Source organism: Canis lupus, chromosome 35 (genome assembly GCF_011100685.1).
Source record: "Canis lupus familiaris isolate Mischka breed German Shepherd chromosome 35, alternate assembly UU_Cfam_GSD_1.0, whole genome shotgun sequence".
NCBI lineage: Eukaryota > Metazoa > Chordata > Mammalia > Carnivora > Canidae > Canis > Canis lupus.
This window is the reverse complement of record NC_049256.1, coordinates 7,724,175-7,868,353: the sequence shown is the minus strand read 5'-3', so window position 1 is coordinate 7,868,353 and position 144,179 is coordinate 7,724,175. Positions and strand designations below refer to the sequence as shown.

General features: G+C 38.3%; 2 long non-coding RNA genes across 6 annotated transcripts; both read right to left on the bottom strand.

Annotated features, from left to right (window-relative positions):
* Positions 1–38,019: 38,019 nt before the first annotated feature.
* Positions 38,020–75,026, bottom strand: LOC119867645. 4 transcript variants are annotated; one of them, XR_005384267.1, is made up of 3 exons: positions 74,475–75,026; positions 64,059–64,229; positions 38,020–39,989 (listed from the first exon to the last, which is right to left on the bottom strand). It is a non-coding gene; the product is annotated as an uncharacterized LOC119867645 (long non-coding RNA). The 4 variants fall into 4 exon arrangements; XR_005384268.1 differs by lacking the exon at positions 38,020–39,989 and adding an exon at positions 46,602–50,277; XR_005384265.1 differs by lacking the exon at positions 38,020–39,989 and adding an exon at positions 55,584–56,546.
* A 2,849-nt stretch (positions 75,027–77,875) lies between these two features.
* LOC102155370 lies at positions 77,876–143,757 on the bottom strand. Of its 2 annotated transcripts, XR_005384269.1 has the most exons (3): positions 143,452–143,757; positions 124,554–124,706; positions 77,876–78,119 (listed from the first exon to the last, which is right to left on the bottom strand). It is a non-coding gene; the product is annotated as an uncharacterized LOC102155370 (long non-coding RNA). The 2 variants fall into 2 exon arrangements; XR_005384270.1 differs by lacking the exon at positions 124,554–124,706.
* Positions 143,758–144,179: the final 422 nt, after the last annotated feature.

Here is a 144,179-nt window from a genome sequence, read left to right as displayed (position 1 = left end):
TGCCACAGCCCTTGAGATTCACACTCTCTAGGGAGAAGCTTCTATCACACATTGTACCTTTCTAAGGCAGATCTGCTGGGAGATGCATGTCCTGGTGTTGAGGTTTGCCAGAACATTCTTTTAAAAAGAGCTAGCTTCCCTGCTGAACAGCAGTGTTAATTTTTCATGGACTTACACTGCGATGAAGAGCATGAAAAGGAGAGAGAGGTTTCGGAAAAAAAGTGTTGAAGCAAAATAAAAGAAGCTTTGCTCTGGTTTGAGAAAGAACATGGAGACTGTTCTTGAAAGTTTGTTCATTAGCTAAGACAGAAGTTAAACATGGAACATTTTAATGCAATTAACTCTTTGGTGAAAATTTCCTGGGAAAAAGGAAGGAAGGCTGTGCCAAGTCTAGTCCAGTTAGTATCAGACTGAAAACTGCTTGGAAATGATAACAATCACATTTCCACTCTGTCAGGAGAGTCTGTCTAATAAAGAGCTGCTTTGACCAAAGAAGAGGGAGCTTGCCACAATCGGAATGAAATCACTGGCTGTCTGGACCTCTGATTCTCCACCTGTTAAATGAAGGAACAATAAGTTTTCTCCTATTACAAAATTACCCAACTTTCCATCAAAATATTTTGGCACATAGAATATTTTTTACTTTAGATATGGATTTGAGCTGCTGTTTTTAATAGAAACGATACTAATATTCAGCTTTTCCTCTTTCTGTCTCTTTATATTGATCTTAAATGATAAAGCTGTGAGGGTTTTTTTTTGTTTTTTTTTTTTTTTCCTGTGCTTCTATATTTACATACCTAAAGTCAGCATTTTGGCCCTAATGGCTAGTCAGTCTGCTAGGCATTATTGAATGTCAACTAGCTACCACTTGATCTACAAATATATAAAAGTCAAAACCACAGTTGATTCTTTTTGTCACTTGGTTTACTTTCATATTTTTGGACCTCCATTATACAAAGTCGAATTAATCATACTCTTCAGTTCATAAGTGAGCATCACTGGTCATGGTATTGAGGCTCTGGTAGGGAACTTCTAAGATGGTTCTATGAGCTCTTCCTCCTGGTGTTCACTCATTGTGTAGTACCTTCCCCTTGAGTGTGTGCGGACCTAGTGACTTATTTCTGTTAAACAGAATACAGCAAAATTGAGACCATGGCTTGCATCTTGGATACCCACCCTCCCACTCACTTATTTGCTCTGAGAGAATCAAGCTGCCATGCTGTGACCTGCTTTATATAAAGACCCAGATGGCAAGGAGCTGAAGGAGCCTTCTGTCAACAACCAGTGAAGAACTAAAGCCTTCAGTCCGCCAGCCCACAAGGAACTGAATCCTGCTAATAATCACACAAGTGAGCTTGAAAGTGGATCCTACCCCACTTAAACATGCACTAGAATATTTTAAACATTTTCCTTAAATATATGTGAATTATTGGCAAACTTATAATGCTGTTTTATGTGTTTGCATTCTTTACTTACATAAATGGCATTGTGATATATATATCTCATTCCAGTTTTTACTTTTATTACTTTGTCTTTCAGATCAATTCAAATTTCTTTTCTTTTCTTTTTAAGATTTTATTTATTCATGAGAGACGTAGAGAGAGAGAGGCAGAGGGATAAGCAGGTTCCCTGCTGTGACCTTGATATGGGACTTGATCCTAGGACCTGGGGAGCAGGACTTGAGACAAAGTCAGATGCTTAACCACTGAGCTACCCAGGTGCCCCACCTTTAAAGATCTATTTAAATTTCTTATGTATGTATAGTCCACTACTACTACATTATGATTATTACATAATGTTTAATTGTGAATATTCTAATGGTCCATTTCCAAATGATGGATACTTAGGAGGTCCCCGAGTACTTGCAACCACAAAATAATATTGCAATGAGCATCATCATACCTATCTTCTTGTGCATGTGCCTATTCATATCTAAGAGTTGAGATTAATAGGCTATTTATAGATAAATTTTTTTTAAAAATTTTTATTTATTTATGATAGTCACACAGAGAGTAAGAGAGAGAGGCAGAGACACAGGCAGAGGGAGAAGCAGGCTCCATGCACCGGGAGCCCGACGTGGGATTCGATCCCGGGTCTCCAGGATCGCGCCCCGGGCCAAAGGCAGGCGCCAAACCACTGCGCCACCAGGGATCCCTATTTATAGATAATTAAGGGTACTTTTCGCATTCCTACTTAAAAGTGCCTTAAATAAGTAATAATCTAAGTTGTCTCAGATAATAAGAGTACTAGAGGAAACATTAGCAGCTTGGTCACCTAATCAAGGATCCAGATGTGCTCCATCTTTCTTCTCCACCATTTCTTCTTATTTTCTCCAGTGGTCACAGGTGGTTGTTAGCAGCCCTGAGCATCACATGATGACATAATCACAGCCATAGAGACAATGAAGGCTATAGCTTCCCATATATTTCTTTTATTATAGAAGAAAACTTTTATCACATATCCTTTAGTAGATGTTCCCTTGGGTTCCATCGATTAGCACTTATATATGTTGCAAAGGAGGCTGGGAAAGCAAGTGTCTGGAATTTTTGGCTGCCAGTGTAGAAAGTGGGATGGTTAATTTTAAATGTCAAGTTGACTGGGCCACAGGGTGCCTGGATATTTAGTTAAACATGATTCTGGGTGTGTCTGTAAGGGTGTTTCTGGACGAGATTAACATTTGAATCATTAGACTAGTAAAGTAGAGTGCCTCTCTCATGTGGGTGGGCCTAATCCAATGCATTAGAGGCCTGTATGGAACAAAAGGTGGAATATTGGGAATTTGCTCTTTACCTGTCTTTAAGTTGAAATATCAGTCTTCTCTTGCACTGATTCTTTTTTTTTTTTTTAAATTGGAGTTCAATTTGCCAACATATAGCATAATACCCAGTGCTCATCCCATCAAGTGCCCCCCTCACTGCCCGTCACTCAGTCACCCCCACCCCCCACCCACCTCCCCTTCCACTATGCCTTGTTCGTTTCCCAGAGTTACCTGTGTCTCATATTCTGTCTCCCTCTCTGATATTTCCCACTCATTTTCTCTCCTTTCCCCTTTCCCCTTTCACTATTTTTTATATTTCCCAAAAGAATGAGACCATATAATGTTTGTCCTTCTCTGATTGACTTATTTCATTCAGCATAATACCCTGCAGTTCCATCCACATTGAAGCAAATGGTGGGTATTTGTCGTTTCTAATGGCTGAGGAATATTCCATTGTATACATAAACCACACTTCTTTATCCATTCATCTTTTGATGGACACTGAGGCTCCTTCCACAGTTTGGCTATTGTGGACATTGCTGCTATAAACATCGGGGTGAAGTGACCCGGTGTTTCACTGCATCTGTATCTTTGGGATAAATCCCCAGCAGTGCAATTGCTGGGTCGTAGGGCAGATCTATTTTTAACTCTTTGAGGAACCTCCACACAGTTTTCCAGAGTGGCTGCACCAGTTCACATTCCCACCAACAGTCTTGCACTGATTCTGAAACACAGTCAGCTGGTCTGGGTCTCAGGGCTTTGGATTCAGAATGGAACAATACCCTGCATCTCCTGTGTCTCCAGTTTATAGACAGAAGATTGTGAGACTTCTCAGCCTCCTTAATGGCATGGGTCAATTCCTTATAACAAAACTCTTTCTCTCTCTCTCTGCATATCCTATTGATTCTGTTTCTCAGTACCCTGAGTAATACAAGAGGTTTCCTCTGACAACAAAGAGAGTCGAGGAGGCTGTGTGGCCGTTTCTACTACATACTGTACATGCTATTTACAGTCACTAAAAACTGACCAAATACTACACCAATGTACCAGTCAGCCATTGTCAAAATGATACTGTGAAACAAACTGTCCCAAAATTAAAGGGCCTAAAATAACAATAATTTATTGTCACTCATATATCTGTGGGTCAGCTGGGAGTTCAATTAGAGTGGTTCTAGGCTTCAGGTTGGGTTCAAGTCTGTTTCATCTATCTCTCATCCTCCTTCAACTGTTGGACTCAGGGCATGTTCTTTTCATGGCAATGACAGAAGAAGGGATCAAGCCCACCACCAAGCACATTTCGAGCTTGTGCTCAAGTCATTTTTTTAGCATACTATTGGCCAAAACAAGTCATATGACCAAGATTAAAGCCCAGGAGCAGAGAAGTGCTTAGGGAAGCCACTACAAAGCCACTTTGAGTCACATGGCCAAGTCCAATGGGGCAAAGAGATATATCCCTTCTATGGAAGTGGTGGAGAGGTAGTGAAGGCACTTAAACAATAGTCTAATATACCATAACCAATATCTTCTCACATGCATGAATTTCTCATATGGCAACATCATCACTAACACTTGGTATTTACTAACACTCATATTTTGCCAACAGAATGAATATAAAGTTATTTTAATATATAGGTCTCTGATTATTTATGAATGAAGCTGAATATTTATTCATATATGCATTATTTGGATTTATTCCTTCTGTGAATTATCTATTCATATTCATATTCATTGTGCACCTTAAAATGATTTCCTATATTGTTCTTATTAATTTGTAGGAGTTCCTTCCATCTTACTGATATTAACCCCAGTACATTTTAGGTGCTGCATATCTCTTCATTCACCATATTAATTTTGTGGCATTCTACAGTGAGTAGAAATCATCATTTTTGTTGTAGTCAGCATCCTTTTCACTTTATGTTTTTGGAGTATAAAAACTTCTTCCACACATCTTAATGTCACAATAATTTTAAAAACTTTTTATATTTGCTTTAATTTTTATGTCTAGGTTTTTAATACATTTAGATTTATATTTTTTATAGGTAGACATGTTTATTTATATCATGAGTTACTAAAAAATTCCATCCTTTCCCCACAGATTTATAATGCAATGTCTACTATAGAATAAATTCCCACATTTACTTGCATTTGTTTCTGGGCTTCTTATTCCATTCCTTTGATCTCTTTGTTTTTTTCTGATGCCAATACCACCCCTTCCCCGCCCCCTTTTTTCTTTTTAATTACTTCATCTTTGAGATATCTTATTTTCTGGTTGGACAATTTTGTTTGCTTTGTTCTTCCAGACATCTTTTTGAATAAATTTGTCAAGGTCTTACAAAATCCTCCTGGAATTTTGATTGGAATTGCATTTCGTTTATAAATCAATTTGGAGAGAATTATTTTGGTAAAACAAACTCTTTGAGAAAAGAGACTAAGAGCTCTTTGTTGAAAGTGTATATAGATTGAGTAGTTTCTGAAATCAACATATTGGAGTAAACTTCCTTGGGTTAAATTAGATACTCTTTCATAATTGTCTGGAATAAGCTTGAGATCGCTCAATGTGTTTGATTTGTATTATCATGATAGGAGTAAAAATACGTAAAGAGGACACTTGTGTGTTTTGGAGGCAATCATTGCTTAACCATAGCACTTGGCTTCTTTTCTTTATACTATCTGACTCTAAGCGCTAGTGCTTATCCTCTTCAGTGATTTGCTTAGTTCTTTAAGGAATACTATCACTTCTAGCTTTATATTTAAGATTCCTGGAGCTATTTATATCTCTTCAAACTTGCCCAATGTTGCATTTGTTCAGCTAAGTTATCTAATTATCCCACTATGTTAATGAGACCAAGCTCATTAGAACCATCTCTTTCTGAGTCCTTCAGTATCCTCCTAACCCTGGCCAACCATCTTGGAAATGTATGCTATTGAAAACAAGGGAAACCTAGAGTGTGCTTGAGAAAGTTCAAACCCTTTACCACTCCTGGAAAACACCTCGAGAGTCACAAGCTTACTAATAGCCTAATTTTCATATAGAAAGGACAGACCTGATCATTATTTGTAGCTCATTTAAGGTAGTTAATGAGGAATAACCTAATGAAGAGGCTAGAAAAATGTAGCACAAGGATAGCTTTGAATTGGCTTAATCTTCTTTGTCCAGTGAAAGTCTATTCATCTTTTTAACCCTCCAAAAGGGAGTCCAAAGGGGTGACTCATTTGAATATTTAGCAACATATTAAATACAGTTTAGATTCACTATTGTACTTAAAAAAAATAACGTTGTTTAATGAGTGCATTTCTAACATATAACTCACTGAGAGGATAAACATGCCTTTTCAGTGTGCTATTTAAGAAAGAAATGTATTAAATGAGCCCAGAATTGTTAAACTTAGCTCTATAAATGTTCAGCAATTTTCTACTTTTCCCTTGCTTTGTCTGCATATCTCCTTTTTCTTTCCAACCTTGGCTGGATTCTTTTTAAAGTTACTGTCTTCTGAACCATGTAATTTTCAGTAACAAGACAGCTAGGTGACATATTGCAATATCAGAATTGTTGAGTCAGGGCTCCATCATAATTTCACAACTGTTAAAATCCCCACATTGGAAAACATGACTAATTCCTTCTAATTCTCAAAAGTCTTCTCCAGAGGAAAAAATGTATTTTGTGCTACTCGGATGTCATAAAAACAGCTCCCTCATGGCTCCTAACTTAGTTTGTTGGGGGCTTACCTAATAGAAAGTTGATTTTCATAACCAATTGCATTAAAAGCTTTCCTCATAATTCTGTTTAAGAAATAAATAGGGCAGAAACCACCTACAGACCCGACATTGAATTTTATTTAAAAAAGAAATGTTTTGTGTCCAGTTCAAACCAATAGGTTCATGCTTCTGAAGGTGCTTTTAAAATTCTTCATAGATATTGCCCAAATTCTTCTTGCCTTGCAGAGACCTATAATTTCTAGGTAACACAGAAAGCATTCTCCAAATTACAGAGAGAGAGAGATTTCTGAGAATTTTGGGTACATGGGTGGTCACCACATTTCTTTTGGCAAAATAACCAGAGCCACAGGCCCAAGTGAAATTACTGTTATACTTCCTTATAAATAATTGTAACAGCTGATATTTCTCAGTGTTTAATAGGTGCTCCTCCTGAATTGGCCCATCCTTACAACAACCCATTGAGGCAGGAGTTACCATATTCATTTTACAGATAAGGCACCAAGGGTGCAGGGTAGTTAGATGACCTCATTTTGTATACGAGGAATTTGTATACTCTGTAATTGCAGTTCTTGCTCCTTGTAGCCAACAGAGTCAATGCTTTGCTCAGATCACCTCAACTTTCCCATACGCCATTTTTTATGTGCCCATTGGTTTTGGAGTGCTTTCCTTTTCCAGAACCTCAGGACACTGGAGCCCTGCTGGCCTGCATAGTCTGGAAGCAGGAAGTGCCAGGGGAATTTGTGCCATTTATCTACTGGATGATGGCTACAGAAGTATGAGAGCCCCAGGCCCTTGTCTTGAAGAACACACCTTCCATTCCTAAGCTCCCTGCAGACTCAGGTTAAGGCTCTTTGTGCAGGAGGACTCTGCCTCCATCTGCCTTCTGGCTTGGCCTCTTTCCTTCACCGTCTTGTTCCTCCACTCTGCTGCTGGCTTCTTCCTAGGAGCCTTTCCTCAGAAAGTCTTTTGCTTATGGATCCTCATCTCAGGATCTGTTTCTGGGGAGCCTGACCTAAGGTGCTCACTCCTCTCACCTATAGTTCCACAGGACAGGTTTCTCTTGGAACATGAAAGGGAGGTGTATGGTAATATGCTCAGACTCACTTGCAGAAGCTGTGAATCTTGGAACTTTTCAAAAAAGGAAGAAAATGAAACTACATCTTTAGATGCCTTTTCTGCACTGTGCACCTTAGCTGGGGATACCTATGAGTTTTGTTTAACCTTCCTCCACTCCATCATTCCAGGGAACGTGCCTTGGGGTTCTCATGAATTGTTCTGGGAAGAAAAGGTGGATCTTTTTTATGCTTAGGGCATCCTTTTACTTTAATCCAGTCAGCTCATTCTTAATAGTCTGTCCTCAAATCATGCTTCATCTTTTAATTTATTTTTTATTTAAACTAATGAGAGAATTTACTGATCATCACAACTGTAAAACCCAGAGCCAGGGGCTAGCTCTGGGCACAGCTGGATTCTAGGACTCCAACAATACCATTAGGACCTGGTCTCCCTCTGCTTCTCCTCTTTGCTCTGCTCTGTTCCTTTTTTCTTTTTAAAAACTTTTTATTTAAATTAATTTTAAAAAATAAATTAATATATAATGTATTATTGGTTTCAGAGGTAGAGGTCAGTGATTCATAGTCTTATATAACACCCACTGCTCATTACATCACATGCCCTCCCTAATGTCCATCACCCAGTTACTCCATCCCCCTATTCTCCTCCCTCCAGTGGTCTTCAGTGTGTTTCCTATGATTAAGAGTCTCTTAGGGTTTGTCTCCCTCTCTGATTTTGTCTTGTTTTATTTTTTCCTCTCTTCACTATGAGCCTCTGGTTTGTTAGTTAAACTCCACATATGCATGAGATCATATGGCAATTGTCTTTCTCTGACTTATTTTGCTTAGCATAGTATCCTCTGGTTCCAGCCACATCATTGCAAATGGCAAGATTTCTTTCTTTCTTTCTTTCTTTCTTTCTTTCTTTCTTTCTTTCTTTCTTTCTTTCTTTCTTTCTTTCTTTCTTCTTTCTTTCTTTCTTCTTTCTTTCTTTCTTTCTTTCTTTCTTTCTTTTTTTTATGGCTGCATACTCCATCTTTTTAGTTGTGATATTTCTCTCTGATATAATAGGCTCATCTACCATTGAGAGCAAGATGAAACCTGTTAATAATATTAAGTTTTCTCAAAGAGGAATACTTAACCCAAGACAAGAAGTGATTAGCACTAAGTATTAGGAGAAATACTCAGCTCCTGAAAATCTGGAGGTTGGTGGATGGGTGGGTGAGTCTTGGGGAAAGTGTGTGTGTTTGTGTCAGTGTGTTGTCAAAGAAGCATGTGACTCAAGAACTGAACCCTTATGAGCTTGTCAGTGTGACATGGAGTAGAGAGAGAGAGAGAGACAGAGAGTCCTTTCTCTTCCTCCTCCCAACACTGGGAAGCAGCGCTGGTGGTGTTGTTTTCTTCATGGTCAGAGACAGGGCCTGCGTGGGTGTATGCACTCCTGTATTCAGTGCAGCACAGATCCTGGCAGTGAGGGAATAGTGCAATGAAAGCAAGTACTCTGCCTCTCAAGAGTGACCCCATGTGGCACCAACAACTGCCCAGAAGAACAGGATTCTTCTCAGCACACTTCTGTGGATGCTCAGGGAGCATAAATTTTATGTTTTGGAGTTAGAACAAGTTGGGGCTTCTCACTCTTTCTGTAGCCTTTATATTATTCTCTACTGTTGTGTATGGTCTCCAATTTCTTTGATATCTTAGAACGTGCTTAGGAAGATAAAACTCCAATCTAATGAAACAGGGTAGTGCTTTCCCTGAGGACTTTGGGGTGTTTTCTCTGACACTAAACCTGGGGATACAGCCTTTCTGGCAGGACTAAGCTTTTAGTGGTTATACATTATCTGGTTGTTGGTCCCATGAAGTCTTTGCTGCCATAGTGAGGCTCCGAGAGGTTCACGTGTCCTGTTCCCTGAATTCCCCTGTTCATGGCCCAGCAATTCTTTCCATGCCTTGGGGAAGCTTAGTTTCTCTTTGCTAGTTCGACTCTAATTCTATGTGCATTATAGGCAACATGTCTTACCTTTCCTGAGTCTTCAGCTCTTGTCTGGTCTGTTCCTTCTCCCAGTGATGAAATGAAAACATTAGAAAAAACTTGAAAGTGGCTATTTCAGAGATGGACCTCTGACCTATACTAGGTGGGTGGCTTGGAACATATCTCAAACACTTTGAGTCTGTTTTTCTTCTCTAATTTGTTTTAAGAATTAAATGTGTTAATGTGTCCAAAAACATTTTATAAAGTTTAAAGTACTTATTATAGAAATAGTAGACATTATTATGTGTCATTGCACACAACTGAGATTCAATAGTTGCTGCTATGTCTAAATTTTAGAATTCTGCAGGTATTAGATCTAGTCCCATCTTACAAAAACAAAAACAAAAACAAAAAACCGCACTCACTTTTATCTGCCTCACACCAAGAATCTTATCTATTGATTTCTTCCTACATCTATAAATTCATTTAAGAGTATATACAAGCACAGTCATTTAAAAATGCTTTGTCATTATAGAAGTGTGTTAATTATTGGCTTAGATTGCTGAAGTTTGGAAAATGAGACAAGAGAAAGAAATGCGATCAAATCATTACATAAAAGCCCATATCCTGTCAGATCCCAACGTACACTGAAGCAAGAAAAGAAGGGAGGGATGGGGTTGTGAAGGAATCAGAGTAGTTCCAATGGGCATTCAACAACTGATCAGGGTGTGAGGCAATGCACTTTTTCATACTTCTTGAACAATTTAGGAACCCGCTGCTTGTTTGGAGTAGGAAAAAGCAAAGGATCTTATGTTTCCAATGCAGAGAGGCTCATGCATAATAGAGGCCCTCTAACTATGTGTTGCATGCATGAATGTTTTGTCAATTTGGGTCTTTCAAAACCCTGGGTCTGACTAGAGAAATAAATTGTTTCCAGAAACTGTAGAGCAGATGTTCCCAAGTGAAGAACCATTATTCTCAGAGTGTCTCGAAGTGCCTTGGAATGAGAATTCATGTAAGGAAAGACAGGAGATGGGAATCTTCCAGAATGCAGCCTGAGGAGACTCTTGAGGACAGAAGTCATTGAACATGACTTGTTTTTACTGTTGGTGCCTATGCTATAAGGAAACTTGGCAGAGGAGTCTGAGGAAACAGCTGAGCAGAAGGAGTGTGCGTGCATGTGTGTGTCTGCGTGTGTCGTGGGGAAAGAAGGAACTGCGCTGTGTTAAATGTTTTATATGATTTTATTCTTCTCCTACCAATCCTATGAGATAAGTATTACTATCCCTTTTATTCATTCATTTAAAAAATGTGATAAAAATATACCATAAAATTTACCATCTTAACTATTTTAAGTGTACAGTTCAGTAACATTAATTGTACTTACAGTGTTATGCAACCATTACCACCATCCATCTCCAGAACCCTTTCCATATGCAAAACTGACTCTCTGAACCCATTAAACAACTCCTTTTCTCTCCTCCTTCCAGTGCCTGGAAATCATCTTTCTTTCTTTCTTTCTTTCTTTCTTTCTTTCTTTCTTTCTTTCTTTCTTTCTTTCTTTCTTTTCTTTCTTCTTTCTTTCTTTCTTTCTTTCTTCTTTTCTTTCTTTCTTCTTTCTTTCTTTCTTCTTTCTTTTCCTTCTTTTTTTTTTAGATTTTATTTATTCATTTGAGAGACAGAGAGAGAGATATAGTGAGAGTGCGAGACAGTGCAAGTGGAAGCATGGAGCAGGCTCCCCAACTGAGTAAGGAGCCTGATGTGGGGCTCCATCTCAGGATCCTGGGATCATGAGCTGAGCCAAAGGCAGATGTTTAACAGACTGAGCCACCTAGGCACCCCCACGCTTCTACTTTCTGTCTCTGTGAAGTTGATGACTCTGGGGACCTCTTACAAGTAGAATCATACATGTTTGTCTTTTTGTGACTGGCTTATTTCCCTTTGAATGACATTGTCAAGGTGCATCATGTGTGGCATGCAAAAGGATTTCTCTCTTTTTTAAGGCTGAAGGATGCTCCACTGTGGGTTACTGTCCCTTTTTGTAGATTAAGAAACAGAACGGTGGTGTTCAAATATTTCCCTGAGGAAAATAAGCAGAGTAACTAGAATTTGAACCCATGATGGCTGGTTCCAAAATCTGTATTCTTTCTACCATGTTAAACTGCCTCCTCAGAGAATTTATTGAGTGTGTAGCTGGGAATCCTTTACATCTCCTAGAATTTCTCCCTATCTCCTGCCACTCCATCATATTTTGTGGCATGCAGGAAATTACTCTGGGGAAGATATATGAAATAAACCCAGGAGTTACCCCGCAGAGACCACTGATCTACTACGATGTGTTCTTGTTCCATTAAGAAAAAAATGTTTACTCAACAGTTCTCTGCTGTGCCTTTTTTAAAGGTACACTTGTAATGTCACATCCAGCTCTCTTCCTGGTGTATATTTGGTGGGGGGGGGCTGAGGATGATAGCAATGTTTGGGTGAAGCATACGTACTGAACAGCGCTGAGCGAAAGCTGGTAGAGATGCCCACAGTATATTGCTAAGTGAAAAAACTGAGTTGTAATGTGTTATGGGTAGTAGGATTTTATCTTAAGACAATGAAGAAATAAAATGCATATACATGGGTCAATAGATGTGTGTGTGGATTGGTGTGTGGGGAGGGCTCATGATAGCAATCTAATATGACTACTACAGAGCAGCTCTCAAATATGTGGCGGATGCAGGAATGCAACCTCACATTAGAAACTCTAGTACGCCAGGAAAAACTGCCAAAGGTCCGTTTTCAAGAAGGCTTCCAGAACCCCAGAACTAACTGTAAATTTCACTACTGGAATAATCTCGAACTCTCTGTGATGGCCTGTATAGTATATCTCCACATGCAGTGTTTATGGCCATCTTTCAAAATATTTCACCAGTCTACTCACCCACCTCCTTTCCTTGATGTTCAACCAGATTGGTCTTTTCTCGGTTCCCTAAACAGGTCAAGATCTTTCCTGTCTCAGGTCCTTGGTTTGTGCGAAATATTTCCTTTGCCTGGGATGCATTTAACCCATTCTACCTGGTTGGCTCCTTTTAATCATTGAGTTTCAACTTTCTTTTTTCTTTCTTTTTTTTTTTAAGATTTTTTATTTATTCATTTGAGAGAAAGAAATGGAGAGAGAGAAAAAGAGAGCACAAGCAGAGGGAGAGGCAGAGAAAGAGGGAGAATCAGACTCTCTGCTGAGCAGGGAGCTCGACATGGGGCTCAATCCAAAGACCCTGAGATCATGACCTGAACCAAAGGCAGATGCTTAACTAACTGAGCCACCCAGGCACCCCTAGTTTTCAGCTTTCACGTCACCTTTTCAAAGAGGTCTTCCTTGGATACTGTGTTAGAATAGGTGCCCCTCCTTCCTGAGAACTCTACCTCAGCCCTCTGGTTTCTTGCACAGCCCTTCTAAAACTTACAATCCTTTTATGGGGCACCTGATGGCTCTGTTGGTTAAGCATTCAACTTTTGATTTCAGTTCAGGTCAGGATCTCAGGGTCATGATATCAAACTCCACGTTGGGCCTGCACACTCAGTGAGGAATCTGCTCAAGATTCTTTCTCTCTCTCTTCCTCTGTTCCTCCCCACTGTGCTCTCTCTCTCTCTCTCTAAAATAAATAAATAAATCTTTTAAAAAAACCTTTAAAACTTGTAATCATTTTATTTGCTTATTCTGTTTCTGTTTTTGCTGTGTCCTTCCCTGGGTAGAAGGTAGCCAAGGAGCAACGGCCATCTTGCCCATCATTAATACCCTTGGTGCCTGACACATAGTAAGTTCTCGGTATATGTTGTTGAATGATTGCACTCAATGCCAGATGTGCAAATGTGTGGTGTAGCAAAGAAATAATCACCCTTCCTGAGCACAGAGGGTATTCCATAAGTATTCGTTAAATTTTTAAAAAGGAGATTTAACACCATTGCAGAAGAGGAGGCAAATGAAGGAATGAGGCTGGTCTTCTGCTTGTGGTGAGAACTCCACAGAACTCAAAATTTGTATTGAGGTCAAAGGGAATGACATGGGACCTATGAGCCATTTGGGACCTGGAAGTGGGCAAGTGGGGGGTGATATATGTAGCCCCTGGAATCTTGGCATGGGGGGAAAAGCTATGAGTCCAAAGTGGTCATTTTTGGAGGCCAAGAGCTAAAGTCTCTTGGCAATTGATTTGCTGAGACACCTTTCCCCCACTGTGTCCCCTATGTGGCAGAAAGAAGTGTTTCTGGCTGGGCACATGGAGAGCTGGCTGCAGTGTAGGGAATAGTGGATGGAGCAGGTGGCCATCAGACACCAGGCCAGTAGGCAGAGCCAGGGACTCTGAAACAGGGGAATCACATACTGCAGACTCAGCAGACTGGGAAGGTACCTTTACCTAGAACCCCAAAACATTTGCATCTAGTACTCAAAGGTTGAATTTGTTGTATCTTCTCTGAGACAGAAGGTAGGAAACTGTAGCCACAAATCCAATCTTATAAACGAAAAAACTAGACTAGGGAGAGTGGTTTGAGCTTTACCAACTTCTGTTTGATAATATGGATGCATGAGATTTCTCAGGGCTCTGGAGGAAGAAAAGCTGCAAGCAGCTCTACCTGAACCCAACATCTATGAAAAAGGGAGCAATTAGAGGCGGGGAGATGGGCTTATGTTCTGAAGCACTGCTATGTAATGCAGTTGTTCTGGATTTCCTATTGCTTGCTCTGGCCCTTGCCATGACTTGGTGAACCCTTCTGACCTTCTAAATCCTCTCTGTGAAGTGAGTGGGATCACTAGTTCTCCTTTAGAGATGAGGAGACAGACTCGGAGGGGATGGAGAGCTGAGACTAAATCTTGCAACTTGCTGCCCAAATTATTCACTCTATGTGTCCCAAGGTTTTTAAAAGAAGAGGGCTGGGAGCTAGAAAAGAAATCTGTTTAGGTGTGCACTTGATGTTGGCTCTCAGCTTTATGGGGTTTGATATTTGTTTTTTGTTTTTTGTTTTTTTTTTTTTTTTTTTTGCTGGAGGTAAGAGAAAAGAATTGCTTCCTGAATTGATCTCTTTGTGATGTAGATGCTTTTCTATTATTTATTCCCTGGGAAATGTACAGCCTGGCTCCCCAGGGTTTGGAGAGGGTGTGAAGGAAAAGGAGGCCCCCTTCTGTGGCAGGCAGCATTGGAGAATCTAAGATTCTGACCTGCATGTTGGACATTCTCCTTTTTAATGTGGGGACCCCAGTGTCCCTCCAAGGAGAGCTTATGGCACTAGAGCTTGCACTTATCTAGAGCTTAAACACTAAAGGACTGGTTTCAGAGAGGTGGCACTCTGGTAAAACAGATAAGATCAATTTTGCATAACTAAAGTGTAGCATCATCTCAGGCTGTGAAGTTTCTCAGTCATTTTTGATCCAAAATTCTTCTGCTAAAGACACCCATTTTATGTGAAGTTTTTTTTTTTTTTGTGATGTGATATTACAAATAAATATCACAGTGAAAACAAATGACAATTTTAGAACTTTTTTTTTTCCAATCAGCAAGCCCTCACTCCCATTCTTTACAGGCCTTGCCAGGAAAATTCCGGCAACTGTTGAAAATCACTTGGTATTTCTTACAGAGCAAGGATGGAATGCCCTGAGGCCGTGATTCCTGAAGAGGGGTCCTGAGTAAACTCCACCAGACAGCTGGAGAGATTGTTGAAAATCAGATTCCGGAGCTCCATTTCCTGAGGTGCTAATGGAGTTGGTCTGGTTGGCCTATGTCATCTGTACAACTAAAGAGCATCCGTCCCCCACCCCAAGGTCATTTACCCAGATTTGGGAGCCAGTGGTCTAAGTAAGGCAGAGGGCTCTGGTAGAAGAATTAACCGCAAACACAGCCTCCTTGGGTCCCTTCCTCCCTTCGCCTCCTGCAAGACCAACTCCATCCCTCTAGGTCCACTGCAGAAAATCCCTTCAAGTCAGCAATCTTCCTCCACCCAACTGAGTCCCTATTAGTGAAATAAAACGTAGCATTTAAAACAAAAGTTCATTTGTAAAGGTCCAACCGAAGGGAATTCAATTAACATGAAAGTATGTTCCCGTAACCCCCCACCCATCCTGCTAAGCGCCTTTCAGACCCGTCATCTGGAGCGAGAAGAGCTTCGTCAGACAGATAGAAACTGGGTCACAAGTTGCGTGAAATTGGAGGCTTTTCCTGGGCACCTCTTCGTTCAGATGTCCAGGGGGAGTGGAAATAGCTACAGCCCACCCATTGCCTGTTGGGATTCAGCGGAGCGCATCAGCCTTCAGGAGACCACACAGCATCTTGGGTGACCTACCTTCATCCTCACAGGCCTGCAATGGCCAGATTCACAAATGCACTGGTTAGAAACGGGGTGTTATGGTTGAATTTCATCCTCACCTCCCTACTGTTTTCTCCAGGCTCATCTTCTCAAGGGGGGATCATGGAGATGGAATCTCTGGCCCTTGTGCCTTTCAAGAGCCCTACATCTGAATTTCTTATTGGCTCCTGGACATTCTTCCTTGAATTAGAACACATTATCTGTCACCCCAAACAGCTCATTCCTCTAGACTCTCTCTGCCCCCTGTGCTTTCTTCCCAGGCCCCCTTCCTCCCCAGCCCAGCTCCTCTCCTACCACTTCCAGTTTCATCACTGGCTGCCAGGCCCTCTGCAAATCCTCCCACCACTGGTGACATTCCCTCTTCTGCTCTCTCGTTATCATCTTCACGGGAAGAATCCTAGCTCTCTCTTTCATTTCATTTTTTCCTCTCAACTACTAATATGATTGATCACTGGTTATTGCTGCCCCAAGCCTGCCCCTGTCCCTTCACACACTATTGCTGTGTCATTCCTAGTAAAGCTTCACTTTGCCTGTCACTCAGTCCCCTGTTCACAAACTTGGCCCTTACAGATTTCCAAATGTCCTCCCTATTTCTCAAGCCTTATTTCTTCCTCTTCACCTACCCGTAGTCTATGTGTGCACCAGCTAACTCTACACACTCCCTGTAATTCCCCACCTCTAGGCTGTGAGAAGTGCTGTCTTTCTTTTTAAAGATTTTATCTGTTTATTCATGAGAGATGGAGAGAGAGACAGAGAGGCAGAGACACAGGCAGAGGGAGAAGCAGGCTCCATGCAGGGGGCCCGACGTGGGACTCCATCTGGAACTCAGTGAGCCAAAGGCAGAAGCTCAATCATGAACCACCCAGGTGTCTGTCCCTAAGAGCTGTCCTTCTTTTAGGCTGTCTTTCCTCCAACCCTTGCCTTCAGAAATCCACCAAGTGCCACAGAAGTTTTCTGGATGTCCTTTCTTCATCTGGACAAAGGATTGCTGCCTCTTTGGTTAAATGGACAAACAGAATTTCGGGGGAAATGTGACGAACTATTTCCAGAATTACACAAAAACCCACAGACATGCTAATGTAACATACACGCGAACGCACACAGCAGTGCCATTTTTCAAATCCACACTTCTCTTTGATTGCTGGGATGAGATGGCAGAGATGCAGCGATGATCTGTTAGCTGGCACTGACAACAAGAACATGTGAAATAGATAATAGAGTAGAGGGAGGGGGTGGCAGAGCAAACATTTCCAGATTTAATCTTGGGTTTGTTGCCTTAACAACTTGATGTAGATTTCAAAGAGGTGGCCTTTTCTCTTAATAATCCTCTTGGAACCCAGAGTTGTCATAACAATGGCATTGAAAATGAAAATAGCCAGCCCTCCGACAAATGGCCTTTACCGCTGACTTTTCTTTTCAAGAAAGGCCTGTAGAAAACTGGGATCAAGACCTGATGTGGGGAAAGAGAACAGGTAAATTGTGCCAAATGCAAAGGGCTTGCTTGTGGCCCTGTGTCTGTGATGGCTAATTCCAAGCTCCAGACACTGAGACTGATGAACATTGTTCCCACTTCCTCAATCTGTTCCATTAGCAGCTTTTCATGATGAGGCAATGTCTTAGATGCGTTTTTAAATTTATATAACATGCTTGAACAAAAGGTTAAACTATATGGAAACTTTTTTTTTTTTCTCTTAAAAGAAAATTTGGAGTCCTGTAGTCCTCAACCACTGGCCCATGGCCTAGATTCATATGATTAACTTGGCATCCTGCTTGCCTGTGTCTCTCTCCCCAGCTATAGCATTCCCTTCTTGGCTTTTCTCTCTCTTTGCTCCCATGGTCTCCAGCAAGGAATTTACATTGTCACAAGAGTACAAGCATCATTGGATTGCAATCTGCTGCTCTAGATTATGAATGCTCAATGATCCGTGTGTTTCTCTGTCTTCTGGCCTCTTACACACTCTTAGTCTGTTTGGGCTGTTATAACAAAATATCACAGACTGGGTAGTTTATAAACACAGAAATTTACTGCTCACGGCTCTGGAGGCTGAAAGTCTGAGATAACAGAGCCAGCAGGGTTGGGTGAGAGCCCTCTTCTGGGCTGCAGACTCCTCATTATGTCCTTGGATGGCAGAAGGGCAAGGGAGCCTTTTTGACAAGAGTATTAATCTTGTTCATGAGGGCTTTACCCTCAGGACCTAATCACCTACCCAAGACCCCACCTCCTAATACCATCACACCGGGGGTTAGAACATCAACATATATACCCAAGAGACACACAGTCAGACCACAGCATGCTCGATCAAGGCGTACGTGTTAGTATTTATTGACTGGGGTGTCCACAAGTGCATTCAATTGCATGACATGTCCAAGCTGATCACTTTCCCTGCAAGGACAAGCCCCTTAGGTAGGATATCACCCAGGGAAAGAGTGATGGAATATTTTCTGCCCTGTCCCTGGCACTCAGCCTATGTTGACTTGGATCACATTTCCCTGATGTTAAGTCAAATGGATAGTGTGTGGAAAACCTTTTGTATATCGTGGTCACCTTCATGTAGTTCAAGTGCTTCCAAACAGAAGTGGAAGGTGTTGAAGTAGGAAGAAAGGGATACTGTATTCTGCTGGGCTGTGGGCAGGCCCCATGAGAGAAGGCCAGTGTCTAAACCATTAGCTATATCCTTAAAAGTGTGAGCAAAGTTGGGGCATCTGTGTGGCTCACTTGGTTAAGCATCCAAATCTTGATTTCGGATCAGGTCATGATCTCAGGGTTGTGAGATTGAGGCCCACATTAGAGCCTGCTTAAGGTGCTCTCTCTCTCTCTCTCCTTCTCTCTCTCTCTATCTCTCTCCTCTCTCTCTCTTCCTCTGTTCCTTCCTTGCCTCTAAGAAAAAAAAAAAAGCATGAGCAAAGCTCAGGCTCCTGCATCCTCCCACCTGTGGGTTCTGACATTCATGTGGGTTGTGAATATATAGAAAGAAACGTGTGTGTTAAGAAGCCCTCATGAATCTTCTTTGTTTCTCAGATTCCTCTTGGGAGCCATTGTTGGTTATTTCATCTTTTTAATGTGAGTTTTAAGATTCTTGGGGAAGAAAAAAAGAAATGGTTTTCTGGTTCCTTCCCACTGGGATACCTTACAAAGAAATAGTAGGGCTGAAAAATGCAGAGTGGGACATAAATTCTAAAACATCCCAGAATGCGTAGAGTTCAGAGTCAGTGCTGGAAAAATTTATCTAAATCATAATTCCTCCAAAAGGGGAAAACACCCCAATCATATAAAGACACAAATAAAATACAAATTTTTGCACACATTCAAATTTATAGTTCTTAAATGATTTTCTTGGAAGCTGCTACATGATGTATATCATCAATATTTCTGGTTTCCAGATGGGAAGAGGGAAATGGAATGCTAATGAATTATAGGTTTGATTCAAAGTAAAAAAAAAAAAGTTTCTTTTCAGTCGGTTTTCTTTTATTTATTTTAAATCCAATTATTGTCCTGCTTTGTCACAAAATGTAACATTTGTCATTGTTTTATAGGTTTGGTTTTACAAGGCCAGTGCTCAGGAGGCTTTTTATTTCCTCTTACCTACCTTGCCTGCAATTTGGGTATGTGGGCAACAAGTGGATGATAGTGCCTTACCACTTGGCAATATAAAATGTTGTTAACAAAGAGGAAACTGGAGTGTTTTCATTTAGATTTTGCTTTTAAATTATCACTCATCCCCCCCCCAGTAGCTTATCACAAAAATTGCAATACAATGACCTTTTATTTTATTTATTTATTTATATTTATTTTTTATTTTTTTTTACAATGACCTTTTCTAATACTACTAGTCACCAGGCTGTAAACTGGTGAATTTTCTAGAAAGACATAATACAAAATACAAAGCTCCTAATTGGAATTCATTCTTATTGTCCTTGCCTTCATTTCCCTCTTTGTGCTACTACTTTATTGAGGAGTAAACAATCTTATGAGCAAAAGTGAGGTAGCAGGAACAAGGAGCAAGAAAGAAGGGTGGGTTAGTAGAAGATCCCTCAGTGAGCTGACCATAGCTCTGTGTGGCCAGTTGCTCCATCTCACGTGGGCTGTCCTCTAAGAAGCCATGTAATTATGTCGCAGGACAGCCCATCTAGGAGGAAAAGAGGGAACTGTCTATCTGTTCCTGTATTCCACTTGTCCAAGGTGAGCCTTCTGGGGGTTCATCTCCTGCACTTCTGGATTATACACATTGTTCTCGTATCTCTGGCCAGTGTGTTCGCTGACGAACCTTGGCTATCTTACTGACTTTTGGGCTATTGCCAATGACCTAGGCATCTAGCCTGCTACTTGGAAAATGACAGACTGTCAGATTAAAGACACCGCTCATGAACTTTGGAAAGCAATCACAGCTGTTGATCAAGAGGTCTAAGTCACTTGTGCAGGAGTCCTCTTGATACACATCTTATAATGCAGCTGCTTCAGAAAGGAATTATTTCTTGGTGCTTCCTAAGTAATGATCAGGGTAAAAGGGGAAGGTTAATTAGGTCAACAGGAATATTTGGGATTCTGACTGTTCCTAAGCATGGTCCTTTCTTCCCATAACAGCAACTCCAAGTTGGATTGGTTGGTGCATCAAGCCAAAAGGGGCCTGGAATTCAATTTATTTCTGGTTTGGCCACCTGGATTCTCTAGTGGGATTGCCATGATCCTAAATGATAAGGATAATGACCATTTGACTGAGTATACTGTTCACTGAGTCCCTGTGCAAAGAGGAAACTGGAGTGTTTTCATTTAGATTTTGCTTTTAAATTATCATTTTAAATTATCATTCATCCCCCCCCCCCCCCCCCGCGCAAGTAGCTTATCACAAAAATTGCATGACCTTCTCTAATACTACTAGTCACCAGGCTGTAAACTGGTGAATTTTCTAGAATGACATAATACAAAATACAAAGCTCCTAACTGGAATTCATTCTTATTGTCCTTGCCTTCATTTCCCTCTTTGTGCCACTACTTTATTGAGGAGTAAACAATTCCATGTGGGGGATGTACTAGATCTTTGTAAGTTTTATGAAACATCCTTGTGCTTTTTGCACTTGACGTTTCTGGGTGAAAGGTCTGGGTGCAATAGGGAACATTTGTATAAAAGATGAAATTATACCTACTGGAATGGGAAATTTCAAGTTCATTATGGTAGAGGGAGAAGAACTCTGATACCAGGGGAGGGAATATCTCGGATTCCAAGGTATAGTGAATGAAGGACATCAATGACCTTTGTCTTTCAGAATCACCCTTAGGGACTTTCCCACTCTTGTGGCTCTTCTGAATAATTGGAAGCACCTTGAATTTAACTGATGACTGGGTCTGCCATCACCCACCAGAGAGCTCTAACTCTGACTTCTATTCCATTTAATGTTATCAAGAAGTCTTTTGAAAACAGCAGGGGGATGAATCTAGCTCCTAAGCTTCTCACCAAAAACACTTCTGAACCCCAATTCACAAAGATTAGCCATTCCACGCAGTGGATGGATACCACTTCATTAGTGGTATGTACAAATGGAGCAGATTATCCCCTTACGCTTTGCCTCTAAAACCAAAGACTAGACTCAATTATTCAAACTGAGCTGGGCACTTTAAAGGCCAACGGCCAACCAGAAGGCCATTTTAAAGACACTGTCAACTTGTTCCCTGACTGATACAGGTCCCACTTTGGGGCCTCGACAATTGTAAGCAATAGGTTCTTTCTGGGGCACCATGTGCCCTTCTGGGACTGTATTTCTTGTATGGAAAACAGGGATAATTCTCTCCTCAAAACACAACGACCTTCACTTTAGAGATGTTCTTTTGTTATTAAAATAATGGGGATTAAAAACTTTTGCACAGTAAAGGAAAAACTTGACAAAACTAAAAGGCAACCTACAGAATGGGGGAAGATATTTGCAAATGTCTTATCAGATAAAGGACTAGTATCCAAAATCTATAAAGAACTTATGAAACTCAACACCCCAAAACCAAAAAAATCTAGTCAAGAAATGGGCACAAGACATGAACAGATATTTCTCCAAAGAAAACATAAAAATGGCCAACAGACATATGAAAAAATGTTCAACATCATTTGGCATCAGGGAGATACAAATCAAACCACAATGAGATACAACCTCACACTAGTCAGAATGGCTAAAATTAACTCAGGAACAACAGATGTTGGCAAGGATGCAGAGAAAGGGAAACCCTCTTAGTTGATGGGAATGCAAACTAGTACAGCCACTCTAGTAAACAGTGTGGAGATTCCTCAAAAAAGTAAAAAATAGAGCTACCTTACAACCCATTGCACTATTAGGTATTTATCCAAAGGATGCAGACATAATTACTTAAAGGGGCACATGTACCCCAAAGTTTACAGCAGCAATGTCCACAACTGCCAAAATATAGAAAGAGCCCAGAAGTCCATTGATAGATAAGATGAATGGATAAAGATCATGTGATATATATGTGAGATATATATATGTGATATATATATATCACGTGATATATATATAGATATGTGTGTGTGTATATATCAGCCATCAAAAAGAATGAAATCTTGCCATTTGCCATGACGTGGATGGGACTAGAGGGTATTATGCTAAGTGAAATAAGTTAGGGAAAGACAAATAGCATATGATTTCACTCTTATGTGGAATTTAAGCAACAAAACAGATGAACATAGGGAAGGGAGGGAAAAAATAAAATAAGAGGAAAGCAGAGAAGGAGGAAAATCATAAGAGACTCTTAACTCTAAGAAACTGAGTGTTACTAGAGGAAAGGTGGATAAGGAATGGGATACTTGGGTGATGGGCATTAAGAAGGGTCCTTAAGCAAAGAGCATCTGTATGCAGTGGATGAATCACTGAATTCTACCTCTGAAACTAATAATATGGTTTGTTATTTAAATTAAATTTAAATTAAAAAATTATATAAATATTAGGTATATACTTTGGAGTGGAATTCTCTATCATATGATAATTCCATATTTAACTGTTTGAGGTACTGCCAAGCTGTTTGGGGTATCATATTTTTCAAAGTGGTTGTGGTATCTTACATTCCCACCAGCAGTGTGTGAGGGTTCCTCCCCTATCCTGGGTGTGGCCATTTATCTATCTTTTTATTCAGCTTCCATAGCAAGTTTCAAGTGGTATTTCATTGTGCTTTTGATTTTCATTTCCCCCATGGCTAATGATGCTGAGCATCTTTTTGTGTGCTTACAGGTCATTTGTATTTCTTTGGAGAAACATCTATTTAGATCCTTGGTCTACATTTAAATTGGGTAATTATCTTTAATTGGGTAATTTATTATTGGATTTTTTTTTAAGATTTTATTTATTTATTTAAGAGAGTGAGAGAGAGAGTGAGAGACAGGTCATGCGCAGGGAAGGGGCAGAGGGAGAGGGCGAAGCAGGCGCTCCATGGAGCAAGGAGCCTAGATGGGGGACTCGATCCCAAGACCCTGGGATCATGACCTGAGCCAAAGGCTGACTGCAAGAAGAGGCAGACCCAGGTGCCCCTTACTGGATTGTTTTTAATACACATAATATATATGTTTATATATATATATATATATATATATATATATATATATATATATAATTTGTTTTGTTTTACACACACACATATATATATATATATACACATATATATATATGAACACTCAGTGCTCATATCTAATACATATATAGCTTATATTAGTTCATATATAGCATGTTTTGGATATAACCCCTTAACAGATACATAATTTGAAGAAAGTTTTCTCTCATTATGTGGACTGTCTTTACTCCCCACCCCACACTTTTTTGATGGTTTCCTTTGAGGCCCCAAATTTCTCATTTTGATAATGCCCAGTGTATTTTTTTTCTTTTGTTGCTTGTGATTCATATTTACTTTTGGTTTTAATCTGCATTTCCCTAATTAACAATACTGAGCATCTTTTCATGTGCTTATTTGCCATTTATATTTCTTTGGTGAAATGTCTGTTCAGATCTTTGCTTTTTTGTTTGTTTTGACTGGTGTTTTGCTTTCTTATATTTGAGTTGTGAGAATTCTTTCAATATTTTGTATACAAGTCCTTTATCAGTGTGTTTTGCAAAGGTTTATTCCACGTTGGTGGCTTGTCTTAATATTCTTCATAATGCATTTTTTTGTTTTGTTTTGTTTTGTTTTTAAACTTTTTTTTTAATTTGAGAGAGAGAGTGAGAGAGTGCAGGAGCAGGGGGAGGGGCAGAAGGAGAGGGAGAAGCAGATTTCCCACTGAGCAAGGAGCTTGGTGTAAGACTCAATCCCAGGACCCTGAGATCCCGACCTGAGCTGAAGGCAGACACTTAACCAGTTGAGCCATCCGGGTGCCCCCGTAGTGCATTTTGAAAAGCAAAAGGTTTTCCATTGATGTAGTTCAAATTATAGCTTTTTAAAAATATGATTCTTACTTTTGGTGTCTTATCTAAGAAATTTTTGAGCATCTAAGCTCATAAATGTTATCTTCCAGAGTTTTTATGTTGTTAAGTTTGGCATTTAGGCCTGTGACCCACTCTACAATTTTTTTAGGGTGCACCATGTAGATCAAAGTTCTTTTTTTTTTGCACGTGGATATCCTAATGTTCTAGCGCCATGTATTGAAGAATATCCTTTCTTCATTGAAATGGCTTTTTGCACCTTTATCCCTGGGAACCGGTTTGACTATGATGTTTCTTAGTGTGTTTCCTTTTTTTTTTAATTTATTATTTTTTTATTTATTTATGATAGTCACAGAGAGAGAGGCAGAGACATAGGCAGAGGGAGAAGCAGGCTCCATGCACCGGGAGCTCGATGTGGGATTCGATCCCGGGTCTCCAGGATCGCGCCCTGGGCCAAAGGCAGGCGCCAAACCGCTTCGCCACCCAGGGATCCCTCTTAGTGTGTTTCCTTCACGTTTCTTCTGCTTAGGGTTTGTGGAACTTTCAGACAGCTTTTCAGGGCATTAGTTCTTACCAAGTTTGGTAAATTTTAGGCCATTACTTGTCTCCTCCACCACCCCACAATCTCCTACTGGTATTTCAATTACATATAGGTCAGACTGGTTGATATAGTCCCATATCTCACTGAAGCTTATTCATTTATTATTATTTTTGTATCTTTTCTTCCTGTGTTCATTATTGATAATTCCTGTTGCTATGGCTTAAAGTTCATTAATAATTTCTTCTGCTGTGTCTAATCTGCTCTTATTTCCATCTAGTGTGTTTTTTATCTCTAGAAGTTCATTTTGAGTATCTTTTGTATCTTTAATTTTTCTTCTTATCATGCTCATGCTCTTTGCCTCCTTGAACATATGGAATACATTTATAGTAAGTATTTTATAGTAAGTATTTTAATGTCCTTGTCTACCAATTCTATAACCTTTATCATTTCAGGGTCTGTTTCTATTGAATGACTTTTCTTCTGACCATGGCCCATATTTTCCTGCTTCTTTGAAGTTCTAATGCTTGTACTAGATCCTAGATATTTTGAATTTTATGTTTTTTTGGTGCTTGTTTTTTTTTTTTTTTAGGGGGGCTGGAGAATGGCTTATTCTTTTAAGTACTTTTGTTGTTGTTCTGGAATAGAGTTCATTTACTTGGAAACTGCCTGATTCTTGAGAGGTTTACTTTTAAGTTTTGCTAAGCAGGTGTTATGGACTGAAAGCTTGTGTCTCCTCCAGATCCATGCAGTAAAGCTTTATCCCCTGATGAAATAATAGTTAAAGGTGAAGGCTTTGGGTGTGGTAAGTAGGTTTAGATAGGTCATGTGGGTGGAGCTCCCATGATGGGATTAGTGTCCTTATAAGAAGAGGAAGAAACACCAGAGTGCTTTTTTTCCACATGTGGGGATAGTAGGAAGGCAGACATCAGCAAGTCAGGAAGAGAACTCTCACTAGCCACTGACAGTTGGCACCTTGGTCGTGGATTTTTCAGCCTCCAGAACTGTGAGAAATCAATGTTTGTTGGTTAAGCCACTGATTCAATGGTATTTTGCTGTAGCAGCCCAAGGTGACTAAGAGAAGCCCAGAATGGCCTTTACACTTTGCTGCACTACTGAGGCAATTCCCTGCTGAGGACTTTACTCAATACTCTGTGTATCCAGAGGTCTTTCTACTTCAACAAATAATTTCTATCTCTGAGGATTGTTCCCCCTCCTTCTTTCAGTGTTTTCACCCCTAGTGTGGTAGTTGCTTCCCATGCATGCATGCACACATCAATGCTTAGTTAAGCACTTAAGATGAATGTTTTGAAGATTTCCTAAGTTCTCTGTTCAGTTCTCTTTCCTCTAGTGCTCTACCCTGGGAAGTTTAGCAACTCTGGCCTAAACAAATATTAAACTTGAGTTCTCAACTCAAGGAGACCACTGGGCTCTGAGTTCCCTTTCCCTGTTGCACAGTGGCTTGCAAACTCCAAGTGTCAAGGTGAACAGTCACCTTGTTTGCCTCCCTTCTCTCAGAGATTGCTGTCCTGGAATGCCTGTTATCCAACGACTAGAGACTATTGTTTCATATATTTTGTCCAATTTTTTAGTTACTTAAGGTAGAAAGGTAAAGCAGGTTTCTGTTAACCCACTATGTCTAGAAGTAGAAGTATTTCACCTTGAAGGGAGTGGTAGGGGAAGCTGCTGGTTTCTGTGTACTGCAGAAGCTAGACACTGGAAAAGCTATAATCATTGCAAGAATCTGGTGCTGGCCAACCTGCCCACACTGCAAGATCTGGGCACTGGGGAAGCCATGTATAATATATGAACTGTGTCCTGGGGAAGCCATGCACATTGCAGGAGCCTGGCAAGCAAGCACACAAAAACCAGGAAGCAAAATCCTTTCTTCTTATAATGTCTCTCCAATGCCCTCTACTGACAAAATTTAATATCATGCCATTTAGCAGAAAAATACTTTTGAAGGGGCCCATATCCATTTTCCCAGAGCAGGTAATGAAGTATGAATTTAGATTCAAGAGGCAATAGATTGATAACTGGAATAGACATTGTGGAGGATTGCTGCCTACTGGTATTTCAAAATTATGTGGCCATCTGGTAAGTTCAGATCTATAACGTCAATTAAATACTTTTCATGAAAAATTTTGAGCTTGAGATGACTAAGATTTATTTAGTTCTAAGTAGAGGATAGTGGCTTCATCTATTCCTAGCAAAGAACAAAAACACTTTAAAATAGCATGCTATATTCTTCTCCATTTTTCCTTATTATTTGGTAGAAGAGAAAAAGAGGAGAGGAAGGAAACTAATGTTGTTGAGCTACTTCTATGTGCCAGGTGCTTTGCCTATATAATTATTTGAAACTCCCAAAGACACCCTATGAAGAAGGTTGGTCATGTGCCATTTTACAGATGAACAGATAAGGTTGAGGCAATTTGAATGGACAAGAATTTCCTGGGAAGGTTGTTAACAATGAAGATGATTTGACTAGCCCCATAGTTTTGGTTAAGTACATTAGGGATGAGGTTTAGGAATGTGCATTTTAAACCAACACCTAAGAGATTCTGGTTCAGGTGGTCCATGGGCCACATCACCTGAAACACTCATTTTGATAACTTGTTCAAGTTCATAAGGTTCAGGGACATGTTTCAGATTGAATAGAGGACTATTTGTCCCTAACCACGTCCAGCCTTTCCCCTCTGCTACACCAGACTGCAATAGTAGTGAGAATGGAGCAATTATTGGGCATCAACAGGCCCACCCTAGAACTATGTATGAGGGAAGCAAGCAGTTTAATGGACAAACAGCTGTTTAAAAATAAGCCCAGAGCTAATAGACTATGTTTCAGAAACAACATTTTATTGGATCAACACTGGTTGAGCTGGTTGACTCTTGTGATCATGAAATAGTTCCTTCCTTTAATCTCAGTTCCTTGATGGAACCTCAGTAGAGGTTCTCCTTCTTGGTCTAGGGAATTGATGGCACTTGATTATAAATTATGCTATTAAATCATCAGATAATGTGACAATCGTATAATAAGAATATTCAATAATAAAAATTTCCAAGATTATCAGTTGTCAAAGACATTTGATATCTTTCAAAGCTAATTATCAAATGTTAATTGGTAATACCTATTTTCTTAAGTGATTACAAATGAGATAATTTTAGATGTTTTCTTGCTGGGTGATGCATCACGCAGCATATGAGATGAAGGAATGGAACTAAGTTGGTTTTGGGTTGGGCAAGAACACCTAACTAATTTTAGAGCATTTGGAGGTCAATGCATTATTAAATAGATGCATTCCACATGTGAGTGACTCATTTAGTCTTGGTTCTGCCCTTGTTGTACAAATGTGACATTCAGACAAGCCTTATTTAAGTTATTGAGTATCTTTTTCTGCAAAAATAGAAACAGAGCATCTAAGGCAAAGCCAGATTTTGTGTCAATCAAATAAATGGGCCTGTAGATTCTGAATAAAACTTTGTATTAGGATTCTGACATCCCTGGGACATGATTGATTTTTGTTTACCTCATTCAAAAAGGAACTCTACTAGAAAAGACTATAGTCTTTTCATGAGTAAAAAAATTCAACTGCATAAAGTTTTTCTCAAATTAATTCATAAATATTATGCAAATCCAACAATCATTTAACCAGATAAATTGATGGTAAACATCATGTGAGAAAAAAATAAGACAGAATGGCCAGTCACATTAAAAAAAGGAGATGGAGAACTATCTTTATCAGATATCAAAACATATTCTAAAGCTGCAAAAATTAAAACAATATGATATTGCTGCATGGCTAGAAAAAGATAAATAGAACAAGAAGAAGTCCAGAAACATACCCTAATGCATTGAGAAATTTAATAAATGATATAGGTGGAATTTTAAGAGAGTAGGTGAAAATAGGGACTATGGAACTAATGGTTTTGGATCACTTTGAAAACTATCTGGGGAAAAAAAATGGATTCCCAAAAGATTGATAGGTTCAAATCAGTAAGGAAACCAACAACTCAATGGGAAAATGGATAAAGATATGAAAGAACAATTTCGTAATAAAGGAAATTCAAATGGTTCTCAAACAAACAAAATGATAAACAACCTTATATATAATAAGCAATATAGTAATTAAAACTATAATGACACATCATTTTTTGTCTTACCTATTACATAGTATAATGTATGTTGCATCAGCTGGAAACTAGAAAACAGGCTCTTTCATAACATTGCTGGTAGAGTGAAATTTGTTACAATCTCCATGGAGTGCTATTAACAATACCTTTATTTTTTTAAAAAAAGATTTTATTTATTTATTCATGAGAGACACAGAGAGAGAGAGAGAGAGAGGCAGAGACACAGACAGAGGGAGAAGCAGGCTCCATGCAGGAAGCCCGACGTGGGACTCGATCCTGGGACTCCAGGATCATGCCCTGGGCTGAAGGCGGCGCTAAACCGCTGAGCCACCAAGGGATCCCTAGCAATACCTTTAAAAATGCTGATACCCTTTGACCTTCTATGTATTTATCTCATATGTACTCACACTTGTGAAATGACTTACATATAAAGGTATCCACCAGACCGTTGTGTGTTGGAAATAAATTACAATCCTGCTAATAGACCATAGGTATGGTATACCCATATTCCATATTATGGAATACCATGCAGTCAATAAAAAGAATGGGGAAGCGCTTCATATATTACATATAGGCCTTACATTGTTAGGTTTAAAAATCTGCATAACAATGAATATAGTATGTTGCTATTTGGGTAAACACAATGTATACATATATGTGTATATGCATGCATACGTATGTGCATATGTGTTTATGTATAATATATGTGTATGTGAATATGCAGGCTAACATATAAAATGTCTCTGGAAGATACACAAGGAATTGGTTACATTGGATGCTTCAAGGAAGATGAACTAGGAGATTGGAGAAGACCAGAGAGAAGAATTCTTACTTTTAAAGATAGCATCTTTGATACATTTTGTGTTTTATGCCATGAGAAAGTATTAACCATTCTTCAACATGTTTTTTGTTTTGTTTTTTTTTTTTTTTACTGGCCATTAGTAATAATTTTGTGAGAACTTCTAAGATGATCTGATCTCAAGGTGGCTTCTATAGAACGATTATCTCTTTTGCCAAAGAGTAGAAAGACTACAATTAAAATGAGTATATATTTGTTGTTTTTTTGTGTTGGTTCCTATTTTAAAGGATGGAGGTAAATATTTCAGGAAAAATACTTAGATTTGTGCAAAGTATATCCTCATATACCATCCTGTTTTGGCCTTAGCAGTGTTGAGGTAGCTATGAACCAGACACAGGGCCCAGGGTGCTATCTAGTCTCACCATTAGTCATAACAGAAATTCTTACTAGAACATAGATTTTCTGTTTCTTAACCAATGGTTTTCCTTATTGTTTTTGCCAATATTATTGGTATTATGCTAATAATAACTTCAATTTGATTATCTGCTATGTGCCAGCCACTGACGCATGCTATGTCACTCATTCTACCTGTTTTACCATCTTTATCTGTTTTATCATTTTCACTTTTCAAATGAGAAATATGAGCACCAGAGTTAAATAAATTGTGCAAATTCATGTAATAAATGTAGAGTAAGGATTTGAGCCCCAGTTTTCTTAACTTTGTGACTTTTTCCTTTCCTACTGTATTATACGTCATTCTTTTCAAATGAATACCTCATGGTTTGTATGTGTACCTTTCCCCTAAGTGAAATACTTTGTTCAATATCTACTGATTGATTGCTTCTTCTTGACCCGGGTGGTGTGCACAGAGCTGGGCTATGGCAGCTGTCTTCAACAGAGTACAAATGCAAGTGGGTGCCATCACCTGCAAGTTATGATGGTCTTGTCGCCTCTCTTTTCTGGCCTATATTGTGTTGCACACTGAAGACTCCACATTGTCAGCAGCAGCTCAGGCAGGCAGCACCCTAGAACTTCTTGGTCACCTTGTGATTTTTTTATGTTATAAAAAATTATTTTATTTATTTGTTTGACAAGGAGAGAGAAAGCACAAGCAGCAGAAGTGGCAGGCAGAGGGAGAGAGAGAAGCAGGTTGAGCAGGGATCTGATGTGGAGCCTGATCCCAGGACCCTGAGATCATGACCTGAGTCAAAGGCAGATGCTTAACTGACTAAGCCACCCAAGTACACCTATTTTTGCTTTTTCAAAATGAAAATTGCTTCATTGTTTTTTTTTGTATTTTAAAGATAATATGTTTTCTTACAGTGTAAGAAATTCAGATAACAGAGATTAATAAAATGGATAAAATTAAAATAACCCAAAAGGTCATTGCTATGACCTATGTGCTATTAACATTTTAACAAATATATGATCAGACCTCTCCCTGTGGATAGAGGAACATATACATAGGCTATAGACTGAATATAGACTGCATATAGACTGAATAATTTTAGGGCATTCTATTTTTTCCCACTTAATAAATCAGTCATCTCATGTTCTTGAGTATAGGCTACATCATGATCAACTTTAAAAGTGTATGGCATTTTGCCAAGTAGTTAAACTGTACTTAACTGATTTACTTCCCAGTTCTTGCTATTATAAAAATGCTATAATGTAAACTTTTTTACATAACTATATAGTTTTCCCATTCTTTCTTTTTTTTCTTAAACGAAAGATTTATTTATTTATTTTAGAAAGAGAGAGACACGCAGAGAGAGAGAGAACAAGCAGGAGGGGCAGAGGGAGAGGGAGAGAGAATCTCCAGCAGATTCTGCACTGAGCACAGAGCCGAAAGCTGGGCTCAATCTCACAACTCTGAGGTCACAACCTGAGCCAAAATCAAGAGTCAGATGCTCAACAGACTAAGCCACCCAGGTGTCCCTTCCCAATATTTCTGAAGGAGAGAGTTCTGTGAGTAGAATTGCTGGATTGCTTGTAGCTTTTCTGAATGAGCTTGGAAACAGAAACTTGAGATCGAGGTCTCATTATAGATAACCAGTAATAAAAAGGGTCTTCTGACTTTTCCTAATACTTTTGCTTACTTTTCTTAGTAATAAAAAGGATCTTCTGACTTTTCCTAATACTTCTGCTTACTTTTCTTAGTAGTGTGTATACCTGCCTTCAAACATCCACACTTTCATTGTAGTTTTTCTCACCTTGCCCCTATCTCTACACTGTCATCTCTACTGTTTTCTTTTATATAACATCTACCTTCTGGGGAAAAAAATAACAATAGTTACTTTAGAATTTGTTTTATCATAATTTTTCTTTTTAAACGGATTTTCATTTGTTGTGTCTGATTTTTCTTAGTAGAGATGGCAGGGGTCTGCTCAGAGCAGCTTAACGAAGCCATCTGTGTGTACGGAAAAGCAGAGACAATTAAAACCTGTTGACAACTTTGGGCAAAGCTGTGGGCCTCATGTTCTGTAATTTATGTGAAAAACTGAAGAACAATCAGTTCAAGCTGGTTCTTCAAAAAGGCACAGCCTGTAACACGCTTTTGGCAGTTCAGTATCTTTGCACCATAGCAAAGGGGTATTTGAGTCCAACGAATTCTGAGATGTGCAATAGGAGCTCATGAACAGGGTCCATGAAAACAAACACACATGTTGCCATGAAAAGAAAATGGAAACTGCTGCTGTTTTTTTTTTTCCAGTTTTTCATGTAACTCTGTTTCTCTAACAGACAAATATGCATAGTGCTTCCTTCCCATTGCCCAGTGCTTTTTTTTTGTCAGAGTACACAGAGTCCATTCTGACACCTGCTGTGGGGCATGTCATCAGGGTTAAGGACACAAAAAGTGGCAAGGGTGCTTGGGGAGGCAGTGGTTTGTAGCAAAGATTTTCTATTTAAATCTCAGCTCTGCTCCCTCCTAGCAACTTGGGCCACTCTATGTTTCCTACTTTTCAAAGAGCCATACCTGGCTATAGGATATATGATGTTTGGAGGTAATATATAGGATATTGCTTATATTTCCATCCTTCCTTTCTCATCTCTCTATTACCTTCCACATTCTTTTACATGGTTCCCACCCCCATCCTGCCACTGAAATTGCACTGGCCAGGTAACCAGCACCACTTCTGTTACTAAATCAGTCTTGTCTTAGGTGTTTCTTAGGAACACTGACCAATTCCACCTTCTTGAAGCATTCCCTTCCCTTGGCTTCCAAAAATCACACTTAGATTGCTTCCTTCTCCCGCTGTGGGCACTTGTCCATCTCCAGTGTATTCATCTCTTCCTCTCCTATATTTTATTCTAAAGTTGATGGTATTCAGTTTCTGTTCTGCATCTCCTTGTTTTTGTTTACACTTTTGCTACAGAGTTCCATTTATATCTATGACATCAGCTGTCATCCTATATTGGAATCTCTACTACATAATTTCGGTTCACACAACATATCCCAGTCCGTCTTCAGATGGCCATGCTTGGAGACCACATGCTGGTGCAGGAAATGCAGAGGTCATTTCATTCCTCATGTCCCACTTCCCTAGCCCATTCTCAACTCCCTTACCCTTTAGGGGTCCAGGAGTCTCAGAGAACTGGAAGCCCCTGGGAGGAAAGGGTCTAGTCTAGTCTAGTTTGGCCCTCTCTTGCTTCTAAGGGCTTGATGAGTGATCCTTGCTGAGCAGAGGCTGGATTCGGTAAGTTGTATAAGTGTGAACAACAGACCAAATCCTCACCACCACAGTAACCACTAGTGATGGAGTAGAGTCTTGCACTGACTAAAGTGACGCTTTGGGAGTGGGTTTCTCACTTCCCAAGGTTCCTAACAAGGAAAGGGGCTCTTGTCCAAATTGAGCAAAGCCTGACTGATTAAAAATCATTCCATTTGCTCCCCAACATACTTCATCAAGGCACCAGGGTCAGAGCAATGGGAAAGGGTTTAGTGTTAGTCACCTAATGTCATAAGATTGCATCTAATCTCCAGAGAAGCTAGATTTTGAAGCATCTTTAATGACACAAGGCCACACAGAGCACAGATACACAGAGGCATTGCATCTTCCCTTGAGAGGAGATGAGGCTATACAGGAATGTGGTGGTAACTGAGCCTCACTAGAAGATGGGGCTACATGGAAAGGAGTGTTACCTGTGCTAGGAAAACTGAATTGGCAGGTTGGTTCCAAAGCTACTATGGGTGCTGGTGGAAGCTCTCTTCCAGAAGATCCTGAAGGACAAGCAATTTCTAGGCTGCTACCATGAGATATGGGTTGGGATAGGCTATAGGTTCACATCCCCTTTGCAGTAGTCATTAATATCATTTACTCAAAATTTCCAGCTTTCTATCTCCTGAGTATACAATACAATTGCACTTTCTGACCCTCTTCTGGTTTAGTGGGGCCACATGACTAGTTATGACCAATGACTTGTAAGCAGATATGATGTGGGCCACTTTGAGGCAAGAGCATATTATGGCTGGTCCTAGACCCTCCAAAGCTCTCCTTTCTCTCTGGTAGACAGTGGCAGGGTTAGAAATATGGTTGCTCTATCATCTTAGGTACTTGAGAGATCACAATGAGCAGAACTCTCTGCTGTCCTACCATGGACACAGAAAAAGTGAGAAATGGAACCTTTGCAGTTACAAGCTAGGGGCATTGTTCATGTTATTTGTTACCACTGCAGAACCTAGCTTATCCTGACTGATAGATACTCTTTCCCACTCAAGCACATACTCTCTTGAATGTCATAAGCAGCTTTTAAAACACAGTTAAAGCACAAAGGACTTATTAAGATGGTGAGATCCACATCCATCTAACTAAAGGGGGATCCAACCAAGATGGTCTTCACTAAACAAGGAATATCTACATTAAGATTTTTTTTTCATTTGTCCCAGGACTATGAAGTTATTTATTTGCAATTTTTTCTCAATAAGGAAAAGAAACATCTCTGGTAGGAAATGCTTTTTTTTTTCTTTTTTAAAGATTTTATTTATTCATGAGACACACACACACACACACAGAGGGAGAGAGAGAGAGAGAGAGGTAGAGACACAGGCAGAGGGAGAAGCAGGCTCCATGTAGGGAACCTGACATGGGACTGGATACCAGGTCTCCAGGATCACACCCTGCTGTTAGGGTCTCTCTCTACCTTGTTTCAGTTCAGATCTCTCTTCGGCTTCAGGCATATCGTTAACTGCCTTGTACTTATTTTCACTTGGATATCTCACTGGCATTTCAAACTCAACATATTCAGTGTAAAACTCATTATGTTCATTTCAAAATATTCTTCTTGTGCTGTGTTCTCTGTTTCAGTGAAAGTTTTCATACCCATACAATTGAAGTATCCTTGACCCCTTCATCTTCCTTTGGCCTCACACTAAATACTTTGACCAAACCCATGGTTTCTACTTTCTTGTGTCCCACCACCTATACCCCCTACTGGCCAGCATTCTTTCTTTCCTAGATCAATATAAGCCTTCTTCTCATGGATTGCCTTATCCCCAGCCTCTCCTCTTTTCTAAGCGTGTTTTATATTGCAGCCAGACAAGCAGACCTGCTCAAAATATGCCTTTGTCAAATGTCCTTTCATGGTTCCTCATTGCTCTTAGAAGAAAGATGAAGTTTTTAAATGTTGTCTTCAAATCCCTGATTTGGTTCCTGCTTCCGTCTCTGGTTGCATTTTGACTCATGCTCTGCAGTCACGCACACTAAACATAACTGAAAGTTGCATACTTTAGAAAACCCTCTTGGACTTGTTCCCTCCAGCTGGACTAACCTTTCCCTCTGGTTTCTTGGCTCACAATCCTACTCATTTATTTGTCCTTAGCTTAGATCTTACTACCTCTGAGATACCTTCTTTATGTAGCCTACCCAAGCAGGAATAGGTGGCCTTTTGTGGACTCCTTTAATCACCTATTCTTATACTTATTGCTCTATAACTCACCATTTAAACCTCACCATAATCCCCTGAGATAAGTATTATCCCTATTTTAGACAAGGGCACCAAGAATAGGGAATTAAGGTAAGTGGTTTAAAGTCAATCAGCCAGTTAATGGCTATGTGTGACTTGAACCTATAGGAGTCGGCCTCCCAATCTCCTAGGCTTTACTGCTGTACTGTCCTATATTACTGCAGTATTTAAAGGGGTCAATCTATATTGTTCATTGCTGTATTCCCACTGCTTGGCACATGACAGGTATTTGGTAAACTGAGCTGAATAAATGAATAAAAGAAACAATAAAAGATGCCTGGCAAGTGATAAGTTCATAGCAAAAACCAGCTATTATTTTTTTTTTTTACAAACTTTTTATACAGCAAAACAGAAAATAGAAAAGAAAAATAAGATAGTATTAGCTGAGTTTCTAGATAGAGTTCGGAAACATCAAGGGCATAAGAAACAGTGTCTACACTACTTTTGAAATGGGGAGGCATTTTCCACAGAGCAACCTTGCTAGGCTCAGTGTCCTGTTCCTAGTAGTTCAGGTTCTCACTCTATCTTGATAAACTGGTATGTCACAAAAGAACCTTCCCAGCGTCAGCAACATTTGCCAGGATGCTGTACATTCACCTATATTTCCTTTGGGACAACAGACTATTACAAAAGCTTCTCTTCTGATAAAAGAAAATCAGTGCTTGCAGGAAAAGAAAATGTTTTCAGTAAGTTCAATATTAACTTGCATTTAGCTAATGTTTAAACATAAGAAAGCTAATTTTTAAGTAGGAATTTGTGTAGGGCAGGTGATACTGGTAGGGTTTCTGGTACTTTTGAGTCCATATAGGGTAAAAATGTTTTAGGATGAGTTTTTAATTTTTTTAAATTAATTAATTTATTTATGATAGTCAGAGAGAGAGAGAGAGAAAGAGAGAGGCAGAAACACAGGCAGAGGGAGAAGCAGGCTCCATGCACCCGGAGCCTGATGTGGGATTCGATCCCAGGTCTCCAGGATCGTCCCCTGGGCCAAAGGCAGGTGCCAAACCGCTGTGCCAACCAGGGATTCCCTAGGATGAGTTTTTAAATTATAAATTAAGGATTTCATTCAAGTGACACATGCATGTACAAAATAAAATTGTATGCAGGATTATAATGAAGAGTCCTAGTCTCCTGATACCTCCAGTATCACTCCAATCCCACTATGCAGAGGCAACCTTTTACCCATTTCTTTTTGTTTTTCTGTTGGACAAATGTCATATTTCTAAATGTTATGCTTATTACTGCCATATTTCTCTGTGCACATATCACTTGATTTCTTGCTTTGTCACCCTGAGTATGATGGGCACTTGCTAGGTTTCTGAACATTTTATGTGTTACAAATACCTTTTTTCCTATTTCTTTTCCTCTGTGGGAGATTTCCAGTGTTATGGGTCCTGCCTCCCCAAGCTAGAAGCCAAAATTATTCTTCAGCCTCCCTTGCTTGAGAGAAGCAAGTTTGTGGCAGTGGCTCCACTAAGGAGATCTACCAGGACTGCGCTGTGACCTAGCAGGGAGCAGAATGAGGAAATTGGTATTAGGAGATCTACTTTCTTTGCTGGGTGTGGCAGCAGGACTTCAAGCTGTTGGAAGAACATCTGTCATCCAAGCCTGAGTGGCATTGGGAGGGGGTATGGAGTCTGTGCCAGCGTTTGGGGTGGAGATGGGGAGATTTCCTAAGAGCAGCCCCATACAAAACCACTCACCGCAGGGTGCCTGGAGCCTCAGTTAGTTAAGCCTCTGACTCTTGATTTTGACTCAGGTCCATATCTCAGGGTCGTGAGATTGAGCCCCACCTTGGGTTCTGCGCTGGGCATGGAGCCTGCTTAAGATACTCTCCCTCTCCCTCTGCCCCTCCCCTGCCCCACTGCTCCTGCATGCTCTCTTTCTCTAAACAAAACAAAACAAAAAACACTCCCTGCAGAGCTGTTTAAGGAGCTAATGTTTGCTTTTTCTTCTCTATGCATTTAATGCTAGGACTCTTGAGCCCCCTCCTGCAATATAGCTGGGCTCTGCATTGGGTGAAACTGTGTAACCAGTTCTATGAGTCTTTAAGGGAAATCTGATTCCAATACCCAATTTATTTTTTTAAAATTATTTAAAATTATTTTTTAAAAACTAGTCATCCTGATTTCTGCTCCTTGCAATAAAGAACTAACTAGTCCTTTTGACCAGGATATTGACCACTGCCATAGGAGATAAAGGTTTATTTTACTGTTTCCACTCTGCCTTCTTTTCTCCCTTCTTTTCCATTTTTTGGTGATTATATTTTACTTGTATGACAATAAATATTAATAATAAATCTCCACTTATTATTCTATAAACTTGATTTATTTTTTCCAGCTTTATTAAAATATAGTTGACATGAGTTTAAGGTAAACATGTTGATTTGACCACTTATATAATACAAAATGATCACCACTATAGAGTTAGCTAGCACGTCTATCATATCACATAATTACCATTTCTGTGGAAAGAACATATAAGATCTACTCTCTTAGCAACTTTCAATATAACATTGTATTATTAACTATAATCACCATGCTGTACATTAAATCCCCCAAACTTATTCATCTTCTAATACAAAGTTTTGTACCCTATGACCAACATCTCCTGACCCCAGTGCCTGGTAACTGCCACCCTGCACTCACAAACTCTATCTCTTGATCTGACACTCCTGGGACCGTAACCCCCTACACTTGCCTCCATCTCCCACTGCCCTCCCACTTCCCATCTTCTGGCAGCTGTAACTGTGCTTTCACTTTGTCAAAATTGAGAACATTTCTATTCTATTCTATGATGATAATTAAATCTTCTATGCTTTATCTCTCTGTGGATTCTAGAACTGGAAAACTAATAAGCAGCATTGACATTGTTAAGACTATATAAATGTTGACTTCAGAGATAAGAATGGAGCTAAGGATTACTTGTCCTGCCTTACAGGTCTGATGTCATGATTCCCGTGCACTGGAAGGAAAATGTTTCTAGCCTTCAGGTCACATGGACTTTTCTGTTCTTACACTTTATCAGTCACTCAAAATCAAGTCATATTTTATTCTCTTCATTTTTGGAAACTGACTTTTTTTCTTTATGTTTACTGGGTACTTCTAATTGGGATTCTTTTTTCTTCACCTAAAAAAGAACCATAGGTCTCCATCACAACCTCACATGTATCCAGCTTTTCAATCATACTAATTACTATTATGTAGAATCCCTTTATCTTCTCATGGTCCCCTGTAATATGGTCCCTCCTAGAATGTTTTAATCTGGACCTGTTGTTTAGATCTGCTGCATAGCCATCATTCTTGGGCTTCTCTTCAGTGATCTCCTGGAGTTAAGGCCTGTCCTACATTCCATGTCATCTTTTTGGTACTCTCCTTGGTTTTATTGGGATATATACTCCGAAGACCTCCTAAGACAGAAAATACAACATACAAATGGGTCTTTGTGTGTCTGAAAATATCTTTATTTTACTCTCAGACAATGCAAATTTGACTGGGTATGGAATTATGGGTTCAAAATATTTTTTTTCCCATAGAACTTGGAAAACATTGATTTGTTATCTTCTGAATTTAATGTGACTAGTGAAAAGTTGAGTGGTTCCTTGCATTTTTCTCTGGAGATTTTTATGATTTTTTTTTTCGATTTTTGGTGTTCTAAAATTTCAAAAGGATGTGCTAGTTGTGTAAACTATTTTCATTCATCCTGCTGAGTACTCAGTAGATTCATCAAATATGAGGATTTGTCTTTCTTCTATTTGAGGAAATGTCCTACTATTTCTTTTAAAAAAATTCTCCCATTCACATTCTCTGTTCTCTTTTTCTGTAATTCCTCTTAGCCAACTGGTGGATTTCTGCAACTCTTATATTAATCCTCTATACATTTTGTCTTTACCCTCAAGTTTACTCTTTGCTATTTGCTTTAAACTCTAGGAGAGATTTTTGGTTTTTTATTTCAGCCCTTCTATTGAATTTCATTTTTGGGTACTATATTTTTAATTTGTAAAACCTCTTTCTTGTCTTCTAATTGTTCCCTTTTCAATCATACTATTCTTGTTTTAGGAATATAATGTCTTTTTTCAAATATCTTTGAAGATATTAATTAAATATTTAAAAAATCTCTTTCTGGTTCCTGAATTATTTCTGTTTCCTTGAGACTGTGCATTTTGGACTTTTCATTTCATTTTGGTAGTTTTCCTCAAATATCTGGTGATCTTGTTTTTACATTCATATTTATAAATGAAGGATTTCTTAATGATCACTATCCATTGTTGGCTTCTTCTGAGTTTGAGTTGATATGCTTCTTGATAGGATTGTCTCCTGAATGAGAAGGAAGAAGGCTGGTTAGCAGGCAGGTTTTGCTTTACTATGTGTACATGGGGAATGAGCCTTTAGTAAGACATTCTGTTTCATCTCCTTCCACCAAATGTCAGAACAAGGAGAGCTTTACTATTAGACCAACACACTCACACTAAAATACAAATCCCTCTTCAGCCAATTCATTCATCACTTTAGAGAAGAGCCTCCAGTTGTTTACTTTTTTTCCTCTCACTTCTGGAAGTAAAAACCTGGTTCCCTTATTTCTATCAATATGCATGGGGTAAAGTGAGAGGGGATCACTAACCCTACACCTAGACATGCACTGACATTTTGCCAGGATAACTGGCAGCTGGCTGGTTCCCCTGAAATTCCCCTCACACTCACATTTGGACTTTGGCTTCTTCTACTTTGTCTCACCCATCGACATGTTGCCATCTGCTTTCATATGCAGGAAATGTGTTGAAGTCTTTCATCTACAATCGACCTTCCTTCCCAGTTTCTTCATTGCTACAGATTTATTTCTTCTTGCACTCTAACTTGTCATTTTAGTGGAATCTCTGGCAAGGAAGGTATTACACTCATGTGCTCAATCAACCATCTTGTACCACCAGACACTTCCCCACTCCATGGTGGTGTTTTTAAAATGAATTTCTTTGTTGAAAGTCTACTCATCTCTTATCTATATTTCTACAGTTTAATATTTTATTTCTGGAGATAACAATAGGATCTTATTAGAAAGAAGAAAGCAAGAAAGAAGAAAATCTTAAAGGAAGCAAACAAATGAAAGAAATTTAGATAATATTAGCAATTCAAACCCTCTCTTAACCATTTTTTGATAAACAGTTAAAAACAGCCTATGTTATTAATCTCACTGAAGGACCTTTGTCTCACCAACCAATTTACCATGTGCCACAGAGATTATTAAATGAGCAACTTCCAAGAGAAACGGGATCCTTCATAAAGGAGGCAAGTGTACTTGCCAGCAGCATTTCCAGAATTCAGAAAACATGCTCCAGAGAGTCTGTAGGAGACCACAGATAAACCAGTCCCACTCAAGCATCTGATACAGCACTCAACATTGATACAGCAACTGTAAGGTTCAGGTTTGAAAAGCATACATTCTACTTTACTTAATTCTTTTCCTTGAACTTAATTCCAGAAAGGAAAGTCAGCACTTTAGGTACTATCTCCTCTAAGGTCTAGTTATCTCTTAGAAGCCTTGCTTTGAAGCAGTACAGGGTCTCCCCTTCTCAAGAGACCTGTAGGCTTTTTACCTCTCTCTAGAACATTCTCTTTATTGAGGTGTGTAGATGTAATCTCTTTAATTCTTTGGAGCTTTAGGAAATACGAAAGCTAAGCCAGTAGACCATTTCTGTCTTTTTCCTCTTCCTCTAGGCGAAGAATCCAGAATATGGGTAGGAGGAGTGAGTGGGAGCAGGAGACAAAGGAAAAGGGGCAAATATCACAAGGAAAAAATCAGCCAATGTTTCAAAAATAATGCCATAGAATGTACATTCAAACATACAAATATGCTCAAAAGGTTATGTGAGGGAATATAGAATGGTGTTCAGCCCAGAATGGATTTGGAGGAATAGGGTGGGGCAGGGAAGGGAGATGAATAGGAAATTATTTTAGAAGACAGTTCTACAGAAATTATAACAGAATGTCTTGAAGAATTTGAGTATGAGATGAAAATAGCCTCCAGTTGTGATGGTTTGGTTGTTAGCCATCCTTCCCCTCACAGGCCTTTGTTAAAGGCCTTTTGCCAAAGTTGTGTCACACTACATTGAGGAAGAATCCTGAGCCCATGACTAATGTTCCTGGAGACTATGTGAACATGCAGAATGGCCATATTGTGTAAAAATCTCTCTAATGATTATAGAGGAAGAACAAACATTCCTGGAAAAGTTTGTGGTTACAAAAACTCAATGTCCACAGCATTGCCATTGCCACAGGACAGCCTTGGGGTGCTGTTAGTCAATTTCATCCAGTATTCCAAGGAACCTCTGAATTTTAAGAGGGGACCAGTGTGATCCCATTTAGATCCTGCAATGATGTCTATTCACCTAAGATTCATTTTGATCAAGGAAAAAACATTGAAGGTGATTATGAATACTTAATAAAACAGATTCTCAATCCAAGCACATGGATCTCTTATCACACTCACTGGATCCTCTGTTTGCTTGTGGCTCAACATGGCAGCAGCCTCAAGTCTACATGACTTTGCCTTGGCTCCTGAGAGTAACTGACTCAATCACTCAGTGTGCCAAATCCAACATTTTATGAGAGAGAATCTGATTGACTAGAGTTAAGTTGTGTCTACCATTTCCTATAGGGCTGCTTTCCAAATTAGTTTATTGTTAAAAACACAGTGGTCAGCTTGTATCCCTTAACCGATGCTGTAGATGGAACAGAACTTTTGTAAGAATATGGAGGCAGCTAGGCAATGATTAGCCTTTCAATATTCATCCACAGCTAGTCCCTATTTGTGTAAATACTAAAGCAATTTTCTTATTTTAGTGCATCCTGCCTTTGATTTAGAAATATTCAATATTTTCTATTTCTGAATCTACAATTTAGAAATATTCAATATTTTCTATTTCTGATTTCATGAATCAAAATATGTGGTCCCATATTCACTGATGGGATGAATAGAAGATTGTCTTAAAGGTTTATTTTAGGTAGTTCTTACAAGATTTTCAATAACTAAGGAACCCCTTGATGGTCTCGTTGCTCCAATAAATTAAAGGATGGGTGGTCACACATACACCTGCTTCAAAATTAAATCAAGGGCTATTATTCTTCAGAGGTTTATTTAATTTCTACTTGAAATTCTTTTCCCAAAGGCAATAAGTACTGAATAACTTTATTGCATAGCGGAGAAAGGCATTCCAGCACCTCAGGGCTCACCAAAATGAATGTGGTTTCTATACAGTCTAGCAGCTCTTGACTCTTACTTTTACATGCCAAGACATGTCAGTAAACACAGGCCACCATTTTCTCTGTGCTATTTTCACTGCTACCATTTTTGCGTTTCAGCACAAGAGCTGTTCTTAGCCAGAAAATGCCAGATGGCACAGAGGAATCATTCGTACTATTCCAGAGCAATGTCATCTGCAAAAAAGCGCCAATAGCTAATTGACAAAGATACCCTTGCTGTTTCTATAGAAGTCAAGATGTCCTACTTCTATCACTAGGACTTTCCTTTTGCAATAGACTTGGGTTGCAAACTCTCTTTGGAACTTTATTCTAGGCATAATCCTTCTCAAATTCTGTCTTCAGATGCTACTGTGGAATGCCTTCTCCTTCAGATGATTTCTCTTTACTTTGCCAGCTTTGGAGATCCACTCTCCTTTCCCTCCAAGTTACCTTAGCATTCCTTACCTGCATTCTTTGATAATTATCATTTGTTATTTGGAATTTTTAATCTTTTAAAAAAATATATCTACTTCTTATCTTCACAACCAGCTCATGAGATCCTTCTAGAAGACAACGAAACATTTTTTCTTTTTCTTTCTTTCTTTCTTTCTTTCTTTCTTTCTTTCTTTCTTTCTTTCTTTCTTTTTCTTTCTTTCTTTCTCCTTCCTTCCTTCCTTCCTTCCTTCCTTCCTTCCTTCCTTCCTTCTCTGTTGGAGCCTCCATAGTGATTTTTGCTTAATATGTATCTAGTTAATATTTGTCGATTGGGAGATTGTTACTCTGAGGTTTGCAATATCCAGATCAGAAAGTTTAGAAGAATAGAGTTCTATAGTGTATGATGAAGTCAGTAACTAAATAGTAAAGTTTATCCAAAATTACAAAGTAGATTCCCCCCCCCAAAATTGTTTTAGTTGCTCAATCATTTGGCTAAGTCACAGAAAACAATGGATAGGAAATTACTCTTTACCATTTCATTCCAATGTTTACTTGTGAGTGTGGCTCAAGTCCAGTGATTTCCAATTGCCTGTGAATGGATTTGCTTCAATAGAATCACACATGAAATTTGCTGCAATAGAATCATGTCCACGTTTCTGAATCAGAATATCATAGTGGCATTTGGAAATTTAGCAAACACCAGAGGTGATACTGAATGATGGTTTTGAAAATTTTGTTCTAGAACAGTAGTTCTCCAAATGTAGACCCCAGACAACAGCATCACCATCACCCAGGAGCTTGTTAGAAATATAAATCCTGGGGTCCCAGACTGCTAATCAGAAACTCTGGTGGCCCAGCAATTACATTATATTCCTTATAATTCTGAAACATACTTAAGTGTGAGAATCATTGTTATAGGGACTTCTTATGATTATAATAATCTAATATTTCTAGGAAACCACCTAGATAGGAATTGGTCTGCTTAAAATATGTGACACTATTAACAATTTGTCATTTGTTTATTTAAAAAAATTTTTGCTAAGTGGCTCTTATGTGTCAGGTACTATGCTGGAAATAAAAAGATAAATAAGACATGGTTTTTGCTCTAAGGAATTTTCTGACTGAAAAGAAATATGCATATATAAACAAATAATTGTAATTCAGTGTTCAGTGCTACTGAAGATTAATTTTGTTAAAGATTACTTTTGTTGTGTAAAAGATTAATTCTGTTATGAGGGATGTGGTTCAGGGAGAGCTTCTGAGTTTTAAATCAGTTCACAAACTGAGGCATATACAGATTTTTTTTTAAAGATTTACTTATTTTAGAGAGAGAGAGAGAGAGTGAGCATGACTGGAGGAGGGGCAGGAGAAGGAGGAGAGAGAGAATCTCAAGCAGACTCCTCACTGAGCATGCAGCCTGATGTGGGACCCAACCTCATGACTCTGAGATCATGATCTGAGCTGAAACCAAGAGTTGAACGGCCAAATGACTGAGCCACCTAGGCGCCCAGTGTATACAGACTTCAATGCATGCAAATCAGACAGCTATTAAAAACCCACTTATGGCTTTATGTGAAGACCTGTGGGTTGAAGCAAGAAGATAACTGAGTTTGAAATGTCAGACATATGACCATATGAAACTTAGTCAGACATATGACCATAGCCAACCTCCTCTAATTTCAAGTACAACTAAAGCAAGGAAGAGTCCAAAAGAAGGAAGTCACAGGAAAGCCTGAGCTTTAGCATTAACTCCATCCACTCAAGAAAGGTGGGTTCACTAATATTATATTTTTACATGATACCTCTTAGAAGCACTGAGCAAGGGAGAAGAGAATAACCTTGAGTTATGCTTCTTATATTATTCCTTTCTGGGAATAAAGTGTAAGGTTTTTCTTTTTCTTTAATGAAAATATATGGGACTGAGTTGTCAAGGACCCTTCACAAAAAGCCAGAATTTGTAGTCAGATGAACAGAAGGAAGGGAGCATTTAAAATGGAGGAAATAGCACATGCAAATCTTTTGGGGTCTACAATAACATGGAAAGTTTGTAGAAACATGGCATGGAATTTGGTTTAGTTTTTTTGGTGTTTCTTTTTACTTAGGGACAGGAGACTAACTTTGTTTTTTCTAGTTTTACTGAGAAATAATTGACATATGTCACTGTACAAGTTTTAGCACACAGTATGATGGTTTGACTTACATATATTGTGAAATGATTACCACAACAGGTTCAACTAACATCCATTTTTCATATTGATACAATAAAAAGAAAAGAAATAAGAAAAAAAATAAAGGAAAAAATTCTCCTTGTAAGAACTTTTAGAAATTACTTTTTTAACATCTTTCTTATAGATCATGTAGCAGTTTTAGATATAATTATCATATTGTACACTCTACTTCTACTACATATTTATATTATAACTGGAAGCTTGTGCCTTTTGAACACTTTTCTCCAATTCCCTCTCTCCCTCCCTACCACCTCTGGTATTCACAAGTCTGATCTCTTTTCCTATGAGGTTTCTTTTTAAGATTTTATTTTTTATTTATTCATGAGACACACAGAGAGAGAGAGAAAGAGAGAGAGAGGCAGAGACACAGGCAGGGGGAGAAGCAGGCTCCACCCAGGGAGCCCGATGTGGGACTCGATCCCGGGACTCCTGGATCACACCCTGAGCTGAAGGATGCTCAACCACTGAGCCACCCAGGTATTCCTCTTTTCCTATGAGTTTGGTTTGTTTTAGAATCCACATGTAAGTGAGATCATGCAATATTTGTCATTCTCTGTCCTACTTATTTCACTTAGCATAATGCCTTCAAGATTCATCCATGTTGTTGCAAATGGCAGGATTTCCTTTTCTAATAGCTGAACAATACTCTGTTTATCTCTATATATCTCACATCTTTATCCATTCATCCACACTTACATTGTTTCATGTCTGGGCTAATGTAAATAATGTTGCTATGAACATGGGAGTGCAGATATTTTTCCAGTTAGTGTTTTCACCCCCTTTGGGTATATTCCCCAAAGTGGAATTGCTGTATAATATTGGTAGTTTCAGGGATCCCTGGGTGGCGCAGCGGTTTAGCGCCTGCCTTTGGCCCAGGGCGCGATCCTGGAGACCCGGGCTCGAATCCCACGTCGGGCTCCCTGTGCATGGAGCCTGCTTCTCCCTCTGCCTATGTCTCTGCCTCTCTCTCTCTCTCTCTCTGACTATCATAAATAAATAAAAATAAAAAAATTTAAAAAAATATTGGTAGTTTCATTCATAATTGTTTTGAGAAACCTTCATATTGCTTTCCATAGTGGCTATACCAAGTTACAAAGCCTAAATTTATTTTAAATGTTAAAAACAGAACTTTGTTAATTTTATAACAGAAAAATTTGAGAAGATCACCCTGAGTAATAATAAGAGACTGATAAACTATGATAGAGATGAAATAAAATGGACTCATATTGTACAACTTCATATTTACTTTCTTTATATTTCACAGTATTTATTTATATTCACATGTATTTAAATCTTATTTTTTGATTTATTTTATTGATATAAGAATTATAAAACTATGGGAAGGCATTCCCCAATGTTAACAATGAGTACCTCTGGAATGTGAAATCGGTGACTATTTTCATTTGTTTTGCTGTGTGATTTTCCCTGCTTTTTTTTTCCAGCTTTTGGCAGTGAACATATGCTGCTTTTATGAGATAGAGCTTTTCTGACGAATTATGGGTATGGGTGATCTGTCATTCTGTGTTAAGTGTCAGTCTGGATGATGGACCCTGGCCATCAGTGTTAGCCATGGACTGGGCACAGCAGTTATGTTTGGAGGAGGTTCCTCTGCTGAACATAGAACCAATCACAATCTTTATTATTCACCACTTTATGTTTTCTGTAAATTCAGGGTTTTTAAAAAAAAAATAAATAGATTCAATTTAAAAATTAAATTCCAAAGTAGTTGTAACAACTCTTTCTAAACTTTTTTGAATTTGGGGCTCTGGGGTTTGTTAAAAGCAAGCTATGTCCTCCTTAAAGATTTTTTGGTGACAGAATAGACTGGAGTCTTTCTTTAACCGCCTTTTATGGGTTTATTTACTTTTATATAGTTCATGAAAGAGATATTAATGTTTCTTTGCCTTTTTGTTTTGCTGGAATGAATCTTAAAAGTGAAGTCTCCAATAGCAAATCTTAAGAATTTTTTCCCTTCTATTCTGTCTTTGCTCATATTTTCTGAATTAATTTCTCTTTTTTTCTTTTTCAGAAATCTTGGGGATGCATGCCACTTTTCCCTTACTTGTGAAATGATAACTTTGCATTCATTCCAGACCAGCCTTAGTTTACCCATATCCTGTCTTGCATTGCTCTGCCCACAGAGGCACAATTCTTAAGGGCTGAGGGACGAACAGGGTCTTATTTAGGACTAGTTTCTGCATGACACGCTCATGGTCATGTCACGCAGGCTTTTCAATCAGGATGGAAACACCCAGCAGCTGGGTGTTCATCTGCCAATTCATCAATTTGAGAAGCGAATCTGTTTCCGTTCAAGTCATCGTGTGCAAGGCATGGGGGCTGGTTCTGTGCCCACAGTCACTTCCTCCACAGTTTCTTTTCTAACCTCTCCCACCCTGCCCCATGGCTGGTGACAAAAGCTGTCATTGTCATTGTCTTCTCAGGCATACCGCACACTCAGCAGAACAAACCAGAAACCTCATGGTGGGTGGGATCTCCTCTAGGAGAATGGAGGCAACAGGGTGAGAACAAAGCTCCAGCATAAGAGATGACAGACTGACATCGGAATTCTGGTGACTGTGGACAGGCCACTTCACCTGTCTGTCTGTCTCAATAGTGTATCCATCCTACTTGATGTGGAGGCACTGAGGCTTGGGTGAATCCTTTTTTAAAAATTTTATCTATCATCTATCTATCTATCTATCTATCTATTTATAAAAGATTTTGTTTATTTATTCATGGGAAACACATAGAGAGAGAGGCAGAGACATAGGCAGAGGAAAAAGCAGGCTCACCCCAGGGAGCCTGTTATGGGACTCGATCCCAGGACCCTGGAATCAGGACCTGAGCCAAAGGCAGATGCTCAACCACTGAGCCACCCAGGTGCTCCTTGGGTGAATCCTTATTTGACATGTGGACAGGACCATGCAAATGCCAGCCTTAAAAAAGAAAGAGACTGGCCAGCAGGGGCCATACCTGATAGCACATGGAAGTAGGTTAGACAGGGTCTGGAATATTTGTAGGAAGCTGAATGAGGAGATGAAAGGCACATAAGAAATGCTCATGTTAGTTCATTTCAGTTTCCTCATAACCCTACAAGGTATATGGTCTTGTTTCACAGATGACTGAACTGGGACTCAAAGAGACTGAATAACTCAGATGAACATAGCAATCCAATAACATGACTGTTTATTTAAGGGATGTGTGATTCTGAAGCCAAATTCTTCCTATGATATAGATAGTGTGTGTGTATGTGTGTGTGTGTGTGTGGTTAACATCTGTAGCTAGGCAGAGTATTAAATGTGCAAATCAGGATTAATATTGAGAACTATATCAGAGGTACAAGTGGAAAGAGTTTATTAGGGTCACTGTTTATAGATGTGGGGACAGAGTTGAGGGAGCCCACTGCAGGGACTGACACCAGCAGAAAGCAGTCTACAGCCCCAGGCCCGAAGGACCAATGGATATCTAGCCTTGCAAGGGGGTCTCCAGCAGGAGCTGTGGCTGCAGAGACAGAGACAGAGGGCTGGCACAGAGGGCACATGGAGGGGAATCAATACCCTGATCTGACCTGTCTTTCCTCCCACCCTCCAGTTTCCTGGCAGTACCTCCTCTATTTAACTAGAAGCTACGGCAAGGGGGCCTGGCTCATGCAAACCATTGAGGCTGATGCCTTGGAGCCCAGGAGAAGGGCAGTCAGTGACAGGGAGAGGCAAATGGAAAATATTAGCACAGTAATCAACCACAAGTGTGGTCAACTTGGCGTCAGATCAGAATTGTGGTGATGAAAGAACTAGTGCAACCTAAGAACAGAAAAGTGGCCTTGGAAGCCACAGCTTCAAGAGCAGGGAAAGAGGTAGGCAGGGAAAAGGAGACAAGAATTATCACCAGGGCTACGTGAAGTACACTGGGATGTTGGAGAGAGTAAAAATATTCCCAGCCAAGGGGTGGAATGCTAGGATTCCACCTGCATAGATGGATGCCCGAGGTCTGGGGCTATACTTACACCCTTACAAAGATTCGGCATAGAATCATCTTCATAGGGCCCTGTTTGAGAGAGATGCCGCTGATATAAACATCCCTGCAGCGCTGGATAAAGCCTCCTAATGGGTGTAATTAGTGATTCTCACTGGAATGAGTGGTTTGGAAATGGAATGCCGGGTTTGATTAGCAGGTACGTCAATCTCAGTCTGATGGTTCCATATTCTGAACCCTGTGTTCTTTCTACATGAAGTGCACTGGTTGCAAAATTTAAAATAGGAAGCATGAAGTGCTGGATCTTCACTGTGAGACAAGAGCACGATGTAAGCATGGTGGTACCTCTGTCGTTTTACAGTACAGCAAATTCATCCAGATGACTTGTTGGAGCATCCATATTTATTGAGCTCCTGCTGTATAAACTATGTAGACAACTTTGATGTGTGCACTAGTGTCCTAGAGTTGCTGTAACATATTACTACAAACTGATGGCTCAAAACAATGGAAATTTGTTACATCACAGTTCTAGAGGTTAGAAATCTGAGATCAAGGTGTTGGCAGGGCCATGCTCCTTTCAGTGGTTCTAGGAGAGACTTGTCTCCTCCAGCTTTTTCCTTCTCCCCATGGTCCTTGTCTTGCGGGGGAGGCCTCTCGCCAATCTTTGCATCCACCTTCATGTGGCCATGTGTCCCTGTGAATCTCTTTATGTCCAAGTCTTCCTCTCCTTTCTCCTACAAGGATACCAGTAATCATATTTAGGGTGAGCTCTAAATCCAGAAAGATTTCACCTTGAGACCCTTCACTAATTACATCCACAAAGACCCTATTTTCAAATAAGGACACATTCTGAGTTTTCAAGAGGACATGGATTTTCAAGAGGACATAGTTTTCCCCACAAAATCCATGTCCTCTTGAAAACTCAGAAGGTGTCCTTATTTGTAACACATTACAACATGAGTTAATGTGGGCCTTGTTGTTATGAACTTTAGTGTTAATTATTTCCCATATATTCCTTCTTTGTTCTCATTTTTCTTAGTTATGTGCAAAGCCTTTTGTGCTCCTATATTGTGTGTGTTTTCATTCACTTTACAATAAGATGAGAGCTCTGTCCACCTTTCTGTCTTTCCTAAATTGTCTTATTTCATCACGGAATTATCATGTTCTTGCTTGTACTTACTTTATTTCTTATAATGAAAAAATACTGTTTTAGCTGTTAATATTCAGCCTCCATGCTTATCCTCCCCCGAGGGACATTCTCAATGGCCTGTTTTTACCTAAGGTCTGCAGACAGCTCACAGCATCTTTATTTTTATTCTTTTTTTTTTTTTTTTTTATTTATTTACTTATGATAGTCACAGAGAGAGAGAGAGGCAGAGACACAGGCAGAGGGAGAAGCAGGCTCCATGCACCGGGAGCCCGACGTGGGATTCGATCCTGGGTCTCCAGGATCGCGCCCTGGGCCAAGGGCAGGCGCCAAACCGCTGCGCCACCCAGGGATCCCGCATCTTTAAATCAGAAATGGAGAACCTTTTTCTTGACTTCAAAATAGTTTCATTTTGTGGCCTGTTGATTTCTTGCTTCTTTCAGCAGCTTGGCCTGGTGGGGAGGTATGGGTTTATCCAACAGGTAGAGGGTTTCCTGCAAACTTACAGTCTCCACCTCTTTACCTTCCCCTAAAACAGACACCAAAATTACCACTAAAGCTCAGAATGTATAGAACATTAAGGGTTTCACTCAAGGCCCTGAAGTAACAATATTAAGAGAATAGCAATTCATGCATGTTTGGATTTTTAAATCTGGAGTATTTCTGCCTATTATTTCATGTCCTTTGGAGAGGTGAAAACCTGGGGCCCTTATCAAACCTGGGGCAAGCTGGCTCCTTCCCTGGTTGTTCTGTTGTGAAGAGCAAAGGTACGACAACCAGTAACAGTGGCTAAAAGATAGTGGGAAGTGCTTTTGATAAGCTAACAAACAGCCTTCAGCAGATTTTCTTAATCACTTCTTTTAACCACCCTGTGGGATGGCCACAGATTCATAGAAGGGGAACCAAGAGGCTGAGAAGTTAAATATCTTTGCGTATTAATGGTTTCTCAGGAGGCTTATTTCTATGGTTCCCATTTTCTCCTCCTGCCAGTCAAGGGTCCATAGGACACAGTGGTTCACTCAACTTTAGGTAATTCTGGAAGATTTATTTGGAAAAGAACTATTTATTAAGGTGTAGAGTAGAGAAGAACCACAAGGGATGGTGTGGATACTTGGGCTTAGTAGCAGCTGAGCTATTGCCATCCAAGGCACCAGAGACATAGTGATTGAGACTGTACAGGAAGACCTGAGAGGAGCCATGACTTTCAGTCAGAGGATAAGCCAGCTTGGGGTGACCTTGAAAGGATGGTAAATACTTTGACCCCATTCTCCTTTCATGTAAGGTATCAAAGACCTTCAGAAGTCTAGGGAGAATGACCAACTTGTTCAAGTTTGCCTAGGACTTTCTCAGCCTTGGCACTAAAAGTCTCTCATCTCTAGAACCCCCACAATCCCAGGCAAACCCAATCTATTTTTCATCCTAGCTCTTGGACTCTGAGCCTCAGGTATGTGCTGTCTGGGGTATCCCCCTAGAGACACAGGGACATGCAGAAGCCTGACCCCATCGATCCATCTATGGGCTTCATTCATTAGGTCAACTAGTATTTATTGAGTACCTATTATGTGCAGCACTGTTCCAGCCTTTGGAAAGTCAGCAATAAATGAGATGCAGGCTGCCCTCTCCTCATTGAGAATGAGGAAGACAGGAACAAGGAATATAAATAAAGAAAAAAAATAAATAAACAAGGAAATAAACATGTGATATGATTTTAGGCAGTGATAAATGCCATGAAGAAGACAATGGAATTCTCAAAGTGCAGAATGGAAGGTTGTGACTGTGGGGGTGCACTCCTTTAGACAGGGTGGTCTCTCCGAGGTGATGCCTGCACGCATATTCCTGAGTGAAGACGTTTTGACCGTTCCAGAATTTGAGCTGATGGAACTGCCTGTGGATGTTCACTCACACTTTTTCATCTCCTGTGGCTTTTCTTCAGCTTTCACCTTTTCCCTCAAGTCTTTTCTTGACTCCCTCTGCTCCCGTCTGCTCTGCTTGAATCCCAAAGATAGAACCCGCTTTACCCAGTAATTACAATGTTGGACATGGAAGGAAGAGAAGAGAAGATTCAGAGGCTTGAGCCCACAGAGGATAAACTCTCTCATCTAAATTTTACTTTCTGGGATTCCAGCTCTTTCTTCCCAAAGAGTTCATTGCAGCCCCTGGGTTCTGAGTCAGCAGACCAGAACCCAGAGTCAGCAGACCAGAAGTATTTTCAGAAGGCTCTCAATGCAGGGATGAAGGCCTCGAGAGGTTAAGGACCAGCACCAGGTTTCCCAGGGAAACCAGCACTACTGGACCTCTTTGGGGAAAGTTCACATTTGCCTTTAATTCTGTAATTTCTACCACTTATATTGTCTAAAGAGATAATAGGGAGCCATGTTGAAGCTCAGAGATTCCCCTGATATTTCGTATTGTCTGTGGAGATATATTTATAACTTTGTTCTAAAAGGAAAGAAAAAACAACAACCCTGTTTTATCTCAAGACTCCTCCTCTTCGTTCAATAACTGTAAAGCCAATACAACATTATCGAACTTCCTTTGCCTCTGGAATTTAAAAGAACGTAACAGGCAGTAATTGCTGTCTTGTTCTTAGACCACAGGAAACCACTTGTCACTACCCATTCACAGCTGCTTTTCAAGAATATTTTCCTTGTCTGCATTAGGAAGAAATAGATGACTAAGCAAAACTAAAAAGCTATTTGTTATATTCCAGTCAGAGGAACTAAAGTAAATTTTCCTGGATGGCCACGTACTTGCTCGTGACGTATGTTCATGTGTTTGCACGTGGCTGGTCCATATACTTATTTATCTCTCTATTTATATTTAATTTGTTGGTTTTGCATTATAGATAGATTAGCCCAGGTATATTACAGGGGTGCCTACATTCTGAGTGGTTTCTCCAGAGAGGAGTAGCTATGGTAAAGCATAACCCACTATCTGCAGATTTGGTAATGTTTTCTCTCTCTCTTTCTTTCTTTCTTTATATATACACATATTTTTGTGTATGTGTATATATATAAAAATGAATATATATATATTTTGTGTATATATATGTATATATACATATGCATACAAAATATATATAATATGTGTACATACAAAGCATATATAATAGACACATACATATAAGTATATATAATATATATGCAACATACATATATATTTATATTTCGGTGCCTAGAGAAGAGAAACTTAACTTTTATACTTAATGGATCTCCCTTGTTTTTATATATTTTCTCCAAAGAACACCATTTACTTGACAAAATAATTCAACATAAGGGAAACGTTGAATCTGACAACCCACTTTCAACTTACTGATGGAAACTGGGGACAAGGTGCCAGTCTTGATTTGGAGTTTTCAGCTGCTTGTCAGTCTGTCATGGCCTTAAGACCTCTATCTTGAAAAAAGAATTGGCAAAAATTTCCCTGAATATCATTTTTTGAAAAAAGAAAAATCTCTCAATGAACCTCACAGAGCTTCCTTCTTTTCCCAATGTGCAGTAACACGTTACCTCAGAAGTGGATGCTCAGCCATAACAGCTGTTTCCTTAGTTGAATTAGAGATGTTGTATCTCCTCCTGGTTTCCAAAGAAAGGTGGAATCTAATGCATCAGGAGAGATCACTTAATCTAGGTGTTTTCCAAAAATTCCTCTCTTGAAAGACTCTCCAGAGACTCTCATATCCTGAGGGGAGAGAATCTAAAACTGTGGAGGTCTCCTTTTAGGTGAGGGGGCGAGTCATGTTATTCAGTTAATATTCCTATAATCTCTACAAAGCCAGAAGTTTTGTGTGTCCAAGCCCGTATTTGTCACAGTGTGCATCATTAGAATTTTCTGGAGTGCTTGTTAGAAGTATAGACAGGAGCTCCATCCCTAACCTGGTAGACCAGACTCTGGGGGCAGAGCCGGTGAGCTGCAGATTTAATATGTCCTGCACTTGAGTGTTATGTTCTTCAATCTTGAGAACCTCTGGTTTAAACAGGGTCACCCCAGGCAGGAAAATTCAACATATTTTCATCACCTGAAGCCTTGACAATTGGAAGGATTACCCAGGTTTGCTCCCGTTTTTACCTTTACAACTAAAGTATAAGGTGGGAGGTGAACAACACACATGATTGAGAGTCTGAATTACATGGGATTAGAGTGTTTTAGGGATAGTTTAATACGTATTTATTGAGGAATTTTTCTATAGCAAGCATTGTACTCAGCAGTGGAGAAATACAAATGAATACATTTCATTCATATGTGTATTATGAATACATATATGGTGTCTATCTTCAAGCAACTTTTAAATAATACAGAATGCAAATGATTCCTCCATAACATGGTAAATGCAGAGTTGGAGTCCTGAAAAGGACCTCGAGAAGAAAAAGAAGCAGTATTGTACTACTTTGCAACTTTCTGAGCAGGGTGCAGCTCACACACAGAGAGAAGCACATATATCCTATGTGTGCAACTCAATAAATTTTCACACATGCACACAATCCATTATAACCACCACCTGGATCAAGATACAGAACATTTTCAGCAATTGAGAAGGCTCCTTTGCTCTTCGTGCAGTAACTCTCCCTAAAATGTGACCATTATATGGTCTCATTCATTTGGGGAATATAAAAAAATAGTGAAAGGGAATAAAGGGGAACGGAGAAAAAATGAGTGGGAAATGTCAGAGAACGAGATAGAACACGAGAGACTCCTAACTCTGGGAAACGAACTAGGGGTAGTGGAAGGGGAGGTGGGTGGGTGTGGGGGTGACTGGGTGACGGGCACTGAGGGGGGCACTTGATGGGAAGAGCACTGGGTGTTATTCTATATGTTGGCAAATTGAACACCAATAAAAAATAAACTTATATAAATAAATAAATAAATAAATAAATAAATAAATAATTCCCTCAAACAGGCCAAAAAAAAAAAAGTGACCATTATTCTGACTTCTGTCATCATAGATTAATTTTGACTGGTTTCTCATATAAATTGAATTACACACGTGTCATACTTCTTTTATCTGGCTTCATCCGTTCAATATTTTGCTGTAACATTTCAGGCATTCTGTTCACTTTTCAGTACTTCTTTCTTTGTCAGTCTGTGGTACTCTACTGAATGGTTATATTATGATTGATTCATTTGACCACTAATGGTCATTCAGATAATTTCCAGTTTGAGGTAATAATGAATAAAGTGGCTATGAACAATCTTGCATGTGTTTTGGTGGCTCACATCTATTGGGTTTATACCTATCAGTGAAATTTTTGGATCACCGAGCTGCATATATTATTCATCTTTAGACAAAACTGCTAACAGTTCTCCAAAATGATTGTACCATTTTCCACACATCCTAGCGGCAGTGTAGAACGCTCTCTGTTGTCCTGCATTCTTGCAGACAAGAATGTTTTGGTGTTTTCAGTCTTTTAAATCTTGGTTATTTGTGTGCACGCACATGTGTGTGCATGTTCATAGAGGCGGTATTTGCTAGTATCTCAATTATGTTATTATGTGCATTTCTGTCATGAGTAATGTCATTGAGTAACTTTTCACATGCTTATTGGTCGTTTGGGTATCTTGTTTTGTGAAATGTTGTTGCAAGTCTTTTGTTCATATTTTAAAATCTGATTGCTCTGACTGCCTTGAAGGACTTTAAACATAGGTTATAAATCCTTTGTTGGGTCTATCTGTTGCAAGTATCCTCTCCCACTGATGTTTGCCTTTTCTCTCTTTAAAGCTCTTTATTTTAACAGAATCTAATTTATTGGCATGCAGTCCTAAACCTTTTTACACACAGTCCCAGCCTCATTGACTTCTTTTCAGTCCCATCCCTGGTATTGGGATCTGCTTTAGTTCTTTTTGTCTGGCTGCTTCCACCTGATAAAAGAGAGGAAGAATAGTTCTTCATTTTGGATCCCATAAATGTAATTTATTTATAAAGGTGAGCAATGTACAATATTTTAGTTTAGATTAGTTTAGTTTAGTTTAGATTTCCATTTCCATTAAGCTGTCATAGAGACCTGGGTGACAACTGTAAAAACACAAGTGAAACCCATCTCTTTCAACACCATACAGTCAGATGCACCCCAGTTGTAATCTACCCCTCATATAAATTGAATCTACCCCTCATATAATTGAATTTATTTCTCTTGGCAGAAACCTCCCCTCCCCACTACCACCACCAACCACCCTCTAGCACTGTTCCACAGCCCTTGAAATTGGAAAATACTTTCCCTTCTCTTGATTTCAGTGAACTATGAGTGACTCAGACTTTCAGTGACCAGCACTCTATTGAGAGGATCCCTAGCAGGCAGCCTACTTCATTCTTTGAGGTTCCAGAATCTGTCTTGCCAAGCAACTTGAAAAGGCTTTCCCTTTGACCAGACTGGGAGACTCTAAGTTCACTCCTCTGGGCCATTCTAAGGAAAATTATTGTATTATATTATATTATATTAATTATATTATATTATATTATATTATATATGTTTTACGAGAGCATGCATATGCAGGGATGGAGGGGCAGAAGGAGAGGGATATAGAGAATCTCAAGAAGGTTCCATGTTGAACCATGTTGAGTGTGGAACCTGACTAAGAGCTCAATCTCATGACCCTGAGATCATGACCTGGGCTTGAAATCAAGAGTCAGACGCCTAATCAACTGAGCCATCCAGGTGGAAAATATTTTAGAATAGAAAGATGGTTGTGGTGGTTTGAATACTTTCCTAAAGTGATTTCCTTCTGAATGCCTCCAACTTTACCCCCATTGCCACGTCAGATGGCTTCCCAGGCTAATGTCATTAATTCTCCAATGTGACTGCAGGTAACAATCAGCCTAGGCAGAAAAAAATGTGTCAAAAACACCAAAAAAACCCCCATGTTTTGACATCCTTATATTCTCATATTCCCAGAGCTGTACCTCTTGACTACGTGTTCTAGAAGGCATCTGTAAATTGGGACACTGACAATATCTATTCTAATTGAATATCTTTCTTTAGCATATTGTGAAGAAATAAGGCTCAGAGTCCTTTCCCTCTTTTCTCTCTCATTTGTAGGAGTGGAATTGTGACAAAGCATTTTTGTTTAAAAGATTAATTTTCTACTGCCAAAAGTGGAGTGTTTACCCAATGCACTCGGGTGCTGGCAGCCTCTGGGAGCCCTGTGCTAAGGGCTCATTGTTTTGCTCATTCTCTCGGCAATCAAACTGGTGTGTCAGATGTGACAAGAGCACCCAACACCAAGAAAAGGACAGTAATTGCTTTGCTGAAGAAAAAATAAAATGGACTTGCCTTCCCTATATAGCTTGTCCTCCTGGAAGCTACGAAAAAACTTCTAGTTTATTTTCCTGGATAATTGATGTGTTCTTCATTTGGCTTTTAGAAAAATACAGAAACCAATGTTTGAAAGATAAAATTATTTTGTTTTCCACTGTGTGAAGATGGGATTTTCCCATGGCACACTTCTTCATCCCAGGAGCTAATGGCATAAGTTAAGTCAAGGAAATACCTCATCCAAGCATCGCATACTATGGAGTGACAGGAGCCCAGGGTCTGGTGATTTTGTTGGCTGCTGGTGGCTCTGACGCTCCCTTAGGAGATGATGTGTAGTGTGTGGGCAGATTTGGACTTCACGGCTTTAAAAAATCCCCCTTAACGTGGAGGTTCCTGAAACCCAGGAGATTTTCCATCTGTCTCCTTTGCAGGATTCGTGTTGGGGAGAGGCACCATCATACAGACATTTTGGATTCCCAGAATCACATTTTGAAAACTCTGTTTAATAAAACATGGATTTAACTCTCCCAGTTAATTTGTGTCTCTTGTTCATTTTTAAGAGAAATAAAATCCCCAGGCTTCTACATTACTGAAATCAAAGTCATAAAGATGTTACTTTCTAAGTATCAAATTTTGTTAAGAGAGTCATTCTTCAAGAAGACTTCTTAAAGAAGAAAATTTTAAGAAGAATATTTTAATGAGTGGCAAATGGAAGTTCAATCCTGTCTGTGACCATGAACTTGGAGTGTACTCTGAAATTAACTATGGGGGGAAAAAAAGGAAAAAATGTTCAGATAGCCTCTTGGTTCTTTTCAGCCCTTTCATGGGACTCTGATTCCTTTCTAGGTGCAAGTCATTCATCTACCAGTGCTCAAAGGCGGGTCACCCTGGTGGTTTCAAGTAGAACCTCTCTTTTCAGAATATGGTCTCTTTATAATTTTTTCAAGCTGATCTGTCATTATTGGCTTTGTAAGAGAGCATATTTGGAAGGACTTAGTCTGGAGAATTCATTTCTTCGCTACTTCCCATAGAATCCTAAATTTATACACTCCTCTAACTCAATCAGGTCTTTGCTTTACCCACCTTTATAATTTGAAAATATATAGTTTAGTTTTTTTTTTCTTCAATGACTTCCAAAATCTTGCCAATTTTGGCCTGTCTCAGTTCAGTGATAAGACATATGCAGCTGGCACAGCTCGTTTAACCAGACAAATGAAGTGCTTTTCTTAGAATTGAGCAGACACTCTGATGCAAGTTCTAAAATCTGAAGATCCTGCCCACTCCATTCAAAACCCAAATGATCAGCCAAGCAAAAGGTTCCTCTTTAGCCAACAAAGAATCCAAATACTTTTCATCCAGTAAGTCGAAAGCACAGACTGAGGCAGCACTGTTTACATGGGTGAGCAATGACTTACTCCAAATCACCAAGTTAAGCCATGGCTTCCGCAATTTATAATTTTTTTTTATATCATTTCCCTAGTAATGAGATACTGTTCCTGCGAATGCTGTCAAGGGCCAGGCATTATAGGCATTCATTCTATCTTTTTGTGGACATGAAAGCAGTGATCTCATTCTGTATCATAAACCCTGTTATCTGCAGCCAGTGTGTCCTGTGTTTCTAGAGGCCCAAAGAGTGCACCGGCTGTACCCTTAGTAGTCCTGGAAAAAAAAAAAAAAGGCTAGTTTCAGATTCTATGCAAATGTAGGCAGTAAACTTTACTTCTTCCCAGATTCCCAAGTCTCTGCTCCATGAGAGCACAGAATTTCATAGCACAGTTTGACCATCTTCTCCTCTGATATGTTTTTTTCCAATCTTCCAAATTGAGCTCAGTGCCTCTTCCAACCCTCCAGTATGTGCATATTGTAATTGTCAGTTTATGCCCCTACCCCTCCCTGTAGACTGTGATCTTAGTGTCTTTAACACCTGTAGTAATGGGCAGCTCGGGTGGCTCAGCAGTTTAGCGCCGCCTTCAGCCCAGGGCCTGATCCTGGAGACCTGAGATCGAGTCCCATGTCGGGCTCCCTGCATGGAGCCTGCTTCTCCCCTTGCCTGTGTCTCTGCCTCTCTATCTCTTTCTCTTTCTGTGTCTCTCATGAATAAATAAATAAAATCTTAAAAAAAAAACCCACCGGTAGTAGTGCCTAGCTCTTAAAGGCCCTCCCAAGATTTTGTTGAATGAATGAATAGAAGTCTGTTGGATAGCCATGCCAGTGAAATGTGGCTCTCATCAGCCTTTTGCCTGATTGTATTAGGCCTTTCTTTCCTTGCAGTGGGACATTCAGGCTGCTTGTCCATGATGGCTGGCCCACATGTGTTCTCCACTGACATCCTGATATAATATCTTGAGCAGAGTCACCTGAGAGTCCACTTGGGAAACAGCCATATCTGGAGTCCTAGGGGCCAGCCAGTCTGTTCCCAGTCATTAGTGTATGACCTTGCACTATCAAATCATGGACAGAGTTGCATCTCCACCTGTCCTGGCTTTGGGGACCAAGCAGACCTCTGTTCTCTGGGTCATTAAAAGAGTGTGAGTAACCATATGACTATGGGACATAAACATTTTCAGTAGCCAGTCCTAGAAGTCAAAACATGGGAATGTTTGTGTCATACTCAGTAATAAACCTCAGAGGACCCATGGCCAAGGCAATCTGACTAACTCAATGGGTCCAGATTTTGAGCTCTGTGCCCTAACTTAGAGCCACAAAACCATCCTGGTTGCTAACAGATGCTATGTGGTAATAAACACAAGTAGAAGTCTTTTTATTTAAGAAATGGGAGTAGGAGGGTATATTGCAAAGGTTTGATATATATTAAAGTGTTCCTGATTTCCTGAACTGAAGGGCAGTTTGTCCTTTAAATCAACTAGGTTGTCATTTCAGCGCTTGTCCAGAAGGAAAAGCTATTTTGGGGGGCGGGGGGGCATCGATCTAGGTCAGTCTAATTTCTGTTGATTTGATCCTCAGCCTAATGATATTTTTTTCTTCTTCTGAGTTTCTATCCCCTATACCTGCAGAGGTAAAGCTTAATCCACAGCCTTACAAAGTGGAGTCAATGACATTAAGTGTTCAGGTTCCCAGTGGGATTCTTTTTTTTTTTTTTCTCCCCAGTGGGATTCCTAAGAAGCAAAGAAGGAGGTGACTTTAAACTGTTCCCTTTAGTAAAGAAAGGCATTTTCTGTTCAAAGTACTTATTTAATTTACCTGTACATGGATTTCTGCATTTGTTTATGTCATGTATTTACTTAGCTCAGATATCTATTTATTTTTCAAGAGACATCTGTGTAGTATGTACCGTCATCAAACCCGTAATTTAGATTTACTGTTTAATCTACTGTTTCAGAATTTAATACCAAATGCCAGAGCCTCTGAGAAAGCAACTAGTGTGTCCTGCTTAGATTTTAGGAGATCTTTGATCTTACCACCCTTTCCTTTCTCCCTCAGCCCTTCCATAAAAATCCTGCTTGCCTTGTCACTAACATTGGTTTGCATTTTTTATTTCCTTATTATCTTTTTTCCCATTAAAAAAGTAACTTATGTATATTGTAGAAGTTGTAAAATCCAAAACGGTGGGGGAAAAAGGAGAAAAGGGAAAATTATCCAGTTTTTCTAAAAGAGCTGCTATGAACATTTTGATGTAACTCTTCTCTTTTCTGCTGCTTAAAAACTTAGTCTTATTATACATATTATATTAACATATTATACAGACCCCTCTATATCTCAGTTTAACTTAAGGTTATAACATAAGCATCTCTTCTCCTTCTTGTAAACTATTCATGTTACTTTAGTGGAGACATACTACTTCATTATATTGGTATAACATTGTTTACTTAAGTAATCTCCTTTTGTTTAAATTTATCTATTTTCCTTGCTATTATAAACAATGCTGTCATAAACATCTTGTGGATGGAGGCTTTATGTAGTTCAGATTTCTTTTTTAAGAAACAATTCCCTGAAACATAATTACTGAGTCAAACACGTATAGCTATTTTCAGACTATTAACATACTGCCAAATCACTTTCCAAAAAGGTTTTGTCAATGTAGACTTTTTTTTCTAGCAATGTATCAGAATGTCTAGTGTAGCCATGTAAGCTCTTTTTTTTAAAATTTAATTTTATTTTGGTAAGAACATAACATGAGGATATGTGATATGTAACATGAGGATATGTGATAACATGAGGATATGTGATATGTCCCTCTTGATGTATTTTTAAGGGTACAATACAGTACCGGTAACTACAGGCACAATGTCGTACAGCACCTATGTTGTGGTCATTTGTGATGGCAATCCTAGGACACCAATACACAGGGTAAATTCAAATAACACCCACTGGGGAGTGTACATTTATATGAAATTAGCATGTCATGGTCAAGCAGAGTTTGTATTATTTAAAGTCACTGAGATCTACTAGGAACCCTAAACAGAATCACGGGTAGTTTCAGAGTGATCTTCCTAGGTGACATGTGATATCAGGGAACTGATAGAGAGACCCAAGCCACCTGCTATGTTCCTGCCTATCCTTCCCACCCACCCCCACCCCATCCCCATGAGCTTCTTGATGGATCTCTGCTCTAATTGGCCATTGGTAACAGGGTCTCATTTCCATGTCCACTCCACTGCTAGACTGTAATGATGATTGATTCACATAGCAAATGGCCTAAAGTGGCCCTCACAGCCTTATTATTGCAGATACAATTACCACTAGGCTGAGCTTGCTGCTACAGTGTCTGATAATGGACTCTAATTTGCCAGTGGGGTTTGTGATTCTTTGTTCCCAGACAGAGATCCATTTCTAAACTGGAGAGTAATTCATAAATATTTTTTCTCTCTAGTCATGAGGGAAGGCCAGATCTAATTGCATGTTGAAAGATAGTTCTATCTAGAGGCCACTGAGGGAGAATGTGGGCTTAGGCCTGGGGCAGGGGTCACTGATCCAGGCTGCTCATTTTACAGAAAAACCTACTGAGGCCCAGAGAGGTGATGTGACTTATTCAAAGTCACACAGCTGGCACTTTATGTTCTCTAACACTGCCTCCCTTGCTCTCTGAGTTGGGGAATAGCCAAGAAAAGGGTGGTTCTAGCAGCATTTTTAGATTTGCCCAGCTTGACTTCTGCTTATTTGAAATAATGGTAGGAATTTTAAAAAATAATATATTTTTGTTTCTATTGTACTATAATGTTGGAAACTCATTGATGAGAATTAAGAAATATAGGAAAATCAAAGAAAAAAGAAAAATTCACTATCATTTTTTCACAAGTTAGGATGTCTTATTCATTTACAATTTTTATCTGTATATGTATAAATTTTTTATTTTGGACAAATTTGAGATCATATTGTATATCTAGTCCCCCCCGCCCCAATCAATAGAGGGCTCTTACTGCATCTTAAAAAATCACAAGTAGGTCTTAAGACTCATCTGGCATCTTGTTCTTTCTGTAGCTGGACAGCTCTTAGATCTTATTCATCAGTCTGCTGAACTGTTCCTTTTTCAGAGGCATAGATGCCATCCAAAAATTTTCTCTTAGCCTTGTTTGTAACTGTTGTGGCTTCCTGAATCAAGACAAGTTTAATGTTATTTTCTTCAAGAATTAACTTACTTTTTCTGGACTTGAGACACTGGACAAGTGATGCCTAGCCTCATCTGAACCCTGTAGATGTATTTTTTGCCTGGGAAATTTCAGATTTCAACAAGAAACACTTTATCCTGAACAATGACCTTGATGGGGAAGTGAGCATGTGCAAACCTCATTCAGTAACAGAAGCCTATATAAAGTTCCACCTTCGTTCTGTTTTTTTTCTGCATATTGCAGGTTGGGTGCTTTTTCATGTGATGAAATATCATGTTATATCTTCAAAAACAGAATTACATAGTATTAAGCAATGAATATTTAGAAGCTATTTAAATATTTTTGCTGTTAGACATTTTTCAGTTTGTGCAATTATAAATAATTGTCGTATTTTAACTTGTGCATATGTATTTAAGATTACTTCTGATCATTTCTTTATAATTAACACTTAGAATTTGATTAAAAGAATATGAGTATTTTTTAAAATCTTAAACTATGCTTATTACTAAATTACATGGCTTCTGATTAGGGTAAAAATTGAAAGTTGGACTTACCATCAGAAAATCCAGGTTCTGGCAGCCCAGGTGGCTCAACAGTTTAGTGCCGCCTTCAGCCCAGGGCCTGATCCTGGAGACCTGGGATCGAGTCCCACGTCGGGTTCCCTGCACGGAGCCTGCTTTTCCCTCTGCCTCTCTCTCTCTGTGTCTCTCATGAATAAATAAAATCTTTAAAAAAGAAAAAAAAGAAAGAAAATCCAGGTTCAAATACCAAGTTTGCCACTTTGTTAGCTGTACGATCACAGGCAAATTCTCCTGTTTCTTAACCTAATGTGTAAAATAACAACAATAGTTAGCTAATTAGGTTATTATGAGAATTAAATAAAATAAATATTAAAATGGTTAGCACAGTGGCTAAAAACTTAGCAGATCCTCAACAAATATTCATTGTTGTTTTTTTGAACTTTCATCACCAGTAATAAGCTAAGAACCAGAATCTTCTAGGGAAAGATAAAAAATTTTAATTTTCCAAATAAGTAGTTATTGATGAAGGGTTCAAGCATATAGATACATTCAGTGCAAAGCCCCTAAGAAAGCTGTTCTCAAGTGCTAATGCAATGAAGATGGAAGGATTGGGCTCAAATGACAGAGTCAGATCCAGCACTTTGAAGATGTCAATCTCTTCCTGTAGAGGATAATTTGGCAGGTTACATTGCTGTCAAAAAAGAAGGATTCACTAAACTTAACAGCCAGCTGCACACAAGTTTAGCTGCAGTCTCCGCCTGAGAGAGGAAGATGAGAGAATGGTTATGTATGGGGGTTAAGGGAATAAAGCTCTGACTCTAGATCCTTCCCTAAATCCTTCGATTCCCAAAGGCTACAAAGGAGGTTGAGCTGAGGCAATGTGGGGAAGTGAGCTAAAATCAAACAAACACAAGCTTTGAATCACCAAACTTGGAGACAAATCCAAACTCTGACACTTGCTAGATATGCAACTTTGGACAAATCACTTCACAGTGACCTCTCTGCCTCTATTTCCTACTCTTTCAAGGGATGCTAATGCAGCCTACTTAGCTAGGTTTTTTCCAGGCCAAAAGAAAATGAATATAAGATGGAAAAACATGTAATATTGGACAATTTATTACCTGACCTTAGTCTTATTTTCTCCATTCATAAAATGGGAAAAATAATAATTGTACTTAAGCTGCAATATTGTCATGGGAATGATTGAAAAAAAATATATGTGAAAAGTCTGAGTAATCTCTGCAGTGCTATGGAAAAATCAAGATTTGGGGGAGGGGAGGAGAATCTTCACCTCCAAGCATGGGAAAATGAGGACAGCAACTTTTCAAGCTCTGTGGATCTGGGGCTGGGAGCTTACTCCTGTGCCTCAGCCAGTGGCCAAGCGTCTTCATTTTGTGTACCACTTGCTTAGGCATTGCCCTGCGGTCACTGTTTCCTCAGTGCCAAGATAATTCAGATGTTTTGTGTTACAAAAATCACTCACATCCAGATTTAGGCATATCCTACAGAGTCGGTTTGGGATAATCACTGTTTGTTTCCCAACCAGGGCTGAAATTCCTGTGGTCTGCTTCCAAGGTGAAGGCCTGATTATAGTAGTCAGTAACCACCTTGCAGAGAGGAGGAGGATGGGCAGTGCTTCAGTGTATAAGTTATGAACCTCAAGCACTAGACCAGCCTCCCTCTGGCATCTTGCTGGTCCTAGATCCATCTGGCAGGATTTGAAGTGTCAGGAAGAAGCAGTGTTTTTACGTCCAGGGTGCTACCCACCCAGCCACCTGCACAATACAATCCCTTCTGTCTGAAGCTTGTCCTGTGCAACCATCATCACGTACCTATAAGACTATGGCCAGGGCAAGGATGAGGGAGCAGGTAACGGGAATGGTACGAGCAGGTAATGGGAAGCCAAATGCCATTAATCACATGATTTTGAGCTGTTTAAGTTAAACATGAAAAACATAGGAAACTAGGACATTGGACATTAGGACTGACAGAAAGATTAGCCCTCTTTCTTACATTTGATTCCTGTGTAATGTTCCTGTCAAGCCCAAATGTATTCAACTCATTGTTATTTATAATAAAAATTAATAAAGCCTGCAGATATTTAGACTTTTCATCATGGGACCCACTATTAAAAAGAGAGCCCAATGGCAACAAAAGATGATCTTATCAAAGTTATTATTGATTGGGGAGGATACAAAGGGAGATATAAAATAATTGTATTTCACAAACTTTTCTTTGATGATCTGATCAGAGAAAGTTGTGAGTTGGTGAATTGCCCATCCTTGAGAGTCACTCAGCAAATCCTTCGTGGGAACCTGGCATGTAGTTATGATTGCTAGTGGTTGGAGCCCTCCTGGGAGTTGAGGTGCAGGAGATGGAGGGAATGGCTTTGAAAGGTGGCATGGAGGTATAATAAATGGAAGGATGTGGTCTCAAAGGGATGAGGGAAAAGGAGCCTTGGGTTATTCCTCAGTTGTAGCATACACGACTGATTAAGTAGTGGGGAGGTGATATTCCCAGGAGGAATAGATGCAGAAAGAAGAGCAGCTTCACAGGGGCCATAGAGGGGGGGTGGTAAGTACTCATCTGGTCTGAGTGTCTGAGTCCTTTCCCTATGAGGAAGGCATTGAGAGTAGTGGATGCACAGTGATGTACATTTTATCCAAAATTATAGAGCAGGAAACCAGTAGTTAGAGTTGTTGTATTCTTCAGTAGTGCCAGGGGTCAAATATGGGAGAGAAAGCCTCATTTATTACAGTGAAACTCAGAGAATTGGAACCAGAGTATGGGCTGTGTATCCATTAGCCACTTTGTATAACAAATCACCCCAAAACTTAGTGGGTTAAAATAATAACCCTTTCTTATTTCTTGTGAATCCATGGGGCAGCTGAACATCTCCACCAATTAGGACCAGACTTGGCTGATCCTGGCTGGACTCATTCCTGTGTCTATAGCTATGTGGGAAGTTTGGATGGGAGGTGGTTGGTCTGGGTAGCTTCAGCTGGAATAATTCAGTCCTGTTCCATGTTGTCTTTCATCTTGCAGAAGCTTATTCTCATAGTAGATGGGGGGTTTCAAGAGTGAGCAAAAGCATGCAAGTCCTCTTGAGATTTAGGCTTGCACACTGTCATTTCTGCTGCAAAGGCAGTCTCAAGACCAGTCCTGATTCAGGGAGTGAGGGACTAAACTTCATTTCTTGATGGGAGAAATTGCAAAGTCCCGCTGCAAAGAATATGAATACAAGGAGAGGTAGAGAATTGGGGGCATTTTCAGAAAAAATCAACTCCATATGAAGTCCTGAGACCAGGAAAGCTAAGGAGGGCAGAGGTAGAGCAAAAAGAATATTCATACTGATAGTGGCTTTCTATAAGGTCCAGTGCAGTTTTGTGAAGTCATTTAAAGAGTTTGAAACAAAGTGAACACTTGGTAAAAGAGGCGTAATGTGGAGGAAAAGTTGGCATGAACTTAGGGGAAAGGCCTGCTCATTTTGTTTTCCAAGCACTTCTGTTGTAGGGGGCACATTTCTTTAGTTGAAAGCTTTGGACCCTGTAAAAATGTGACTCACTCAAAGATAGGCAACACTGTAGTGTTGTGAATTTATGAAGGAGTTTTGAATCTTTTCTTGAGAGTCAGTTTGTCAGTAGAGAATAAGGAGGCAGTTGGCATTTGGAGGTAAAGCCTCACCCCTATCACTGTTCTGCAAGGAAGCTCACTCTCCTTATGTGAAGCCAATAGAAATGTCATTTGCTGTTTGGTGTCTGCACACTGAATAACTGAATGTGAATCAGCAATGTTGTGCAACTTTTAGAAAAACCAAGGAGTGTCCAAGGAAGGAATAAGGAATGAAGAATTTAGCAACCCGAGGCAGACTCCCATGGTTTCCAAATTAGCCAGAAATTACCAAAATGTTCTGTTGGCCCCTGGTCATTGCATAATGGTGTCATAGAGATTGTACAGAATCCAGGAAGTGAAGGTGGGAAGGTGGGAATAATGTAGGAGAAAAAAGGCTCATAGAAGAATCAAGGATTTGAGCAACTAAACTAAAAGAAGGAGGAACTGGAGAGAGACCAGTGTTATGATTTGTGATACTTTAAAAAGAAGTCATGGGTGATAAAATGGGCCCCATATCTTTTGAGGAAAACAGAAAGAAAGGAGAATAAATGTAACACACGATATTAAGGTTGGATTTAAAGGGAGAATGTACTGAGTGACTTTTCTTAAATACCACTGGATTAGCTTTTAGGAAGAAATAGGCTGACTACAGAATAAGAGCAGCATGTCAATATTAACGTTGCTTAGCACAAATGTTACTTATGGAGCTACTGTATAAATAACTGAACTTCTCTCCTCCTCCCCCCCCCCCCCGCCCATGGGAGGGTCTTCAAAATGAGATAGCTGCTCTGGAGTGAAGGGCCCAGAGTAGGATTCACTGGCCTCGAGTTTCTTTCCAAGTCTTCCAAATGGAGGGCCAACATATTTTGTTGCGTCCCTGAGGTTTTTAGACTATTATGCCTTTGCTAAACACTCTTAGCTTTTATCTTGAGGATTTCTTCCTCATTTTGAATGCCAGGCAACAAGCGATCTCAATTGGTATTCACTTGGTCTTTGTGAACTCTTCCTTCTTTTATAGGAGTAGGGGGATGGTGGGCATCTAGATGTGGCCTCCCCCTAAAAATGCACATGCATGGGGCACTTGGGTGGTTCAGTTGGTTAAGCATCTGTCTTCAGCTCAGGTCATGATCCCAGAGTTCTGGGATTGAGTCCCAAGTTGGGCTCCTCACACAGCGGAGAGTCAGCTTCTTTCTCTCCCTCTGCCATTCCCCACCCCTTGTGCTCTCTGTCTCTTCAATCAATCAATCATCAATTAATCTTTTTTAAAAACGCACATGCAGTTCTCTGGAGTTCTCCACTAGAATTGGTTCCAACAACGCTAACTCATCTGTGTGATTTTGCTACTCACATACCACTTTGCCAAGGTGGCCTTCATCAGCTGTATCAGGAGCAGTGTGACTTGGGGACATAGGCTTGAGGTAGATCTGAATAAGATGCCTTGAGTAACAAACCCTGGAAGCAAAATCTGCTGGAAGTAGGGAATGCAGTTTAATTTCCTTATTTATAAGACAAATTGGGGCCCATGTAGAGTTGGGGGGCACACAGACTAGCGAGAATATTAGAAAAGAGCAGTGGTGTGTGCAGTGGATGAAGAGCAACTATGATTGCAGCCGAAAGAGAGGGAATGTGAGTGTGGATGAGTAAGATCAGTAGAAGCAAACGAAATCAAGTGCCATCTATCACCCTCTGTGCTATGTGGGCAAAAAGTCTGAATATGAAGGAGGGTGTAAACAAACAACTTCATGTTGAAAGGTGAGAAGCCCAATGACCTGTAGGCGGGACCTCAATGACGAGATTGCTTGGGTGTCTGAAACAAGTGATTCACCAGGGAGTTACAGCTGTTTACAGCTGACCCGTGTGTTAAATATTCATCACTCAGGGCTCTCTTGGGTGTGCAGTGAGATTTGTTCCAGTCCCCGCCAAGCAAAGCAGGAGTTTTTCTGTTTTATTGGAGAAGTAAAAAATAAGGAAACACATTTTTTCCTTCTCCTAAATTTCCAGTGTGTCTTTTGAGATTATTTACAGAGCTTGAATTAGTCAAAGAAAACTTCTGTTTATTTGACATCATCTTTTTCAGAGTGTATGTGTGGGGAAAGGTGGTGGTAGGGACAAGTAATTTCTGTTGAATGGGCTAAATTTCCCAGAGCTGTATGGTTTCTCTTGACTCTAGATGCCTTCATGAAGCCCCTTCAGAGGTGGGTGAAACCATTTGATATCTGTTTTACTTATTAGGTTCACGGGTGATGTCATGTTTGTTAATGGATACGAGGTGCAATACTACTATAAGTTGACCAAAATAAACAGAACTGATGGTTGCCTTTTTGAGTTTATCTGAAACATATCCACACCCTTGTGGGGATAGGTGAAATAGAAGAGGACACGTAGCATGATGAACATGGAGCAATGCAAAGAATGGTTGAATATATTGTACTCCTAGAAGCTAATATAACACTGTATATTAACATCACTGGAATCTAAAAAAAATAACAAAATAAAATAAATAAAATAAAATGCACGACAAAAGTAATTCAAGTCAGGACGGTTGAAAATAGAATTGTAAGTGTTCTAAGTTACCATTTAGGGAGGTTGTAAAAATAATCATTTATGTGAGAATATATTAACAGTATTCTAATTCTAATCTAACCAAAAAGATTACATTCCACACATTAAATATTTGTCACCGATAAACACTTTCACTTGAGCTGGTTCGATAGATCCCTTACAATAATTAATCAGTGATGATAACATATAACAGGCATTATGACTTTGAAGTTTATAATTTGTTTTTTACATTTCTATGAGATATGGGTTAGTGCCTTTAATAGAGTCTAAGAAAGCTCAACTGATTTGCTTAAATTCACATAGCTGCCGAATAGTAGGTGTGGGGTTTTTTTTTTTTTTTTTTTTTTTTTTTTTTTTTTTGGTGCGGGGCTTTTTATGGAGACTTTTTAAATTGTAGGTTCATTGTTCTTTATTTCACATCCTAGCTAAGAAGAAACATTGAAAGAGGCAAAGTAAGGATGCTAAACCAGCAGCTGTTGAGGGACAAAGCTCCCAAGGAGTGGAGGTGGAGTGGACCTAGAAGCAGATTTTGCCTCCTTAACCAATCTTGCCTTCTATCAAGCATTGCACAGGAGGCGAGGTACATACCTCTGTTGTTCTGGAAGAGGAAGCTTTGAAGGCCTCATTGATTTTATGATTTTATTGGGCTTCTACTTCATACTAAGCTTTGATCTCATCGCTGAAGATAGATTGGGGGGCAAGGAAGACAAGCCCTAATGGAACTTTGGTATTGTAGTTATAAGAGGTAAGAGTTACTAATCCTTATGGATTAAATGCTTTGCTCTACAGTGCCCTCTTTGCCAGACAACGTCAAGACTGAATAGAAAACTCATTACAAGTGCAGGTTTACATCTCTACTTTCCCACTTATTTTTCCCCATAGAAAATATGACACAATAATAACCAGCTTATTGGTTTCTTTGAAAAATTAAGATAATGTAGGTGATGCATTTAGCACAATGCCTGACATACAGTCAGTATTCAGTAAATGCCTAGTGCTGTTATTATCACTATTACTTTAATATATGACACCCAGTGCAGTAGCATTAGGTTCCCCCAAGGGAAAATGCAAAGAGATGTGACGAAAAGAATTGTCAATAGAAAGACAACAGAGAATACCTTTCTGGTGAGGACTCTATCTTGCTGCAGTAGAGACAACAGAGTCTCGCATGGTATCAGCTCATCAGCTGTGGCAGAGGAAGCAAAATGCTCCAGAGTGACCCTCGTGCTGGGTCCATGTAATATTCAGGAAAGGTTTGTTAGAATGCATATGGCATGTCCAGCAATGTGCTGGCTGTTGAGGGTTAAAAATGAATATAGCACTTTCCCCACAGCTATAGTGATATAGCTGTGAAATATATTCTATTTCTTTTAAATAAAGATGCCCTGTTTTCTACGGTGGTAAGGCAAGGAGGATTGTCCAGTGAGTACCTGGAGGTCAACTGCCAGGCAATGAGCTCACCAGGATCAAGGTTTCCTGTTCTCCAATGGCAGAGCCTGTGCTCAACTCAGCTTTTCATGGGACCATGTCCCCTCCCTGCTCATGTAGCAGCCTGAATCCAATGTTGCAAAATGTCTCCAGGTGCACAAGCTGATGTTCTCAGCCTCCAGTTGGAACTTACAGGCAGATGGCCCATCTGCTTTTTCCTCAACTAAGGCTATTTTTGACTCTCTTCTCTATAAGAAGGTAGGAGGACAAGGCCCCTCCTCTGGAGCACAGATATGGAGTCCAACAGCATTACCCCACCCAAGCACAGCTCTTCCTGGGATGGTGAGAGATAGGGAACGAGGTACACGTTCATGCTGATCTTGGCATCTTTGTTCTCCCCATCCATAGCCTCTTCATGAGTCTTGAGGCTATTTACCTTTACTCATCACTCCATTACTGCTCACTAGATAGAATTTGTACAAATGAAAGTCAAAGCAAATACTAACAAGTGTCTATGAAAACTTGTAATAAGAAGCCATTGAAACCCCCCCATGTTCTAAGTTTGGCAACTCCCGATACAATAGGGAATTAGTAAATTCAGGTAAAAAAAAAAAAAAAGTGAGACTATTCCAGTCCTACTTTCCAACTTAAATAAATATAAGCTTGGCACTTTAGAAACACCATCCTAGCCTGTGACTATGTCTCATTATCAGGCAAGGTTTCCTGCTTCTTTTACTGACTTCACTGGATTTGTTTTCCAACTTTGGATTATTGCCAGTATTATTTTTCACTTGTAGGTGTTCATTACTCTCAAATTATGTCATGAGTGTATATTTGATTTCCTTAGTGTATAAGAATCCAAAGGCCAAGATCTATGTCTTATTTATGTTGTACCTTTCAATGGTAGATTGTTAACAACTGATTATTTCTTTTTTAACTGAACTTCTATGGTTAGGATAAAAAAAATCTTTGGATATGTCCAAACTAAAAGTCTAGGGCATGGTGAAGAAATAAGTAAAACCACAAACTATATTTCTCTTTACCCATTGGTTTGCAAAGCAAATTTGTTGAAAGTATAAATTAGTTATTCTGTGGTTCTTCATATCTTAGTATGCTTAGACAGGCAACAAAGCCCATTATTTTTGGCTGATGTGTCCGTGCCTTAGCCTCACTGCATTTCATAAATCAGTTCTTTGGGTTGTAATTTGGAGGAGTTGCTAATAATGTGACCTATCACTATTGTGATGTGGTCTTCCAAATATATTCACTCTCCCTTCAACATTTTTATCAGGGACACATTTAAAGTAGGGGAAGATATTAGTGAAAACAGAAAATAGTTGTGACTATTCTAAAGTTCATGTCAGTATACATAGGGGGAAACATCTCTGATCTCTGGCTGGTATCCATTAGACATTCAAAGTATGTTTGAAACTCTCGGGTTGTACTTTGGCTAAAAAGACAGGCTCATCAAATGTTTTCACATGGTAATACCTCCAACTGAAACAGAAAGCCACCACTAAATAAACAAACAGCTCTGGAAATAGAATTGTACCACAAAGTACTTAACCAGTATGTATATATTTTTTTAATGATGTTATAGGTATCGTGAAACAATCACCTTATTAAAACTTAAGGAGTTTAAATGACATTTTGGAATCAAATACTAGTCTGTCAGTTTCCCAGAGATTTTTTTCCCCCTTGAATAATTGATTTAACTGAAAAAAAAACTTGCATGCTGATTTTGATTGTATATTTTTTTATATCAACTCGTTTTTGGTACCTGAACTATTGTGTTTATGTGGAATCAGAAGCAGCCCAAGGTAAGACAATGATGTTACTGTTGGAAAAAGTAGGAGGGGAAGAAAGAGAGGGAAGAGAAATATTGAAAAAGAAGAAGGGAGGACAGGAATTGGTAAGTGCAGGTCACTGGTAGGGCTATAAAAGAATACAGAAGGGGGCAATTCAGTGGCTTAGTCAGTTAAGCCTCTGCCTTTGGCTCAGGTCATGATTCCAGCATCCTGGGATGGAGCCCAACGTAGGGCTCCCCTCTCAGTGGAGAGCTTACTTTTTCCTCTCCTTCTGCTACGTCCTCTGCTTGTTCACTCTCTCTCTCTCTCTCTCTCAAATAAAATTTAAGAAAATCTTAAAAAAAAAAAAAGAATATGGAAGAGTGGGGAGAGAAAGACTAGTCTGGGGAAATTTTATTAGGCCTGTAGGAACAGGGCAATTATATCAAAACTAGTTCTGATGAGTAGCCCAGAGGCCCTTTGTTAGAAAGATAAGCACAGATGGCTTGTGTTTTTGTGAACAAAGGTCACACTTTCTTCGGGAGAAGCCACTAGGCAAATTTTGCAGGCGATGGTCTCTCTTGTAGCAGATGCTGTCACTGCTCCACCCACATCCTTTTGGTTCCTTTGCCATTTTCTTGCACCGTGTCCCCCATATGCTTTCACTCCGGACAACCTGCATGGGTGTCTGAGGACCATTGGTGTTGCTTGGGGTGTGAGGACACCTTCAACTTTGTTTCACCTGCACATTCTGGAAGCTATATGTGCTTGGCAACTTACATCCCTCTCCCATCCCCCAGAGCAGCCCTTGAGTGATGATGGTTGCAGCAGTTTGAATACACCAATTCTCCTGCCCCTGGACTCTGAGATGTGGTTGCGCTATCTCTACAGCTCCCCCTGCAGGACTGAGCCAAATTTACCCTCTGTGGGATAACTTTCTTCCCTTCCTTTTTCCTTTTCTTGTGCCTCTACTGGTTGTTTTAAATATGCTCCCTAATACACCTTATGAAACTTTACTTTGGAATCTGCTTCTGGGATCCAATTACCTGCACCCAATTACCTGCAAGTCCAGATTATTCCAAAGACCACTGAAGCAATATTTCATTGTTTGATCCTCAGAGGAGACCCAGCAAGATGCAAGCTTTACTCTATGTGTGGATCTATTCTTACAATGAGAGAGGACATTCCCCTTCCATACAGTCTCCCTCTGCCCACACTTTTCTCTTCAAGAACTTGGCTTCTGCTGGAACACGCTAGCATCTGTCCTGACACAGATGAACCCCATCCTTGGAGACTCAGTTCTCACCATCTCCCTCCTCCTCCCAGTCTCTGCTGTGGTTGCTGAAGCTCAGCTCCATCTGGAAGTCTGACAGGCATTTTTCTCCAGAGCTGGGAGTTATTGCTGGGTGTGTTTGGGAGTTGGCTCAATTCTAACAACCATCCCATCAACCACTGTCTGCCGATGTCACCTTTGCTTGGGTGGGTTGGAAATCACAAGGCAGGCATATTCACTCACAGCCTTGTGGTTTTAATAGACATTTATCACCCAACTCCAGATGAGTGTTAGAAGTAGAGTCAGGGGGTGTGTACTAAAATAGCACCTGGGTTTTTATAATTTTGAAGGAGGCAGCTAAGGCAGTGTTTTCTGGTTCCTTGTGATCCCATAATTGCTCTATGAAGTCATTGTGGCTCACCATATTCAGTGAATCAGTTCTTAGGATTCTAATTTAGAGGGGGCATGTTTTTCTTATTTTGAAATACTATGAAAAATGTGTCTGAATCTAATCATTTCTTCTCCCACACATATAAAAAGAGGACAGGAAATAACTCCTTTTCTCAAAGTTAGAAAATTGGAAGTGGTAATGACTATTTGTCCTTAGGAGGACTGTTCCAAGTGAATCGAGGCTGGAAAAAGCTCCCTGGCTGTTGAAACCACAGAATAGACAAATCAGAAATCCAGATGATTTTGTGATGGCTCTCATCAGGAGGCCAATTTGGGGGCATGTGGCAGAGATGGTACCAGGCTTCTCTTTGAAAAACCCTATAATGAGTGTTTGTTGAACTTGTACTATATGCCCATTAATATGGGGACCAATGCTAGTGGTGGTGGGGGTAAGTTAAACTGACTTTTATTGCCCTTCAGGAATACATTGTTTAAATATTATACTACATTATAAAACTCTGTTAATTTTGATCTCTTTGACCCAGAGATATTTTTAAAAGATTTTATTTATTCATTCATGAGAGACACACAGAGAAAGAGGCAGAGACACAGACAGAAGGAGGATGCAGGACTCAATCCCAGGACCCCGGGATCATGCCCTGAGCTGAAGGCAGATGCTCAGCCACTGAGTCACCCAGGTGCTACATGATCCAGAGATTTTATAGTGACATGAGAGATCTTCCTCAGATGGAAAACATGAGAGTTTTTAAATTTAAAATGCCGCCTTCTTGAAATCAGCTGATTGTACCAGAGATCCCCAAGTCAGCAGTCAACTGCTTCCTTCTAATTCTAGTAACAGAAAAATTGCAGTAAATCATGATTTTATGGGAGCTGTCACTCATATCTTTTCTGTACCTCTTATTTCTTGAAAGTTTCTTGTAGTTAAGCCAATTTTCAAAATACTTTGTTTTGACAATAAATTAATGGAAGTAAACATTTCTGACAGGCATTATAAACTGAAATTCATAACAGTTACATTTTTATCCCTAAGGGTAATTTTCATTAAATAATTATTGTAACAGAAATCACAAAGCTTGTTAAAAAATTAAACAGTACAAAAGTAAAAAGTAACCGGCCCTCTCAAACTCCACTTCTTAGATTTGATCTCAGCAATAGCATGTATATTTAACTAAATATTAAAGTGGAAATGGTATCTGAAGCATTGAGATAGGAGATTCCACAAGGAATTCCACAAGGATTCCATAAGGATTCCAAAGGAGATGGCCAAATAATAGTTATAAACTCATATACTTCCTATGTTGTATAAAGGGTTACCTTTTTTGGAGTTAAGTAAGATTTACCGAAAAGAGTTTTGGAGAGCACCATTGAGTTTTGTAAGTCTGCCCTTCAAAGTAGAGGCGCTTTCCCCTTTATTTTACATCCAAATGGAAGTTAATGAGACCGTGAGAGTTTTTAGGTACCCCTGAAATTTGTGAGCTTGCTGGGCCAATATCTGAGTTCAGTAAAAAAAAAAAAAAATCTAATAGGTGGGAGATTGGCTGGACATAAGTTCTGAGTAAAGAAGAGATTGTTGCTGGTTGGGAATGGTCTATCTCTCCAGAGTTGCAAGAACTAAGGATGGATGAGTGTTTCCCATGGACTGGATACAGTTCATGTGAGAGGGAAAACCAATGTGGGGTCAGCTAAAGTCCAGTTAAAAGTTCCAGCTCAGCAGAAAGAATCAGAAGTGAATGGCCGAACTCCAGAGGCTAAAGGAGCTTCCAATGATAAGTGAGAACAGAGATGTGTCTGCTGGTCTAGCGGAAATAGAGGAGGAATTTCTTCAGGTATAGGTGAAGGAATCTCTGAAGAACCCTTACAAGTGTTCATAAGAGATAAAAATCAGCTTAATCTTTTGTCAAAAGAGTACACTGCATCCATTCATGACAGTGTCAATCAAGTGAGAACATTCTTTGTCTCCCTTTCCTTTGTTCCCCTCCTGGGCTCCAACCCTGAAGGATCAGGGAGCTAAGGGAATGGAATAAGGAACCAGACAACCACCCCTTCTCAGTGATGATTTCCCATCCACAGCAGACCTGAGTTGGGGAAAAGGGAGAAACCTCAAATTTAAATCAAGTTTAGAGTGTTGTGTTTTTGTGAACAGAGGTCACAAAAACCAGTTGAATGATACATTATTACTAAATTGAGACTTTACTGTGACTTAAAATGACTGTAGGAATTTTTATTTTGTAAAAGTAACCAGAAGGTCATGCCCTGCCTAAGTTTGTATCCAGGATCAAAGGGAAAATGACTAACCTCACTAAATAAACATCTAGTGATAGAATACAGCTCAAAAGTCACGCTCTTTAACATGAGAATTATATAAATGCATATATGAGAGTCTATATACATAGACTTAAGACTTAAGACTAAGGTCATATTTATCAATACATGTGCTCAAGGACTAAAGATTCATTGGCATCTACTCAAGAACAGCAGTAATTTTTTACAAAGATTTTATTTATCTATTCATGAGAGACAGACAGAGAGAGTCAGAGACATGGGCAGAGGGAGAAGCAGGCTCTCTGTGGGAAGGGAATCAGCCTCCCTACAAGGAGCCTGCTGCAGGACTTGATCCCAGGACCCCGGGATCATGACCCAAGCCAAAGGCAGACAGACACTCAACCACTGAGCCACCCGGGTGCCCCAACAGGAGCCATTTTAACCGAACTTTCTAAAAGCAGCAATAAGATGTCAAGGAATAAGTAAATGGACCCCTAAATCAATGCAAGAGATTCTTTTGAAATTACATATCATTATATTAATTGTGCTCATTTGCTCAGTCTTATTTTTCAGAGTAACTAACAACAGACAAAACTTTTAAAATCCTATAATTTAACCAATTAAAGTCCAATTCCTGTCACATCACCATCTGATTATGATGAAGAGTGCTCCACTATCTTGTAGCCATCTGAAGCAATGGTCTCCAACTTCTCCTTGGCAGGATCCAGTCTCATGGTCCCAGTCTAACTGCAAGCAGGGCTGAAAAGTACAGACAAATGGATGAATATTTGGTGAGCACTGACTGCCTCTGCCATTTACCATGTGCTCATCAATACTTATTGAGCAAATACTATATAAATTAGATGCCTTTTGGTAGGCAAAATCACAAACTTTAGAATTAGACACACCTGGGCATGAATTCCTACCACTTATTAGGTATTAATAATTAGCTAAGCTCTTAGCCGTGTCTACGTTTCCACAGATAAAGTACCTCCATAGAATTGTCATAAGTAGTAAAGAGGTAAGTCTTTAAAGATCTTGTTACAACAGTACCAAGCTGGTTCTCTTCTACCATTTTGCTGCAAGTCACTATGATAGGATTATATAAGATACAAAAATTTCTAAGAAATGATCTCCATCCTCAAAGAGCATGCAACTCTGGAGATATCAGTAGCATGAATACACAAATAAAAGACATTATGAAAGTGTTAGTATTGATATAAATGAGAGAGTCAGTAAGAATTCAAGGGAAAAGACATCTTGCTATTGAAGACTTTGTGGGAGAGGTTGTAGTTGAACTTGGTTCTGAAGAATGGGAGGATTTCAAGATGACACCATTGGATTTGGAAATTCTGTGTGGACAGAATACTTTGAGTAAAGGTGCAAAGTCAAAAAATTTAAAGGACTATTTGGCAGATGAAAATAGACCAATTTTGGCAGCAAATGGGTGTTTAAAATAGGGTGCTGATGAAAAATAGTCTGAAAAAGTAGGCCAAGTGCATAGATGAAGGAGGGTCTTGAAAGTTAGCTGAGGGGGCTTGAATTTGATCTTGTATTTAATGGAGAATCATACAGGGTTTTAAGGAATAGAGTGATAGTATTGAAGCAGTGCATACAGAAAGAGGCATAATGTGATGACAGGTAATAACAAATGGTCCTCCATGCCACTCCCAAGGAAAGCAGGGAGGAGAGTAAAGAGAAAAAGAACCTTAGAGAATTTTTAATCCAACCTTGATAATTTGTGGATGAGAGAACTGAGATGAAGAAATTAAATGACTAGCTCAAGATTATTTAATGAAGCAGGAATAGGTACAAGATGTTTCTTTTTTTTCTTTAAGATTTTATTAATTAAAAAAATTTATTAATTTATTCATGAGAGACACAGAGAGAGAGGCAGAGACATAGGCAGAAGGAGAAGCAGGCTCCCTGTGGGGAACTGGATATGGGATTCGATTCCAGGACCCCAGGATCACGACCTGAGCCAAAGGCAGACACTCAACCACTGAGCCACACAGGCACCCCAGGTACAAGATGTTTCGATGTAACCACTTTGGTGCTTTCACTTTAGTGACTTCTTTTTAATATCCTGTCAATATTCTGTTAGTTCAGGGCAATTTGGGATTCTCAAGATGCCTTCTTGTCTTTCCTTACAGGAGGAAACTAGTCTGGATGCCCTTGACATGAGTGATAGATTTCTAACATTCCCATGCATGATTATATTTTAGCCCACTCTGTATGTTTTTTTGACCACCTCGTATATGCCAGGCACTGTGCTGGGTATGCTGAGCACTATAAAGATGACAGTGGGATTTCTGCCCTCAAGTATAAGGGATAACTTAGACAAAGCATTTAAAAATGAATAGAGAAGGAATAGAATATTTTAGCTGGGGTTTCTGAAGAGGAAATGTAAGGAAAAAATGGCCTAAAGTTCATGTTTGTAGAGGAATGTATCTCTAGAATTGGATATTCACACACTATTCATACACCAGTAGTGTAGAGCAATCGACACCCCTCCAGTTGCTCTACTAAGCCTTTATCTACTTCACCTGTCTGGGCAAATTTGGTTCCTGGTAGCATACATGGGAGGATTGTAGGGGTATATGAAGAATACTTATTCACACACACACACACACACACACACACAAACACACACACACTTCTCTCTAATCATTATAAATTAATTGCAGTGGAAATTTGTTCTTGTTTTCCTCAATTGTCCATCATCTAATTATCTTCCTTCCTGACCTTTGGACTCAGAGATTATTTAATACAAGATTTCAGGGTTGATTTTTTCCCTTATATCTTAGAAATTTATTAATGACCACATAGATAGTCCTCATTTTAAGGTCAGATGACCATCTAGTTATGCCCCAAAGGTGGGGAGGTAGGAGCAGATTAGACTATGGTAGATAATGGTACCATTTCAATGTTAATTACATTGTGGTTCTATAAGATACTTACTACCATTTTTAAGATGCAAATCCTGATTTAGTGGTAAATGGGCATTATATCTGCAACATTTGAATGGTTTAAAAAATATTAGATACACAGTTATAGATATATATAGATATATGATGTATAGAGAGACAGAGAGAGAGAGAGAGCAAATGCAGCTAAATGTTAACTTTTGGGGGCAGCTGGGTAGCTCAGTCCGTTGGGCATCCAACTCTTGCTTTTGACTCAGATCATAATCTCAGGATTATGAGATCGAGGTCCCCATTGGACTCCATGCTCTACAAGGAGTCTGCTCAGGATTCTCTCTCTCCCTCTGCACCTCCCCCTACTCAAGCACACACTCTCTCTCTAAAATAAATAAACAAAACTAAATGTTAACTTTTGAGGGATCTGGGGAAAGGATAAAGGATATCTGGGAAATCTCTGACTTTTCCCACTAACTGTCTTTAAATCTGAAATTGTCAAAATAAATATGATAAAAATGGATTTTACATCACCACCCAGTGAATGTACACATATGTACATGTCCATTATTTATTCATTAAACTAAGTTTTAATGAATGCCAATCATATTCCATTCTAGGCAATGGATATACCTCAGTGATCAAAATGAACAAAATATCTTCCCAAGAAGCTTACATGTATATATACCACCCCTGTTAATGTATGTATGTGTGTATATGTATATGTCTATCTACATATACATATGTAAGAAGGAAACAAAACTTTTCTTTAAATTATACTTACTATTAGTAGTATATCATGATTTTTAAATTCTATGTCATTTAAAAAAATAAAGCCAATGAGGTAAAAAAAATTTGATTTCATGAACCACTAAGGGATCATAATCTTCAGTTTATAAAGCATAGCCCTGGATCAGAGATATAAAAGCATCAGCCAAAATCCCCTTGAATTTTAAGTGTTCATCCACAGCATCCCACTACACAAATTTGTGAATCCAACCTAAACCTATCTTCTGGTCTCCATTTCTTCCTTTCCAACTGCAAACTTGCCATAGCCTCAGCCATTTCAGACTTGTTCAGTCCAAAATTAAACTCTTGATCTTTCTCTTAAGACTGTTCTTCCTCCAGGTTTCCCATTTCAGGAAATAGCACCTCAACCCACCCATTGCTCATCTTAGAAAGACTGAAGTCATCCTTAACACCTCCTTTTTCTTCACTCCCTACAACGATCAGTAACCAAGTCCTCTTGATTCTCTCTCCTAAATATATCTCAAATTCATTTTTTCTTCTTGTCTGACACTGTTTTAATCTAAATTCACTAGCATCTTTAACCTAAATTATTGTAATAATTTCCCAGTTGATCTCCCTATATCCAGTCTATTCCTATTTCAAGCCTTTACATGATAAAATTATCTTTTAAACTGAAAGGCAATTATGTCATAACTTTTTTTTATTTTCCCAATACTTGTAAGAGAGGCTAACACATCCTTAACAACGTATTAGTTAAGATTATGTTTAACCATGAAGGACAAAAAAAAAAAAAAAAACCAAAAAAACCCTAAAATCACAGCGGATTAATAGGATACAAATTTCTTCTCCCTCACATAAGAGAAATAAGAGATGGGCAGACCAGGGCTGACTTTGTATAACATGATACCTAAGACATGGACATTTTCTACCTTTAGCTGGTATTGCAACATGCGGCTCTTACTCACAGTCAAGAAGGCTGTTTAGTCTCCTGTCATTGTGTCCATCTTCTGGCTAACTGAAAGGAGGAAATTATTTTGACACTTTCTCCCTTAACAGACCATTCTGCTTACCTTGTGTTGTCCACAGTGTATCATACAACCTCTTAGCCATAAAGGAAGTAGGATATAGTCTTTTATTTTTTTAAAGTGGACATCTGGGTTTTATTTCTGGGTAATTTTGATGCTTCTCATTAAATTTCACCATTTGCATGAGAAGGGGAAGGATAGTAGAGAATGTGGTCATTCTATGTCCCACTGCAGAGGCATGAAAAGTGGTAAGGATATCTCGCTGTGATGAACAGGAAATGGCAAGGCAACCAGATGCCTTATGCCTTGCATAGCATTAGGGCCAACAGCCCTTTTCATCTGAGTTCACCTCCTCAAGGGGAGATCTCCATGGAAAGAGCATGACTGACAACATGGCCAGAAAACCCCTCAATCCCATTCATGGGGCAGATGATAAGACAGGCACTCTTCCCTCCCAAGTAACTCAGACTGATGCAGGGCCAGACGTGTCCACAGAAGGTAGCGTGATTGAAATTAAAGGTGTGACACCTCTCTGACACATTGTAGGAGCCCTGGGTTTAGAGTCTTTTATCCAAGCAGATGATACTCAGCTAAAAAAATGGATATTAATAATTGGGTATTCATAATTAAAAGTTTGAAAATGAATATATAGGAACTATTATTAGTTTCTGGCCTTTGAAGTTCTACAAGACTTGGCCCTGACATACACTCCAGCCATGATGGGCATCTCCCTTCAGTGAGCAAACATTCTCCTATCTCTAGATCTTTGCACGTGTTGCTACCCTCCCGAAATACTTTTTTGTTTGTTTCCTTGGAAAGAACTTCTTTGACCTAAAAGACAAGGCAATAATTGCTCTCTAAACTCCTTAGACATTCTCTTCATAGTATTAATTCTGTTACATGTTTATTTATGTAAGCATTTGATTAATATTATTATACTGTATTTGAAATTCTCCAGCATGAGTACTGAGGTATGTGTGTATAAACAGGTTAAACCTAACCTGTATCAACAATTTCGAGCTGACCAATAATCTTATAAATAAGCAAATTTAAACGACTCTATATCCACCGTGGAGGGTTGCCTTATTACATAAGGAATAATAGAAATAATAGAATAATAGAAATTTGACATATTTAAGATATTTGAGGGGTGGCTTGGTTAAACGTCTGACTCTTGATTTCAGGTCAGGTCATGATCTAGGGTTGTGGAATCAAGCCCCGCATTAGGATCTACACTCAGTAAGTAGTCTGCTTGAGATTCTCTCTCTCCATCTTCCTCTGCCTCTCTCCTCTGCACCATCTCTCTTTCTAAAGTAAATAAATCTTAAAAAAAAAAAGATATATGATTGGTTGGGTGGAAGTTGGCAGACCCACTGCATTTGGAGGACCAAGAATTTTTAAAAAGGTAATCCCTTTAAGTCTATTCCAGTGGTACTTATGGTCCAGAGCCCAGCTAGGGTATGGCACGTAGTAGGCATTCATTTTTTGAGTGAGTAGGTAATTTAACTTAGTGTTCACTGTAGAGGTGGCTAATATTAGAATAAAACTAAAAACCCAGTTGAGAGATAAAAAAATCAATATATATATATATATATTTTTTTTTTTTTTTTTTTTGCTGTGTTACCTTGCTGTCAAGTAGAATCAGGTGAGCATTAGTAAATGTCATAGATTATCAATACCTTTATTATTATATAACTGACATAACAAAATTCATCACTTTAAAAGCCTATAATTTAATGGATTTTAGTATATTCACAGAGTTGCACAACTACAATATAATTTGGAACAATTTAATCATTCTCAAATGAAATCCCATACATGTTAGTAATCACTCCCTATCTCCTACTAATTTATTCTGTTCCTGTAGATTTGACCATTCTGTACATTTCATATAAATAACCAACTTCTTTCACTTAGCGTGACATTTTAAAAGTTTATTCATGATGTAGCATGCATTGCTACTTCATTTTTTTTCTATTTCGAATACCATTCCATTCTTTGGAAATACCACATTTTGTTCACCTATTCATCAATTGATGAACATTTGGGTTATTTTTACTTTTTGGTAATTAAGAAAAATGCTATAAGAACATTTGTATGTAAGTCCTTATGTGGACGTATGCTTTCATTTCTCTTGGATATTGTATTAGTTTGCTGTCATTGACTACACAGTAGCTTACTATCTTATTTAGTTCTAGAGGTCTGAAGTTCAAGAACAGTCTCACTGAGCTAAAATCAGGTGTTGGCCGGGTTGTTATCCTACTAGAGGCACCAGGAGAGCAGTTTCCAACTTCCAACCCACATTCTCTGGCTCCTTTTAACAATAGCATCACTCCCACTTCTGTTTCCAATGTCTTGTCTCCTTGTCTCTCCCTTCTGTTGTTACTTCTTTAACTGTCCTTGCTTGCATCATCACACAGGCTTCTCTAACTCTGGCCATCCTATCTCCCTTTTGTAAGGACCCTTATGATTACATTGGGCACTCACAGATAGTACAGGACAATCTCCCCATCTCAAGACACCTGACTTAATCAAGGCACAAAGTTCCTTAGGTGTTGGAAATTAAGATGTGGCTATCTTTGGGGGGCCAAAGTCTGTTTGTTTTTCATTTTATTGTAGCAAAATGATTTAAATTTTGATGAGGTTTAATTTACCTATTTTTTGTTGTTTTGGTGTTGTATATCTCAGAAACTATTGCTTAATCTGAGGTCATAAGGATTTCCTTCTATGTTTTCTTCTAAGAGTTTTATGGTTTTAGCTCTTACATTTAGGTCTACGATCTACTTTGAGGGTGTGTGTGTGTGTGTGTGTGTGTGTGTGTGATATAGGGCTATTTCACTCTTTGACATATGGTTATCCAGTCATCCCAGCATTGTTTGTTGAAAAATTATTTTCTCCATTAAATTGTGTTGTCGCTCTTGTCAAAAATCCATTAATCATAAAAGTAAAGATTTATTTCTGTACTATTAATTCTATTCTATTCATTTATATGTGTATCCTTATGTCAGTTCTACACTCACTTGATCACTGGCTTTGTGCTTAGTTTTGAAATTGGGAAAAATGAGTCCTCCAGGTATGGTTTTCTTTGGTTTTGACTATTCTGGGTTCTTTGTACGTTTATAAATTTTAGGACCATTTGTCAATTTCTCCCAAAAGCCAACTAGGGTTTTGATAAACATTAGAATCTGTAGATTGATTTACAGAATATTTCTATTTTTAATAGTATCAAGTCTTCTGATCCACGAACCTAAGATGTATTTCCATGCATTTAGACCTTTAATTTCTTTCACCAGTTTTGTAATTTTCAGTGTATAAGTTTCATGTTTCTTTTGTTAAATTTACTCCTAAGTATTTATCTTTTTGAGGCTATTAAATTATTTTCTTAATTTTATTTTTGAATTGTTCTTTGTAAATGTGTAGAGATGCAACCGATTTTTTAAAAAGATTTTATTTATTTATTTGACAAAGAGCAAGAGAGAGAGAGAGCACAAATAAGGGCAGAAGCAGAGGGAGAGTAAGAAGCAGGCTCTTCATTGAGCAAGAAGCCTGATATGGGGCTCAGTCCCAGGACTCTGAGGTCATGACCTGAGCCAAAGGCAGACGCTTAACCAACTGAGCTACCCAGGCCCCCCTGATTTTTTTTTAAAGATCTTCTTACTTTTTTAAAAAAATTATTTATTTATTCATGAGACACACACACACACACACAGAGACAGAGACAGAGACAGAGACAAAGACAGAGACACAGGCAGGAGAAGCGGGCTCCATGCAGGGAGCCTGACATGGGACTCCATCCCGGGACTCTAGGATCACATCCTGGGCCAAAGGCGGGCACGCAACTGCTGAGCCACCCAGGGATCCCCTTAAAGATTTTATTTCTTTATTTGAGAGAGAGATAGTGAGAGAAAGCACAAGAAGGTGGGTGGTGGTGGTGAGAGAGAGAAGCAGACTCCCTGCTGAACAGAGAACCTGATGAAGGGCTCAGTCCCAGGACCCTGGGATCATGACCTGAGCTGAAGACAGACGCTTAACTGACTGAGCCACCCAAGTGCACTTACCCAAATGATTTTTTTTTTAAATATCAATCATTTAACCTATAATTCTTCTGAACTCATTTAGTAGTTCTACATTCTTTTTATTCCTTAGGATGTTCTTTATACAATATCATGTCAGCTGCAGAGATTATTTTACCTCTTCTTTTCCAATATGGAGGTCTTTTATTTCTTTTTTCTTGCCTGATTTTTCCAGCTAAAATGTTTAGTGCAATACTGAATAGATATGGCAAGAGTGGACATTGTTTCTGATCTTAGGGGGAAAACCTTCTCTCTTTCACCATTAAGTATGATGCCATTTGCCAGGACTTAAAGGAATAGAAGGAAACTTTGTTTTATTCCTAGTTTGTTGATGATTTTTGTCATAAAAGAGTGTTATCTTCTGTTAGATGCCTTTTTGTATCTATAGAGATATCATGTGGTTTTTGTTCTTTATTAATGTCATGCATTACATTGATCGATTTTCAGATGTGAAACCAATTCTAACATTTTAGATATAGGAAACTTCAGTTCTTATAACATTTATAATACCTGATTTAAGATATTTGTTTAGCAAGTTCAATATCTGAAGTTCCTTTGGAAGGTTTTCTTTTGATTCCTTTTTTTCCTTTTATAAATCTTTACTTTTTTTAAATTCTAAATTGGCCATTTTATTTAAAATTTTTAACTTCAATTTACTTAAATTTGAGTTTAGTTGACACAATTACATTAGTCAGGTGTACAACTAAGTGATTTGACAAGTCTATACATTATGTTATGCTCACCACAAATATAGGTATTTGTGTCCTCTGTCCCATTACATCACTATTATAATATTATTGACTTATTGACTATTCCTTATGTTCTGCTTTTTATTCCTGTAAGTTACTCATTCCATATTGGAGATCTGTATTTTCTTCTTCCCCTCACCCATTTTGCCCCCTCCCATCTGGAAACTATCAGTTTGTTCTATGTATTTATAGTTCTACTTCCTCTTTTTGTTATTTTTAAGATTCCATTTATGAATGGAATCATATGGTATTTGTCTTTCTCAGTCTGACCTATTTCACTTAGCACAATGCCTTCTTGGTCCATCCATTTTTCTCAAACGGTACAATCTTATCCTTTTTATGGCTGTGTGATATTCCATCATTACACAAAACTAGAACAAAGCTAAAATTCTGCATGGAACCACAGAAGACTCCAAACAGGCAAGGCAATCCTGAGAAAGAAGAACAAAGCTGAAGGTATCACAAGTCCAGATTTCAAGATATACTACAAAACTTTAGTGATCAAAACAGTATGGTACTGGCACAAAAATAGATTCATAGAAAAGAATAGAGAACCCAGAAGTAAACCCAATTAATCTATGACCAAGGAGACAAAAATATATAATGAGGACTATAAATTAGGCAGAATATGATGTGGTAACTCTGAACATCAGAGTCCACTATCCTCCCCAGACTTTGTTTTTGTTGCTATTTTGTTGTTATTGCTATTTGTTTTTTCTGTTTGTGTAGTAACATTCCTTAACTAAGTCTTCAAAGTCTGTATTCCCTGTATAGTTACATCACTGAGGTCTTTGCTCAGTTAGCTTAGTGGTCATCTACTGAGAGGTCAACTACTAAGTGCACAAAGCCCGTGTTCTTATTGAGGTTCAATAATTATTTTTCTTTTTTAAGAATAAATGCTCCTCAAATCATTGCAAGCCTTTCATTACTGTTTAGAGTTCTGAAAAAGTTGTTTTCGATGATTCTTACCATCATTTTATTCTTTTTATGGAGAAACAGATTTACATTAGTCCTCATGCTGCCACTCCAGAACTCCTACCCCTTCACAAAAATCTCACTAATTTATTCATATTTGCATCTCATCACTAATTAGAAATAAAAATTATGAAGCAAAACAAACAAACTTGATTCAGCCTTGGACAAAATTAAAATAGATTATAAATCACAGCCATTTGTAATAAGCCTCAAGAAAGAATCAGGTTGACTATTGAGTATTCTGAGTTTTAAAGTATTCTTCCTGTAAAATTAGAATATATACAATACAGAGTTCAGATAGGACCTCAGAGAAAAAAGGGTACATAGACAAAAGGTGAAAAAAATTAGTTATATTTATACCAGTTCTGATAATTATCCAAGATCTTCAATAGGACTAGAAAATTCTTCCCATTTGTTAGCTCAATATCCAGCACAAAATTCATATTTAATTTTTCTGATGTGTAACCTCCAGTTGTGAAGCAAGTAAAAGTAATGCATCCTATTGCTTATTTTGTCAACATATTATATTTGTTATAGGATATGGAATTTGTTCATTTACATTTGTAATTGAATTTACTAGCATTGTATTAATCACTATATAGCTTGTGTAAGCACCTCTAGTAATCTGGAAAACCACAGACCCTGGGATCAAATTTTCTTCTCCCATAGTGCATAAAATCAAATGTAAATTAATAGATCCAAATTCAAATGCAAGAGGAATCCTGGATTTTTTGACAGTAGCTTGCTATTGAACATTATATACATTGGGTGTATGTGATAAGCACAGTTAAGTTTATTGACAGAGACATGCTTAAATTCATAGAGATTACTACCAGCAATAGGAGTAAAAGGTGACTCTCAATGTTTTAGACAATGCAACCGGGTACAGAAGAACAATTTATAGAAAACTATAAACTTTTTAAGAAATTTGAGGATACATTTATATTTTCACTGCTTATAGTATATGTTTTGGATTGACACTGAAGCCACCTTTTAAAAACAGTTGTGTTGATTCATCATGAAAAACAAAGTACCTGGTGATTTGACATTTTTATATTGTGCCTTTTACCCCCAACACTTGTTCTGTTTCAAAACCTCTGAGATGATACGAAGAAGTGCATGAAGAAGATAAGTTCAGTTGCCATGCGCTGAGTAGTTCAAGATATACTGATTCTGTGGGAACTGGGTGGTGTTCCATTTTGACCACAAACACTCCCCTTCTTGAGTTGGATCAAGTGGAATCAAAGGTGACTCTGTGACTATTTTTGGGCAAGGGGCAGTTTATTGATGAATCAACTATTAGCAACATGTCTTTCTTGCAGATAGCTGAGTCAGAGCAAACTTAAGGCAAATATTCTGACAGCTTTTGAAGAAGAATTTGCAAGTTGTTTCCTCCAGTCTGGCACAAACCCAGATAATTGAACAAAATTTGTCTTTTTTTTTTTTTAATCAGTTGTATCTGTTTTTTCTTTCTTTTAAAATAAAATTGACTCAAAAGTTTCCACTGAGTTCCAATCAATATGTCATGGATGGGCCAAGTCATCCTGGCAGAGGGAAGAACTGAGATTGTATTCCTGAGGAATGTGCCAGGTGTTAGATTTCTCTAAGGGAGGGCGGGAGTAAATTCAGAAGCTCCAGAGACCTGGTGGCAGTAAAGGTAGAAGGCTGCGCATGGCCATACTTAAGGCTGAGCAGTGCTCATGGTGAATATTGGCAGACTTCTATGGCTTGTTTCCTTGTTTCCCTACCATGTTACTTGAATAAGCCATTTGGCTACATTTACACCTCCTTTCTCCAGCTCCTGAAAGTAAGAGATATTGTGGTGAAGGATGGTGTAACTTTAACTTTTCTGCAAAAATATATTCTTGGATAGCTGAATATACATTTAGTGAATTAAAACATATAATTTCACTGAAATAGTATTTTTGAGATTTGTTCTTCTTTTCCATGATTAATCTTCAATTGGCAATATTACTGACATACTAGCTTCATGTGTCTCTGTCCTCAGCTTGTTTGACAAGGAGTTAATAATTTTTAATGGAGAACTTAAGATAAAGCTTTTTTTAGAATATTTATATTTTCCATATAGATGTAAGATTTGGAGACACCCGTAGGTTAGTGGAGCTCAGAATGAGAAGGGCTATGAATTCTAAAATGCGTCATTTTATAACAACAAAAATAAAAATTGAAGTATTTGTTTTTAATGTGGCTGATATTAATATTTTGATTAATGACAAATTATCAGCTGTAACAGCTACAACTAGTTTTGACAGGAGCAGAAAATTTCTTTGGGATCCTCAGAGCAGCCTACATCAAAAGTGTAGCCATGTGTCTGGTTGCGTGCACATGTTTGCATGAGCACACACAGTACGAGGACTGGTTTCATTTGCCCTAGGAAAAGAAATCTGAGTCTACTTTGGAGAGGGAGTGGTCATGCGGCAGAAAATGGGGCCACTGGCTATGGATCCATGGGATGATAAAGTAAGAGCTTAACCCAGTCTTTCAAGGACCAGTTTATACCCTGGGAAGTAATTGTATATTCAAACAAAAAGAGCTGACTCTGAAAACTGTGACAATGAGGTGTCAAGCATGCTTGATTCAATTTTGCACTGAAGGTATTGACTTAAACACTTCTCTTTTTTTATTGTAAACACCTCTCTTACATAACTACTGTGTCTGTATGGAAATATGGACTTATATTGCTACAAAATACAAACAAAAAAAGACATTATGCAGCACTAAGCTTCAAGAGCAACACTGAGTAATAATAATAAAAAGTAGCAATGGTGAATTGATGGGATTCTACATCCTTTTATGCCTGATAGTAGGAGAGGATCAATTCCTCCCCTTGGAATGAGTAAATCTGTAGGATTAGTGGGCAGCATATACCAGGAAGAGGGGATGATCCTCAAAGGGAAACTACTAGACTTTCTAAATAGAAGATGGCTGGGGGGGGGGGAGGTGTCTAGTGATTATTTGGAAACATGAAATACATGTAACCATAGTATTACTTAGATTTTATATCAGTAGGTAAAAGACAGTCATAGAAAAAAGAACACATCACATATGGGAAAACAGCAATAAGAATTATCACTGACTTTTCCTCAGCAGCAAGACAATGGATGACAATGGAATGACATCTTTTAAAAGTTTAAATAAAAATAAAATTGTTAATTTAGAATTCTATATCCAATAACAATATTGTTCAAAAATGAAACAAATTTTAATGATGTTTTTAGATATGTAAAAATTGAGAAAATTTGTCACTAGCTGAACTACACTACAAGAAATGTTAGTAAAGATTTTTCATACTGAAGTCAAATAATGTCTAACAGAATCTTAATCTTAAAAAAAGGAATGAAATACACCAGATACAATAAATATGTAAACAAATGTAAAAAGTTTTTATTGCTTCTTAATTTCCTTTAAAAAATTCTTATTAAAGCAAAAGTAACCAATAATGAAGATGAGACAGATTAATTAAGGAAAAAAAACCTCAATAAAAAGAAAGCAGAAAAGGAAAAAGAAACAAAAACAGTTGAAATAACTAGAAAACATACTAAGATAATAGACTTAAAACCAGTCATCAGTCATCAATTAAACCCAGACTAGTTTACAAAGCAAGACTTAACTGTACACGATTTTTGAAGGATATACTGTAAATATGAAGACACAAGCTAGATATAAAGGATGAAAAATATTTACCATAAAAATACTAATCATAAGAAAATAAAGTGGTTATTTTAGTATCAGAATAAATAGGCTTCAGTACAAGAAGAATTATCAGAAATAAAAAGGAACATTTCATAATAATAAAAAGACCAATTCTTCAAGAGGATATAACAATCTTAAGTGCACATATGTATAATAAAATGATTTCAAAATACATGAAGAATTGATGGAACTGAAGAGTGAAATAGACAATTCTGCCATTATAACTTGGAAACTTTAACATTCCTTTCTTGATACTTGATAGAAAAGATAATGCTTGGCCAAGTTTATCTAGACACTTACTGCTTTTATAGATCACCAGGTGCAACAAGTTCAGAATACATTCTTCAAAATAGGTATATACAATAACATAGGCTATAAAATAAGTCTTTTTTTTTTAATTTTATTTATTTATTTATGATAGTCACAGAGAGAGAGAGAGAGGCAGAGACACAGGCAGAGGGAGAAGCAGGCTCCATGCACCGGGAGCCCGACGTGGGATTCGATCCCGGGTCTCCAGGATCGCGCCCTGGGCCAAAGGCAGGCGCCAAACCGCTGCGCCACCCAGGGATCCCCTATAAAATAAGTCTTGATAGATTTCTTGATAGGCTTGAAAACAGAGTATATTCTCTGGCCACAATAAGATTATACTATAAATCAACAACAAAAAATTCTAGAAAAATCTTCAAATAATTGGAAATTAATCACTCATTTTTAACAATCCTTGAGTAAAAGAAAATGTCACAATTGAGCCAAGTAATAACAAAAAAGTAACTTATTAAAACAAGTAATATGTAGGAAAGAAGTATTTAGAAATAAATTTATAGATTTTTTTAAAGATTTAAAAAATATTTTATTTACTTATTCATGAGAGACAGAGGCAGACATAGGCAGAGAGAGAAGCAGGCTTCCTGTGGGGAGCCTGATGAGGGATTTAGTCCCAGGACCCCAGGATTACCATCTGAGCCTAAGGCAGATGCTCAACCACTGAGCCACCCAGGTGCTCCAAATTTATAGATTTAAATGTTTATATTAGAGACACCTGGATAGGATAGCTCAGTTAGTTAAGCATCTGACACTTGATTTTGGCTCAGGTCATGATCTCAGGATCATGAGATTGAGCCCCGTTTAGGATTCTCTCTCTTTCTTCCCATGCCCCTCTCCACCACTTGCACTCTCACTTGTGCTCTTTCCCTCAAAAAAAGAAAAATACAGGAAAAACATTTGACAAAATACAAAACTAATTAATGATGAAAATTCTCAATGAGAATGAAACTTACTCAACTTGATAAAGGATGTCTACGAAAACATGCAATAACATCATACTTATTAGTGAAAGATTAAATATGCAATCCTGCCTCCAAGATTAAGAATATTGCAAGATAATACTGTCATTACCCAAAGTTGTACTAGGGATCTTAGCCAGTGTAATAAGGGGAGAAAAAGATATAAAAGACAAAGATTGGAAAGGAGGAAGTGAACTGCCTTTATTTATAGACATATAAATATTCTCTCTATAAAAAGTCCTAAGGAGTCTGTATAAAGAAATGTCAAGGGCAGCCCCGGTGGCTCAGCAGTTTAGCACTGCCTTCAGTCTGTGGTGTGATCCTGGAGACCTGGGATCAAGTCCCATGTTGGGCTCCCTGCATGGAGCCTGCTTCTTCCTCTGTGTCTGTCTCTGCCTCTCTCTCTGTCTCTGTGTCCCTCATGAATAAATACATAAAAATCTTAAAAAAAAGAAATGTCAAGTAAAAAAAAAATAATAGAACAAAGTTACAAATGCAAGGTCAATACATAAAACTTAATGTTTCCATATGCTATCCATGAATAATTGGGAAATACCATCTACTATAATATAAAAAACAGAGCATCATCAAAGGTAAATTCAATGAAAATATGTGCAAGACATATACACTGAAAATGTAAGACATTGATGAGATAAATTATAGAAAACCTAAGTAAAAGGAAATATCCATGGAATGGAAGACTTAACATTGTCAAGAGGTCAAGTCTTCCCAATATGACGCAAAATTTCAATGCAATCCTAATAAATTTTTGTAGATATTAGAAAACTGATTTTAAAATTTACAAAGAAATTCAAGATTTAGAGTAGTGAAAACAAACTTGAATGACAATGAAATTAGAGGACTTATGCTATGTGAATTCACTACTTACACTGTATTTACAGTAACTATGAATCATTATATAGAAGCTATATATGATATATATATGTAAATACATAAAAAATATCAATCAAAAGACACGATAAAGAGCCCATACATAGACCCTCATATATGTGTTTAGTTGATCTTTGACATATTCACCAAAGCAATTCAAAGAGAAAAAGAAGTCTTTTCAACAAATGGTGTTAGAGCAACAGAAAAAGTGTGGAAATTTCAATTTACAGTAGACACAAAAATTTATTCTATTTCATAGATCTAAATGTAAAAGCCAAGCTTATAAAGTTTAGAGAAGAAAACCTAAGAGAATATCTTTGTGACCTTGGGCATTCAAAAATTTCTTGAACAGGATCCAGGAATAGTTATCTATAATATAAACTGTTGAAATTGAATTCATTGAACTAAAAAAAGTTCTGCTCTTTGAAAAACATTTTGCACTGTAAAAAAAAAATAGTAGAGCTACATACTGGAAAAAATTCTCAATACACATATCTGACAGTAAGCACATATATTCATATATATTATGTACACATACATATATATATATAAACTCTTAAAATGCAAAATAAGAAAACAATTCAATAAAAATGGGCAAAGACTTGAAGAGACATTTAACAAACAAGATATATCAGTAACCAATAAGCACATTTTAAAATTATCTGCATTGTTAGTTATCTAAAATGAAAATTAGAACTACAATATATAGCACTAAGCAATTATATAATGGTTAACATTAAAAAGACTAAGAATACTTAATATTCATGACCATATGGAGCAACTAGAATAACCATATATGACAAAGGGAGTGTAAACTTATATAACTAGTGGGGAAACTAGTTTAAAAGTTTCTTGTAAAGTCGAAAACAAAACAAAAGTACCCTATCACCCAGATATTATACTTTTAGATATTTACTCAAAAGAAATGTAAATATGTCTCAAAAAGATCTGTACAAGAACATTCATGCAACTTTACATATAATGGTCAGAAACGAGAAAAGCCTAAATATCAATAAAAGAATAAACTGCCATGTATGTATACAATGGAGTACTAATCACAAATGAAAAGAATGAATTTCTAACTCATGCACAGCATTCATGAACCTCAAAAACATTGAGCCAAAAAGCTAAAATCAAAGAGTATTTTTGTGTGACTCCATTTATAAGAAACTTAAGTACAGGTAAAACTAAGATAAAAAGAATATTATTGCTTGGAATTCAGGACTTGGTGCTGTTTTTGGAGGGCACAGGACAATTTTCTGGAGTGAATGGAAAATTTCTGCCTTGACAGTGGTGTCGGCTACACATATGAATGTGTTTATTAAAACTAGATGAAAAACTTAGCATTTCTACATTTCACTATGTATAAGTTACATATTATTCAAATGTATTTAAATATAGTATTTTCTACGTTTCACTATGTATTACATATTATTCAAATGTATTTAAATATAATATTTTAATATGTAAAAATACTAGAAAGAAACAGAATTTAAAAATAAATCAAAGAGTAGGAAAGCCTAGAAATTGGAAAGGAAAAATAGATAAATTTGCAAATTTGAGTATATAAAAATTGTAATTTATGTATGGCAAATAAAGGAGCATAGGTAATGTTAAAATGTGGATAACAAACTAGAAAAATGTATTTAATAGAGCAAAGGACTAATTAAAATCTAAAGAGCTCTTACAAATCATTATTATAAATAATTATCCACTGGAAAATAAAACATGAACAGGGAGTTAAAAGAAACATATATAACATGTATATACATATATATTATATACATATTTATAAAAAACTAAACACAAATATGTATATATATAATATACATACAACATCACACATGAAATGATGTTGTACCCCACCCATAATAAAAGAAATGCAAATTAGCTAATAATTCAAATTTTTAACCAATCAGATTTGTAGAATACATAGCATTTGATAAAACAGAGTACTGGTTATGAAAATGTGTTTCTACATTTTTGGTGAAGTATAAATAAGTGCAAACTCTCTGAGAGGCAATGTACCAATTCTCATGTGTTGGGGTACATATCTTTGAATGTACATATCTTTGAACTCAGAAATTGGACTCCTAGAACACATGTACAAAATACAGTGTTGTTTGTGATGACAAATGACTGGAAACAATATGGAATTGGTTTAACAAATTGTGATTACATTCAGACATTGTTTACATAAAGTCATGAAAAAGAACAAGGAACTTTACATGGTGATACAGATCTATCTAAAAGATAATTTGTTAATGAGGAGCATAAAGGCATATCTATATATCTGTGTGAATAAAAATGGATAAATGTAAATATAAATGTAATATATGTTCAGAATATGTAGGAGGATTAGTAAGAAACTCAACAGAAATTATCTAATGGGAAGGGGACAGTGGTACTGAGACAAGGTTGGGAAATGTGCTTATTTTTCATATGTGACAACAAAAAGTATTTTTTGCAATATTTATATATTTATAGTATTTGTGTAGATCTGGCATAGAGAAGATGGTAAGAAATGTTGAATAGATAGATGAACAAAGTTTAAGTTAGCAGGAGTTTTTTCTACACAGGCATTCACTGTCTATTGTTTATCTATTCTCTAATTTATCTCCACTCTAGTCTATTATTTCATTCCTTCTAATATCTTTGGGTTTGCTTTGCTCTGATTTTTCTAGATCCTTATGGTGTATAGTTAGATTATTATTTTTATATCTATCTTCTTTTTAATATAGTTGTTTGCAGCTATAAATGTCTTGTGTAGCAATGCTTTTTGCTGTATCCGCTAGGTTTTGGTGTGTTATGTTTCTGTTTTCATTCATTTCAAGGTACTTCTAGTTTTCCTCGTGATTTCTTCTTTGACTCATTGGTTAAAAGTGTGGTGTTGACTTCCAATATTTGTAAGTTTTTCAATTTTCCTTCTGTTTCTGATTTGCAGTTTCATTCCATTGTGGTCATAACAGATACCTTGTATAATTTTAATCTTTTTAAACTTATTAAGACCCATTTTGTGGTTTAACACGTGGCCTGCTGGGGAGAATTCTCCATGGACCCTTGAGAAGACTGTGTATTTGGAAGTTGTTGGGTGCAGTGTTCTGGACAAGTCCTTTATTTTCTTTTGATCTTTCTGTTCAATCCACTTTCAAGAATGGGCATCAAATCATCATGTCCATCTTAAACTTACACAACGTTATATGTCAATTATGTCTAAGTAAAAAAAGAAATAAAAGAACTTAAAGTCTCCAATTATTATTGTAGAACCACTTATTTCCCTATTCAATTCTGTCAATTTTTGTTTCATATTTTAAGATTCTATTGCTAGGTGAATGTATGTTTATAAATGTTATATTTTCATGGTGGTTTGAATCTGTTGTCAATATATGACTTTGTCTCTTGTAAACTTTTTTGACCTAAAGTCTAATTTGTCTGACGACAAGATAGCCATCCTAGCTCTCTTTTGGTTGCTGTTTGCATGGAATAGCTGAGTAGCTATTGAAAGTAAAAAGCTTTTACTTTCAATACATTTTTTTTTTTAACAGGCTCGAATTAATTTTATTTATTTTTTTTTTTGGTGCTTTTTTTTTTAATTTATTTTTTTATTGGTGTTCAATTTACTAACATACAGAATAACACCCAGTGCCCGTCACCCATTCACTCCCACCCCCCGCCCTCCTCCCCTTCTACCACCCCTAGTTCGTTTCCCAGAGTTAGCAGTCTTTATGTTCTGTCTCCCTTTCTGATATTTCCCACACATTTCTTCTCCCTTCCCTTATTTTCCCTTTCACTATTATTTATATTCCCCAAATGAATGAGAACATATAATGTTTGTCCTTCTCTGACTGACTTACTTCACTCAGCATAATACCCTCCAGTTCCATCCACGTTGAAGCAAATGGTGGGTATTTGTCATTTCTAATAGCTGAGTAATATTCCATTGTATACATAAACCACATCTTCTTTATCCATTCATCTTTCGTTGGACACCGAGGCTCCTTCCACAGTTTGGCTATCGTGGCCATTGCTGCTAGAAACATCGGGGTGCATGTGTCCCGGCGTTTCACTTTCAATACATTTTTTACTTTCAATCTCTTTGTGTCTTTATATATAAATTGAGTGTTTTGTAGACACAATATAGATGAATCATGTTTTTTTTTTATCCAATCTACTCAACCTTTTAAAGTTTTTAATTAAATTCCAGTTAGTTAATATACAGTGAAATGTTAGTTTCAGGTGTACAATATAGTGATTCAACACAACAGCATTGCTCATCACAACCAGTGCACTCCTGCCCCATTCTTCGTTTTTAATAGGAGAGTTTAATGCATTTCCATTTAAAGTTATTACTGATAAGAAAGGATTTACACCTGCCATTTAGTTATTTGTTCTGTAAGCCTTACATGTCTTATTCCTTTCTTTCATTACTGCCTTCTTATGTATTTATTTCTTTTCTTTTTTTCTTTTGTATTTAGTTGATTTTTATAATGTGCCATTTTGATTCCCTTCTTTACTGTCCTATGCATTTAAAAAATTATTTTCCTAGTGATAACCTTGGAAATTAAAATTCATATCTTAAACAACTAAATAATAATATCATTTCAGAATATCAACTCAGTTTTAGTAGTATAGAAGCACTCTACTCCAATGTATCTCCATTGCTCCCCCTTTGTTTTGTTATTGCTACAGATATATTTTTACCCATTGTTTGCCCTTAACATAGATTCACAATGACTGTATTATACATTTGAATTTCAAATCACATAGGGAAAAAAAGAAAAATTATAAGCCAAAAGTATAATAATACTGAATTTATATTTACCGATGTGGTTTCCTTTACCAATGTTCTTTATTTCTTCCTATAACTTTGAGTTATTGTCCAGTGTCCATTTTTTAAAATTATTTATTTATTTATTTATTTATTTATTTATTTATTTATTTATTTATTTATTCCTGAGAGACACAGAGAGAGTCAGAGACACAGGCAGGGGAAGAAGCAGGCTCTCCACAGAGACCCTAATGTGGGGTTCAATCCCAGGATCCAGGATCATGCCCCAAGCCAAAGGCAGAAGCTCAACCACTGAGCCACCCAGGGGTCCCATCCAATGTCCATTTCTATCAGCCTGAAGAACTCCTTTAGCATGTCTTATAGTGAGGATTACTGGTAATATATTATCTCAGCTTTTATTTTTCAGGAAATGTCTGAGATTTTCTTTTATTCTTAAAGGATGGTTTTGTCAGATATAGCACTCTTGTTTGATGGTGAATCTTTTTTTCCTTTAAATATGTCAATCATCCTACTGCCTCTTGCCTCCATGGTTTTTAATGAGAAATTAGTTGTTAAGCTTATTGAGGATATAAGACAAATTGCTTCTCTATTGCTACTTTAAAATTTTTCTCTTTTCCTTTAGATTTCAGCAATGTGACTGCATCTCAGCTTGGAGATCTTTGAGTTTCTTATTTGTAGTTCATTGAGCTTCTTAGATATATATTTTCATTACTTTCATCACATTTAAGAAGTTCTTCAAATTATTTCTTCAAGTGTTTTTTTCTGCCTTCCTTTCTGTTCTCCTCCTGGCATTCCTACAATGCAGATGTTGATCTGATTGATGGTGTCCAACAGGTCCCCAAGGTTCTGTTTATTTTTCCTTCTTTCTGTTCCTCATTCTCAATTAGTTCACTGCCTATATTCAAGTTTTCTAAGACTTTCTTCTACATGCTCAAATTTGGTTTTGAGCTCCTGCAGTGAATTTTTCTTTTTTTTAAATTATTTATTTCTTTATTTGATAGAGAGAGAGAGAGAGAGAGAAAACACAAGCAGGGAGAGGAGCAGGCAGAGAGAGGGAGAGGAAGAAGCAGGGAGCAATTCTGTGGGGCTCGATTCTGGACCCTGGGATCCTGACCTGTGCCAAAGGCAGATGCTTAACTGACTGAACTACCCAGGTTCCCCTCCAGTGCATTTTTCATTTCAGATAACTTTCAACCCCAGAGTTTACATTTGGTTCCTTTTTATAATTTCAATCTTTTTGTCGATATTCTTATTTTGTTCATACATATCATAAAAATTTTCTGTAGTTCTTAATCCTGAGTGTATGTACGTATGTATGTATGTATGTATGTATGTATGTATTTATTTATTTATTTATTTATTTATTTATTTTTAAAAGCTCCTAGGCAATGTTGTTAATGTTTTTTTTAAAAAAAATTTAAATATTTTATTTATTTATTCATGAGAGACACACACAAACAGAGAGGCAGAGACACAGGCAGAGGGAGAAGCAGGCTCCATGCAGGGAGCCCAACGTGGGACTCGATCCCGGGTCTCCAGGATCATGCCCTGGGCTGAAGGCGGCCTAAACTGCTGAGCCACCCGGGTTGCCCCGTCCTGACTGTATTTTAGACAGATGATTTATCATTTCTGATAAGTAATTTTAATACCTGGGCTTTCTCGGTGACGATTTTTGTCATTTTCTTTCCTGTGAATAAACTATACTTGTCTTTGCATCACTTGTAATATTCGTTGTTTTGTTGAGAACTGGACTTTCTGAGTTTTATAATATGGCAACTGGAAATGTGATTCTCTGACATGCTAAGGAGTATTGATTTCTCTCTTTTGAGAGCTGGAGCAATCTGTTTGTGATTTTTCTAATCCATCTTCTGCAAAATGTATATTCTTTATTGTGTGTGTCCCTGATATTTCTGTTCCATTATATCGGCTGTCATCTAGTGACCCAATGAAAATTTCCTTAAATATTTGGTTCCAAAAAGACAAAAGAATATAAAAGGGCCGTGGATCTTCAAATCTTCTGACAGAGGTCACTGAGCATTGCCACTACAGTTGAGAAAGCTGAAACTAAGTCCCTCAGGACACTTCCCCAGAAACATGGGCAACCATCCTCACAGCCACGATGGGGCTGAAGAATAGGGAATGGTGGCTGGTTCACGTATCCCACATTTTTACCTAAGAATTTTGCATGAAGTTACTGTATGAGTGCATTTTTAAATTAGTGTATATGGTGTTTGTCTATCTATCTAAAATTTCATTTCTTTTTCCACCAACTATCATGTTTTTAAAAACTGTGGTAAAATATACATAACAAAAAATATATATATGTTCTTAATAATTTTTAAGTGTACAGCTCAGTGGCATCAAGTATATTCATATTGTTGTACTACTATCACCACCATCCCTTTACAGAATGATTTTTACTTCCCAAACTGAAACTCTGTAGCCATTTAACCCTAATTTCCCATTCCACCGACCCCCAGACCCTGGCAATAACCATTCTACTTTCTGTCTCTGTAAATTTGACTACTATAGGTTCCTCAGCTAAGTAGAGTCATAACAGTATTTGTCCTTTTGCAACTGACCTATTTCATTTAGTAGAATATCCTTCACATTCATCCATGTGTCAGAACTTCCTTTTTAAAGGCTGACTAATATTCCATTATATGAATGTATCACATTTTGTTTATCTATGCATTAGTTGACCAACATTTGGATTGCTTCCACCTTTTGGCTGTTGTGAATAATGCTGCTCTGAACATGGGTGCACAAATATCCATTTGAGCCCCAGATTTTAATTCTTTGGGATATATACCTGGAATTGCTGGATCATCTGGTAATTCTATGTTTATTTTTTTCAGGAACTACTATATGATTTTCACAGTAGCTGCATAAGTTTACATTCCCATCAAAGGTGCAGAAGGATTCTAATTTCTCCACATCCTTACCAACACTTGCTATGTTTTAAATAGTAGCCACCTTAATAGGCGTGGCATCATTTTCTCAAAGCCAGACATGTTTCTTCAAACTGCCACATTATACTCCAGAAATGTGATTGCACATTATTTTATGCGTATTTTCTCCCAGGGTGGACACCCAGATTACATCCACCACCCCACCATCACACATAAAGCTGTAGTAACATCTTCACTCATGTTCTCTTTTGAATCTGTGTGAAACTTGTTTGGGCATATATCCTCAGGAATGGAATCTCAGTGTATGAAAATATGTGTGCTCTTAAGCTGACTAAGTCATCAAAGTAAAATCATATTGCTCTCTGGAATAGCTACACTGGCTTATACCCTGCCAACAACATATGAGGATTCTCCATCTCCACTATCTATTACAAAAACTTAGCAGTATACAGCTTTCTATCTTATGCAGTCTTACATGTAAGAATTTAATTTTTTCTTATATCAAATTATGTTGAGCATTTCTTCCAATGATTATAAGCTTTGTGAATTTTTTTATATTAAAAACACCCTATTCAGATCTTTTGCTCATTTTAATTTTGGATTCCTAAATGTTTTGTTTTGTTTTGGCACTGACAGGATAAGCACTGATGTTCTGGATATACTTTTTTAAGATTTTATTTATTTATTTGAAAGAAAGAAAGAGAGTGTGAGAGAGGTAGAGACCTTGAGCAGGGGAAATGGAAGAGGGAGAAAAAACTCCCTGCTGAGCAGGGAGCCTGATGCAAGATTCGATCTCAGAATCAGATCATGACCTGAGCTGAAGGCAGACACTCCAACTGAGCCACCCAGGCACCCCCATGTTCTGTATATTAATCTTTTTAGACATTACATATTCTTATAATCTGCCATGTGTTTATTGTTTGTCTGTAGTGTTTTCATTAAAGTTTTTAATTTCAATAAAATCATTTAAACAATTTTTATTTTATTTTTTTATTTTTTTTATTTTTTATTTTTTATTTTTTATTTTTATTTTATTTTATTTTATTTTATTTTTTTTTATTGGTGTTCAATTTACTAACATACAGAATAACCCCCAGTGCCCGTCACCCATTCACTCCCACCCCCCGCCCTCCTCCCCTTCCACCACCTCTAGTTCGTTTCCCAGAGTTAGCAGTCTTTACGTTCTGTCTCCCTTTCTGATATTTCCCATTTTAAATCTATGCATTACATTGTTTTGTTTTAATTAACCTTCCTCTGCCCATAGTTCACAGAAAAGTTTCTTCTAAATTTTACTCTATGAACTCAAAAATTTTACCTTTCTTGTTTTTCAATCCACCTTGCATCCACCTTTATATGTAGTATTGTTAGGAAGAGATTTGCTTTATTTTTCTTCACATAATGGGAGAAATATGCTTTCTACATATTTTCTCCACTTAATTTTCTCTCCATTATCTACTAATCAAGTTGTTTTTCTCCATTAATTTGTAATAATCTCTTCATCAGATATTTTGTTAGTATATACACATATGGTATGTAGTACTATATACACATATACATAGCTCTTTTTGTACTCCATTCTATTTCATTGCTCTATTTATCTGTTTGTTTCACCAAGACACAGGTTTTTAAAAAATCATAATGATACTTTATACGTTGAATTATATGAAATTACTAATATTCAGTCGTTTTTGACCTACAAAAATGGTGATTTCATGTGGTTCCACTCAATAGTATATCTTCAATCTTTTTTTTAAAGATTTTATTTATTTATTCATGAGATACACAGAGAGAGAGAGGCAGAGACACAGGCACAGGGAGAAGCAGGCTCCACGCAGGGATCCCGATATGGGGCTTGATCCCAGCACCCCGGGATCACGCCCTGAGCCAAAGACAGATGCCCAACCCCTGAGCCACACAGGTGTCCCATATATCTTAAATCTGATGGAGCAAAAAGTCCCTTCTCTTTGCTCTTTTAAAAAATCTGTTTATATGCATTTATTTTGCTAAATTCTATTTTAAGTTTAATTAATTTAGTTTTAAAATCCAACTAGTATTTTAAGTTTCATTGAGTTTTAGATCAATGTAAGGAAAATCATAATATTGAGATAGATCATTTAAGAACATAGAGTATCTTAATTTATTCAAATAATTTTTAATATTCTTTATGAAAGCTTTAAATTCTTCTATACAGAAATATATATATATATTCTGATTTAATTTGTAAATCCTTTAATTTTGTTATTTTGAAAAATATGATTTTGCATTTTATTTTGAGTCAGTCTTTACTGGATTGGAGAAATACTATTGAGTTTTCTAGATTGTGCTTCTATTAGATATCTTACTGAACTCTCTTATTCTAATTATTTTTCTATTAGAAGTTTGTTGATTCTATTTGTTTTTCTAGATAGATGGTAATATTATCTATAAATAATGATAGTTTTACCTCTTTATTTCCAATCTTAAAACTGTTTCCTTTTCCTTCCCTATAACATTAACCACTACTGTGTTGAAATACATGGTAATAAGGAACCCTTATTTGTTCTTAGTCTTTAGAGGAAAATCTGGTTTCTTCATTCTTGTAACCTTTAACATTTGGCATTCTCTTTGTACGTATTAACATTCAAAATGACCTCAGAACATTCAACCAGCTTCCTGGTCCAAATCCCTCTCTTCATGGCTTAAAAAATCACATTCATTATTAATTCAACTAGAAGTAGGGTGAGGTAAAATTGTTTTTTTACATTATGTATCTCCCTAGTCCTTGTGCTGGTCAAAATGCATCTTTTTTTTTTTTTGTATTTCTGTATAAAATAACCAAATCCTTCTATCTAAACTTTGACACCTCATGAAAAACTGAAAGGAAGACATGTGGCTTACTGAAGGTCCTCTTTATTTCCAAAAAGAGGGAACTCCTTATTTCTCCCTAACCTGTCAAGGGAGGCATCTTAATATTCTCAAAGTCATATTTCAAATTTTTGCACCGATAGCAGCCTCTAAAATGTGTCCAATGTTTGTGAGATAATTAGTAACCTTCTAGGGTCTTTCCCCTAGCAACCTCAATACCTACCTTTCACACATGCCATCTTATTACTGACAATGATGGCATTCCATTTACTGTTTTAAAACTGAACTTTACTTTTCGGTTTATAAATATGTTTTAAATACAAAAGGTTTGGCTAATTTAAAAAGCAGTTTGATTTGAAATATCTGTCTATTCACTATCTAAAAGAAAAATGAAAACTCACTTCCAGTATTATGCTACAGAGTCATTATTACTCACAGTTATATTGATCTTCCCCTTCGTTGTTTGAGAAGACAAAATATTTGTACTCTAAAACTGTCATTAAAAGTCAAGTCTTGAGATTTGTCTTTGGTTCCTAGACCTCCCATCCCATTTTGTTGTCCTACTATTTTGGACTATAAATAGTATATATAATTATTATATTATATTATATTATAGTATAGTATAGTATAGTATAATTATATACTATAAATAGTATATATAATAGTATATATATAATTATATATAATATAGTCCTCAACTATAAATAGTTGTTATAAAACTGCAAGCCCTAATGGAGAAGTTATTCAACGCAAATCAATATATGATAGACAAGTTAATATCTGGTTTGTGATGAAATGGATCCTGATCACTTTTCCCATTTTTTAAGGCAACATAAAGTAGGAATGTATTGGAGAAAAGGGGCCTATTGCTATATCCCATTTAGTACTCAGAGAATTCCATGAGATTATTCTTATTTCTCATTTTCTAGAGGAGTAAAATATAGATTACTGAAATCTTAGGGTAAGTAAGGTCACAAGATATTTATGTGGGAGAGCCAGATTTAAAACCCACATAAGTTTGACTCCAAATTCCTCACTTTTTTTTCATTTCAGCACAGAACCCACAGGCATTTCTTTGCTGAAATTGGCAGGGCAGCTCTCTTTCAGAGAGGTAATTTCTGCCTAATTAGTAAATCATGAAAGCTGGACCTAGAATAAGAGACCTGGCTTTTCCCGACTTCCAGTGTGGAAGATAGGGAAGCTCTGTAGTCTAAATGAACTACAAGGCAACTGCAACAGAGGTAGAGGTCTTAAAAATTGGGTAGGATGAGAATCAAGGGCAACTTAAAAAGTGGTGGATCTGAACAGGAATATACCTAATTTTAAAAATGAATAAATAATTAATAATCTTGCAAAATAGAAAGCATCAAGACCAAATGGATTCACTAGTGAAGTCTACAAAACATCTAGGAAGAAATTATATCAATTGTCTACAATCTGTTCCAGAAAACAGAAACAGAGGAAATACTTACTCATTCTATGAGCACAGCATTGTCCTAATACCAAAACCAGACAAAGAAAAGAAAATGAAAAATGAATGCTTTTTATGAATATGGATGCAAAAATCTGAAACAAAATATTAGCAAATTGAATCCAATAATATATTAAAAAAAGAACTATATACCACAATCAAGGGGGATTTATCCTATAGGTATGCAAGATGGTTCAATATTTGAAAGACATTTTATATAATATCTGCATCAACAAACTAAAGAAGAAAAGTCACATAATCATATACATAGATGCAGAAAAAGCATTTGTCAAAATCCAATACCTATTTAACATAAAAACCAACAACAAACTAGGAATAGTGGGAAACTTCCTCAACTTGATAAAGAATGTCTTTAAAAACCTACCACTAACATCATACTTAATGGTGAGAAACTCAGCTTTTCCACTAAGATCAGGAATAAGATAATATCCCTTCTCTCTGCTCCTTTTCAAGATAGTCTTGGCTAAAGTAATTAGATAAGAAAAGAAAAATGAAAGTTATTAGGATTGGGAAGAAAGACCTAAAACTGTCTTTATGCACTGATGATAAGACTGTCAGTGTAGAAAATCTGTAGTAATTAACCAGAAACTTGAAACTGATACATGATTATGGCAAAGTTGCAGGATACAAAGTTAATATAAGAAAATTAATTGCTTTCCTATATACTAGCAATGAACAAGTGGAATTTGAAATTAAAAATAAATTCCATTTATATTAGCTTCAAAAAGTGAAATACTTAGACATAAATCTAACAAACTATGTACAAGATTTATACAAGGAAATCTATACAACTCTGATGAAAGAAATTAAAGAACTAAATAAATGAAGAGAAATTCTATGTTTTTGGATAGGAAGACTCAATATAGTCAAGATGTCAGCTCTTCCTAATGCGATACATAGATTTGATGCAAACCCAATCAGTATTCATGCAAGTTATTTTGTGAGTATTGACAAACTGGCTTTCAAGTTTACATGGAAAGGCAAAAGACCCAGGATGCCCATTCAATATTGAAAGCCCTTTAAACAAATTGTGATGGAATATTGGACTTCCACATACAAAAAATAAGTCTAGATACAGACTTTATACCTTTGACCAAAAAAAAGATCAGTAAAAGTAGATCATTGACCTAAATGTAAAACACAAAACTATAAAACTCCTAGAAGATAACAGAGCAGAAAATCTTCATGACCTTGGATATGGCAATGACATGTTAGCTATACCTCATGAAAGAAATAATTAATAAACTGGATTTCACGAAAACTAAAAAAAACTTCTGCTCTGAAAAAGATCATGTCAAGTGAGTAAGACAAGCTACTGACTGGGAGAAAATATTTGCAAAGACACGTCTAATAAAGGGCTGTATCCAAAATGTAAAGTACACTTAGAACTCTACAATAAAAAAGTAAACAATCTGATTAGAAAAAAGGGCAAAAAAACCTGAATAGGCATCTCACCAAAAGAGATATAAAGATGACAAATAATCTTATGGAAAGATGTTCAACATCAGAGTATTAGGGAATCATAAATTAAAGCAACAATGAGATACTACTACACACTTATTAGCCAAATTCCAAAACGCTGGCAATACAAAAAGCTGTTGAGAGTATGGAGAAACAGGAAAACTTCTGTTGCTAATGGGAATGAAAAAAGATACAGCCACATTGGAAGACAGTTTGGAGGTTTCTTACAAAACTAAATGTACTCTTATCCTACAATTCGCAATCACACTCCTTGATGTTTTTTTCCCCCCAAGGAATTGAAAATTTAAGCTGCACAAAAACCTACAAACAGATGTGATGTGTATGGCAGTTTAATTTATTACTGCCAAAACTTGGAAGTAACCAAGATGTCCTTCAGTAGGTGCCTGGATAAATAAACAGTGGCACAGGCAGACAATTAAATATTATTTAGTACAAAGGGGGATCCCTGGGTGGCGCAGTGGTTTGGCGCCTGCCTTTGGCCCAGGGCGCGATCCTGGAGACCCGGGATCGAATCCCACGTCGGGCTCCTGGTGCATGGAGCCTGCTTCTCCCTTTGCCTATGTCTCTGCCTCTCTCTCTCTCTCTCTCTCTTTCTCTCTCTGTGTGTGTGACTATCATAAAAAAATAAATTAAAAAAAAAAGAAATGAGCTATAAAACCAATGAAAAGATGTGGAGGAAACTTAAATGATTATTACTAAGTGAAAAAAGCCAATCTGAAAAGGCTATATACATATTGTGTGATTGTATGATTCCAACTATATTCTGGAAAAGACAAAACTATGGAGACAGTAAAAAAGATCAGTGGTTTCCAGGTATTGGGAAGAGAGAGGGATGAATAGGCAAAGCACAGAGGGATTTTGAGGCAGTGAAACTATTTTGTATGATACGACAATGGTGGATACATGTCATTTATACATTTGTTGAAACTCAAAGAATATACAACATCAAGAGTGAATCCTAAGGTAAACTATGTACTTTGGGTGATAATGGTGTATCCATAGGGTATCATCCATTGTAACAAATGTACCACCATGGTGCAGAATGTTGATAGTGGAGGAGGTTATAAGTGAGCAGACTGGAGGTAGGGAGGAAGCATATGGGAAATCTCTGTGCCTTCTGTTCAATTTTTTTAAGGATTTATTTATTTATTTTAGAGAGAGAGAGACAGCATGAGCAAGAGATTCAGAGGGGAAAGAGAATCTCAAGCAGACCCTACACGGAGTACAGACCCTGATGCAGGACTCAGTCTCATGACTCTGAGATCATGACTTAAGCCGAAACCAAGAGTCAGATGCTTAACTAACTGTTCCATCTAGGAACCCTTTTCTGTTCAATTTTTATGTGAACCTAAAATTGTTTTAAAAATCATCTTTTTTTAAAAAAAAACTAAATAAAAATCTTTGAAGAAAATTTCTAAAGTGGTAGAAAAATTTAGTGAAAGTAAATTCTTAACAATGAATCCCTTTTTGTTTTTTGATCACTTAATACTGTTTCTGTTGGATATTCCAGGCTTTACAATGCTCTCTGATACTATCTTAATCAGGTGTCGACCTTCTTTATGCAGAAGCCTCTGTTCCATCTTCATCCAATAGGCTACTGGAATGCTGTTTCTAAGAAATAAATTTTATTTTTAAGCATGAAGTTCCATACTTTAAAATCCTACAGAGGAGACATCAGTAACTCCTACTAAGCTTAATATAGGTACAGACCATAACATAAAGAAATATTTATAGATATGTGTATATACAAGGATTAGTATGCACACATATATATTTCATTGCTTTATCAGCTGAGAGAACTTGAAACAATGACACCTAGGTAACAATGAGCATACACAGTGCCCAGATTTGATTTCTTTTTTTTTTTTAAGCTTTATTTATTTATTTTAGACAGAGAGCGCATGCAAGCTGGGAGAGAAGCAGAGGAAGAGGAAGAAAATCTCAAGTAGATGTCCCAGTGATCATGACCTGAGTTGAAATCAAGAGTTGGCCCCTTAACTGACTGAGCCATCCAGGCAGTCCCTAGATCTTGACTTCTAATACCATTCTCCAGTGAAAGAAACCAGGGTTCCTGAGAGAAATAGTTGATTCTAAGATTGGGGCAGGAAATATTCAAGATGAACTTAAGGCATCCAATAATTCCAGAAAGTAAGGAAGTTTTGTTTTGTGTTTTGAAGCCATAACGTTGTGGGGGAGTATGTCAAAGGAACACAGGAGCCAATGGAAAGCACTCTCAATGGCCATGGCTGGAACCATTTGAACAATAAAGTGAAGAAATATTTGATTATAACCAAAAGTATAAAACAAATATCCATGAGTCCATGCTGTATAAATAAATGATTGAATAACTAAATAAATGGAGAAGAATAGATAAATCTCCCATGCAGAATAATTCCAAGTAATTTAAGCAGATTTTCTGCCCTCAAGGAGTGAAACAGAACTCCTCACTCTTTAAGTGTGGGCAGCACATAGCAACTTCCTTCCAAATAGAGCAATATAAGTAGGAGAAACAGAGTCACTTTACAGAGGGGAAATCTGACAGACACTACTTCAGTCTGGTTATTAAGGTCAACATCAACAGTGATAAGCCCTATTTATAGTGTCTCCCCTTGATTAGATGTGATTGCGATGGCAACAGGCTCTGTGATCTTCCTCCCCAAACCTATAACTGCTGTCTTATGATGAGATAAATATCAGATGAACCTCAGTTGAGGGACATTATATAAAATAACTGAGCAGTACTCCTCAAAACTGTCAAGGTCATTAAAAGCAAGGACAACCTGAGAAAGAGTCACAGCCATGAGAAGTCAAAAGAGACATAATGACTGAATGTCATGTAATATCCTTGATGGTCCCCTGGAACAGAAAAAAAAATTAGGTATAAACTGAGCAAATATTAATAAAGTATGGACTTTAGTTAATAGTAATCTATCAGCATTGGTTCAATAATTGTGACAGGTATATCATATTAATGTAAGATATTAATAATAGGAGAAAACTGCAGGAGGAGATATGGGAACTCTTCGTACTATTTTTGCAACTCTTTTTTATAACTCTAACACTATTCTAAAAAAATATCCCCGAAGCTTCATGAAAAGTTCCAAATAAAATGTAGTGTCCTGTTGCAAGGTAGAGATGGTGGAGAGGAGCTCCTCTAGGCATTTCTAGGCACTTTATTTTATTTATACTTTTATTTTTTTTTATTTCTAGGCACTTTAAGTGGTTGTGAATGAAAGGGATTGAGAATGAATGTTGTCTTTGCTTTACTCATTTAAGAATGTGCACCTGCAGTGAGAGGCAAGGGCCTCTACACGCCTGTGTATTCACGTGTGCTAGTCTCTGTGTAGCTGGAGATAGCTGCTATGGAGGAAAATGAGCAGTTGCATTAAAGCCAGAATATTTGCCCTGCCTAACAAAGTAAATGAGAATCTTTGTAATGTATGCACATCTATACACACACACACACACACACACACACTGCATTAGAAATGACTTTAGTGCAGCCCCACCACTCAGACTTCCTGCTCTCCTGGAGACAGTTTTTTACAGTTTAGCCCCGAGTTCTGGAAAGAGATGCCCAGAAGGGCCAATACACACCTCTCTGTCCTTAGGGTTGTTCCTTTAAACCAGAGGGCTCCTCATCCCATGCTCAGTCACCATCACACACGAGAGTTGTACTAGTTTTTTGTTTTTGCTTTTTTCTCTACCAGAAAGTGACTCTCTCTTCATCCCCACCCTATTCTGCTTTGTTCTTATTTTCATGGCCTCCTGGCATTACCTCAGAATAAACTAAAATCTCTTCAAATTGGATCCTTGAATAATTCCAGAGGGAAGAGTTTCTTTGTAAACTCTGTTTGCTTATGGATTCCGTACAGTGTTTGCAAATTCTACAGTGCTGGAAAGCCTCCAGACCTATTTAAATCCCTTTTCCAATTACCCAGCACCATCAAAGATGTCACCAGCTTGAAGCAAAAATCCAAAAAGATTCTTTTCTTCAGAGTGTATGTGTGAAAGTCCAGAATTTTTAAAAAGCATGTTGCTTACAGGATACCATCAGCTGGACACTAGAATTTGGAGATCTGACAATTAGTCTTGTCCTTTTGGCTACTGACAATAGAGGCGATCAGGCCCTGCCTCTGACAAATGGTCAAGTTTCCCAGTATGAGGAAGATGTAGAACAACTTAGAAAAGAACATTTTAAAGCTGTGCTACTCACATTCAGTTTGGGTGATCCCAAAAACTACAGGGTGAGCTATCACTGCCAGCAGGTGGTCAAAGCAGGTGCCTCTCACCTCCTGAAAGTCTCCTAAATGTTGGAAATCTACAGATCTGATCATTCTGTGACCAGGTATCTTTCCCCTTTCTGAGAAAAGCAAGGAGACAAATCGCTAAATATTAGGCCTAGGAGGCTTTGTTACCTCATTTCATAGCCCTTAGGCTTTGGGAATTCCAAATTTGGAGTGAAAAGCTTGTATTGTAGCTGTTCATAGCCACGAGGGCCTTTGCTGACTCTTAGAGCTATCTCACTTCGAAGGGGATAAAGTCCAAGAACACCTTCCCCTACGATATCCCACTTCCCTACTTCACTGACAGAAGTGATTATCCTACACACTAAAATGAAGTCTTATAAAGAATAAAATCCATGACTGGGTGGCTCAGTCAGTTAAGGATCTGCCTTCAGTTCAGGTCATGATCTCAGGGTCCCCCGGATAGAGCCCCACTCAGTCTGCTTGTCGCTCCACCCCTCCCCCTGCTCATGCTCTCTCTGAAATAAACAAATAAACAGTCTTTAATAATAAAAGAAGAAGAAGAAAATCCAGCCACAAATGTGATCACTAGGTTTCCCAGAGTGCGTTCATTAATGTCCCTGTCTCCCAGGATGGGGAATGCTCTTTAGGGACCGTCTTAGTCAGCTTGAGCTGCTATAACAAAAATACTTTAGACTGGGTGGCTTATAAACAACAGAATTATTTGTTACAGTTCTGGAGGCTGGGAACTCCAAGATCAGCCACCAGTATGACTGAGTACTGGTGAGAGTTCACTTCCTGGTTCATACACATGGTCTTACACAGAAGAAGGGGCCAGGGAGCCCTAAACATCTAAACTGGAGACATAAAATTCCTGCTGAAACAGAGACACTATTAGCTGGTTGGGAACCCCGGGAGTATAAGTTGCACGGGTCTTTGCTTAGTCACCAGTGCTTATTTCTAAGTATCTCTTATTCAGGGACTTAAAATCTCTTATTAGATATTCGTTCTTTTTCTTTTTTGGAATTGTACGCAGGAAATCTTCCATGGTCATGAACTGATGCTACCAAATCCTTCTGGACCAGCTGGAAGAAGTATCTTGTCCAGGGAACTTACTTTTTTGGAGGACGCTTTTATAACACAAGTGTCTCCCCTCCATCTCACTCCAACCCTGACACTGTATTGATTGGCTTTTGTGTGCCTTCTGTTCACCCACCAAGAATCAATCCTCAATCCTATGGGGTTCTCTTCTGCCCTGGTCTTCTGTGGCTAGTGTGACTGACTTACTTGGTTTGACCAAGACTGTCTCAGTTTTAAAACTGAAAACCCTGTATCCCAGGAACTCCTTCGGTCTTAGGCAAATCACGATGGTTGGTCACTCTATTTGAGGTTCATGGACCTGTACTCAGGTGGGAACCCCACTTCAGCCCTGGTAGCTGAATCCTACCAAGGATTCAAGATGGCCAAATCCTTTTTGGTTGTGGGAAGAGGCAGACAAATTAACTGGGACTCAAATCATATTCACAAAGAGCTCTCAAGTCCCCTGTCTCTTTATCAATGAGGCTACTTTTCCTGAATGTTTTTTTCATGTGCTGAACCAATAGGTCACACTCAGTTCTGCCAAATGTAAGGCTTCAGAGGTGGCTGCTCTGAACACCTGGATCAGATCCTGTGGTGATAGGATCAAGAGATCCCCAAAATGTAGCTAAGCCTATGTAGTTTTATTTACTAGGCTCTAGAAAACAAAATCATATCACCAAATGTCCATTGAACAGTAGCTAGGTCTTGCTGCCACTGCTCTATTTATAGCCTATAAGTCAAACGAGCCCCAAGATTTCTGAGAAAAAAGGGTTCTAGGTTTGAGACACCCAGGAATGCTTCTGGAAATCATGATAGTAAGCTGCATTTTGAAGAATAAAATTGGAGGAAGAATAGAAAACGATTCCTGGGGGTCACATTCTAAAGCACAGACCACACTATCAGTCCGTGAATACAAATATTCTAATGTGCCTGGTTTGCTTTCTCTACAAGTTACAACTATTCTGGTTTTGGAGACATAAGAATACCTCCAATGATCTATGACACTGACCCTTCTTTCAACAATTACATCTGCCTTTAGACCACCTATTAGGTTGACTATTTACTATTACTATACTATTTAAAGCTTCCAAGAAAAGGAACAAGAGCAGGGACTTTAGTAAACAATTTTAGCAATAGAATAGTTTTGCAGTCAGTATATTTTTCCTTTTTTTTCCTGCAGGGTGAGTGGTTTTTCCTTAATTTCTATTATCATACTTGCTATTTTACTTTTATTAAATCATAGAAGGACCCACGCTGGAGACAGATTTTCTCTAGTATCTGAATGATATCCTAGCGGTAGGTTGGGAGAATGCCTTTTCTTTTATCTGTGTATGTGAGTGTGAGAGTGCAAAGTGAGGGAATGTTGGTGGAAGAGGTATGAGAAGTTGGCGAAGCAGATGGGGAATAATGAGTAAAATGACTGTGTATGACTGTGCACTAATTTACAGGAGTAAATACAATAGGCTCTGTCAAAAGTATGCATTACATTTTCTATGAGACCAGCCTCTTTTCTGTGTCTACTTCCTCCTCTTTCTCCCATCCCAACTCATATTACTTTACTTTTCAGCCTGCCTCTCTAATCGAAACCTGTGCTCAAAATACTTATTTATACTAAGATGTAAATGAGAGATAGTTCAAAAGAATTTTGACACCACTTGTAAAGAATTTACAACCACTTGTAAATTCTCTTCTATTTTAATTAGATTGTACTCAGGCTATAAACATGGTGGCTAGGCTAAGTTGTGGAATATCAATTATAAGATGATTGGTTGGGATGGATTTTTAAGGCTTTAGGGATCCTGCAGAATACAAAACTATGGCTCCACCTAAAGATTAGTCCACCTAAAAATGAGTCCAACTTTGACAGAGAGGGATTTATTTTTTTTAAGATTTTATTTATTTATCCATGAGGGACACATAGAGAGAGGCAGAAACATAGGCAGAAAGAGAAGCAGGGTCCCCTTGGGGAGCCCAATGCAAGACTCCATCCTGGACCCTGGATCATGACCTGAGTCAGAGGCAGATGCTCAACCACTGAGCCACCCAAGCATCCCAACAGAGAGTGATGTAATCAAAAGTGAATATAAAGGCCAAAAATTTATAATTGAGTACAACAGCTCAGACAACTAGAAAACTAATGTTCCTGAATTAGGTTAATATTCCCTTCCTTTTCTTTTTGCTGCTCAACTACAGTTCTGTAAAATTCTGAATCACTTCCTAAAAGTTTAATGGATTTGGACTCAGCCAACATATTATGTATTCTCTCTCTCCAGTAAGTCAATCCGCTAATGTTCCTTGAGGATCTATATCAAAAAGCACTTTGCTGCTTCTTCTGAACAATGTAAAATGAACACATGGATACCTTACTTACAGGATTCCTTAATAATTAGAGGTAATCTATGTAAAATTTTTAGTATTTAGTTCAAAATAAGCACTCAATAGGTGGTCGCTGTTGTTGTTGCTTTACCATTATTCTAGCTAGAATGTTCTCTGCCTGCTTGACTTTGAACAAGCTAGTTCACTTCCCTGAGCCTCAGTTTCCTATTTGGATATGATGAAGATGTGAGTAGTTCCTATTTTACAAATAAGTCTGTTGTAAATCTTAGATAACATATAAAGTTGCTTTAAAAACTATGAAACACTAAGCAAACATAAGGAATTATCATTCATCTGTTAGAAGGATCAGAGTCCCAAATGCATGGAGGAATCAAATGCTCTTCTTATATCTCCTACTACCTGGAACAGGCTTGAGAAGAGATCTGGGGACATCTCTGCTGTGCTGTCCATTGCCCAGGTATAAATCCAATTCTTTGTTCAATTGGGCATATAGGATGTTAGAAGATAAGGTTGAAATTGGTCTAAATTCTTACCTCCTGATTGCATCATCCATTTGTTCATTCATTCAACCCTTATTTTCTAGTGGACTCATGAGGAGGAGAGAGAGAGATTGAGAGACAGAGAGAGAGTCAGAGTCTGTTTCTCTGACCTTCTGATTCTTCTGTGAATTGAACCAAGGGAAACTCCTTTTCAATTCCTATTGCAGAGTAGGTAGGAGGATGACACATGTGCCTAGGAAATAACTAGGTCACAGTTAGTTTCTGAAGTGTCTCAGACCTCTAAGACTATAGGTGCTGCCTTTGAGGGATGATGGGGCTGGGCTTCTGGAAATGTCAGAGAAAGTCGCCACAAGGTTGCATGGAAGAATTAACGGTTTGTTAAGTTCCTAAATCTATGATGGTGGCCATGGAACACTGTGTGGAAAGTGTTGCATAATGAGTGTTTGGTTCACTAATATGCATATGTTTTTATAATCTGTCTAAGGGAATTGAACCCTCTTATTAAAACAACATGAAGACTCTCTAAAGTTTTAGTAGTCATAGGAGACTGCCAAAGTAAGACAAGGTATTTGGGCCAAGTGCATCTACTTCTATTCTTAAATTTCATCTATCCCACAGGTTTTCTTTCTTTCTTTTTCTTTTCTTTTTTTTTTTTTTTTTGGTTTTCTTTCTTCAATTACTGTGGGCACCATTGCATTGGCTTTCTTTCTAAAACTCTGTCCCAGGGGTAAATGAAGATCACTTTTCTGAATTTTTGAATTTTAAGAGCTAGAATTTTCTGGAAGACTTTCTTAATGTTATAAAGGTTAAAGAGGGAGTTAGATAAGGACAATCTAAAATACAGAGCACTGATTTCTGATGGACAAAGCCATCGTCATCCCTACCTGTTCTACTCCAATGTGAGCAGAGAGATATATACTCTTAATCTCAAGGATGGATCCACATTATGTTCAAGCTCCAGGCTTCCTGACTTCTCATAAGTTTTCCTGTCTTCTCAGTTTTCTGTCCCTGTAGATTGTCTTAGATACTTTGTACATTATGAGCCCAAGCCAAAGTTGACAAAAAGATGGCCTTAGAAAAACTACTACCCAGTTCTATTTCTAGTCTGAGGTGCAGACCTTTTCTTGGGTGATTGGCAGGTCTAGGATTATATTCATGATGAATGAATGAGCTCATACTTTTCACACTTCTATACACAGGAGCCTCATCTCTATCACAGTTCCTTCTATTAAAAAAAAATAAGCAAATTCATTGACAAGCCATCCATGCAAGGATGGACCAGTGCAATGGCCATAACAATGCACCTTTGAGGCCTGCATGGGAACATAAGTGACTAACAGCACAGCCACTGCCCTCCAAATCCACTGTCATGCTCACTTGAGGCCATGCTCACTGTGGGCTGCTCTCAGGCAGACTGAGTAGAGGAATGGCCCTAAGGCATGCCCATTCTGGTGAAACACAGGACTCTTGTGGGTGGCTCTTATGGACGGAGGCCTCACCATCAGCTGGGCTGAACCTGACCTGGGATTGTGTCATAGTCCAAACCTCTCCTTGCCCAATTCTCCTCCCTTCCCTCTCTCCTCCCACATTTGCCAGACCTGCAGTGTGGATTGACTATGGTGCCCAACTTCTCTGGATCCCTCCCTCAATAAATTTCTGGGACTTCTAATACCATCCTGGCATTTGCCTCTAAGCAAACACAAACTAACATAACCAATAACTGAGGAGATGTTTGGTTACAAATTTGAGATGTGTTTGCCAGTATAACCCATGTGAATTTGGAGTTTCATATATTTCAGTCCTCCAGACATCTGCTAGCCTCTCAGCTGCTCTGGTTGCCCAGAACACTGGGTGAGCTAGTGAAGTAAAGGCAGAGTGAAATCTGATTTATTCTCCCTGGGTTTTTCCCTGTATTTTTAAGGGCAGCTGTAATCACAGGAGGAGACATTAGCACATAGCTGCCTCCAGACTTGGGAGCCTGACTCTAGGAATTCAGCCAAGGTGCCTCATCTAGGCCCATCCAGGTTATATTAGCCAAACCATTTTGTTACTGCTTGGCAACCTAACCAGTTAGGAGCTTCTGACAGTAGCAAAAAACCAAAACCAAAACCAAAAACAAACAAAAACCCACCACCTTGTTTGGGAAACCTTGAAAAATGTAGGCCTGTGGTCATTGGCGCAGTAAAGAATATGCTTCTTGTTTGAGAAAGCAAAATAAAATTCCATCTGCGTTCACAGCTGTGCTGGATACTTAACACAGAGATGAAGCATGAGTTTAGAGAATCATCAACACGGGAATAGCAGATAATGGTGCAGACATCCATTTTCATAAACATATCCAGAATTTTGGATTCTAATAATTAAAAAGCCTATAAATTGGTGTATGTGTTTTTTTAATCATTTAGCATGGTTTTTGTTTTGTAATTATTTATGGAAAGGAACCTTATAATATTTTCTATACTGAGGGTCTCTCAAGGCCTCTACTGAGCACATAGGTGTGGCCCCAAGACAATCAGTCCCCATCTACTCTCATGAATGAGTGCAATCAGTGGTGTGTTGGTAAATGTTTATTTACTAGATATCTGAGAAGAAAGGCCCTAATCTGTAGTGTTTGCTGTTTTCCACGGTGTACCTACTCCCACACAGGCAGCATCAAGTTGCCAATGTGATGTCATGGAACATGCTGCTGAGAAGAGATGCATGACCGCCTCCCCTAGGCTCATGGGAGCAGGGTCCAATACCCCTCTGGTTCCAATTTGCCCTGATTTCTTTGCCTTATAATGGAGAAGGCATCCTGCATAGGGGACCACTTTGGCAAAATTTATCTCAGAGGCTTCTTGTCCAATTAATGTCACTGTCTGTGTTGATTCTAAGGTCCAGGTTTCTTTGTCATTTCTGTAAATAATATGCTCTATTTCCTAGCATAAAACATCTATGGCCATCTTGGGAAAACTGTTATAGTAACAATGAGGAATATAAAGGCAGGGGTGATACTTTTCTCCCTCAAAATTCCAATCTTGCTCCTCTGTCATGAGATAGCTGCTTCGCTGTCAGCACATGGCAACATCTAAGATGATTTGGCCAATCAAGTTTAGGTATTAGCTTAATGGTTAAGTTATCAGCCCAATAATAAGATTCTTTTAAAGCTACAAACTTCCTTAAGGATCTAATAAATGCTATCATTCTTGCTACAGAAAAATGTACTAGCACTTAAAATATGCCTACAGTTTCATGGAGGTCTGGCTCCCCTCTCCCCCAACCCAGTTCATTCATAAATCTAAAATTTAGAACATCTACTTTACAGAAACTTTACTCTCTATACCTAAAAGTCCCCAAATCTAAGTCAATGAAACCCAAGAGAATTTTATATAAGAAACGCCTTACCCTCTACATGGAAACATTACTTTTTTTTTTTTTAAGATTTTATTTATTTATTCTTGAGAGACAGAGACAGAGAGAGAGAGAGAGAGAGAGAAGCAGAGACACAAGCAGAGGGAGAAGCAGGCTTCGTGCAGGGAGCCCGACGTGGGACTCAATCCCTGGTGTCTAGGATTAGGCCCTGGGCCGAAGGCAGGCGCTAAACCGCTGAGCCACTTGGGCTGACCTGGAAACATTCTTTATAGGATTTGTTCAGACCAAGTATGTTAATCTCAAAAAGGGGTATTTTAAAATCCTAATATTAGCCTCTGCTGAAGCACTTTCATGCACAGAGGACTCTGACTTCCCTCAGGAGGCTGTAGAACTGCCCTAGTAATTAACATGAACTGGGGTAACAATATTTTGGAGCTGCTTCTTTCACAAGGGTTGGAGCTGATTAATGAGCAGACGTACCTGACAGGGGCAGGGAGAAAAAGTTGTGAGGAGCCTGGAGTTGAGGTCCTTGGGTGAGAAGAGCTAGAAAGTACAAAGCAGTCTCATTAAAAATGCATGCTGTTGAGAAAGAAACCTTTACATGGCCTCATTTTACTACCTCCTAAAAGATTTCCTAATCTAGCAGGCTTCTGATGACCATATTAGGTCACGTTCCTTTTCTCAACTGGGCACTCCTTCCATTTCTTTTAAGTTCTGCTGAAATCATCATCGCCCTTGGGTCATGTGGGGGTGCCTGTGCCATCTTTTTATAGAAACAAACTTCCTAATCTATAAATTAGGCTTCAGAAAAAAAGAAAATTAGCTTTAGAAGCTGCTTCAATTTTGCCAGTTTTCTTTAGGGCCATGGGACAAATTCCATTACCTCTGGGGATCTGTGTGTATGGTTCTCATTGGTCAAGGCTGGTATATGGCTTTACAAACATTTTATTTTTCTGGGGGAGGGAATCTACAATCTGGCCAGAAGGCTTTGATCTTTCAAATACTTAAGAGATTCCCAAAGTGCCTAACATTAATCTTGCCTACATTTATTCAATCAGAATTGAGTGTTTTCTATGTGCGGGCCACTGAACTTGGTGCCAAGGATAGAGCATTAGGTGAAAATATACATGATTCCTGCTATCAGGATCATAGTGGAGACATCTATTAATAGAAAAGCAAAACAAATAAAAGTGAAGTCACACTTGAGATAGCCACCATAGAGAGAAGGTGCGAGGTACCCTGAGAACCTGCAATGCAGGACCTGACCTAGTAAGAGGAAAAAAGATGCTTCCCAGAGAAAGTGATGCTGTAGTTGAGATCTGAATAAAATACAAGTGGTAACTGGGGTAGGGAGAATCTAAACAGAGAAATGAATTTGTGTTAAAGTAAGTTGTGTTAGTGTTGGGGAGCAGAAAATGTTCAAGAATTAAGAAAAATTCTTAATTTTATAGCTGCTAAAGAATAAGAATAACGAAAGTAATGGAGACAATGCACATAGAATATGGGATCATGGTTGTGGTTGATGTGCCAGGAATGATGGAGGGAGATACAGTCTATGAGGGGCACACTCATGGGCTTCAGCTATATTATCATTCTGCTTTTTGTTTCAAGTTGGGCAGTGAGTGTATGGAGTTCATTATAACACTCCTTATACTTTTATACATCTATTATTAGTTTTTTTTTTAAGATTTATTTATTTATTTGAGATAGAGAGAGGGAGAGAGCATGGGTTGGGAGAGGGGCAGAGAGAGAGGGAAAAACAAAATCTCAAGCAGATTGCCCTCTGAGTGCAGAGCCTCATGTGGGGCTCAATCCCATAACCCCGAGATCATGACCTAGGCCAAAGTCATGAGTCAGACATTCAACTGACTGAGCCACTCACGTGCCCTATTAGTTCTTTTAAAGAAAGACCAATGAGCCCGAGTGAAAAGAGAGAACAAAAGAGAATGGCAGAGAGATGAAGCTGGAGGGCTATAAAAGATATCAGTAAGTGTAGATCGTTCAGCTTAACTAAATAAAAACAGTATGATGGCTGTTTTGTGTTCTAGCTCAGGTGGCACAATCCTTAAATTGTAATTTTTGTTGTCACCTTAGGGTGACTTAAACTATTACTTGTGTAGTGTTACTAACCATGGGCTTTAAAAAAAGATGTATTTGTTTATTTGAGAGAGAGAGAGAGAGAGCTTGTGAGTTGGGGCAGAGAGAAAGGGAGAGAGAGAATCCTCAAGTAGACTCCCTGCTAAGCACAGAACCTGACTCCAGGCTCAGTCTCAGTCCCTGAGATCGTGACCTGAACCAAAATCAAGAGTCAGACACTTAACTGACTGAGTCATTCAGGTACCGCCTAACTATGGGCTTTTAACATGCAACTGACTATTTCATCATAGAAATGATAAAATGTTAACTTATCCGAATATTAAGAACTCTCTTACTATTGCTTATAAATATACAGGAAAATGACAAGAATATAGTAACACTAGTATTTATTTACAACACTGTAATTTAAAACATGAGACACATTGAAATTAAAGACTGATTTTTTTTTTTTTTTTTTTTTGTAAAAAGTTGCTTAAGAGGGATCCGAGCAGTGTCTGTCTTCTTTTTCTTGCCATATAACATGCTCCCTGGGGCCAGCAGCTTTTCTGTGCCTTGGCTAACTGTCATCCTCCTTCCTAAGTTTGGATCAGCCTCCAGCAATCTATCCTTTGAACTTTCAGTGTCATGAAAAATCTCTGAGAATTCCTTTAATACAAATTTCCATTGTTGGTGTTGGTGGTGTCACCTTCCCCAGATCATCTTTATCCTTTCCATTATAGCCACTTTACTGTTTTCTGCGTGTAAGTTCACGAACTGCCTGAAGCTCATCTGGCTGTGTGTCTAGAGTCTCTCCAGTGAGGGCAGCATCTGCATTTCACACAGTCAGCTATTTCTTCTATAACTCCACTTATTTACAATTTGAATTTCACTTCCACTGGTTCCACTTTTTTTTTTTTATTAGCTACAGTTTCATCTTTGTTGGCTTATTCTCTTTTGATTCTTCATTTCTGTAAAATGTCTCCCACCCAAGTACTAACCAGGCCCGACCCTGCTTAGCTTCCGAGATCAGACGAGATCCAGCGCGTTCAGGGTGGTATGGCCATAGACAATTTCTGTAAAATGTCATGTGGGTTTATCCCAGGGAGACAAGAAGCCCACACAACCACACACTTTGCTGTCTGTGCATGATAACAGATGCAATGACCAGTCACTGGCAAGCTCTGAAGGGAGTGACATGATTGGTCCCTGATCAGAATGCACATCTTTTATGTGGTGATCTTTAGACTGAAGAGCAAGTAACAAAGTTTGAACTTGATGCAATTAGTCGCATTTAACACAGTGTTGACTGAAATTCATACATATTGGAACTGTGCAAAGTGAGGATTCCTTGTATTTACATTATGAGTCAGAAAGAGTATTTCAGTTAAGAGAGAGCAGAGCAAAATAGAGCAAGGATCTGAGGAAATGAAATGCAGGACAGTTTAGGTGAAAAGGAGGAAAAATGTGCAATCTGAGCTTCCCTATAGTGAAATGCAACATCAGAAATGATACAAGATACCTGGTGAGGGAATGTAGGAAGTGGGGGCAGCACTGGCTATGGGAAGATTCCCAAGGGAGGATAACCCAAACTACTCCTGCTTTAAACATTTCCCAGGTTGGCTAAATATCTGCCAAAGACCCAGGCATCCCTAATGGGGTGATTTCTGATTGATTTTGTGTTTCTCTCTCTTTCTATATCCTGCACATAATGAGTGTTTTCTCTCAGTTTTCAAAAGAAAAAGTGTTATAAAACGATTAGTATCATTAGGCAAGCCTGCTTGAGTGTTCACTGTTACTTATTGCACATATATTCACATGAAGTTTACATGTGAAAACTTCCCATTGCAATGCAAGCTTGCCAGACACAGTCATTCCTACAATTCTGCCAAAAGTTTGGGATTTGCTGCCGGAGAGAGGTGGAAAATACTTGGATGAGACTCCATGAACAGGTTTGGAAGATGTTAAAGAGAATTGAGAATACACATGAAACACTTGATCCTGTCAATAAAATTATCTTTAACATAAATCTTCACTTTAAAGTGATAGAGAAATTTGGTTTTGTTGTTCTGTTTTCAACAATGTAGGTGAATGAAGATCTTTTAGCAGCTGATCTAGGTTTGGAAAGAAAGTTTTGCCTGGGTGTCTCCTGGTCTCTGACTGTTCACAACAAATGACGACACATTTTATCAACAGATTGAAAATGGTGTCATGAACAACCTGAACAAATCCAAAGCCAGCAACTACATGCATTTAGGGCATATAAAAATAAGAGTTTTGATACCATTGAAAGTTGGTAGGCTTGGGACAATGTTATATATTTCTTAGAAATCACAGTTGCTTAGACACAAAATCACCGTAATATTTTGGTATGGAGAAGGTTGCAGTGGGTCTCAGATTAGCATCCTTTATGGGGTAACTGATAAATTTGGAGAAATTTCATCTGCTTTGGGTTAGGTGTAGAGCATAATTTGTAATTTTGTTATTTTGGCTTCCCTAATCTACAACCTAATGGTGTAATCAACTCAATAAAATGGAGTGTATTTCTAGACTTGAAATGAAACAAATCCAGTTCTCACTTCTTTCCTAGGCAGGTTTTGGGAATAAACTGAATGATTTTCAGGGTGTTTTGAGTTGAGCTTATTTTCATGGGCCCACTAGCTTTTGGAGTAATTTAAAGATTTTTAACTTAGGATATTTCTGCTACTTTGGGATTCCACTGGACTTGTTTTTATTTTTAAGAAAGGTAAAATTAAATCATGAAGTTTGAGCCACTCTCATAAACAGAATGAAAAATTACTCCCTTCATGTGGGAAGTGTATATTTCAGTTATCACTTGGAAATCCTTTCTACTCTGTTCATTTATTTATGGCAGTAAAATTGAGTTCTTTTGTTAAGAAAACATTTCTCACTATTTGAGAAGTCTGAAACTGGCAAATCCTTAAAGTAAACAGAAAAGGAGATCTTGAGCATATTATTTGTGGTTTTTGTTGGAGAATTTATAGTGATTTCAATTTAGAGTCTGTTTTTGAAAAAGAGCTTAAATGCTGCTATTGTGAAAAAATGACAACATATTTTTACGATCTTAATATTTATAAGAAAAGAATGGGTTCATATTATTGTTATCATTATTATTATTATTACCCTTTTACTGATGCAATAAATACTGAAATTTGGGATATAAAACATTTTTTTTCAATTGGTATCTTCTACTTCCAGTAATGGTAAAACAATTTGAACAAACCCTCCTGCTGAGAACAAGTGAATGACAGGCACTGAGGGGGGCATTTGGTGGGATGAGCACTGGGTGTTATGCTATATGTTGGCAAATTAAACTCCAATTAGAAAAAAAAAAACGAGTGAAAAGACAGATGAAATAGGAAAATAAAATCTTTAAAATTTTTGCTGTGAGGGCATTTGTTTATCCAGAGAGGGGAAATGAAAAGCAGAATCCCAGGGCAAAGGGAACACAAGTCAAAGTCTGGAGCCTACCCAAGGAGAGAAGTCTGATACATCCTACTCATATTTAAAGCTGGGAAATAAACAAGGGGTAGTGGAACGGGAGGTAGGTGGGGGATGAGGTGACTAGGTGACGGGCACTGAGGGGGACACTTGATGGGATGAGCACTGGATGTTATACTATGTTGGCAAATCGAACTCCAATAAAAAAAATATACAAAAAAAAAAAAAAAAAAAAGCTAGGATTACCAAAGTTCTTCAGCCTTAAGGTCAAAGCAGACCAGAAGCAAGCCAGCATTCACATTGACTCACAGCCCATGTTCTCTTCCTCTGGCTGGTCTGGGGAGTCTCAAGACTTAAACTTGCATTCAGGTGGTCTCACACTGGGGGCTCCACATGCAGCTAGGGAGCAGAATAAACCTTTAGTCTGAAGGAAGGCACCATCATCCCGGGCCTCAAATTATATGCACAACTTTTTTTTTTTTTTCAAATTCTCTGGTCAAAGATAAGCAGGTACATGAGGAGATAAGACACCATGATCAACTGTCAGCAGAAACAACAAAAAACAGAAAGAGTCCACAATGATTTGAGTTATTACAGTCACCAGACACAGATCATGAAACGATGTCTAATAAGCTTGAAAAAGTAGAAGAGGAGCTTAAAACATATAAGCATCCAAAGGAAACTTTTAAAAGGAGTGTAGCTAATATACAAATAGAAAAAAAAATATAAATGATAGGTGTTTAGGCTACAAATTTAGACTATAAAACGCATACCCAAGAACTGAAGAATTCATACTTTTCTGAAGCACACCTAGAACAGTTACAAAATATATTCATATATTTCTGACCATAAAGCAAGTAATCAACATACTTTACAAACATAGGGAACATATTCTAGCAATCATGTAAAAAGCAACTTTAAAGAAAGGTAGACTAGAAAATCTCTACATATTTTGAAGTAAAGACCTGTATTTCCATATAACTAATGAGTCAATGAAGAAATCGTAAGGGAGGTTTGAAAATATTTTAAACTGAATAATAATGAAAATGCTGCATACATTCATGGGATAAAGTTAAAGACATGATTAGAGGAAAACTTATAACTCAAGATAAATATATAAGATAAAAGAAAGGCACAAAAGCAATGACTTAAGCATCAATCTATGAAGCTAAAAATAGAATGACAAATAAACCCAAGCAAAGGAAAGAAAGAAAGAAAGAAAGAAAGAAAGAAAGAAAGAAAGAAAGAAAGAAAGAAATTTGATGTAGATTTTTTTGTAGATCCCCTTGACAAGTAAAGGGAATTCTATTCTATTTGTAGTCTACTATTGTATTTTATTATGAATTAACATTGAAATCAATCAAACATTTTTCTGCATCTATTGACATTATTTATATGGACATTTGCTTTAATCTCTGAATATGGTTAATCATAACAACAGATTTTCTTATGTTGAAACAATCTTGAATTCCTGGGGTAAATCCAATTTGGCCATGATTTATCCTTCTTTTTAAAAAAACTGCTAGATTACATTTGCTAATGTAATCTTGTTGCATTAAGTTTATAGATCAACCTGTGATTTTTTTCTCTTATTTTACTATCTTTATTGAACTTTGGTATCAAAATTTTACTCAAATCATAAAATGAATTGAGAAATATGCTCTTTCTCTTATCTAAAGAATCTGGGAAAATTGTAAGTTCTTTTTCTTCAATATTTTGTAGAATCATCTAGTGAAACTAAATGGCCTTGAGTTACCTTTCTAGGTACACTTTGGTTTACTCAAGTTTATTAACAGTTATGTACTATTTATTGCTTTTATTTCTTCTTGAATCAGTTTTGATGAGAGATATTTTTTGAGAACTGTGTCTGTTTCAACTAAATTTTTAACTATGTCAGCATAAAGTTGATAATATTCTTCTTTGTTAAATATCTGTAGGATATCTTATGACATTGATTTTTCCATTGTTAATATTGATAATCTCAATCTTCACAATAAACCTATGAGGTATATTCTATTATCTTTACTCCATGAATGAGGGACTCAGGCACAGAGAGTTTATCTGCTTATGGAATGGATTGTAGACTTGAATCCAGGTGGCCAAACTCCACTTCCTTGACTTTTTTTTTTATGGTAACACATAATACATTTATTTTTTAAAGTAAATTAAAATGCAAATTATATATTTCTCTGTTTCAACTTCTAATATGGTGAACATTGGCAGATAAACTTCACATAAACTAAAACTCTTCGGGGCACTCAATAATTGTAAAAAGCTCCCTGAGTGATTTTCAGTAGATAGCCAGGGTTGAGAACTGCTGCTTCAGAGTATGTTATTCCAGGTCATGGGGGCTGTGGCCCAGGCCAGCAGAACCAGGTGAGGCCAAAAAAACAGGGGCCTCAGGAATGTTCAGAGGTGTCTACCTCTCCCAACCATTACATTCTACTCTTGCCATCATAGTAATGATACCAATGACATTTCAAAGACCTAAAAAATACTTTGGATAACATGAGCTTTATATAATTTTATATTTTTATTACTGTACTGTAAAATGCTAAGTCAACTAGCTGGAACACAGCTCTAAAGAGGTCAGTGCTCTAAAATCCATCCCTGGTTGAGCAAGTTGATTTTAACCAATTCCTTTAGCCTAAGCTTGTAGCACTGAGACAACCTTATCAGATTTATTAAAATTTCAGGCTTATGTTCACAAGAGGACTCAATAGAGTCCAGACCCATTTTTTTAAACTGACAAGCAAATGCATTTCTAGTGCTAAAACCCTGGACCAGGCCACCGTCATCTCTTGCCTAGGCTACTACAGTAATTTACGATTGGTCTTCCTTTGATTATTTCCTATGGAGAAATCATTATTTTGCTTTAAAAACAAAAAACTTTAATGTCATTTTCTTAATTATAAGCCTTTTTGGGGAACAACACTTTAAAATCTATAACAATGTTTTCTTTTTTTCTTTCTTTCTTTCTTTCTTTCTTTCTTTCTTTCTTTCTTTCTTTCTTTCTTTCTCTCTCTCTGTCTTTTTTTATGACCAAGGAAACAAGTTTTGTCCTGGTCTTCCCAAGACACCCAACTCTTGAGAAGTTGTTAGGACTTCTGTAACAATGGAGGGAAACATCAGGACTGAAGAAGTGAGACAAGGGAGGGAAGAAAGCCAATAAGGTGACATTAATGAGCAGGCACCTTGGGCTTGACTCCACTGGAGGGCCTCCAGAAAACTATATACATAATCTGCTTCAGTTTTTCCCACGTGAAGGTGGGCTAAATTGGTTATTAATCTAACTAACATACAACTGACATTAACTGAGGTCTCCTTTTGAGGAAATTAACTTTTTAGCACTTCAGGCCAGTCCTGAACATAGACCAGACAAACTTGTGTGATTAGAGAAGAGGAAGAGGTTCATGGGTGCTTCAGCACAAAACCACTTGTGTATAAGGGAACAGTGAATGTCAACAGGAGTCCTTGAATGAAGCATCAACACTTGCACAGCTGTGGTCAGCTTCTGGCCTGTCTTAAGTTTATTCTAGTAACCAAATCTTCAAGGTGGAACTAATACTTCAAGGTGTATCTTCTTTAAAATACAGGAAAACAAACTTTAACAGTAGGATTAATAGAACACACACAGTCTCCTCTGCTATATTTGGTCCTAAGGCATATAAAATATATTTATCTCCGTCTTCTATACTCCACTTTAGAGTTCTTCCACCTTCATTCAAAACTTCTACTAGCCTAGTTTTCTTGTGTAATAAGTAACCCAGACATTTACCCTTAAGAGGTTTGAACCACTGGTTGCTGTGCTTTAGTCGTGCCATGGTTGCTATAACCAGCCATTTATGGTTATCACTAGGCACAGAAGCACAAAAAAAATAATCCCTGAATTCCTCTTTATCATCCTGAATTCCTCTTTATCTAGCAGCAACCAGAGATCTTGATGACAATCTAGGTTGGTTATGTCCACCAATATAATTCCTTTCTTTTCCTGCTTGTACATGGGCAGTAGGAGCCCAAAATGATAACTTTGTATTTAAAGGGTTTAATGGAAGTCTTGCTGTAAACTCTGGGTTCCCTTCCATGCACACCAGAACCTCTAATCAAAATGAATCTGAAAATATAGGGTTAGGAAGCACACATTTCCCCAAGTGGGCTACCAGGAGTGATTATATGAGAATCATTCCTTCCCAGTTGTTGGCTCCGAGGCTCATGTAGTCTAGCTATCATGGATAATGTATCTTACAAGGGCCATATAATGGTTCAAAGTATATACTGTATCCCAAATGGTCATGCTCCATTTCAGGCTCATGCTTCAGCTGTGCCTTCAAGAGGCCATTCATCATTCAATCAATCTGCCTGTTTCTAGGTGATGTGACATAGTGTAGAAATGATAGATCCTATAGTCATGTGCTCACTTCCACACTTTGCTGCCTGTGAGTGACTGAGTGACTGAGCTGCTAATATTGACTCCAAGACTCATTGCACTCATTCTCACAGGTCCTTCTAATATGTTCTTCCCTACAACTGCTTGCCTCTGACCTTTCAAATTTGCACAGCTTGAACTCTGTCCTGGCCAGGCCATTAATCAATGTCCAAGGAGCCATGTGTAGAGCCATTTCCACACAAATGTCATGTCCCAGTGTGTGTATGGTGACCTGTCCACTGAAAGTATTTCTCCTCTCCACCCTACACCAGGGCAACTCCTCAGTAGAGCTGTAGTTTGTAACTAATCCATGTTTTGGCTCACATAGTTGTGAAGTGGGGGAAAGGCATTTGTGCAATGGAGACATGTAGCAGTGGTGTCTAGACATGTTTGTGTAACTTGCCTATGCTTTTCAGAGCTGCTTAGGCTCAATTTCAAATGTACAGTTTTCACTGAATGATAGATTACTGCAGAGCCTGACCGACCAATCCTATAATTTGTTGGCTCTGATGAATCCCCTATTCATGATGGGTAGCTCCAGTCATGTGATAATTTTTTTTAAGATTTTATTTATTTATTTATTCATGAGAGAGACAGAAACACAGGCAGAGGGAGAAGCAGGCTCCATGCAGGGAGCCCCACATGGGACTCCATCCCCGGTCTCCAAGATCATGCCCTGGGCTGAAGGCAGCGCTAAACCGCTGAGCCACCGGGCTGCCCAATAATTTCTTGCTGCTCCATAGCCAGGTACTCAATCTCTGTTTGACTCAACAGTAGGCCAAGAGCTGCTTTTTTGGATAGTGAATAGCTCTTTGATACAGATGGCAATAGTTTGCTCTAGAACCCTTGCGCTCTGTACTGAGCCTTTACCATTGAGGTTTGCATGAGATTCCACACACTGTTCTCCTCTACTATAGGTATTTCTATCTCTGTTAGGTCCATGGATCACATGACCCAAGTAGCAGGGAGGCTCATACTGCAGCCTGAACCTGCTGCAGAGCTATTTCTTGCTCTGGATCCACCCAAAACTTGCAGCTGTCTGAGTCACCCAATAAATAGGATACAAATAGAATACAGCAGAATTTCTAAGCATATGATATGCTGTTTCCAAATTTCAAAGATGCTTACCCAACATTGTTCCTTTTTTTTTTTTTTTTTTTTTTTTTAGTGGTAAGAAGTGCAAAGTGCAATAGCTTGTTCTTTACCTTAAAGGAATGTCCTGGCATGCTCCAGACCTGACAGCTCCTAGAAACTTTACTAAATCTCTGTAGTTCCCTACCCCACCCTCCATCATCTAGTAATGCACACATCTTACAAGAGCATAGGAAACACTTGCAATTTCCTGCTACCCAGGTCTGACTAATGTGATGCTAACAATATAGTGGACCAACACGATTTTCTGTGAAATTTCCAGATCATCAAAAATCAGTTGGACTATATTGTAACAGAGTTCAGAAGAAATAAAAAGGGTAAATGCATGAAATTATCTGTTCCAGGTTATTGGGAACTGCCTTTGATTCCTTTCCTTGACAGGCATACAAAAGAATGCATTTGCCAAAGTGGTATCCACATACAAAGTACCAGAGGCTATATTGATTTAGTGCTAAATCTAGTAGAGATATCACACCTCTAAAACAATTGTAATTGGGGCTATCACTTGGTTAAGTTTATGATATCACCCCATCAGCTCCATGATCCATCTGGTTTTTGCAAGGGCCATATGGTTGAATTAAATGGGGATATGATGAGAATCGCTATTCTGCATGCTTTTACATATTTGAGGGTGGCACTAATATCAGACATTCTCCTTGGAATGCAGTACCACTTCTGACTTATTATCTTGGTTGAGGAAAAGAGGCAATTTAAGGGTCTTCTGCTTGGCCTTGGCCATTATTATGATTCTTACTCCACAGGTCAGAAACAAATATGAAGGTTCTTCAGGATGCTATGTGTATCCATCTCTATTATGCAATTGGGAACCAAAGAAATGACCACAGGTGGGTCCATAGACCCACTGAACTCACTGTGAGATGGACTTTAATCAAAACTCCATTAATCTGGCATCCATGAATCCCAACCATAACAAGGTGTCATGGTGGTGCTTGTGGTTTCATGGCGCACACATCAGCTTAGATCTTAATCTGAAGATGTCAGATGATCTGGACATTCCCCTTTCCCAATTTTATATTTAACCAGCACCAGTCCTTTGGTGAAGACTATTGATTCAACAGCTTTTGGTTCTTACTGTCATGTTGCAGAGTATTTCTTCTAGGAGACAACTCTTCCATCAATGTCCTGGTCAGGCCCCCTCCTTATGTCCTCTCAGACTAGTCTGGGCTTTTTAATATTAGCAGAGGTAAGATCCCAAGAAAGCAAGCAGAATCTCACAGAGGCCCATTCTCTGTTAAGTATTGTGACATTTTCTTTCTCTACTGAATCATTCCATATGCATACAATTAATCTACAATATATCACTTAATAAAAAAAATAAATAAACCCTCCATTGGTATTACTGTCCCCTCCAGTTCGTACTTCATTCATTGTTCTATCTTTCACTGTGGAAGTCTGCTAAATAGATTCTTACCCTTTTTTCTCCACTTCTTTCTTGATCCCAATTCAAGCAAGCACCTGTTCCTATCGCTCAATTGAAACTACTCTTGTCCAGATCTCCACCAGCCATTAGATGATGAAATCCTATGGTCATTTCTCTGTTCATACTTCCCTATCAGTGTTTGGCCTCTGTCCCCCAGCACTCATCATTTCTTTGTACACAGAGGCCCTTTATTGTAACCACCTGTGATTCTCTCTCAAAGAAGCAAGCTTGGCTAGCTAGAAGAAGGCTAGAAGTTCAAGGTTGTCAATGTCTCCAGGAGCAGCTCTCAGCCAATGAGATCGGAGCTGGTACCTACATGCCCTATCTTCCCTCCCTTCTGGTGGGGTGACTCTGACACAGGTTCTATATAGGTTCCCAGAAGCTTCCAGTGGGATTAAGCTCAGTTTTCTGCAGTGAGAACTGTCTTATGAACAAACCTTGCCTAGACTCTCTGCCCTACACTGTCTTACTTCCCTACTCCTTTCCTGGTGCCCCTGAGAATCACTTCTTAAATCAACTGCTTAAAATCGATTCCTTATCTTAAGATATGCTTCTGGCAGGGAGTCTGATTCTAGTAGATTCGTGGCAAAAATGGCTGCAGTTTTTCCTTCACTGTATCTCCTTCGCAACATGATTTTGCAGCCTCTCTCATCAAGAGATAAACACTATTTCCCTACTCTTTGAATCTGGGCTGATCTGAGTTGTTTTACTTTGTGGAATGCATCATAAATAACTAGTGTTCTTGTGCTGAGCTTAGTCCTAAATGATTGTTACATACTTTAGCTTGTATTGGCTTAGTGTAATATAGGGCCTATAAGACAAGGTTATGTTTATCTTATTTAAATACTTAGTCATATTCCCACTGCTTAGAACTAGGCTGAACACAAGTGCAGAGGGGCCACACTGTATGCTTGAGTGAAGAATTGAATATATACACACACACTGTAGACTCAACCACTTCTAACTGGGAAATCTCACTTTTCAAGTTGGAATCCTGGAGAAAGCACTTTGAGTAGATTGGTGGCAACAGAAGCCTGTTGGAAGTGAAAGAAAGGAAATGACTGGAAGGATTTTGCCAACTAATACAGCAGATCACCCCCTTAACCCCATTCAGTTCTACCTCCACCTCAAATTTCACTTGTTTCCTATTCCAATTCCTAACTCTCCCCACCATGTCCTCAACAAACAGTTCAAGTTCTGTCACAAGTGAAATGAATTCGGTAACCTGATTGATTGATCTATTGATTGTCTCTGGTTCTTTTTCTAGTTACTATGTTTATTAGCTCTCCTTAGCAGCGACTCCCTGCCTGCCTCTCAGGGGGAGTGGTACAAAAGGGAGAACCAATCTTTCCTGCAGCTAGCGTGCCTGTGAACTCTCTGTGGGCGTGTGACATTACAAAAATAGAAGTGGCGGAGCAGTACTCTCAGTTACTTGGGATTGCAACAGAGGGAGACGTGAAATTTGCTTTTGCAGCTGTTCTTTACAAAATGGCTCCCATTGAATAATGAGTGTCTTGCTTTTTGATTAAAATTTTTTTCACCCCGTATTCGCTTCCAAATAACAAGGTCAAGTTTATTCGCTTTGGTGACCTTGGCTGCAGGGTTGGCCAGTACTTACTGGCACGTCAGCAAATGCCCATCCTCCTTCTGTTGACTGCTTTGTCATTTATAGGGACTGTACCTGAGTACAGTGTTGGAATGATTAACATTTAGTTCTGAACACTATTTTGATTTTTTAGTCCGATATTTTCCAATTTAACTCCTGTTGGAAGTGACTCACTTGTGGTTCGGTGGAATTTAGCTTCTGGCTCTGGTGTAGTAATCAGTATTTGCTATTGGTTCAGAATTCAGCAAAGTGTTGCTTTTTAATTTGAGTAGGGTTCATAGTTCAAATCTGAACATCAGAATTGAAATTGGTTTGCTTAATTATGTGATCGCCAAATGCTAGTAACCATGTACAAGAAGCTTGGTGTAATGCTTTTAATTCTTGATTGTGTAGACGTGGATTATAAATGTCATATAACGCTCCCTTACCAGATTTTGGGCAGTAAACTATATGAGAAAAAAGTTCACAGTATTTGAGTTACTGAATATACGCAAAGTCTTCCTGTCCAGTATACAGATTTGGGGACATTTATGACAGTTCACAAGTAGCTTAACATTGTTTGATCTAACTGAAGCATAAAGGAGGTATCTTGGTATAAGTGGGGAATGCAACTTTGAATTCCAGTCTCAGTCCCCGCACTAACTAGCTCTTGGACAAGTGCTCTTGCACAAGTGATCTTTCATTCTGAGCAAGTTTCAGTCTGCTCATTATTACATGGAGCATAATCCAACTTTAGGCCCCTTACATTTTTCAGGGTTGCTGTGAACTAGGGCAAGAACTGTGTCCTATTCAATTTGTAGCCATATTGCTACAAACACTACGTAGTTGTGTGTTTAACACTCAAATACATTGAGTGTTAAATGAACATGAAAATACTTTTAAAAATGTAAAGCAAAACACATCTAAATGGAATTATATAAACTGTTTTATTATCTAAGTCCTTCTTTCTCTTTCTCCTCTTCCTCCTTCTCCATACTATGAAACATGGAGATGTTATAGAATGATATAGAATGAAAAGTGTTTTCTTTTTTCAGAGAAGCTTAAAGGTTTTTTCCCTGACGTCCAGAACTAGTGAGACTCGTGGTTAGTACAACTCACATTGCTGGCTTTCTTAATTGTCTATTCATTCACTCATTCATTAACTCACCATACATTTCCAAGCACCTGTAGGGTATATAGTTGGTTTTATGACTGATATTGAGAGATCAAGATATGGTCCACATCTGTGAACAGGTTAGTTTTGGAGATAGATACAAGAGAGCCACTTAACTGTGGTAATGCACCATAGCCTGGCTATCTAATCACATCAAGAAAAAGTGAAATAGGAATTCCTTCCCCTGACCCATATGTCCTGCAATAGTAGGAAATCAGGAAAAGAGAGTAAAATTTTCTGTTTCCATGGAAACAGACCTGATCAGAAAAGCAAGAGATATGCATAGCAGCTACCTAGAGTAGAATATGGTTGTCCTGCAGAGTACATGTTGCTATGGAAGGCAAGAGGCACCAGCTAAGTGGCTGGACACTGAAGAGAGAAAAGAATAAATGTTAGGAATTATTTTGTCCATAAGACACTGAGATATGATTGAATGCTTTTTTAAAATTTTCTTTATTTATTCATTCAGACAGAGAGAGAGAGGCAGAGACACATGCTGAGGGAGAAGCAGGCTCCATGCAGGGAGCCCCAACGTGGGATTCGATCCTGGGTCTCCAGGATCACACCCCAGGCTGCAGGCAGCGCTAAACTGCTGTGCCACTGGGGCTGCCCTGATTGAATGCTTTTAGAAGCATTATTGGTTTGATGATGCGTAAAGAATTTGGATTTTTTTTTTTTTTGGAGAATAACTCTATTCACCAAGAGACACAAATTTGCAAATGTTATCAGAGACACTAAAAATCTCATGGAGTTTTGCTACCCTTGCTACCCTTGACATCCATTAAACTAGAGAGATATTCATGGATAGCTGACAAGAGGATGAAAGGGGTGACTTCCTAATGATGAAAATAATGACACCAAAGCAAGAACTGGCAAATACTGGGCACTTTCTAGGTGCCAGAGACTGTGCTAATTGCTGACATGCATTATCTATTTTAACCCTCAGCACAAATGTGTGAGGAATACAAAGCCTATAAAGATGAGGAAGATGAGGCCCAGAAAGTTTAAGAAAGTTGCCTAAGATCATGTAGTTGATGAGAAACAGCTAAAGTTTGAGTTCATGTCTGTTGGACTCCAAAGTCCAGATATTCAAATATTACATTATATACATATCCTGTGAGGTCTCTACACTCCAACCATTCCAACGTGAATCTCTTAAAGTACTATAGTACTTTTTTTTTTTTTAATGAGTTTTGGTTATACCATTTGTCTGCATCTCCACAGAATCCAAGCATGCAATAGAGGAATATTGTAATAAAGGATTGTGTGAGGGAGATCACCCATGCCTGGGCTTCCTTCCCTGCATCTTATTGCATACAAGCCATCACCAGGCCAGCATCTACCATGAAGATGAGCAGCAGTTCTACTTTGGAGAATGGAATGTCTGTGGTCATTTTATGTCGACAATCTCTTCAAAGAAAGCAGAAAATTTACATGTTAGAAATGAGTCTGGAATTCCATTCATTCATTTGCTCCAGAAATATTTATTAGGGATTTACTGTTTACTGAAGATTCATAGAGGGGAACAGCTCAGAAAATCAGTGCCACATGTGTGCTTTAATAGAGGCATGCTCTGGCTGCCATCAGCATGCCCAGGAGGAGCATGGGATTCAGTCTTAAATTAGACAAAGGGAGGGGGAAATGCCAGGAAGCACTTGCAAGAGAAGTACTTAAGTCTTGGGCAGGAAGTAGGAGTAAGCCAGCGTGATTCAAGGGGTAGCTGTGGGACATTCCTATGGAAATAGCCAATAGGCAATCAGAGTTTGCCAGTTTCAAAACCTTTCAGCCATTTGATGATGAACAGAACTGAAATAAGACCAATGCACAGGTGTGGAGCTTCAGGCCACATAATCTTCCTAAGGGCTGAGGTGAGACCCTTACATTCTGTAAGATTTTTAATGCTTACAAACTATTTTATACCATGACATCATTTAATCCCTTTCAAGATAGACATTATTATCCTCATTTTTCAAAGATGTTATATGATCTTCCCAAATTCACACAGCTCTGACAGATGGGGCAACAATTTAAATTCTCGCCCCCACCCCCCATTCCAGGGACCTTTCTCTGTACCTCCCTCCAACTGGAGTAGAAGTCTGCCAAGAAGCTCCAGGCTTCTGAAATATGCTCTGAGGACAAAACATGCTACACCAGATATGAATGGCTATGTGTGGCTGTTGGGGAGGAAGTGCTGCGACGGATCAGTGGTGGGTTTGGGTAGGGGGTGGGGGACAGGTTTAAAGACCCTGGAGAGGAGGCCAGCAGTGGCAGGAACAAGAAGGACAGAGATGTGCCCAGCAGGTAAGATATCAGAGGGTCAGTCAAAAGGTGCAAGTGGTAGGGTTGCATAGCTTTAAATCAAATGCTGGAAGACTCCTCTAGATCTTATCAGCTGTCCCTCCCTACTAGCCAGGTTGCCTTCTCCTCTTCTGACCAATCAGAATAAACCCTTCACTATAAACAATCAGACTAGCTTTGACCTTGCTGAGATGATAGGAGTTATCCTTGCCCACACCTCCCCTAACACAGTTCTCCTCACACAGTGTCATGATTACCTGTTACTTGCCTTCACTCCTTAAATACTCCAAGTCCAGTACCTGGCATGTGGCAGCCAAGTAAATATTAAATGAATTACTGAAAGGAACACAGGCCATGTTGAATTGTACCCCTGGCTAAGATAGGAACAGAGAAATTCGGGTTCATATATTGATTCTGCTTAATTTAATAAAAATGTATTAGCAAATTCTTAGTGTGGAAGACTCAGGAGAGTAGATACATGGTCCTTAATTTCTACAGAGCATCCGATATGGGTCCTATCTATACCAATTGAACAGTTGGCAAACAACTGGCCTTAGGGTGTTCTAATTGTCCTTAAGTAATTGGAAAATCAGGAAATACTGTCTTTCATGGAAACAACACACACCAACAGGAGATAACTATCTTCTGTATGTGCAGCCCAACACAAATGTAGTACCACCAACCTGAATACCAGCTAACCCCTAGGATAGACACTCACTGATAATTAAGGAGTGCAATGACAATGGTTTACAGTCTGATCCCTTTAAGAAATGAATATCTTTCAAAAGATCCCTCAGAAAACTAAAAAAATTAAAAAAACCTTTAAGAGCCAAACAATGAAATGTAATTATAAGCTGTATATTTGAGAATTTTAGATAGGAAATATTCTCGATCATCCTCTAAGTCAAAAATCCTCTAAGTCTTTCTGCCAAATGGGGTGTCCAGCTAATAACTGACTAATCCAGAGCATGGTAATGACCAAAATTAAAGCTAATCTCTTACTGGAGTCTTCAGAGACCATGGTTCTAGGAAAAAGAGAACTATTTCACATTCTTATTTAGAAAAAAACTCAGGCAGAAGGGCACAAGCAGTCAAGGGCAAATCTTTAGCAGGACCTCAGTCTGTAGGGAGAGAGTGGTAAGGCTGCCAGAGACTCCTCTCCAAGGAAAATGTTGGTGCTTCTCTGCTTCTTTGTTCTGGGTTCAGCAATATATCCCAGACCTGGTTCTCTGTTTTGTAACAAGATGCTTATTTTCTCCTCTTTGGAGTCACTAGTGTCTTTTTTTTCTGAGGCTGGCTGTGCATTCTATCTGCAGCGAAGTGGGAGCATCCCTGCTGGGGACTCCCTTGCCCTGCCTCTTGGGATGCAAGAAGTAGTACACAGACATCCCAGGGCAGGGTGCTGCCTCTGCCCTCCCCTGGAGCCTGGTGAGCTGCCTCACCCTCAAGTCAGTTCCTGCTAGATATTTTATGATGGTGCTATGAAGGGAATGCTTTATAAAACTCTCAGAGGTGCCAAGGAGCTGTAGAAAAGCTAATAAAGAGACTAAAGGGAGATTTGAATGCTGCCTGTGGGGATTTGGAAATTTGTCATGTGGAAGGGGAGCAGGGCAAGAAGAGAGGATTCCTGGATAGATAGGCAAAGACAGAGCCTTAGTATCATCTAGTGCAACTGCCTCATTGGACCAATGAAACTACTGAGGTGAGGTCATTTCCTTAGGATAAACATGACAGAATAGCTAAATATCTGCTTAAGCAGGCTGCTACTCCACCATGGAGTGGGTACCCCATGGAACAAAGGACTCCTCTTCATTGCCAAAATATGAACAAGGGTTAAATGTCACTCTACAAAGTGTGATAGCCACTTTTATATGTCCACTTGATTGGGTTACTGGGTGCCCAGGTATTTGGTCAAACATTATTCCGGGTATGTCAGTGAGGGTATTTCTGGATGAGATTAACATTTGAATTTGTAGACTAAATAAAACAGATTGCCCTCCACAATGTGTGAGCCTCATCCAAACTGTTGAAGGCCTGAACAGAACAAAAAGACTGCTCTCTCTTGGGTAGGAGATAATTCATCCTGCCTGACTACCTTTAAGTTGCAACATCTCTCTTCTGCCCTAAGACTGGAACTTCTGACATTGGCTCTCCTGGTCTTCAGGCATTTGGATTCAGATTGTAGTTGACCATTAACTCTCCTAGGTCTCCAGTTCATTGATGGAACTAGCTTGCATTCCTTTATTATTAATGAGAAAGTGATAATCATGAATTTATTCATTAAGTTGACATAGAAATTCATATTTGACCAAAATTAGCTTCTCCCTTGCCTGTGATGATGTTAGTTCATAACCTCCTGAGGAGCTTCCTATGTAAAATCTGAAACCAGGTTCAGTGCAGGGAGGGCAAGAGACGAAAAAAAATAAAAAAATAAAAAAATAAAAAAAAGAGGTTGGTAGGTGGCAGATTTAATAAGCAAGGGAACTTACATATGAGGCTTGTCTTGAGTGGCTGCAGGATGAGTAGATTTCCACACCAGGCTGCCAAATTTTAAAAGTTTGCAAAGAGAACTTAACTGGGTTCAATCATGTATATTATCTAGATGGTCTCAACACTACATCACTATCTCAAGGTTATGCCCTTGGGTAGTTTCTGGGAATGCGAAAGGCAAGCAGATTGCACATTCCTGGGACAGGAGAGAGGGTGAGGAGACTCAATTGCTGGCATCCAGCTCACAGGTCAACTGGTGGTCATGTCTTCTATAAAACACCCCCAACAGATGGCTCATAAACTAGGCTTATGCCTTATCTATGCAAGTCTTACAGACTAGCTTTGATTGGGCCCATTTTGGCTGATGACAAGCTACACTGTTTATCTCTTGTTCACAATACCAAATGCTTATGGATCATTATTGAGAAGCTAGGTGATTGAATAAGTGGTTGAATCAGTACTGAAACAGGGAAATCAGAGGGAAGGCTTGCCTGGAGGGTAAGATGGGAGCTTGAATTTAGTAATTTAAGATTGAAGAGATTGAAGAGATAATGAGATTTCCAATTAAATGCCTAGCAGGGAATTAGAAATATGGGTCTGGCAAGAAGTGTCAAACCTTAGGCACCTTCCTCATAGAGAGACGAAAGTTGAGACCAAATGAAGGAATGAATTATCAGAAGGAGGGGCACCTGTGTGGCTTAAGTATCTGACTCTTGAGTTCAGCTCAGGTCATGATCTCAGGGTCATGAGACCGAGCCCCTTGTTGGGCTCTGTGCTCAGTGGGGAGTCTGCTTGAAGTTCTTCCTCTCCCTCTCTCTATGCACCTCTCCCTGCTCACCCATGTGTTCCCTCTCTCTCCCTCCCTCTCAAATAAATCAATATTAAAAAAAATAAATATCAGAGTGAGTGAGATAGCAGTGAAAGATGGGCAGGGCTTAATCATAGGGAACACACATGTTTATGGAGAGAAATAGTCTTCATCTCAACACATCATTCTTTGAGTGGTTACTCTGTGCCAAATGTCATGTTGAATGTGGGATTCAGGAGTATAAAAGACAATTACAACCTCCACTTTTCATGGAACTTGTGGTCTACACTTACTGAAAAGATCAGGACATGCCAGTAATGGAAGACAGCCAGTCCAAAGGCCACTCATTTTAATCCTAATATTACAGCTTGGTGGTAGCAGAGCTGGAGGCTGACCCTTCCAGGATAAACATTAGTCCTTGCCATTCTGGGAAGGCACTACATCAGACTGTCCTTAGACAATCTACACAGATTTGAGGAAAGACATGGTACGTCCATACAGCACATCATATGGACTTCTAACTCCTCCCTCCTCCCTCTGAGAGCTCTTAATGTCAATGCCCATCATAAAGTACACGCACATCCCAGAAAAGTCCACAAAGCACTAGCTGTAGTCTAGCCAGCAAGGAAAAGAAGAAAATTGTCTGACATTGAGCACATAGTCTGTGCCAGACACACACTCCCTAGATATTTCATGACTATTATATCAATCATTTTCTCATTCATCAATAAAAAGAGTTAGACTCCCTTGTTCTATTTCCCAAACTTCTCTTAATATACTCCCAACTTAACTTATATAATTTTCCTTAATAAACTTACAGCCATCTTACATTGCTCTTAACCCACGTCTCTTTTTCTCCGTGCTCAATCTGGCATTGTTTTGGAGGCACCAAAGATGAAGATTTTGCAATTGGTTTATTGTTCCAATCTGTTGATTTCTTATTGTCTTCATTGTGTAATCCATCACATTAAGTAACCTTCTAAACTTCAACAGCATCCAAAAATATGAATAGCATATGAGTAAGGTCCTTATTCGAAATACTATTAAATTTTAATAGGACTACATCCCTATACGCTCCAATGTAGAGATTTCTGAGGAACAGGCTGAGAAACTAAGCTGTAAATATTGAGGATACATTTTCAAGGAGTGAGGTGGTTAGCAGTGCCAAAGGAAGCAGGGAGTTTGACCTGTAAGGTACCTGAGAAGATCTAAAGAGTAATTGCATGAAAATGGGTGGCTCAGATGGCTCATACTGCAGCCAGTAAAGGCAAGAACAGGTAGAGATGAAGTAAAGGTAACTTTGGTACACCAAAGAGTTCCTTTAATGTGAACCCACCCATTAACGTGACTTCCTGCCACATATGTGTACAGGTTTTAGACAGAAGCTAGTTCTTTAAATGTTTTGAATTCTTTGAAGGATTTCTACTACATGCAAAGTACTCCCAATGAATAAAAGTGGTGTTATTTTTCATCACCAATTTTATTCTTGCTATAATGAAACCACTTTAAAAGGGAATGAGGGGGGCCTGAGTGGTGTAGTCGGTTAAGCGGCCAACTCTTGATTTCAGCTCAAGTCATGATCTCAAGGTCTTGAGATCAAGCCCCACATTGGGCTCCTGCTCAGCATGGAGTCTGCTTGCCATTCTTTCTCTCTCTTGCCCTATGCTCCCCCCCCCCCATTTCATGCTCTCTCTTTCTCTCTCTCTCAATAAATAAACATATTTTTTTAAAGTAGGGAATGAGATTGAGGGAGCAAGGCAAACTCAATTATCTTCATCTTGGTTTGTTGTTCTAGAATAGGCTCCATTCTTTTATAAAAGAAGAGCAAGCATTTTCAGAATCTAATTTCTTATTTGCTTGCTTACTATTCAGCTTATTCATAGTTTTTCTTTATGGAGGAAAAGCAGTGAAACAACGAACAGGAAATTTCACCACACTGCAGCAACTGCAAAAAATGATTGTTTTAGCAAGAAACTACACACTCACACTAACCACAATCCCAGGCCTTCCCCTTCATTTCCTTTGCAGGATGATTGTCCAGAAACGACAAGACAGCACAGAGAATAAGGTCAGACAGGAATTCTTTCATATTTTTAAACTTTAAACATCACCCCTTAATAACAATAATGAAAGTAAATAGATTGATGATTAAAATAACATTTTTGACCATTGCTATATGATAGCCTTGTTAAAAACTATACATGTTTTTGACTATTTCATTTTCATAACTCCAGGAGGTTCATATGTTTGTCATCTTTATGGGATAATAACGAATGGCACTAGAAAGTGGATGCCAGAGACCCAGTTAATCGTAATGTTATATTGTCTGTACTTAACACACCATACTCTCTAAGCATGGAGAATATATATACCCTCTGCAAGTATCTGGTGAATGAATGAATAATAAATGACTGAGTATCAAGAACAAGGGAGAAGAATACAGCTTAGAAATAAGTTCTATTAAGTACACAAGCAGATTGTATCTGTGAAATAATAAATAAGGAAATCAGGCACAAACCTGGCAGATATATTACTGTGAATCAACTAATAATAGCAATTCAGATAGGAATATTACTCAGTCATCAAAAAATTAAATCTTGCCATTTATTCTGCTAGGCAAAATAAGTCAATAAGAGAAGGACAATTTTCATATGATTTTACTTATGTGTGGAATTTAAAAAACAAAACAGAGGAGCATAGAGGAAGGGAGGGAAAAATAAAACAAGATGAAATCAGAGAGGGAGATAAGCCAAAAGACCTTTTTTTAAAAAATATTTTATTTATTTATTCATGAGAGACAGAGAGAGACAGAAAGAGAGAGAGAGAGAGGGAGCCAGAGACACAGGCAGAGGGAGAAGCAGACTCTATGCAGGGAGCCTGAAGGGGGGGACTCGATCCCGGGTCTCCAGGATCAGGCTCTGGGCTGAAGGCGGCGTTAAACCACTGAGCCACCCAGGTTGCCCCCAAAAGAGACTTTTAACCATAGGAAACAGAGAGTTGCTGGAGGGAAGTTGGGGGGGAGGATGGGGTAACTGGGTGACGGGCATTATTAAGGAGGGCACATGACGTAATGAGCACTGGGTGTTACATGTAACTGATGAATCACTGAACTCTACCTCTGAAACTAATAATACGCTATATGTTAATTAATTGAATGAAAATAGAATAGAATAAAAATACAGCAATACAAATGAAACACATCCTGTAACCAGTGATCTTTTGTCATTAGACCAAATCCAAGTATGTGGTAAGGGCCATAGGGCAAAGAAATAGTTACATTTCATAACCAATGGTCAGCAATAGAAGAGTTGAGACAGTGGTTATTTAGAAACAATCTAGTAGAACTTTTTTGCAAAGTTGGAAATGTTCTATATGTTCTTGTTCAACAAGGTAGCTGCTAGCTGCATGTGACCATTGAGTACTTGGTATGTGGCTAGTGTAACTGAGGAACTGGATTTTAATTTTTTTTAATTAATTTAAAATTAAATTAAAACATTAGGCTAATCACCACTGTACTAGACAGTGTAGAGACTGAGAATACAATGATCTTTTCCCAGAATCATGTTGTCTATTAAAAAAAAAAGACACCTTGGTATATTAATTTAGCAGCAAATCTGAGCTTGAGAGCCATAGGATTTTTCTCATTCTGGCTAAAAGAAGTAGAGCTGTCTACACTAAAATGCCCAATCCTGAATGAAAAGGGGGAAACAATACAATACTTCCAAATTAAACATCATCTGAAACCAGAAAAAGGGAATTAAGACACTGACCTGCTTGCCAGGGTGAGGATCCTGGGGCTCAGTGGGGAATGACCATGTGGAAATCACTGGGCAGTTGGTATCATCTCACTGCAGATGATCCACAGCTAAAAAGAGGTGAACTTGCAAATGCAGCTCTTGGTCAGCCAGTCAGACTTGGTAATGATAAAAGGAGTGGTCACTCCTACCAGCTTTGAAGTGAAGGCTGTCAGAAACACAACTTGTTAGAGAAAAAGAAAGAGACCCTGGAGAAAAAGAGGGGGACTTTATTGTACCAAGTCTCCTCAACAGCCCTTTGCTGTTGTACCTGGGTTGCCCTGTGCACCTGCTCTTCTGGTTCCCTGCCCTTTCTTCACTTCCTTCCTTCTCTGTTGCAGGAATAAAAGTGTTTCTGGCCCAACTTCAAGCTATGTCCTGGGCAGGGACGACTGACTGCAAGCAAGCTCATTTCTTGGGGAGACCTGTAGGAGGGTAGAGATCATTGTGTCCCCTGTGTGTCAGGAAGCATGATCACCAGGTAGTGTGCTGCCATGAGAGACCTTCAGTAAGCTGAAAGCCTGGCATTACTGCAGCAATGACAGACCCAGAAGTGGAGTGGGCAGCCCAGGAACTAATCCATGTGACACTACTCAAAGGAAATAGAAGCCCAGAGGAAAGAGGGAATTCATCTTTGGATAGAATGCATGCCTTTCTTCACCAAAGTACAGACCTTAACAAACTTGAAATAGGTATCCATTTCT